Source organism: Dipodomys merriami, unplaced genomic scaffold (assembly GCF_024711535.1).
Source record: "Dipodomys merriami isolate MVZ:Mamm:240054 unplaced genomic scaffold, mDipMer1.0.p SCAF_854, whole genome shotgun sequence".
Taxonomy (NCBI): Eukaryota; Metazoa; Chordata; class Mammalia; order Rodentia; family Heteromyidae; genus Dipodomys; species Dipodomys merriami.
The window spans coordinates 244,685-388,863 of NW_027206462.1; the positions used below are offsets into that span (position 1 = coordinate 244,685).

Sequence of the window (144,179 nt, forward strand, 5' to 3'; positions counted from 1 at the left end):
CGCCCTCAAAGACCAGAGTCCAGGGAGGGGAGGAGGACAAGGCGTCGGGCCCAGACAGAACTACGGGAGGGGAGGAGGACAAGGCGTCGGGCCCAGACAGAACTACTGGTCGACCCGACCAAGCCGCCACCCCCGGCACAGACCGGGCACGGAAGAGAGAGCGGCGACTCACGGCCCCACCCCGCGCTCGCCTGCGGGCGCAAAGTCCGACAGAACAGCCGCCCCGGCGCCACAGCGACACCACGGCGACAGTCGCGCCCGGCACCCGGTAGAGGCCGGGCCTCCGCCCGGCTCGCTGCCGCCAGACCTCCTCCTTCACTCGCTCGCTCGGCTGAGAACGAGGGGACTGTCATATCAAGGCGGACGCCAGGGGGAGCACGACAACCGCCTTCCAACGACCGACTCCACCGAGCCGCCGTACCCCGGATCGGCGCGCGCCGGCCGGCTCTGAGCTCCGGAGACACAGAACACGGAAACGAATCGCCTCACTCCCCACCGCCACGCACCGAGAGGCACAACCTAGGTCAGGACCTGCAGCCGGGTCCTCTCTGCGACCTCACGAACGACACCAGAGCCACCAGAGACCTAGACCGAGATCGAGCCGCCGCCGCCGCCGCCGCCAGCGACCAAAGTGAAACCAGGAACCAGGACGGGAGTCGCCCGAACGGAGCGGCCCGAACCCGAGAACCGGGAAGTCGGGATCGGTCCCAAGCAGGAAGGGGCGGCAAAGACGGCAGGCCTGCACCACGAGAGAAAACGAACCGGCCACCCGCACGACCTCCGCCGCCCGTGGCAAGACCCCCACCCCCACCCAACATGGCCAGAAAAGGGCAAGTGAGCGCTCGTCCCACCGTCTGCCCGCCCGTCTTTTTTTTTTTTTTTTTTTTGGGGGGGGGGTGTTTGTACGTTTTGTTTTCTTTTTCCCCCAGATGGAAACCAGAAAGAAACAACAACAACAACAACAACAACAACAACAACAAAAAACTCCCAAAGATGGGTCGGCTCCAGCAAGAGACGAGCCCTCGGGAGGCACCCCGCTCACTTGTGAAAGTCCGCCGCCCGCCCGCCCCACAACACGCTCCCTCCCCCCGCCCCCACCCGCCCCCCCCTTCACAGGCAGGGAAAGGGCAGGGGGAAGGCCAGAGAGAGGTTTCTTCTAACACAGAGAGGGTAGGTACACGTCACGCACACAGGTCTGGAAACCCACGGTGACAGCGCCATGGGAAGCGTGAGTCCACTCACCCATCACTAAATGACAGGAAAGCCAAACGAGAGCCGCTGGCTGGGCAGAAAAGGCCTTTGACAAAATTCAACATTCATTCATGCTAAAAGCTCTGGAGAAAATAGGAATAGAAGGAACATTTCTAAAAACAATAAAAGCCATTTATGACAGACCAATAGCCAATATTATACTTAATGGGGAAAAGCTACAACCAATTCTCCTAAAATCAGGAACAAGGCAAGGATGCCCACTGTCTCCACTCCTCTTCAATATAGTCCTAGAACCCTTAGCCAGGGCAATAAGGCAAGAAAAAAGACATTAAAGGGATCCGCATAGGGAAAGAAAAAGTTAAACTATCCCTTTTTGCAGACGACATGATACTATACCTCCCTCCACGATCCCTAAAAGTCCATCCCGAATCTCTTAGAAATCATAACTCTCTTCGTCAAAATAGCAGGATACAAAATAAACCCACAAAAATCAGTTGCCTTCCTATACACTGATAATGTACAGGAAGAGAGGGAAATAAAGGGAGCAACCCCATTCACAATAACCTCCCGAAAAATAAAATATTTAGGAATTAACCTAACCAAAGATGTAAAAGAACTATTTAATGAGAACTATAAAAAGTTAAAGAAAGAAATTGCAGAAGACACTAGGAAATGGAAAGACCTCCCATGCTCCTGGATAGGCCGACTTAATATAGTAAAGATGGTAATACTTCCAAAACTAATATACAAATTCAACGCAATTCCTATTAAAATCCCAATGACGTACATCACTGAAATACAGAAAACAGTCCAAAAATTCATATGGAACAACAAAAGACCTAGAATAGCCAAAACAATTCTAGGGGATAAAGACAATATGGGAGGGCTATCCATGCCGAACTTCAAACTCTACTACAGAGCTATAATAACAAAGACAGCATGGTACTGGCACAAAAACAGACCCGAAGACCAATGGAACAGAATAGAAGATCCAGAAATAAATCCACAGGCCTACAGCCAGCTGATATTCGACAAAGGAGCCAAAGACATACAATGGAAGAAACACAGCCTCTTCAACCGCTGGTACTGGGAAAACTGGGCAGCCACATGCAGAAAACTAAAAGTGGACCCCAGCCTATCACCATGCACCAACATCAACTCAAAATGGATTAAAGACCTTAACATTAAACCTGAATCTCTGAAACTACTGCAGGACAGAGTAGGAGAGACACTTGAACTAATAGGCACAGGAAGGAACTTCCTGAACAGAGTCCCAGGGTCACAACAAATTGGAGAGAGACTCGACAAATGGGACTACCTTAAAATAAAAAAAACAAAAACAAAAACAAAAACAAAAAAACAGCTAGCCTTTTCTAATAGGCTCTGCCACTCTCTCTGGAGCAGGATTCGGGGCATGAGGCGATGAATCTGAACCCGACACACAGGTGTTGGAGGGTAGAGGCATCTTCACTCACATGCCTGTGGTGGAGGACCTGGACCCGAGTGTGGCGGTGCACAGTGGGTGTGGGTGTGTGTGTCTGTGACTCTGTGTGTGTGTGTCTGTGACTCTGTGTGTGTGTGTGTGTGTGTGTGTGTGTGTGTGTGTGTGTGTGTGTGCGGGGCTGGGGGGAGGGCAGGTAGGGAACCCTAGGAGGAAAGACAGGGAGAGACAGACGAGGGGCCCCGGCCCAAACAGAGTGGGGGGGTCAGAGGGGCGATCCTATCTCCCGGGGGGGGGGGGTGAAGCATGGTTAGAACCCACAGGCCCGGCGGGCGTACTTCTCTTTGGAGTTCGCACTGGGAACATATGCGGGCAGAAGCGCCCCAGCACACACATCGCATCGCAGACGGGTAGAGAGGCAGAGCCAGGGGGTCAGGCATGGTAAACACTCTATTCCGTCAACACACACACACACACACACACACACACACACACACACACACACACACACACACACACACACACACACACACACACACACACACACACACACCTTAGGGTGTGTGTACAATATCCACAAGGTAAAAGTTTATTCATCCATTCCCCAAAGAAGAAGAAGAAGATTATGTCAGTTACAGGGAAGTAGATGGATGGACTGATGGACTAGGAGCGGGGGGGGGGGGGGGCGCAGAGGGGGGGGGGGTGCCGGCGGCGGCGGAGAAGAACCTAGAACAGGTGATGCCAGGGGAAGACAGACCGGCGGAGAGACAGACAGACCGACCAACCAACGGCACCTGTTTTCTCTCCTACGTGGACGCTAGACCTAAACTATAACTGGACATGGTAAGCTACACAGCACTCCGGGCAAACAGAGTGTGTGTGTGTCCCCGTGTGTGTGACACACATACTGTCCTTTTGTCAGAAGGTGTAACTTCTCTGAGCATTTAAGATATTGCAGAGAAGACACAAGACGTAATATCTGTAAGTGGCACGACTGTGAACGTATTATAACAACCGGACGTGTGAGGACCAAAGCTGGAATTAGGAGGACAGAAATGTACCTGTCCTCACGCTTTGGGTCATGATCACAAGTACATTTGGTTTAGGATCTTTCAAAACACATCGATGTATCCTTCTGGACACGATGGTCTAGGACCACACTAGTCAATAGCCACTTCAAAGCCAGATCCGCGGTTGGATACGTCTCAATTGGCTTATATTGCAAGTGATTCTAGAGAAGACAGAGAAAAGAGAATAGAGGGGAATTTTACCTTGCTATTGGGTGTGAGGTGGGGTGGAAAAAAAAAGAATTAAGAAGGCCACAGATTGGATTCTTAGAGTGAAAAACCATGGTGAAAATGGAATCGGAAGGAAATTTACTCACCAATCATGTAATCATTGTCCTAGTTCTCCAGACAGGTTGTAATCTTCTTTTCAGTACTGGTGCTCCAGCCACTCTAGAAAGCATACATGTAAGCTTCCACTGGCGCTAGACTTTACGTACTAATTGTAGTCTTGCGCGTCTTTTCACAACCCAGCCTCTCAATGCCATAATAACAGATAACTGGGGAGCCACTTTAAAAAAAAATAGCTTCCCATGGGCTGGGAAGGCGGCTCACTGGTAGAGCTCTTGCCTTGCATACCTGAGGCCCTCGGTTGGAATCCGCAGCACCACATAAGCAAAAAGAAAAAAGCTGGGAGTGGCGCTGTGGCTCAAGTGGTACAGTGCTTGCCTTGAGTTGAAGAGCTGAGGGACAGCATCCAGGACCAGAGTTCAGGTCCCCTGACCGGACCCTCCCCGCCCACAAAAAAAAAATAGCCTCCCAGGAAACACAGGAGCCATTTAGTCAGCTTGCCCCGCCCACACCCAGAAGGGAAGATAGAGGGTGGGTGTTGCTAGTAGTGAGGCAGAGTTCCACAGGTAACTGAGGTAACTTTTGTCTTGTAAATGTAGTCATGGCAACGAGTTACAGTGTTGCTTAGGACCTTTTAGAAGAAACTGGAATTCCAAGGACTGTTATCAGGAAATCTAGGCAGGAAGCCTCTCAGAGAACTACCTTTTGCAAAGGCCAAGGCCTAAGTTAATGAGTGGGTAAGATAAGAACACTGCAAGAAAGCAATCTTACGGTACTGTTCTATACATAATATATTAATAGACTTGAAAAATACAAGAAATATCACATGGAAATGATTCATACAAAACAAAAAATTGAAATGAATTCTTTATTTCTTCTTTTCTTCCTTACCTTTTTTTTTTTTGGATGTGAGGATTGAGCTCAGTGCCTGGGTGTTGATATTTACATTTTCACTATTTTATTTTTTCCCCAAGGCAGCTACTAGTATACATTTTTGGGCAACAGCTCCACATGTGGTTTCCTGGGAAATCCTTAATCTCACAGTAGACTTAAATACTACCCTGTTAGGCCAGCTTGGAAACGACCTTTACATTTCTCTCAGCCTTCTAAGTAGCTGTGGGTTACAGAGATGCGCCAGCTGCATAAGGCTAATGGGGCTCATTTTGTACAGGGGAAATTGTCTTTGATTTGGAACTGGAAAGCTGTGCTATGTATCTATAACAACTGCAGTTTCAGGTCTGTTGAAGGTTTCCTCAGGGCTGATTAGTACTGTGTAATGCAGGACCACAAGGCGGGCAGAATCACATGAGGTGGCACTGTATGGTGCCAGTAAAATCAAGAAGCTCTCACTACCCACCAAGTGTGATGGGTATTCCTTCCTTTCCCTGCCCTCGCCCAGAACAAGAGAACGACGGTGAGCAAACTCCATCTAGTGTCCACTTTCTGAAAATACCATGGTTGTGAATTCCAGTTTCCTCTCATGAAATGAATGAATCAAGGAAGGGTGGGGGTGGGTCAGTGTAGGAATTGAGATTAAAAATAATCATTGCAGGCACCATGAGACCAAAGTTTGAATTATAAGATTCTAAGGTATTGTATGAGAAAGACAAGAGTTTTGGGTCAAGGAATTATAAATAGAAACGAAAATGCAATCTGTGACTAAACAGGAGAGAAAATGACAAAATATTGCTTTGAGTTTTGAATGTGATTGGTTAATTCTATTTTGAATGGTGAAGGCCAATACTCCATTTTAACTCCAGCTAAACTATTGTATTGTAATTTTTTTTTCTTTTTTGTCGGTCGTGGGGCTTGAACTCTGGGCCTGGGCGCTGTCCCTCAGCTCTTCAGCTCAAGGCGAGCGCTCTACCACCTGAGCTACAGCGCCACTTCCGGTTTTCTGGTGGTTTATTGCAGATAGGAGTCTCATGGTCTCTCCTGCTCAGGCTGGCTTTGAACTGCGATTCTCAGATCTCAGCCTCCTGAGTAGCTAGGATTACAGGCGTGAGCCACCAGCTCCCGGCTTGTAAATCTTTTAACTTATGATTCTGTAAAAATTACAAACAGATGCTAACCCTCACAAAGGACACATTGTTAATTCCTCCAAGGGACAATCTGTCTTTATCTCTTTCTTTACTGTGTGGCTACACCTAAGCGTTTGGGGCACTATCACAGAATGTTTTATTTATATACGACTAGTTTTCTACCAGTTTTGAGCCACAGCACCATTTATGGGTGTCTCCCGCCAATGGTGGCTTTGAATCTTGATACTCCGATGTCTCTAAGCCATCACTGTACCTAGGATTATAGGCTTAAGCCATAAGCACCCAGCTCAGAGACTAATTATGTTTACAGCAAAAATGTACATTTGGAACTGAGAAGCTACAGTATATAAATGACTGAGGTAGCAGCTCTACTACAGATTTCCTCAGGGTGAATTAGTATTATATCATGCAAGAGTGAAAACTGGCAGATATCAGTACTGTCATGCGTGCCTCAGTCAGGCAGAACACGGTGCAACCAAGGTATGGTACCAGGATAATCACTGATATGCCAGAGTCCAGCCATCACCAACGTTCTTCTCCCTCTCTAGGCAATGTTATGGTGAGCGCTCGCCACCTACTGTCCATTTTCTGCAACTACCCAGGTTAGGAATTCCAGTTGTCTGACAGGAAATAAGCCAGAGAATTCTTGTCGGTCCAAAGGTGGGGTAAAAGGCAGGGCACTGTAGGAATGCAACAGAGTTCCACAGAGGTGGAACCACAGAACTCAGTCCAAGATTTGATTTGTCTTCTGGGCTGCCTGACACTCTCCACAGATTATTCAAAGCAGTGGTATTGGTACCAAGCTAGGTAGCAGAGCCAGGAAAATAAGCAATTCCCTCTCCCAGTTAGCCAACCTCCCCTCACACTTCACAGAGAATAGGAAATGGAGGAAATAAAGGGAAAGAGGGGGCAATATGGGTTATAGATTGAGGTATGAAAAGCCACTTCATTTAGCTGATAACTGACATTTAATATGCCTAAATAATAGCAATGATCTTCACATAGTGATGACATATGATTTCAAATTAATTTATTGTCATATGATTTCGTGAAATTTTATCTCTTGAGAATACAGATGGAGAGAAAGGTAAGGGTAAGGAAAATCTCTCTAACCTTATCTCTTCTTGCATAAACATTTAACATGTTCTGGAAAGGGATTACTAGAAAATACAGTACATTTCCAACAGAGAAAGAATTACACTATAAGTTGAAGATATGCCATCGTTGAATACACAGCATTAGTAATGCATGCATGATGCCTAGGTTTGAGATAAAGACATACTAATGACATGTTAAACATACTCACAAACTGTATACACCTAATAATAGGATATCAAAATATATACAACAAATACTGCCACAAATATGGTTTGGGGATTGATGAGGAAGGAGAGAAATAAATAGAACAAATAAGGGCTGGGAGGATGGCTCAGTGGTAGAGCGCTTGCCTTGCATGCCTGAGGCCCTGGGTTCCATTCCTCAGCACCACATAAGCAAAATGAAAAAAGACGGAAGTGGCGCTGTGGCTCAAGTGGTAGAGTGCTAGCCTTGAGCTGAAGAGCTGAGGGACAGCACTTGGCCCAGAGTTCAGTCCCCACAACCAGCCTCCCCCCCCCCCCGAAAAAAAGAGAAAGTCAGCCCGCCATTACATCACACCTGATCAACAATAGTACATAAGGCTGAGTAAGGCTGACCCCAAATCCCTCTTAACTTCAAATCACATAACTTTTCTTCACTCATTGCCTTTGCAATAAAACACAGGCCAAAGGATCCATGGTAGTCCAGACTCTGTCATCAGGTCACAAGAAGACAGACAGGTAGAGAAATCCGAATCCCACCTTGCTTTTGTATCATTCCTTTTCACTGTGAAAGGGCCTTACATGCCTTCTCCTGGCTCTAGCTACAATCCTTTTCTCCCTCTCAAGGACCAACTGCAAGAGCACACTGAAAAGGCTGTGGGTCTTTCCTCAACATGACCTCCTCAACAGGACCATTAATTGACCCCTACTAAGCATGCTGTGATTTTCAAAATCAATGACTACTTAGATAAATTTAAAGTGCCAATAAGATAGTAAAGAATTTCTAAATATAGTGATACAATACTTAGTAGTTCATGACTTATGACAAAGCAAACCAAAATCTGTTTTTATTTAATTGACATGTTTGTGTTTGGCTTTGCCACTCATGCTTTAAGTTGACCTTGAAGTATGGGATGTCTACAATTATAATTGTTTTTAAGGTGGAGGTATAGCTCATCAGTAGATAATCTAAGTTTCTGTTAGCAAAATGAGTCCCTTCCCATAGCTTTAGTCCATTCCCTCCCTTCTCCATAGCTTAACATACTCCCTTCCTAAGCAACACTAGGCCCACATAGTAAAGGCAGTACATAATCAACTTCCAACCCCCTTTACCTTGGGTTGGCACTTCTCTGGGACCAATACCACCATATAAGGCAACAAGAAACCCTTAGGGTGACCTTCAGATTTGGGCAGTTGCAGGACCCTTATCTACTAGGTGGATAGGAGGCATAAATCCTAGTCTGACATGATGAAGCCCCTGGCCCACACGTGGACACCAGGGTCTCCACCTCCTAGCACCTTCTAGCACCTCCTACACCTCCTAGGTTATATAGGTCACCCCAAAAAATAACCGGTGCTTCTTCTCATTCCTCCCTTGGGAGAAGGAGTCTTGCAGGCACTCTTTCCCCACAAATAAACCTTTCTTTGTTCTCTGTACCTTGCTGTCTGCATGGTTATCTGGCAAAGTATACTTAATATTAATTTTGCCATCAGTTCCTTTCCAAACACTGGAAAACCAAAAAACCAGACATCTATTTCTATATATGTGTACATATATATGAAGGCGTGAAAAGGTCAACAAGTGTATTATCAATCGTTACTTCATTTACAAAGAAATGAAAGCACAGCACAAATACATCCACGACTCTCTCTTTTAAAACAGCTTTGATGTTCTACATAATCCATGCAGATTAATGAAAAATACATATTTTAACATGTACCCTTTCATGTTCCTGTCCACAAACGAATCTATTTGTCAGCGTAAGAATGACATGTACTATCTGACCGGGCACTAGGCAACCTAATTTTTATTTCCTATATATCCCAAACTTAAATCTACCAGGAAGTTATATTGCACCACCACCACCACCACCACAAAAGCTTAGATTTTCTCAGAAACACAGAATCACATTAAAAATTACCTTACAATTTTTCCAAACTTCAGTAGGTGGTATAAATGCTGCATGACTAACAAGCTGGCTATACATAAACTGAGGCCCCGGTGGGGCTTTTGTGTATTTCCTTCAACACTAGTTCCTGAAACCCAGGGATTCCATTCAATGGTAATGCCTGCAGGTTCTGGTCTCCATGGTGATTGGGCCCTGCATTCCCTCACATCTGGGTTTGCATTCCTGGTGAGCCAATCTGTGCGACCAAGCCACATCTACTGACCCAAGGAGAAGCCGTTTCGCTGAAAAGCCTCGGCTCACGCAGGCTGCATGAACCTGTACTGAATAAAGCCTCAAGCCATCGTGCTCTCGCTTGCACACTGGCGGCACGGGGGGCGGAGCCCGGCCTGGTGCTCGCGGGGAAGGGTGGCCTCGGGGCTCTGGCTCCGGGTAGCGGGGTCGTGAACGTGGCTGGCTCATGTCTGGGCACGGATCCTGGTCTAAACTTGTGGTAGAGAATCAGAAGCGCTGAGCAGCAGGCACAACTCTGGCCAAGGCCTTGGTGGCACCATCCCAGGAGCTGGATCCGGTGAGTCCAGCACGCCATGCCTTATGGAAACATCTGGTGGGAGGTGGCGGATCCTCCACTGCCCCGTAAGCCCCACTGCACATGCGCAGCCCTGCCTCCTTCCGCGCGCCCCCCCCCCCCCCCCCGCATTGCCGGAGGTCAGGGTCCGGAATCGGTCCCCTAGTCAGGGTTGTCAGTGGCCGGTGCAGGGTGTGGTCGATAGGACCCGCTGGGGGAGCCGCCGGGCAGAGAACTGGGTCCTTCCGGGGCTCTGTGTGGACCGGCTCCGGGGGCGTTCGTGGGTCATGGGAACCAGGGTTCGGACCGCAGCACCTAGCAGCAAAGCGGGACAGCGAACAGCATCAGGAGATGGAACGGCCCCCAAGTGTGCTGGACACCCACACATTGTCAAGCCGCCTTCGTTGAGGGAAAGGCAGGGAGAGGCAGAGCGGCTCGGGGACAATCTTTCAAGAAATACCCGACTCGGTATCTCAACCGTCATGGGAAAAGCTGCGTAGATGAAATCGGAGGCAGGGGCTGGGCCACCGCACCCGCACCGGACCGCGGTGCCCGCAGCTTCTACGTCCCTCCTGGCCACCTCCTTCCGCTGCACCCTCCTCCTCTCCTTTGCCCTTTTATTAAGGGATGATAAGGATCACTCTTAGTGGAGAAGGACTGTCCTGAGAGCAGCCCAGGTCTCCAGGGCCAGGCCATTCCACGGGCTGGAGCTGAAACTACTGCGGTGCTCAGAGCTTGGGTGCAGTGAGCGCTGCTTCCCTCCAGAGGGCGCGCTCAGCGCGTGGGTATCATGGGGCCCAGGGTGTAGTGAGCGCCGCTTCCCGCTAGAGGGTGCTCTGGGAGCGTGCACATGCTAGGTTGTTCTGTCAGACTCCCTTCTCAGATAATGATTAGGAGAGTCACAATTAGGCTTGCTTCACATAAAACCTAAAATGAAATAAGTTCCATGCATGTATTGTAATGATAGGACTTGAAAAACAATTAGTATTTACCTGTTTTCTGTATGTTAATGGCTGCTTGGATAGGTGAGGTGAACTAATGTAGGAAAAGTCAGGGTGATAGGGTTAGAATGGGGTAAAGAGAAAAATGAAAAGTAGTGAAAGTAATTTTCATGATAGCGAGTACATATGAACAGACATTCCATGCTAATAAGTAGGTGATGAATGGTTGAATTAATTCAGATCATTACTGTGACTTTAGGAATATCAAGGTATAGAGATGAATATGGTTCTGGGGGGAATAATTTTCAGCATTGTCAGAGACTAAGGCTTTGCAGGTAATGAGTATAGTTATTTTACACTACAAGAGTAATACCAAACCCACAGCAGCTTCACAGGCTATCAATGTGAGAATATTATTACGCATTGTAAAACACAGAGTAAAATGTGTGTTCAAGATTATTACAGTGAGCCAGGAACCGGTGGCTCATGCCTGTAATCCTAGCTACTCAGGAGACTGAGATCTGAGAATCGCTGTTCAAACCAGCCCTGGCAGGAAAGTCTGTGAGACTCTTGATCTCCAATAAACCACTAGAAAACCGGACGTGGTGCTGTGGCTCAAGCGGTAGAGTGCTCACCTTGAGCTGAAGAGCACAAGGACAGTGCCTAAGCACAGAGTTCAAGCCCCAGGACCAAAAAAAAAAAAGATTTCTAAAGTAGGCGATCATAAATAATGATGATATTATACTGTCAAAGCAGAGAGGAAGAATGTGAGACCGGAAACATCAGAGCTCAACATACAGAGTAGCTACCATTACAGGCATGAAACACCAATGCCCAGCTTAATAAGGAATTTATTATTATAGAAATACTTAAGTAATTGTACAAAGAACTTCAGTTCAACATATCAGTTTGTGAGTGCAATGTATCATTACATTTACTAATAGTATTTTATGAAGTTGATGTACAAAGGGTTTTAATTTCCATACTTGAGATCATGAGTACAATGCATGTGATAGATGTCACCCGTTTTATCATTCTTGTCATCCCTTCCCCAGCCCCCATCACCTCAGTTTGTCTAGTTCCATTTTCACACATTCACATTGACTATCATGGCTACATTCATCTACCCTTCCTGTCTTCACTTGTCTACCCCAGTTTCCTTGACATTATCCTTCCTGAATATACTACATTGTAGTTCATGGTTTTGTGCAGGGTCCTATTTTCCTTAGAAACAGCTATTATTCCAAGATCCATGACTTAGTGTGTGGTCAGGGTCAACATTTCACTAGTATGTTTTCCTAGGTGGTCAGCTTTCTACCCAAGATAGAAGTCCTGTGGGTTTTGTTGTTGTTTTTGTTGTTTCCCCAAATCTTTGCATTTTCTTTTTATTTATTTCTTGCTCTTTCTTTTTCCTTTTCTTTTGTCGGTCATGGAAAAACACTCTGGGCCTGGACCCTGTCCCTCAGAATTTTAGCTCAAGGTTAACGCTGTACCACTTGAACCACACTGCCATTTCCAGTTTTCTGAGTGGTTTATTGGAGACAAAAGTCTCACGGCCTTTCCTGCAGGGGCTGGCTTTGAAGCACGATCCTCAGATTGCAACATCCTGAGTTAGGATTACAGGCAGGAGCCACCTATGACCAGTGTGTGTGTGTGTGTGTGTGACCAGTGTGTGTGTGTGTGTGTGTGTGCGTGTATGTGTGTGTGTGCCCCAGTCCTGAGTATTGAATACTGACGCTTGAATTCAGGGCCTGTGTTGTCTTTGAGCTTCTTTTTTTTTATTGCACTCTGCCACTGGAGCCACACCTCCACTTCTGGATTTGTTTGGGGCACGTTTCTGGAGTATCACAGATTTCCTGCCTAGCCTGGCTTTCACCCTTAATCTTCATATTTCAGCATCTCTAACACAAAGATGAAACTTTAATAATAGCAAGCTATCATGTGACAGATGCCAATATATTAGGTTTCCTACACAGACTACTGAGTTCTCAGTATCTCTAATGTGAGTTCAGACCTCCAAAACAGCAAGCAATAAACCATCATGACTGTCTCTGGGAATATACAATTTTTAAAAATATTCAATTACCAGCTGGGTGCCAGTTACTCACATCTGTAATTATTGATACTCATGAAGCTGAGATCTGGGGATTGCAGTTTTAAGCCAACCTGGGTAGGAGTCACTTATCTACAATAAGCTAATCAGAAAAAACTGTGTAGTGGCTCCAGTGTTTCAATGTGGCTCAAGTGGTAGAGTGCTACCCTTGAGCACAAAGTGGCTCAGGGACAGTGCCTAGGCTCAGATTTCAAGACTTGGGACTGGAAAAACATTCTTACCAGAGCTCCCACAAATAACTACCTTCCTTTATGATGAAGGTTTACATTAACTATATTTATTCTCTGTACCAATAGCAAATGCCACCTTATCTTCATAAATCAAGACTTGCTTCAAAAATTCTATTTTGTAAAAATAGAAAAATGAAAAATTCATAAATCAAAAGTGGCTTACATTAAACAAACAAGTTTCTGCCGGTCGCTGGTGGCTCACGCCTGTAATCCTAGCTACTAAGGAGGCTGAGATCTGAGGATCTCGGTTCAAAGCCCGCCCGGGCAGGAGAGACCATGAGACTCCTATCTCCAATAAACCACCAGAAAACCAGAAGTGGCACTGTAGCTCAAGTGGTAGAGCGCTCGACTTGAGCTGAAGAACTGAGGGACAGCGCCCAGGCTCAGAGTTCAAGCCCCACGACCGACAAACAAACAAACAAACAAACAAGTTTCCAGAGCTCAGAATTCAGGGCTCAGCAGGAGACTTTGCTCCCACAGACCTAGGACTCACCTGACCAGTGCCTTCTCATATCCAGGAAGTCCAGAAGGATGTTGTAAATGATCATGAGGTTCATTAGGAATGTTACCAGGTAGGGAATAGTGCACTTGATTAAAGTCAGTAGAATTGGATGGGGTGATAAGCTGGGCTCAGAGCTCCTTCACTGACCTGAGAGTCACCTCGGTGTGGTGTGACTGACATAAATGGTCAAATGTAAGCTGTCTCTAGTAAATCAGAAATCTTGACAAAAAATCATTTATCAGAGGTGCAGGTAAGGGAACTACGATATTTTTCTATCAGTGCAGGACAGAAGCAATGGTGTTTTTTAAACATTTATTATTATTGTTGTTATTGTTATTGTTATCTTTAGGTAATTATACAAAGAAGTTCCCATTCTACAAGACACTATGTAAATACAAGGTGTCTGACAACATTGTCACTCATCCCTCCTAGCAATGGTGTTTTGAACAAGAAAAAATAATGAGTCAGCAGTGGAAGAATGCTTGCCTTGCAGGCATGAGGCATGAGTGGGGAGGTGCTGGTAGGAGGCAGATAGTGCTGGGCTTGGAACCAGAGTGAGGAGGGGCAGCTGCTAATCATGACAAATCTGGGAACAGCCAGCCAGCGGGGCGACCTAAGGACATTCACCTACCAGGGCCCACGAGAGGGCCACATCCAGGGCACTTGAAAGCAGGCAGGAGGGACCAGGACACTGCAGTCCTGGAGAGAGCCACTATGGACTCCCACTAGTGTGTCCTGTCCCTACAGACTGTCCAACAATGCAGTCTCACTTTATTCAGAAGGAACTGGGGAACCAGCTCAGGCCCCGATGCCCTGCCAGTCCCCACTGCCTTCTCAGGCCACCTCCCTTCTCTATCCTTTCTTCTCCCTCCCTCCTCAACCCACACCAGAATGGAAAACAGAAAACATTATTTTCAAGTCTTGTTTGTTATAAGATTCTTGAACATAAAATAAAGAACACTTGCAATAATATAAAGGGATAGCCCAATTAAAAAATGCTCAGTGCTGAACACCAGAAGTGCTGAGCTCAGAGCTGCTGATGGCTGTTGTACACCTGCCTGAACAGACTAACCAACACTCAATATTGCACAGTAAACTACAATCGTTTATGGGGATTTTCATCTCCATTGTTTCAAAGAAGTTCCTCAGCAATGTGTCATCCCACGATGGATCATGCTGTCATCTTATTTAGTGAGCATGCTGAGAGCTGGAGAATAACAGTTCAAAAGCAGCCTAGGCAGAAAAGTCTAGGAGATTCCAACTGCAAAACAACCAGCTAAAGGCCAAGCCAAAGGCATTTTTCAGGAGTTAGAATACCTCATGCTCTGCTATTGTAATTATGCAATCAAAGGTGTGCACATGTGCATCCTGCCTGGGAACACTGCAGTTTCTAGCTTCTGGGCAGCAGGACAGGGAGTTCATCTCTTCTTTACTTATTTGGTAGAATCTGGCTTTTTGTATATTTCCCTATATTCTCTATGTTTTATTTACTGATCATAGTGATGAAACTCGGGGCTGGGCACTGTCCCTGAGCAATTTGGTTCAAGGATAGTGCTCTGCCACTTGAGTCACAACATCACTTTCTGCATTTTGGTGATTAATTGGAGGTACCAGCCTCATGGACTTTCCTGGGCTGAGTTTGAACCATGGTGCTCAGATCTCAGCAGCTAGCATTACAGAACCATGGGCATAAAACTTTTGTTAGAGGTTAGTCCTTATTGTCTTAGTCAAGATTTTAGCTGAGATGGAGTCAGAGGAGAAGGAGCAAATTCATCTTGACTGTCTGCTTTCAGAAAAACAACTTATTGCATTTAATTTTTCTATAAACTCTGCTCTGTTTCTAAAGAAACTGAAAACTTTTTATTTTTTACTTAATAAGCTGTGTCCCTGAGCTCTTTTGGTTGAGGAGTAGCATTCTGCCATTGGATCCATAGCTCCACTTCTGGAGCTATTTTGGTGTTTTTTTTTTTGTCGGTCGTGGGGCTTGAACTCTGGGCCTGGGCACTGTCCCTCAGTTCTTCAGCTCAAGGCGAATGCTTACCACTTGAGCTACAGCGCCACTTCCGGTTTTCTGGTGGTTTATTGGAGATAGGAGTCTCACGGTCTCTCCTGCCTGGGCTGGCTTTGAACTGCGATCCTCAGATCTCAGCCTCCTGAGTAGCTAGGATTACAGGCGTGAGCCCACAGCGCCCGGCTTCTGGAGCTATTTTGGAAATTAAAAAATAAATTAAACTCGGTGGGGAAGGTGGCTCAGTGGTAAGTGCTTGACTTGCATGCATGAGGCCCTAGATTCGATTCCTCAGCACAAACCACATAAGCAGAAAAAGCTGAAAGTGGCACTCATTTGATATGGATGAGTTGGTGTCCCACAAAGTTTTTGCCCAGGATGGCTTCAAACCACAAATCTACTTCCTAGGTTTACAGGTGTGACCCACTATGCCATGGTTGTGGTTACTATCAATTGTCAACTAGAAAAGGCTAAGAAATGCATTAGAGGTTACTAATGCACAACTCTTGGTGCTTAATAGAGGCTATTTCATGAGAGCAATTATGTGCACTTTGCACATAATGTTAACTTGTAACACCCTGGAAAAAGCATTTGTAGACAAACATTTAAAAATACATGTAGGTGGTACCTTGTAGGACCCAGATTTAAGCAAGATGACAGGCTCCATGGAATGAAAATCGGTGTGCCTAGAAGTGGACTTTAAAAGCAGTTTCCTTTGCAATATCTTTTCTCTTCCTGCTTGATAAGCATCATGATACACTATTATAGCAGCAGAAGTGGATAAGAGCAGAGAGAACTATCTTGAAACATTTACTTCCAATCTAAAGTGGACCTTCCTCTGACATCTGATGACAGGACAATGGTAGGCTTCCACACTTCTGTGGTTACTCAGTAGGAATACACTAAAGCCATCCCTCAATCAGATCCTGTGCTTCGTAATGAAGAAACATGCGATGACCATCTTGCACTCCATTCACCATTTGAGAAAATGAAATCTGGTGCATTTACTAATAGAATGTGTAGTATAATAAAGTTTTTTAAACTGCAACAAATAAAAAATAAATTTATAAATTAAATTGAACAAAAAACACCCTAGAAAGTAGTGGTTTTGAGAAGAATTTGAGAGCTTGGCAGCAGTGGCACATGCTTGTAATCCCACCTTATCATATTACTGGGAGCTGGATCAATGCCTACCAAGGCAGAAAAGTGTTGTCCCCATCTCCAAGAAAACAAACAAACAAACAAAAAAAGAGTCCATGTGTCCTGGATGAAATCCCCAAAGGCTGCTCCTCAGAGGGTGATGTGTGATGCTGTGAGGATGAAATCTAACCTGTAGTGGAGCCCTCAGGGTATTGGTCATGTCAGGAATATGAAATGCCTGTTAAGGAGAATGCCTGAGGCTGGGAAGGTGGCTCAGTGGTACAGTGCTTGCTTTGCATGCATGAGGCCCTGGGTTTGATTTCTCAGCACTATATAAGCAGAAAAAGCCAGAAGTGAAGCTGTGGTTCAAGTGGTAGACTGCTAGCCTTGAGCTGAAGATCTGAGGACAGTGCCCAGGCCCAGAGTTCAGGCCCCACGACTGAAAAAAAAAAAAAAAGGTAAATGTCCTGTGGCCTGCAAGTAAAAATACCATAAGGTGGGAATTTTCCTTTCTGATTGAGTGGAAATCTATAATCTGTGCCATTTTCCCTCTAGTGTATATGAGTTGTTTTTCACTTCATAGTGACTCATGCCTAAGAGTTTTCCTAGAATCGCATAAGAAAATTTAGTCTTAAAATTTTGAAGACTTTTCGATTGTTTACAGCCATGGGGAATTCTGGGAAATGGATGGACAAAAACCTACAAGAGCAAAGGTGGAATCTTAGGGTTATGAAGAACTATTTGGGTTCCAGGTTAATAAAGGTGGACTTGTGATGGATATGTTGAGTATTATTAGCATGAGTGGATTAAGAAGTAGCTAGGAGATTAGGAAAGCACTCCTTGGGTTACATTGTGTTACTGCAAGGAGGATTAACAGTGTGGATAGATCTTCACTCAATGTTGATGAACATTACCATCCCATTCTGGGAGCCTGAGAGAATAAATATCCTAAAAGGAGAATGCCAGGTACATCGATATGTTCTCATTCTCATTCTCTCCTCCATCTACTTCCAAGGAATCACTCAGTATGTGAGAAGGTTTTCTTATAAAAACTTACGTGTACTGAAAAATCCTGAAATTATAGGCAAAATAAGCCTGTCCTGCTTTAATTTGTCTGTATCAGATCTTCTGTCACAACAATGGGAACTCATTAAGACACTGCCACTCTCTGCCTTTTACTGGGAACCCTTTCCCCAGGAGAAGAACCATGACCATGAAGAGACTTGCTCTGGTCAGTTGACAGTATGTCACAGAGGCTGGTAGCCACACCAATGGTTCCCATCATTTCGCCAAGCCTAAGTGGCAAGTTGTAGGTTGAAACAGCATTGATGCTCCCCATAGCCTGGACTATTCCAGCTGCATCAAGCTGTCAGTGGTACTCGGGTCAGTGCTATGAGCCTTATGGCTGACTAGATGTGTTGCTCAGTGAGGATATCTTAGAATCCCCCATCTTGCTCCCATGTCTCACTTCTGGTCCACATGCTTACTCCTTCCAGTCATTCACACTGCCTATGTGCTTGTTTGGTTGAAAGCCTTTACTATTAGTTTGGGTCCAGAACTCTGGTGTACATGACAGGTCATAGTTAAGGCAAGGGCTGTCCAACATGAATAAGTACCATGCTTGGGCCCCTTGCAGAATCTGCTTGGTTCAGACTCCACCATGCCCTATGTAGTGCCACAATGGCACTCTGAACATAGGCTCTCTGAACACACACAAGAGACAGACCATTCTTGCTGCTCTAATGCCTCCCAACCCACCCAGCATTCTTGCTGAGCTGCTCCATGGCCCCAAACCTACCAACAAAGTGCTTCTCTAGTATGATCTTGTCATAGCTGCAGGTCACACAGTGTCACCTCCAGCTATTTCTAAGTAGTTTATTGGAGATAACAGTCTCCTGGACTTTGAGCTTCTTTTAGCTATCATTCTACAATTCCCTTTTCTGATCTTATTATATCTTTCCTGAGTATCCAGTATGCTTATTATGTAATTTGCCTACACTTGAGCTGTTGTCATGACTAACAAAGCCAGGTTCACAAGTCTCCAGTGCATCAGGAATAGATTAGCTGGAAAAGCAAAGTGTTCAGAAATCCAAGGCTAGCTTGATTTCTTCATGGCATGAGAAAAGAAATAGAAATCTGCATTCCTTGAGCTCAGAGAGACTATTTTCTGTCTTTCACATAGAATTAAGTTTGTTTAGTCACTAACTTGCAATTTTTTTTTGTCTATTACCATATTTTATATTCTTGGATTTGGAAATCAGGGAGCAATCTAGCACTGAAGGCATCCCTCCAGCCCCATTGGTTAATGTTATATTTTTTTCAGATAAGAGAGGATCCCACATACTTTCCCCAAGTCCTTCCTGACACTTAGAGCTTCCCAATCCTTGTCTCTCACTGTGCCTTACATGGACTAAACAAATTTAAATAGGACAACTCTATACTTCATGAAGAATACTTACTAGAACTTAACGTTGAGACTTTTATTTTTATTTTATTTGTGAACATACTGTACAGCGGGGTTACAATTACATGGGCAGGATAATGCATACATTTCTTACCAAGCATTGCAGCCTCCTCCTTTGTTTACCCTTCACATCCCTTCTGTTAATTGAGACTTTGTTTTTGAAGCACCTTCTTAAAATTTATATTATTTCATTTTAATATATTTTTATTTTTAATTTTTCATTATACAGTTGATATATAGAGGGATTACAGTTACATAAGTTAAGCATACATTTCTTTTTGGACAATGTCATCCTTTCCCCAATCCCAATTTTCCCTTCCAATCCCCACCCGCAAGTTGAATAGTGCATCTTCAGCATAGTGTCTATTGAATACCATTGCTGCATTTGTTCACCCATTGTCTTATTTCATTCTTAAGCCAATACCAAATTCTGTCATTCCTGGCTATTAAGTGAAGGAACTGAAGTTCAAAGAAACTCAAGATCACATTGCTAAAAGAGCTAAAGTTTACAATTGAATAGATTTAGCTGTGCATGATGGTGTGACTGTTATCTCAGCTGCTAGAAGCAGAGGCAGGATATTGTCAGCACGTTGCCTGTCTAGGCTGCATAGTAACACTGTTGCAAAACATCAAAACCAAATGAAAAAAAAAAACAAGGATCTACCAATGCTAGAGATTATGTGGAGATTTACAGCATTAGTCTTTAAGGAAGGAGACTAAGGACACAGAAATGTAGTTTAACTTGGCTGGGATAATGGTATCCTGATCATGGTATCAGGCTGCTGTTCTTCTTTTTCTTCTTTGTTTTTTTGGTTGGTTGTCCTGAACTCTGGGCCTGAGCACTCTCCCTCAGCTCTTGACCAAAAGGTAAGCCCCTTACCAATTGAGCCACAGCACCACTTCCAGCTTTTTTCTGCTTATGTGGTGCTGAGGAATCGAACCCAGGGCCTCATGCATGCAAGGCAAGCACTCTACCACTGAGCCAATTTCTCAGCCCAGGCTGGTATTCTTCAGCAGATACTTTATGAGTAGGATTTCAGTGATGATGGAACTTTAGTCTATATTTCTATTGTCTATATGTGTATAGCTGGTACTTATATGTATGTATTAAACATGTGAAATATGGTTTAGGATAACTGAAGGCTGACTTTAAATTGTATATACTTTTACTTACATTGCAATAAGATGGAACACTCTATTATTCCTTGTCTAATGTTCAATTTTAATGCAAGCCAAAGCTGGTACTGTGACTTTACTTTCAACTACTTCATGGTGGAGACAAAAATAAAACAGGATTTCAGGTGTCAATAACAGCTTGACAGGTGTCAATAACGGCTTGAGTGTCTCTTAATGTGCCAATCCCTATTGAAGACAGATATTCACTTTGTAAATTCTTCAATTATTCAGCAAGAATCTAGGAAAGCACTCTAGAAGTCTAGGGAAAAAAAAGGCAGTGTGACTAAGGCCCTGCTAAAATCAGTAGCCACTCTGGAGGGACAGGAAGTGTCTTGGGAAAGTGTCTGTTATCTGTTGCACTACCTTAGACTATAGCACTGGGATGCTGTGGCACAAAAGCCATGTTCACATGAACTGTCTAATGCTGTTCAATCTTATTTTATCTGTGGCAATCCTTTTCATATGAAATTTGTTACAAAAATGGGGAGCTCTATAATTTGCAGCAAGTGTGGGGATAGAACCATGGCCTTATTTCCTGAAGTAAGTTGCTGTTGGTGGCTCTGGAGGTGCCTCTGTGATGCCAGGATGGCATGCATAGAATACAGGTGGAGCCTAGATAATTCTCAAGGGTCAGCTGCAGATGAGTTGATAGGCTTGTGAAGGAAGGAAATATTTGGAGGTGAGGTGTGATGCCGCCATGACAGCATCTCTAATTAAGTAGTTTGAAATACATTTCAAAAGAGCTCAAGGCCCTGAGTTAAAGCCCCTCAACTGAAAAAAAATCACTGATTTTTCTGGCCAAGGTGGCTTTAAACCATGATCCTCTTATCTCAAGCTCCTCATTTGCTAGGATTACAGGCATGAGACACCAGCATCGGCTTTGCCTTTCCTTTTCATATTATGCTATAAAAATTTGTATCATCATTTTATTTTTTTTTTGATTTTTTTTTTTTTTTTGGCCAGCCATGGTGCCTGAACTCTGGGCCTAGGCGCTGTCCTTCAGCTCTTCAGCTCAAGGCTAGCACTCTACCACTTGAGCCACAGCACCACTTTCAGCTTTTTCTGCTTATGTGGTGCTGAGGAATTGAACCCAGGGCCTCATGCATGCAAGGCAGGCCACCGTCCAGCCCTGTATCATCATTTTATTATTGTATCATTATTGAGCTATATTTTTAGTGCAATTGTTTGCATTTTCCTCCTCTTTAATCCTTCCACTTCTCCTTCACTTGTACTTTACTTTTACCATTCTAAGCTTGAACTCCTTACTGAAGTTTATTGCTCAAGGCTAGCAATATACCACTTGAGCCACTGCTCTGCTTTTGCCGGTTAATAGACAATAACAGTTTCACAGACTTTCCTGCCAGGGCTGGCTTTGAACAACCATCCTCAGATCTCAGCTTTCTAAGCAACTATGTTTATGGCAGCATTATTTACCATAGTCAAGATATGGAACCAACCCAGATGCTCCTCAGTAGATGAATGGATTGGAAAAATGTGCTGTGTGTGTGTGTGTGTGTGTGTGTGTGTGTGTGTGTGTGTGTGTGTGTGTGTGTGTGTGTGTGTGTGTAATGGAATTCTATGCCTCCATCAGAAAGAATGGCATCTCACCACTCATTAGGAAATGGAAAGACTTGGAAAAAAATTATATTGGTCCCATGGTTTCTGCTGTCTCTTTTGCTGCTAACACGCTGGAGTTTAGGAATTGTTTATTTCTCAGTGCTAATAAGAGAGAGGGAGCCAAGCACAGGAGGCTTATGCCTGCAATTCTAACTACTTAGGAAGCCGAGATCTGAGGATTGTGGTTCAAAGCCAGCCCAGGCAGGAAAGTCCCTAAAACTCTTTTCTTCAATTGACTAAATGAAAAGCAGAAGTGGGGTTGAGGCTTAAAGCAGCAAAGTGCTAGCCTTGAACATAAGAGCTCAGGGATGGTGTCCAGGCCCCAAGTTCATGCCCCATGAACATCCAAAATAGAGAAAAAAGAAACTGAAAGAGGAGAGAGAAGAGAGAGAGGGGGAGGGAGGGGTTGGGAGAGGGTTGGAGAGAGGAGGGAAAGGGAGGGAGGGAAGGATGGAGAGGTACTTGGTTTTCTAAGTCAGAGCACCACGTCCAGTTTTCTAGTGGTTTACTGGAGATAAGAGTCTCCTGGACTTTCCTGCCTAGGCTGGCTTTGAACCATGATCCTCAGATCTCAGCCTCCTGAGTAGCTAGGATTACAGGCATGAGCCACTGGTGCCTGGCTGCTTGTGATATATGATTTGGCCATATTGAGTCCCCAGAGTGTTCACCTTCCCCATCTTTCCCTTCGTCACCTTCATCTTCTCTGGAAGTCTTTTTACTTTCATTTCCCCTTTATTTAAAAAATGTATTTCCTTTGGATTCTAGTTGGGTAACAGGTATTTTTTTCTGCATCTCATTTATTTCTCTTACTATGAAAGTATGAAGATTTTTTAATAGCCTTTTTAGCTGTGTTCCTGTGGCTCATACTTGTAACCCTAGCTGCTCAGGAGGCTGAGGTCTGAGAATCAGTTTGAATCTATCCCCGGGCAGACAAATCCAAGAACCTAATCTCCACTTAACTAGCAACAAGATAGAGGTGAGTTGTGACTACAATGGTAGAGTGCCAGACTCAAGTTAAAGATCTAAGGGACAGTACTCAACTCTAGTACTGTAACAAACATAACGGCAAACAAATCCCTTTTTAATAAAGAGACATTCACAGTAAGCTCAAAAACAGAACATCAGAATCTGCTGTGACAATCTCCTGTGGGAAAATGTTACACAGAGAGGAAGCCCCAGATGCTGACAGATGGCCATAGCTTCTCCTCTGTACCTGCAGATCCTGAAAATCAATGTGTGATGAGCATCCCCGTGGTGGCACAGAGCGTCCCATGCTGGTGCTGAGTACACTTGCTGGTCTTGAGCAACCATCAGGGAGGTTAATGTCTGGGGTCACACTTGGGTCCCCTGTGTCTCATACAGTAGTACAAAGCTATGTCCTATCTTCTCAGACTGTCCATCTGCAGAAACAGCGTGCTCCTTGAGTTGTCTCTGGAGATGGTGAATTGACCTTTCACAGAGTCTGCATAGTTTTTGTCACTGCTATCACCACTAATGTATAAGAGCCACTCAGACCTCTTTCCTGGAGGCTGGTAGAGCCAGTTCATGTAGTAACTACTGAAGCCAAATCCAGAGGCTGCACAGGAGAGTCTCAGGGAACAATCAGGCTACACCAAGCCTCCTCCAGATCCCACCAGCTGCACTTCACACTGCACACTTGCGAACACAGAGCATCCTGGCCAGGAAATTTCACAAAGACCTACTGTCTCCTCACTCACACCCAGTCATATATTTAGTATCTCTTAGTTTTCATAAATTACCTTGTAATGCTGCCATAAGGAAAGTCCATCTTAGCACAAACCCCAGAGACATTTCTCAGATTACAGTCCTGAACACTAAATGGAGTTTTTATCAGCAGAAGGAGCTGATATATTTTTTTAATTGTAAAAATACTGTACAGAGGGGTTACAATTACATGGGCAAGATAATGAGTATATTTCTTATCAAGCATTGTAGGCTCCTCCTTTGTTTCCCCTTCCCATCCCTTCCCATCCTTCCCCTGCCCCACACCTAATCCTCCCTGCCTCCCTCCCCCACCACCAAAGTTGTAAAGTTCGTTTTCGACATAATGACTTGTACATCTCATTGTTGCAATGGGTCCACCTGTATCCCTATTTAAATGATTTGTTTTTCCCCTTCCCCTCCACAAAATATACCGACATCAAATACAGTGAAAGCAGGGGTTATACTGTGGGGGAGGGACATACATAGCAACAAAGAAATAATCTTATAAATGCGTTAGAAACAATCGCATGAAAGAAAAAAAAACATCTGAATACATATCTTAGGGTTCATTTCTGTAACATCACCTTATCTGACCTTTTCTGCTTGACTCAGACATATAATAGATATTGCAAATAAGGGAAACCATGGGACCTATGTTTCTTTGGGCCTGGCTTACTTCACTTAATATAATTTTTTCCAAGTCTTTCCATTTCCTAACAAATGGGGCAATGTCATTCTTTCTGATGGAGGCATTGAATTCCATTGTGCATATATACCACATTTTCTAGATCCATTCATCTACTGAGGGGCATCTGGGTTGGTTCCATATCTTACCTATAGTAAATAGCAATGAACATAGTTGTGCTGGTAGCTTTAGTGTGGTCTTGTTTGTAAACATTTGGGTAAATGCCCAAAAGTGGAATTGCTGGGTCATAGAGGAGCTCTATGTGGAGTCTTTTTTTTGGGGGGGGTCCAGTGGTGGGTCCTGAACTCTGGGCCTGGGCGCTGTCCCTCAGCTCTTCAGCTCAAAGCTAGCACTCTACTGCTTGAGCCACAGCACCACTTTCGGCTTTTTTCTTTTTGGTTATGTGGTTCTGAGGAATCGAACCCAGGGGCTCATGCATGCAAGGCAAGTGCTATATCACTGAGCCACCTTCCCAGCCCTATGTGGAGTCTTTTGAAGAACCTCCATACTGCTTTCCAAAGTGGTTGAACAAGTTTACACTCCCACCAACAATGCAGTAAGGTTCCCTTCTGTCTACATCCCCTCCAGCATCTGTTGTTACTAGAGTTCTTGATTTGTGCCATTCTAACTGGAGTGAGGTGGTATCTCAATGTTGTTTTGATTTGCATTTCTTTTATGGCTAGGTAGGTTGAGCATTTCTTCATGTGTCTATTGGCCATCCTTCTTTCCTCTTCAGAGAAGTTTCTCTTTAAGTCTTCAGCACACTTATTTATTGGACAGTTGTTTCATTGAAGATTTGTTGTTGGGGGATTTAATTTTTTGAGTTCGTGGTATATTTTAGCTATGAGACCCTTGTCCGTTGTATGGCTAGTGAAGATCTTCTCCCAATCTGTGGGCTTTCTATTGATCTTGCTAGCTATGTCCTTTGCCATGCAGAAACTCTGCAATTTCATGCAATCCCATTTGTCCAACCTCTCTTTGATTTGTTGTGCTTCTGGGTCTCTATTAAGAAAATTTCGGCCTGTGCAAAGGAGACCTAGGGTTTCTCCTATCCATCCTGTAATGTTTTCAGAGTGTCTGCTTTGACTCCGAGGTCTTTGATCCATTTGGAGTTGATTCTGGTGCAGGGTGATATATAAGGATCTAGCTTTAGTTTTCTACAAGTCATTAACCAATTTTGCCAGCACCATTTACTGAAGAGGCTATCTTTCTACCATTCTGTTTTTTTTAGAGGGAGCTGATATTTGCCTGTCCTTCTGCTATAGAATAAGCTCTGTACTGCAAGTCTCAGGTAGGACAGTGCTCAGAGCAGATGAGTGTGCTGAGGGAGTCAACAATAAATCAGTAAATACAGGGAATTGGAGCATTTCACTATATTTACAAGCAGTGACTTTTGGGAAGATTTAGCCCACTGTGAAAGCCTCAACAGTAGGATCAAGGGGCCTATTATCATCACAGAGAAATCTGATGTGGATTATAATTCCTACCTTAAATGCAAACATTATGTTTAGTTGTATTCCATCATTCCCACAAGTCTGGGTTGGTTCCCAAAACATGTTCATCTATGTGTCTTTCTGTTTGTGCTATCTTCATATATTTGTGTATTTTAAACCATCTTACTGAGAAATCATTGGCATATAATGATAATTATATAAATATTGAGATATGTATGTGAACACAAGTGAAATAACCATGAAAATATTCCACAACCTGTGGAATCATTGCTCCTTGAGACCCAGGTCCTCTCAGGCATTACAGATTGGATGCAGGCTGCCATAGAAGTCAATGCAAATGGATCATTCGAAAATCTGATCTCTCCTCTAGAGAAGGCTATCTTCTTGTTCTTTTGAAATGTCATCCAGCAATGATGTTTCTCTTATGGGACAATATAATGTTTCTAACTGTTGAACCTGAGTCGACTTGTGTATAGGGCTGGGAAGGTGGCTCAGTGGTAGAGCGCATTGCCTTGCATGCATGAGGCCCTGGGTTCGATTCCTCAGCACCACATAAGCAAAAAAAGAAAAAAGCCGGAAGTGGCGCTGTGGCTCAAGTGGTAGAGCGCTAGCCTTGAGCTGAAGAGCTGAGGGACAGTGCTCAGGTCCATAGTTCAGGCCCCACAACTGGACCCCCCCCCAAAAAAAAAACAAAAAAAAAAAGACTTGTGTATATCCAAGTCTGTTGGCAATCTGCCACATGAACAGTGGCTAGATCTCACAGAATTTGCTAATCACCAAAATGTTCCTTAATGCTGTTCCCCCCCACACACACACACTTTGGGTGCAAGCAACTCCACTTCCTGCTTTTCCGTGGAACATTCATCTTTCCCTGGCTGGCAGAGGAGTATGCACTCAGTAAGCATTAGTTTTACTTTTATTTTCTTAATTATTTCATAATTAATGGATTAGGTGGAGTTTATGTTTGATATCTTCCTTTAACCTACTTTTCTTGTTTTTCTTTCATTTATTCTGAACATTTCTCTTAGGTGCCTGTTCTCAGTCAATTTTTGGTTATTGATGCCTGTATGATGTAGGACAGGGGTTAGCAAACTTTCTCTGTACAAGGTTAGAGTTTGTGGGGCATTGTCGTTGTAGCTATTACTCAGCTTTGCCCTAATAACACATAGGATGTCACAGAAAGTATATGAATGGATGAACGAATGTAATTGTCTGTGTTCCAATTAAATTTATTTACAAAAACAAGGTTGGAATTGGCTTATAGTCCTATAATGTCTGTCTCTGATTTCATTTATTTCTATCTATTTATGTATGTATGTATGTATGTATGTATGTATGTATGTATGTATGTATGTATGTATGTATGTATGTATGTATTTGGTGGTCCTGGGGCTTGAACTCAGGGCCTGGGTGCTATCCCTGAGCCTCTTTGTACTCACGATTAATGTTCTCCCACTTGAGCCACAGTGCTACTTCTGGCTTTTTTGGAGAAGTTTATTGGAGCTAAGAGTCTCACAAACTTTTCTTACCAGGCTAGCTTTGAACTATGATCCTCAGATCTCAGCCTCCTGAGTAGCTAGGATTACAGACATGAGCCCTCAGCACCAGGTTAACTGTCCATGATTGTATGTTAAGTAATAAGAGCTTACAGGTTAGTTTACCATGTCACTATTTTCTTTCCCTTTGATGAGAAGGATAGGTAGATGGGTGAAGATTTGCTCTATTAGCAAATTACTAATATATCTTTTCACTATAAATGTTTACTTTTACTATGCTGATAATTTTCTCTTTTTAGGCAGGAAACAGCAAAACTTCTGGTTTACATGAAGTTTGGAAGTTAATGAATATATTCTAAACTTTCAGAGACTGACAAATTCATTTCCTTTCCTGTCATTGGATCTACTGAGTCTTGTAGGAGATTCTACAATGAGGAAAAACACATAAATTTAAAACTATATAATAATTTAAATCTTAAGTTATACCATGAGTTATTATGAACGTGTTTTGAAATGATCCAAAGGTCCTGTGACCAGAGCTTTGTCCATTGCATAGCAATGTTGTGGGACAGAATCTTTGGAGAGATGAGGCTTGTGCAGGGCATCTGTGGCTCATGCTTGTAATCCTAGCTACTCAGGAGGCTTTGATCGATAAAAGTCAGACAGGGCAGAAAAAGACATGTGACTTACCTTCAATTGACAACTGAAACAAAAGCTGGATGTGGAGTTGAAGTGGTAGTGTGCAAGGCTTGTGTGAAAAAGCTAAGAGACAGCACCTAAACTCTGAGTTCAAGGCCTAGTCGTGTGTCCCTCATTGAATTATTTTTTTTCAGCTAGGCCCCATCTCTCCAAGTTTCTAGAATCCTTGAAAATAGCACTGCCCTCTGGAGAGCAAATATTCAACACATGAGCCTGTGGAGGACATTTCTTATTCAAAACATAACGTTAGTGAACTAGGAACAATAAGAAAATAAAGTTATTTCTCTCAAAAGGAGTGAAGAGTGTATAGCTTAATGGGGATAATTAAAACACATAAGTTGCTAGTGATTTGTGCTATAGAAATTAAAAAGAAGCTGGGATCCCTTCTTTAGTGGAAGTCTTGAGGCTGTAGAGCGGGTTAGGGGTTAGGGTAGTCCATATATACAAAAAACATAGTCAAAAGGACAGCTGAGAAAGTCAATACTCAGAGGTCACAGAAATCCACAAATCTCACTTCCTTATACCAAGGATCTAAATGGTGACAGTTAAGGAGGTGGTTCTAGGATATTGAAGGTTTCAAAGTAGAACTTTGGAAACAGTTCTGTATTCATATAATAGCTGTGGAAGAGGTCCAGAAAAAAAGAATGCTTAGTTGTGTTTTGGTACAACTCATCTGTAGGGAGCTGGAGAAAAGGATGGTGGTGAGGAAAAAAGGACATCCACAGTTACCAGAGCTGTTTTGGAAGAAAAATGGATATAGGTGGAGTAAGGGATTTAAGGACAGCCCAATAACAACCTGTGAGATGTGTTGACATCACACCAGGCCCACTGCTCTCACGCCACGCCCCTCCCTCCTCAAGTGCAGAATTCCTCACAGCCCTGTTCCTTCACAGCTCCGCTCTCTCCGAGCCCTCCCTTAGTCCCGCCCATCCCATCGCCCCATCCCCTGCACACACGCCCCCATGTTCTCCGTCCCTCCCCAGCCCCACTCCTCACCTTGTGGCTCTTGCTGCCTCCTGGCTGCCCAGTGCAACCTGCATGTATTGCTCCTCACAGTGCTCACACATGCCACCCTGCCCCTTGCAAGCGCTCCCCTATCCTTGGCCCCCACGTGCTCCCACCTAGTCCTGACACTTGCCCTTGCCCTTGCCCCTGGGTGTCAGCAGTGAGGGGGGCCCTCTCCCCGTGCCCTAGTGGTGTCAGGTGAGGGTGGCTCCCACTCTTGTGCCGGTAGGTGAGTATGGTCTGCGCCCTGCTCCCCGTTTTCGGGCCTCTGTGCAGGGAGGCAAGGATGGCCCACGTCCTCTCCCCACTTTGGCCTGCTGTGCCGGCAAGTGAGGGCTGCCTGTGCCCAGCTCCAAGTCCCTGTGTCAGCAGGAAAGGTGGCCTGCGCCTCTCCCTCCCTGCTGAGGGCCACTGTGCCAGAAAGTGGGGGCAGTCTGCTCCCTGCTTCCCCTCTCCGCTCTCCGAGGCCCTGTGGTGGTAGGAGAGGGTGAGGGAGGCCTGCGAGGCCTGCAGTGCCTTATCGGACCAAGACACTATGGAGCGATAAAGCCAGCACTCCCCCACGGAGAAGGACTTGCAGGCATCTCCAACTCTCTGTGGCGCCAGGCCTCCCCGAGAACAACCTGACCTATGGGAGACTATTCCATTCAGGTTTATCCACACAAACCCTATATCACCCCTGCATCCCATTAGCAGCCTCTCTTAGGGGTTGGGCTTCTAAAGGACATGGGGAAAGGAGGCCAGGCGCTGGACAATGTGGGTAGGGGCTGCCAAGGTAGGTGGCCAGGGAGAACTTATAGAGGTTTACAAGAAGCAGGATAACTTATGGAAACTGAGGCCTTTTGTTGACAACTCTGAAATATGGCACCTAAAATCTTAGAAATGCTATCTTTGCTTCAAAGAGAGGCAACTGAATGCATTCTTTCCTGAGGGATGCATTTCTCACCCAAGAATTCACAACTACCTGACAGGATGCCCCAAAATGCAGACAGCAGGGTGTCTCCTTGTTTCAAGGATAAGGATCTGCTTTATGGCAGGATGCATTCTTTCCTGGAAACTCAGAGTATAACACCAGGTGTAGTAAAAGCAAAGACAAAGCACCCAGCTTTGCATAACTCAATGCCAAACCCCCTGCCTTTCCCCTATAAATACTCAACAGCTCAAGGACCTGTGTGTCTTTCTGGGTGTCTCCTTGTGTGTGCGTCTCTGTGCTTTGTATCCCTATGAGACCAGCAACACTTTGCTAGAGTGTGCCCCTACCCTTCTGTTTGCTCTTTTGTCTGTCTGTTTCCTTGTTGTTTACTTAACAAAGCTCTGCCAAGTTTTTTGACTTGTCCAGAAATTCTGTGATCAAAAGTCAAGAACCCTAAGTGAAGAGTTACTATATTTAAAGGGGAGCTTCACTAAACCTTACCTCTGTCTGGTGACATACACAGGAGTGAATTTCCCAGATGGCATCCTGTGCTGACAGAAAATTACAGGGGTTCAGGTGTGGACATGCATGAAAAGAAATGGAAGCAGAGTGTGCGAGAACCTGTGTAGGAGGGGAGAGAGAGAGACTGAGGAGACTCTCCCACCGATGTAAGGAAATTTGTCAGAGTTGGTGAGATGTTAATTTTGTGCCTCTGGAATGAGGGGTACCTGTGGCTAGGACTCAGTCGTCTCAGGCATACCGAATCCAATCGTTTGTAGAGACTAGAGAGTCACCTGCCTCTTGTGCTAGGACCCCTAAGTGCTTGTCCCTAGGAACTAGTGAGGAAGGGGAAGAAGTTTCGATGGTTGGGAAGGCCTAGGGATGAAGCTCATGGAAGCATGGCTTTCAAGGCCTTAAGAGGACATGTAAGGGCTATAATCTTCTGAAGAGGTTCCTAAAGATCCCCTCATGAAACTGTTTTGCTAGGATTGAGTAATTAGCAACCCAAATTATCAAATATCTGGTCATGGCCAAGAATAAGAGAAGATGCTTCTTAATGTAAACAAAAGGAAGGCCTTATATAGCATACTTTAAATTGGCATGAATTTTTTTTTTTTTCTGGCTTCGAACCATAATCTTTAGATCTCAGACTCCTGAGTAGCTGAGATTACAGGCCTGAACCACTGGAACCTGGATGTTGGCTTTTTTTTTTTTTTAATTTTTTTATTGTAAAGATACTATACAGAGGGTTACAGTTACATGAATGAGGTAATGAGTACACTTCCTCTTGAACATTGTTACCCCCTCCATTGTTTTCCCCCCACCATCCCCTCCCTCCCTCCCTTCCCCAAGGTTCTTTTTTTTTTTTTTGATTGTGATTAAGTGATTACTTAATTTCCGGAAATTCACAGTATTGTGGAATAATGATGCTCATTTAAAGTCACAAGTTCATTCTAACTTTCCTGGAGCAAATTGTCTATCACAGTCTGTAATATATAACGGTGCTCATATGTTATATACCATATATGTGATCAGCAGCATGGGGATATTTAGTAGTGGTTCAACCAGATGAGTGGGAGTTCTTTGTTTCTTAAGTCCTGTTAGTTTTGTCATATCACCTAACATTTTGGATTCATCATCCACTTATCAGGGAGACCATGTACTGTTTGTCTCTTCATTCTTGGCTTACCTCGCTCAACATGATTCCTTCTAGCTCCATCCATTTCCCTGCAAATGCCATTATTTTGTCATTTCTAATGGCTGCATAATATTCCATTGTGTATAGATACCACAATTTTTGGATCCATTCATCTGTGGTGGGGCATCTAGGTTGTTTCCATATCCTAGCTATTGCGAACAGTGCTGCAATAAACATGGAGGTGCACGTGTCCTTGTATATTGGTTCCTGTTGTTCAGGGTAGATGCCTAGAAGTGGTATGACTGGGTCGTAAGGGAGGTCAATCTTTAGCTTTCTAAGGACCCTCCAGACTGCTTTCCAAAGTGGTTGTATGAGTGTACATTCCCACCAGCAGTGTAATAGCGTTCCTCGTTCTCCACATCCCCTCCAGCATTTGTCGTTGGCTGATTTGTGGATGTGGGACATTCTGACTGGGGTAAGGTGGTATCTCAGGGTTGTCTTTATTTGCATTTCCTTCACCACCAGGGATGATGAACATTTCCTCATGTGTTTCTTTGCCATTTTTATTTCTTCATTTGAGAAGTCCCTCTTTAGTTCCCTTGCCCATTTAGTAATTGGTTTGTTAGGTTTGGGAGGGATTAATTTCTTGAGTTCCCTGTATATACAGGATGTTAACCCCTTGTCTGATATATTGCTGGTAAATATTTTTTTCCCAATTAGTTGGTTGTCTTTCTAGGTTGGTTGCGATAGCTTTATCTGTGCAGAAGCTTTTTATTTTAAGGTAGTCCCATTTGTCGAGTCTCTCTCCAATTTGTTGTGACCCTGGGACTCTGTTCAGGAAGTTCCTTCCTGTGCCTATTAGTTCAAGTGTCTCTCCTACTCTGTCCTGCAGTAGTTTCAGAGATTCAGGTTTAATGTTAAGGTCTTTAATCCATTTTGAGTTGATGTTGGTGCATGATGATAGGCAATTGGCATGAATTTTGCAGGAAGAGTGAGAGAGAAGTAAACCAAGGTAGGTGACTGAAGGAGATATTTGTTCTATCTATGATTATGGCATCTATGACTATGAAGCTAGTCCTAAAGCCATGCATGTTCATCTTCAACCCAACAGATTTTGGACTTGGAAGGCGTGTGTGTGTGTGTGTGTGTGTGTGTGTGTGTGTGTGTGTGTGTGTGTGTGTGTGTAGTTTTTTTACAAGGAAGGGAATCATAATAACCAGGCTGAGATGAGTATCTAACACAGGAGCCTGACACATTAGGTATCCCTAGAAGTGCTCATAAGGAGGGAAAGCCATGTGCAACAAAGCTATTTTCATTTCAGGATAAGCTGAGAAAAGGTAGCTCATTGTTCTGAAGGTGGCTTATAGTGGGCTTTATCTTTCTCCTCTGGGAGGCACCTGCAACAATTTCTTTATAGAGTTCTTCATCTTCCAGGGATAGGAAGGATACTGGTTTGGACAGAGCATCCCAGAGTCCTGAATCTTGACTGGCCCAAGAAGAGACCACAAGACCTAGACAGGTTGGGTTGGGGCTTGTGGCTCCATCAGAGCCCACCCCTCCCCCTTCCATGGACTGTAGAGAAAGCAGAAGACATTAGACACTGAACATGCAGGGCACTGCAACAATGCTGCCTGCACACCTGGATACAGCTGAGCCTGAAGCTGCACCTCAGCTTCTCATTCTCAGGTAGAAGTACATTACCTTTTCTTTTGCTCAGTTTTGTGTTTTCTGTCATTTACAGTTGATATTGTTCTAATCAACACAAAGTGATTACTAATTCTCTTGGTTAGGGATTCTGAGATTTTAATTTGATGACCTAAAACACACAGTGAAGAACAAGAATTACAGTTGATAGTTTGGTAGTAGCCTGGGAAACACAGGGATTCCTCTGCTGGTCCTGCAGCTTTAGGTTTGGCTCTGACAGTCATTGCAGCAGTGAATCAACATCTTACCTGGCAGTTCTGCAATTCCCAGGCCTTCCCAGCAGTGCCACCTTTTACTTTTAGGTGGTACCGTTGGTATCTAGGCTGCCCATGAAGACAAATGTGTCTGGAGGGTAGTAATGGATTGTTCTGGCAGGTGATATCCCCATAGGGTACTCTGTATTCAGGCAGGTGATGCCCCTCTAGGATGCTCTGTGTTCAGGTAGGTGATACCCCAATAGGGTACTCCTTGCCCTTGGAGGGATCCCAGAGGAAAGAATATCTGGGGTGATTTCTAAGGTGTAAAGATGAATGTGCATAGTAGCAAAATTTCATAAATTCAGCAAACACGTACCCAGTGTTAAGAAAAAGAGCCCACCTTGGTCTTCTAGGCATACCCAATGTAGAGACAAAGCCAGAGGCAGACAATCTCTGGCCCCATACTTGTCGTTCCTGAGGAGCAGAGAAGCTTCTCAGAGGAGGGACCTTTTGAATTGGGCATTTGATGTCAGAGTAGAAGCTGGTCTCATTTCCTTTTTCTCAGAAAAACTGAGGCTCAAGAGATGTAGGTGTCCAGCTTGATACACACAGCTAATTCAGGGCTGGGCTAGGAAGGGGTTGCAGAGCCTGGGAATGTGAGGAGAGATTTTTGTTTTTGGAAGAGGTCATAGCAAGGATGAAAGCAGAAGAGCTTCAATACAAGTTACTTCTACATTATTCCTCTAAATTATTAATTGCACATATGAAGCATATAGGTCTTATACACATATACACATTTCATTAGTCCTACTAAGTGATTTCATTTTGTTTTTAGTGAATACAACCCTGTGCCGAGTCTGGCCCTCCCTGGAGTCCAAACCTCCTTAGAGTCCGAGTCCAGGCCTTTTGTAGTCTGGGCCTGCTCGGAAATCTGCACCAGTTCTGGTTACAGGCATATTTCTAGCCTGGACCTCCTTTAAGTCTGCAGCACATAGTCCAAGTCAAAGTCCGTTTCTTGTGCTTACTCTGAGTCCAGGTGTCCTTTGAGTCTGAGTCCAAGACTGTTCCTAGTCTAGGCCCCTCAGACTCTGTGCCCACTCTGAGTCTATGCTGGTTCCAATTCCAGACCTGTTCCTGGGCCTCCTTGTAGTCCAGCCTATGCCCAATATCTTTTCTTTTTTTTCCTTTTTTTTTTGGGGGGGGGTCCAGTTGTGGGGCCTGAACTCTGGGCCTAGGCCCTGTCCCTCAGCTCTTCAGCTCAAGGCTAGCATTCTACTACTTGAGCACAACTTCCCACTTTTTTCTTTTTGCTTATTTGGTGCTGAGGAATTGAACCCAGGGCTTCACGCATGCAAGGCAAGCACTCTACCACTGAGCCACCTTCCCAGACAGTATGTCCACATCTTTTCTATGCCTGCTCTGAGTCTGAGCTGCTCTGAGTCCTGGCTGCTTGGAGTCCTGGTTGCTTTGAGTCTGGGTCTGCACCTGGCCTGCTTCAACTCTGGACCTGCTCAGGTCTGGGCCATGTTCATTGTCTGGGCCTGCTTCATGTTCTGGCCAATTCCTAGTCTGATTAACTCAGAATCTGCATCTATTATCAGCCTGTTCAGAGTTTTCATGTCCTTAGCAAAGCCTAGGGGTTGGGGAAATTGTATAAGACATTCATTTTCCAGTATCTAGGTTTTATTTCCATTGTACTAGGCATATGAAAGTATTTTGTCTAGAGTTAAGAACATGAAAATGATACTGTGTTCCATGGCTTCCTTCAAGCTAGGTAGGCACCTTTACACTGAGTCATGTCCCTTACCATCACTGTGTCAGGCCTGACCTGAGATCTGTCTCATTAGAAGCTGGGCGGTGGTATCAGAAGGTGAGAGCAGAAAGTGTGTTCTAGATGGCTTTTTCTTTTTGTTCTCAGCCATACTCCAGATCACTCTCAGCATAAAAGAGGCTCCAGGATGCTGAACCCTTGTTCTACAGAGACTTCCTTTCACTTCAGGTGCTGGGTGTTGAGAAAATGCAAAGGGTTCAGAAGCCTGGAATTATGAGTGTAGGATCTGGGTATAAGGCCTAATGTAGTATGGTTTGGCTGGACCTCAACAAATCTTGCTTTGGAGAAGATAGTGAGTTAGGGCATAAGGGGATCTGTGGAAAACATTTCTGCCAGGTGCTAGTGGTTCATGTCTGCTTTCCTAGCTACTCAAGAGGCGAAGCTCTGAAGATTGCAGTTTGAACCCAGTCCAGGTAGAAAAGTCCTTTTTCTTCAATAATCACCAACCATTCCCTTCCTTTTCCCCCCTTCCCCCAAAAGGGAAACAAAACCTCAAGAAAAGCACCTAGGCTGAGTTCAAGCCCCAGGACCAACACAAAAAGATTTTTGTTTTCATCATATAGGTTTGATACACATTTTATTAGGCATTCAAAATTATTTCTATTTCTTTTTGGTAAATTCCAGTGGTATTGTGTCCCATGACCTCTCATAAGCTAGGCAAGCACCTCAGCTCTTAGCCTGGCCATCAAGATTTTGATGCATGTTGTCTTCTTCTGACTGTAGGATAAAATGTGGAGAGTATGGAAGCTTGGTGTCTTTAATAGAGGTTCATGGTATATGGCCCAATGTGGGATGGTCTAGAAAGACCCCATCAGAACTTGCTCTCGCAAACTCATATCTTGCCCAGGTCACTCGCCTTTCTCCAAGTCTGCATCAAATTTTCATCTATACTTTCATGTTCATTCTGCGGCCTGGAGAAGGAGGTGAAGGTGTATGTGAGAAAGGACATCCAGTCCCTTCCTGCTCGGTGCGTTGGTGATAACCAGAACAACTTTGGTGACTCTAGGTTCCTACCCAGGCCTCTGAGTCTTCAGTGCACTTTAAGTTTGCATTTTGGTCATATTATATTCAGTAGTTGTGGGGTTGGGAGCTCAGGATATGTGTGGAAAAAAATGTTACTTAATTAATTTGTCAGTTCTGGGGCTGGAATTCAGGGCCTGGGTGCTGTCCCTGAGCTCTTCAGCTCAAGGCACATATTCTACCATCTGAGCCACAGTGCCACATCCAGTTTTCTGGTGGCTAATTGGAGATAAGTGTCACCTAGACTTTCTTTCTCAGGCTGGCTTTGAACCACAATCCTCAGATTTCAGCATCCTGAGTAGCTAGGATTATAGGCGTGAGGCAGTACCAAGTTTGGTACATGGCAGTACCAAGTTTTTTTTTAAAAATTATTATTGTTTTTGGTTTTGCCAACCCTGGGGCTTGAATTCAGGGCCTGGGCACTGTTCCTGAGCCTATTTTTGCTCAAGGCTAGCATTCTACCACTTGAGCCACATTGCAATTTCTACCTTTCTTTTGTTTGTTTTGTTTATATGGTACTGGGGAATCGAACCCAGACTTTCATGCATGCTAGGCAAGCATTCTATCACTAAACCATATTCCCAGCTGCATAGCACATTTTTATCTGTGCTTTCAGACATGTTCATCCCGTAGCCTGGAGAAGGCAATGAACACATGTGTGAGGAAGGACAACCTATGCATTCTTGCTTGGTAACTTGTACCTGTCAGAGCAACTCTGGCCACACTAGGCCCATCCCAGGCCTGTATCCTTAGCACCAAGTCTTTACTGAGCTTTCAGCTCTGTCCTGCATAGGATATGAGGACTAGGGGGTGAGGGGATGTGTGACACGTTTATATTTTCATTATTTATTACAGACATTTTATCAGGCATTCTGAGGTATTTCAATTTGCTTTGGTGAATTCCAGTGGTATTATGTTCAGGGCTCTCCACAAGTTAGGGCAGCACCTCAACATTACCACTGTAGCCACGCTTCCAGTCCTTTTGCTTCTTCCCATTTTCTTTCACATTGGTTTGGCTGTGGTCTGCTATTCTCCTTCTGTCCATAAATAGGTAAACAGGCATGCACCCCTATACTAATCCCTATTTATTTGCAGATTAAAAAACCCCAAGGATTGAAGTTATGCAGCTTGTCCAACATGACATAGCTAGGTCTCCATGCAAACATCATTTCAACTTAGGCAGTTATGTGGTCACCTTAGACCTTTCTAGTTTGAAACACGAAACACTGGAAGGTGTAGAAAGAACAGTGGCAACTCAATCCCTTCAACACTGATGAGTTTGTCTTGGAATAACTTGTATAATAGCATAAGTTTTGGGGAGAGGCAGATGGCCAGAATGCTAAAGACTCTTTAGTGTGGTAGTGGTAGTGGTAATGGTGGTAAGGGTAGTGGTGGTGTGTGTGTATTGAGAAGTAAGCTTGACCCTGCTGTATTTCAACCTCACATAGAATCAGCTCTTCCTCTGGTGTCTGGAACTGCCTTCACCCTAGTATTGCACAGAGACATTGCTGTCCAGGGGCTTGGGGTTAGGAGCCCATCTGCTGTGTTTACATTGGAACAGACCAATAAGAACATCCCTGCATTTTGTGCTAAGGACTTGGTTTCCACCAAAGGACTCTGAACACCATTTACCCTTTTCTGACCCTTTGCATCAGGGAAAACCATCTGTTTCTTTTTTTTTTTTTTTTTTTCGGTCATGGGGCTTGAACTCTGGGCCTGGGCACTGTCCCTCAGCTCTTCAGCTCAAGGCGAGCACTCTACCACTTGAGCTACAGTGCCACTTCCGGTTTTCTGGTGGTTTTTATTGGAGATAGGAGTCTCACGGTCTCTCCTGCCCTGGCTGGCTTTGAACCGAGATCCTCAGATCTCAGCATCCTGAGTAGCTAGGATTACAGGCGTGAGCCACCAGTGCCCGGCATCCATCTGTTTCTTAAAATAACTAAACAGGTTGTGATGTGGTGAACACCATAATCCTGGACCTAGGGAGTAAAGAAGATAAGGCAGGAGTTCATGGGACTGATGTGCTTTGCCTTAGGTCTTGGTGTGTCAAACACATTTGAGTCATACTCCAATCCTCCTGCCAAAACCTTCTGAGTAAAGGGATTACAGTTGTGTGTCCATCTGTTTATCTCAATGAGATCTTTTATGTTGTGGGTTTTAGAAGTAATTAGAAGGGAACCTGAAAGTTTTGCCTTGTCTGCATGTATTTTTTCTTCTTCTTTTTTTGCTGATGTGGTGCTGAGGAATCCAACCCAGGGTCTCAGGCATGCAAGGCAAGCGCTCTACCACTGAGCGACCTTCCCAGCGCACTTTCATCTCTTAAAACTTTGATTACCAATGTAATTTGGTAACATCGTGACTCTACTTGTTATTTTGGAATATACCATAAACATCCATAAATTGATAATGTTCACTAAAGGATTGGAAGTGGATAGGGATAGAGACATGTTAGATTATAGGTAGTAGATATATCTTTATTTATTGCTGCTTTGTAAAGCATTACCATATATCCACCATGACAATACCAGAGAATAATTTTCCTGCAGTATACAATTTTCCTTTACTTATTCTGCCATCCACTATCCCCTATAAATATGAATATTTTCCCTTTTTAATTATTTTCACAATTAAATTATTATAAGATGGATTTTTTTTTAAATTGCCTCATTTTGTTTGGTTTTGTGATGGTAGATATTGAGACCAGAGTATGATGTAAGTTATGCTAGTATACTATCCCCCTAATTTACCCTCATTCCATCATATTCCATCATGTAGGGATTTAGAGTTGCTGGATATTGTGTTTTGTGAAGCTTGACTGAAACTTGCAACCTTCGTGATCTCTCAGCAGATTCTGGTGGCTCTTACCTGTAATCCCAGCAACACAGGACATTGAAAACTGAAGATTCAGTTCCAATCCAGATTGGGCAAGAAACTCTGTGAGTCTCTCATCTCCAATTAATTACAATAAGCTGGAAGTGGAGTTTTGGCTTAGGTAGTAGAGCACTAGTTTTGAGCAGAAGATACTCAAGGTAACCGTGAGCACAAGCCTAAAACATTCATGTGAGTGTGTGAGCATGCACACATACACATACACACACACACACATATTCTCTCTCTCTCTCACTCTCTCTCTCTCTCTCTCTCTCTAAAGCAACATTGTATTTTACATTCACATCCAGAGATTGGACAACATCTCTGCAATTTGTGAAATTCATTTTTGTATTTCTTGAAGGAAAAGGATAGATCATGGCACACAGAAGCCAAGACTTCAGAGGCAAGTACTGTATAAACAAATAGCTTGTAAAAAAAAACTAAATAGCAGTTTTCTATCTAGCTTTACATATAACATTCCTTAAATGCTGTAGTATTCTTAAAATAATAGTTATCATAACAATAAAAACAATGCAGCACCTTTTCCTTCTCCCCTTCCCTACTTCATAAAATATTTGGCAACAGAATAAAAAAAGTCTTTTTTCTTACAAGAATGGACACCTGTAAAAATATCTATGTGTGTAATGTTTGTTTACCAATGCTTCTTTGATCTTCCCACCTCTAGGTACTTGCATATTTTGCTGATGATTGCCCTTAAGGGCAAACAGAAGATTAGGATACAGAAACAAAATAATGTCCTAAGATATAGATGTAAAAAACATGTGCAGGAAGCACATAGCAGGCTGAGAGTGCACTGAGAAGTAAAATGATTTGTGCCGAGTGATAGGAATAGTGACTAATAAGGCATGGATCTGACCTAAGAATGGCTCCTTGAAGCTGAGACCATGCCAGTACCTAGGGGATTCGACAAACAAGGTATGCTGTTTACTATGTCCATATGTGTATATTGTGATGTTGAAGTGGTGATTTCAGACTCGTTTGTTTTGGGGAAGGTCTTACGTGAGCAAGCAGCTTAGATTATTGGAACCTGAGAGGTGACCTTGCCTCCCTCACAGTGGATTAGAACATGGAACTGTGATAGCAAACTATGAAAGTTTGCTCAAGTCAGCTCATTTGGCCTGTGGCTCTGGAACAAGAAAGATGTTCTTATTCTGTGTTCAAAAGTCAGGAGACTTGGGGCTGGGAAGGTGGCTCAGTGGTAGAGTGCTTGCCTTGCATGCGTGAGGCCCTGGGTTCAATTCTTCAGCACCACATAAGCAAAAAGAAAAAAGCTGGAAGTTGTGCTGTGGCTCAAATGGTAGAGCACTAGCCTTGAGCTGAAGAGCTGAGGGACAGCGCCCAGGCCCAGAGTTCAGGCCCCATGATGCCCCCCCCCCAAAAAAAGTCAGGAGACTCTGGTCTCAGGCAAGAGTGAGTGCATCACTCAAAGCTTCAGACATTGGATCAGTGCCAAGAACCAAATCTAGTTTCTCAGGCCTTTGTCCAAGTAGAAACCAAGAGAAATACAGAGCAACTCAGGCGAGGTGTAATCATGATAGGAAACCTATTTGATCTCATCCTACTCAGACTAGAACCATCTTCTTGTGTGCTTTTAAGTGTCTATATTGAAATAATTCTTTCTACGTAGTTTTCAATCCACTCTATTACAGTTACTCAATTTGAAGTGTGCTCCCAATTCCATGTTTGAAAGATCCATTCTTTTTACCACCTTAGTGTGAAAAGGAGTCGGCTCCAACCTGGGATATACCCTGTAAATTATGGAGCTTGGAGGCAGGCCTGGAGATGCTTGTGATTAACCTAGTCCCTGCCCACCAGAAAGGAGATCTCTTCTTTATTCAAAACTTCCTATACAACCATAGGCTGTGGGAAAATGGAGCAAGTGCTGGCTGTTATGTTTAAAAAGTGAGTGCTCCTCTTTCAATCTGGGGCTTCTCAGCCAGCCCTCATGGATGAGTCTTGGGAGTACTGGCTCCAATCTGAGACTGTTTGTTTCACTGGGGTCTTCTCACAAGAACTTGGCATAAGACAAAGAAAAACACACCATGACTAATTTCTTAAGACTGGCCAGCCAGGACATTTCATTTCCCTCAGAAGCTACTGGAGCTTTAGAAATCTGTGACAAACCAGGATTACAGGCATGAGCCAGTAGCTCTCACCTAGCTGAGGCTCCAGGAAATCACATTTACCATTTGTAAATAAGTTTTCAGTAGTAATCGTGGAGGCCTGTGAAATAATGTAATCAGAGAAAGGGCTAGGGTGTCAAAGGTGGATAAATGACTTCTGAGCCAGTAGGGATGCCTTCCATTTGTAAGCCCTGAACCATTTACTTTTTATGTCTTGCTACTTGAACTCAGGGTCTAAGTACCAATATTTTGGTGCTCACAGCTAGCACTCTACCATTTGAGTCACAGGGTCATTTCTGCCTTTTAGATAAGGGTCTTCAAATTTTTCTGCCAGACTTGCTTCAAACGGTGATTCTCAGATCTCTGCATCCTGATTAGCTAAGATTGGAGGTGAACCATTGGCACATTTACTTTGAACAGACTTCTATAAGCCTCTTAGCAGAATTTTCACAGGACTGAATAGACATACTTCACTGTTGTCTCTCAGTTTCACATTCCCATCTGGGACTTAGCCAGATCCTTAGGTGTCCTGTTAGTTCTGAAAAGAGGAGCCATTAAAGTGATGTTCTCCTGTCCTCCCATAGGTACAGATCCCTCTGCCCTAACTGTAAGGAAGATGAACAAGAAGTAAGTGAACTCTGGCACAAAGAGAAGGCCTCTCCTAGCAAACTGGGTATCTTTGAGGCTTCTGATTCAAAGTACACATTTCTCCTTTGCACACTATTTATGATTTCCACCAGGGAGTTAAGGCTTGGGACTTTAGTAGTTGGCAGATGGCATAGGTGTGGGTGTGGTTGTGGTCTCTCATCAATGACAGGGAATATTGTGTGCAGAGAATCATATCCTGGGGGGAACAACCCACAGTGAGAAATTTGGAGAATTGTCTTGCAGCAGCTTCTTAGAACTGGGTTGTGAGAAGCATCCTAATCCTAGGAATCTCCTCCCACTTCCTAATAAATGCACCTCTGCATAGAGGATGGACAGCCTCTGCATGGGGTTTGTAAGAAAGGGGCTATGGGAGGCAGAGAAGGGGGAGGGCAGGTTCTCACCTTGCCACCAATCTGCTCCCAGAACCCTTTATTCCATCTTCACTTTGCGGATGGACTTTTCCACTGATGACTTCTATGAGCCCAGGAACCAAGACACCCTGAATAAACTCATATACTATGTCATATTCAACTTGCATTCTTGGACTTGCTCTTCCTCTTACACATCCTTCTTGACCAATGGAGTGACACATGATTTATCAGAGCTAGAAAAAAGAGGAGTCCTTGTATAGGTGCCAAGACTTTGTGAGTAGTGATCGAAACTAGGCCCCTAGGGATGGGCTTCTCAGGATGGTGATTGGCCAGGAGCCCTTAGTACTACCCAGCTTGACAAAATGTCCTTTTATGGATATTCTCTGCCAGGTAATGCCTGTTTCTTTTTGAAAATATTCAGGCATCGGTGCTGATTAGAAACTCCCTACCTTCTCACCACTGTTCAGTCCAAACTCAAGTTCAATAGCTTTCTTCATTAAAACCTCATGGCAGTTTAATTACACCTGAACTTATAGACTCCACTCTAAGAATCCTTTACTTATTTACATTCTCAGGTTTCGATCACCATAGAGCAGCTTTCTCTGAATTCGAAATAAAGAACCCTCAGTGGCGTCACCAATGGTGATGATGGAGATCTGGAGTCATCACTGGACTCCAGAAAGAATGTGAATGTAGAGCAGATAAGGCCATTTACAGAAAAGACCAAGCAGATTTCGAGTCCTGTGGATGTCCCACTTGTTCTGAACCCTACACATGACGCAGATGAACCTGCAGGTACTCCAGTGGAAGAAGATCCAGAATTTATTCACTTGACTTTCACAGTCTGCCTAGATCAGCTCCAGGTGAGTCAAATCAGGACATGTCTTGGCAAGAAGGATAAACCAGCACTTGTGGGGTTTGAGGAAAATTTCCCCAGTCTGTGTTCAGAAGCACCAATAAGTGATGTCTCAAAGCTTGATTCGGTTGAGGAAAGGGAGTCTGTCCTCACAGAGTATCTGCTGCAGGAAAACCAGTCTCCAATGGAGAAATTTGAATATGTCCCTCCCTCAACTCAGGAAGAGAAGCCTTTCTGTAATGAGGTGGTAGATCCCTTTGACTAGCCTGACCTAGCATTTCTGCTTATAGGCAACTTATAGGAAGATCTAGTGTTATAGGTTCCTTCTCCCCTCCCTGGGAAAATATCTATTTTACTTTTTGTCATGATTGATGTAAAATGTTTATTTTATTTACTCTTCTAACTCTATTAAAATGTCAATATTTATGTTGTACAATTCTTGAATCCTATATACTGTGGATTTTTTCTTCCTATTATCTGATGACCCAGGCACATGGGTCCTGAGTGGGTTGAAATACCTGTAGCTGTACAAGAGAATCTACTGAATATAGAGGCAACTATTAAATGCATAGGCAGTGGCAAAAGTCCAGGCCATGCCTCTAGCTCTAGGACATAGCAGACATAGCAGACCAGACATCCTAGAGAGGTGTTCCTCCTTGATCCTCAAGCTCATAATCTGTCAATTGGGACAAATTCCAGAGTAAATGTAGTGGTACATGGGACTCTCTTCCAACAGTGAATTCAAGTATCATTACACATCCATTGTGCTTCATGCAAACATCTAAGAAAATTTCACCCTAAATAACATCAAAAACCTAGTTTGGGGAGAAAATATTTAACAAGATACATAGGATCCCACAATTCAATGAAAATGAATACACATCAAGAAACCTGTGGGACACAGCAAAAGCATTCCTGAGGGGGCAAATTTATTGCCCTCAGTGTCCACATCAAGAAAATAGAGATGGACTAAGTAAATAATCCCATGTTGTAAACTACTAGAAAAACATGAAAAAAGTGGAACCTAAAGTTACTAGACGGAACCAGATTACCAAATTAAGAGCTGAAATTAATGAGCTAGAGATTAAGAAAATTATAAATAAAATTAATAAAACAAAAAGCTGTTTTTTTTAAAAAAATACATAAAATTGATGGACCTTTGGCAAGATTACTTAAGAGAGGAAACCCAAATTAACAAGATCAGGGATGCCACGGGAAAAATCACAACAAATACCCAAGACATCCAAGCAATTCTACAGAACTATATCCAGAATCCATACTCTCTAAAGAAAGAAAACCTATCAGAAATGGAAGCATTTTTAGAGAAATACAAGTTACCCAATCTGAGCAAAGAACGAATCAATTAAAAAAGCCAATATCTTACAATGAGATAAAGGAAGCAATCAGAAGTTTTCCAACAAGGAAAAGCCCAGGACAAGATGCATTCACTACGGAATTATGTAAGACTTTTAATGAGGAACTAATACCATACTCCTCAGCCTCTTCTATGAAATAGAAAAAGAGGGAGCTATCCAAAACTCATTCTACGATGCCAATATCACACTCATCCCCAACCCAAGCAAAGACCCAACAACAGCAACAACAAAAAACTACAGACCAATCTTCTTGATGAACACAGACAAAGATCATTAACAAAATTCTATCCAACAGAATCCAGAAACATATAAAAAAAACATACATCATGACCAAGTAGGCTTCATCTCAGAGATGCATGGATGGTTTAACCTACATAATTTAATAAATGTAATCCATCATATCAACAGACCCAAGGTCAAGAGCCACATGATTATCTCCATTGATGCAGAAAAAAAGCTTTTGATATGAGACAATATTCATGTTAAAAGCTCTGGGAAAAATAGGAATAGAAGGAACATTCCTTAAAACAATAAATGCCATATACGACAGACCAACAGCCAATATTATACTTAATGGGGAAAACAACCAATTCTCCTAAAATCAGGAACAAGGCAAGGATTCCCACTTTCTCCACTCTTCTTCAATATACTTCTGGAAACCTTAGCCAGAGCAATAAGGCAAGAAAAAGACATTAAAGGGATCCGCATAGGGAAGGAAGAAGTTAAATTATCTCTTTGGGCAGATGACAGGATACTATACCTCCATGATCCCAAAAACTTCACCCTCAAGCTCTTGGAACTTATAAACTAATTCAGCAAAGTAGCAGGATACAAAATCAACCCACAAAAATCAGTTGCCTTCCTGTACACAAAGGGAAATCAAGGAAACGGCCTCATTCACAATACCCCCCCCCAAATAAAATATTTAGGAATTAGCCTAACCAAAGATGCAAAAGAACTGTTTAATGAAAACTATAAAAACTTAAAGAAAGAAATTATAGAGGACACCAGAAAGTGGAAAGACCTTCCCTGTTCTTGGATAGGCAGACAATGTAGTGAAAATGCCAAAATTAATATACAAATTTAATGCAATTCCTATTAAAATCCCAATGATGTACATTGCTGAAATACAGAAAGAAAACAGTCCAAAAATTCATATGGACATCAAAAGAACTAGAATAGCCAAAATAATTCTAGGCAAAAAAGAAAACATGGGAGGGATCTCGATGCCTGACTTCAAACTCTATTATAGAGCCATAATGACAAAGACAGCATGGTACTGGCACAAAAACAGACATCTGAGGGGCTGGGAAGGTGGCTCAGTGGTAGAGCACTTGCCTTGCATGCCTGAGACCCTGAGTTCGATTCCTCAGCACCACATAAGCAAAAAGAAAAAAGCCGGAAGTGGCGCTATGGCTCAAGTGGTAGAGCACTAGCCTTGAGCTGAAGAGCTGAGGGACAGCACCCAGGCCCAGAGTTCAGGCCCCATGACCAGACCCCCCCAAAAAAGAAACAGACCCCCAAAGACCAAGGGAATAGAATAGAAGATCCAGAAATAAAACTACATGCCTATAATCAGCTGATAATTGACAAAGGAGCCAAACACATACAGTGGAAGAAGCACAGCCTCTTCAACTACTGGTGCTGGGAAAACTGGGCGGCCACATGCAGAAAACTAAAAGTGGACTCCAGCCTGTCACCATGCACTAACCACTCTTAGGCATCTATCCTGAACAACAGGAACCAGGATACAAGGACATATGCACCTACATGTTTATTGCAGCACTGTTCACAAAAATGCCAGGATATGGAAAAAACCCAGATGCTCTCACTACAGATGAATGGATCAAAAATTGTATTTATATCCAATGGAATATTATGCTGACATTAGAAAGAATAAAATAATGGCATTCACAGGGAAATGGATAGAACTAGAAGAAATCATGTTGAGTGAGGTAAGCCAAGAGGAAAGAGACAAATGGCACATGGTCTCCCTGATAAGTGGATGTTAAATCCAGAACATAAGGTGATACAACACAGTAAACAAGACTCGAGAAACAAAAGACCCCCACTCATCTAGTCCAATGATTACTAAATGACCCCATGCCGCTGACCACATATGGTATATATGTGCACATCGGAGGGAAACTAGGAGGAGGACACAGAACTAGAGGGAAACGGGAAAACATACAACAGTGGGACCCATCGGCTGCACCGGACATTGATCAAAACAAACCAAGCAACTTAAAGGCAGCGATGGGAGGGAGGAAATGAGTGGGAAAGAGAAAACAGCTGACACTATGCAATATCACTCAATATGGAAGAAATAACTGTATAGTCAAAGCCCATAGAAATCATACACTTCATGGACCATGATAGGCAATTTGTCGCATGAGTGTTAGAATGTGTTTGTGACTTTAACTAAGCATCATTATCCCAAAATACTTTGAAATTTATGAAATTATGTAATCAATCACAATAAAAAATTTGGAAAAAAGATACATAAGAAATATGAACACTGACATAAAATACATCATAAATAGGAGAAAGAAGACTTGTGTAAATGGAAAATGACTTGCCAGGTGTCATGGACCATCTCACTAATTGTAGCTTCTAAAGTGGCATATTCTAAAGATGGAGGTTCAAAGCAGCACCTGCAGACAAATCTTAAAGACCCTTATTCAATGAATCAGTAAAAGTCAGGAACTAGAGGTGTAGCTAAAGTTCTATGTACAAGCGTTGAACAAAAAATAAGCAAGAGAGCAAGGTCCTGAGTTCAAATTCCAAGGTGGCATGAAAGATAAATATATCAGAGAAACAAAATTTGGGCAATGGCAATTTTAAACTAAAGAAAAACAGGAAAAAGGAAAAGTACATGTTAATACTGTCCTTGAACAGTTTTTTCTCATGTCCATAGCTCCAATTTTGGATATTTGTTGTTGTTTTTTTGGAAATAATTTTTGGAAAGGTTTTTCTTCCTCAGGTGGGTTTTGAATTACCGTCCTCAGATCTCTTCTTTCTGTGTAGCAAAGATCACAGATGTGAGTCATCCTCCCCTACTTAACTTCCTCTTGTTTTTGCAGTATCCAATTAGTTTGTTTAGGATTTCTTATAGTCCCTTACACATTTTAGAATGAATTTTGCAATTAATTTAAACCCAGGTCACAATCTTGTAAGGGGTATTTTGAATGCAAAGGCAATTTGAAAAGTACTGCTCTTTTAGAAATATTTTATTTTTTTGGGTCCGGTTGTGGGGCCTGAACTCTGGGCCTGGGCGCTGTCCCTCAGCAATTCAGCTCAAGGCTAGCGCTCTACCACTTGAGCCATAGCGCCACTTCTGGCTTTTTTCTTTTTGCTTATGTGGTGCTGAGGAATTGAACCCAGGGCCTCAGGCATGCAATGCAAGTGCTCTACCACTGAGCCAACTTCCCAGCCCTCTTTTAGAAATATTAAGTCCTAGCTGGGCACTGGTGACTCACATTTGTTATCCTAGCTTCTAGGAGGCTGAGATCTGAGGATCACAATTCAAAGCCAGCCTGAGCAAGAAAGTCTGTGATATTCTTATTCTAATTAACCACCCCCAAAACCAGATGTGTAGCTGTTGCTTAAAGAAGTAGAGTGCTAGTCTTGAGCAAAAAAGTTCTGGGACGTTGCCCAGGCCATGACTAAAGCTCCACAACTGATAAAAAGTAAAATAAAGTACAATATTGAGTCCTTTAGTCATAGGACAGGGTTATTTTTTCCATTTCAGTGGATCTACTTGAATTTAAAGGCCTTTTTCCATTTCCAAATCACTCATCTTTTTATTGTTGATGTTCTGTGGTGGTCTTGGTGCTTGAATTCAGGATAGGAGCTATCCTTGAGCTTCATTTAGCATGAAGCTAGTACTGTACCACTTGAAATACAGGTCACTTCCAGGTTTTTTGGTGATTAATTGGATCTAGGATGTGGTGCAGGAGGAAGGGGAGTAGAAGGAATGGATTGGGGGTGTCCCTCCTTACCCTGGTGCTTTAGTCATATGAGATGGACAGTTTTCTGAAAATGGGCAGGTCTCCTGAATTGTCCAAGATGGGGGAATCTGACCTAGCATGGCTCCTGCTGTACTGCACAGGTAGCCTTGACCCAAGAGAGAATTCTGAGGGGTGGCATGAGAATCAAACATGTGAGAGAACTCAGACATGGATCAGAATAGGAAGGTGATGGGGTAGACATGAAAGGCAGCCCCATGAAAGAGGTAAAGAACAAATACCTGACTCTAGAAGGTGAAGGGGTTATTGGTGCCATCAGGAAGGTTGGGTGAGCCCAGGAGGTCATCGGCAATCAGGATGGGTGTTGGGATGATCGACGTGGGGCTATCTAGCAGCCTTGTGGTGGCAGCAGTCTCATTGGCACTGGAAAATCCAGCAAAGCTAAAGCTATGCTGGAGATAGGGAAGGTCTGCAGAAAGGTCCTGGCCAGGGCTCTGTGTTCCTTGGCTTTGTGGATGAAGTGGCAGCAGGGCACATAGAGGCAAAGGTTGGTGACATGGAAGGTACTAGATCTTGCACTTGGGATGGCAGGCTAGGCTGTGGAGCTTGTGGATGCTGTGCATGAAGTGACACTTGTCTCTATATTTATAGGTGTTTTCTTCAAATTGGAGGAACAGCTAGTTCTTATAGAGACTGGAGTTGACCTGCCTCTTTTGGTCTGCTTCTGATTGGGCAGCAGCTGCTCAGCACCTGTGAGAAAGAGCAGTCTCTGAAGCTGCTGTCCCTAGAGTACAAGACTGGGACTGGCTCACCCTTCAGGTTGCTGATGACCTAGCTCTGGTGGAACTTGGTGCTGGGCAGGGTGTTGGCCAAGTGCCTCCAAGGGAAACACCTCAGCAGCAGGAGAGACCACTGCCTTCCTGTCCAGCAAGCAGCCCCTTCTCTGGGAGCTCTGTCATTGAGCATCTTGGCAACCAAAAGCTTCTCTCAAGTTGAAAATGGTGGCAGATATGAGTGGGGTAGTCATTGTGGACACTGACAGAGGACAAAGGTGCAGATTTGGTGTCATGAAGGTCCTGATGTGGGGAAGGTGCTTACTCTGCCACTTAGGTCAGGAGTTCCACATGTCTAATCCCAGGGCCCCTCACCTTTCTCACTCTGCCCTCATAGAACTTTAAGTGGATTTTTTTGTTTTCTTTTTAGATTATAAAATGTCAGTGCATCAAATACAAGGGATTGCTGCATATTAATTGGGTTGCATGTAGTCAGGTTTTTTGTTTGTTTTTCGTAAGTCGTGGGGCTTGAACTCTGGACTTGGGCACTATCCCTGTGCTCTTCAGCTCAAGGCGAACATTCTACTGCTTGAGCCACAGCACCACTTCCGGTATTCTAGTGGTTAATTTGAGATAAGAGTCTCACTGACTTTTCTGCTGGGCTGGCTTTGAACTGTGATCCTTAGATCTCAGCCTCCTGAGTAGCTAGAATTACAGGTGTGAGCCACTAGCACCCGGCAAGTAGTCAGTTTTTCATCAGAACAAATACCTGAGAAAAGTATCTTCTGAAGTGAGATTATGTGTGTGGAAGATAGGAAGAAAAATGAGAAAAACTGGAAATGTTGGCAGAGGCTGTAATTTGGGCTTTTGGGGAACAGTGCAAGGATATTATACATTCAGTGGCACTTTGAAGCAAGGTAGTAAGACCCTCTCAAAAATATTAAATAAAAAAGGGATAGAAGCACAGTTCAAATGTTAGAGCATTGCCTAGTGTGTGTCTGGCCTGGAGTTCACTCCCTAACCCCAGAGATTTGACTTGGAAGGGGCTAATCTGAGTGTTACATGTAATCAATAGCAGGTTCTCTAGCACTGATCTTTTGATTAAATTGAATTAATGTGTGTGTGTGTGTGTGTGTGTGTGTGTGTGTGTGTGTGTGTGTGTGTGTGTGTGTGTGTGTGTGTGTAGAGAGCTGCGAGAGGCCGCACCTGGAAGATGGTGCCGGTTTCTGCCCTCCGCCTTCCCGATGGTGAGTGCTCTCGTGGTAAACAACTCCTGATATGGCTAAGGCAAAGAATCTGGCTTGCTTCCGTGCACCTGAACCTATTGGTGGTTCCCACGTGGCGTATCAGGGTTGGCTACCCAGCGGGTACTTAAGGCTGTGGGGAATTCTCCCCGGGGTTGGGATCACAAGATTAAAAAAAAAAGGTCCTGAATAAACGGCAGAGAGAAGAGTCCAGTGTCGCGTCTCCTTGCTGGTCGAGGCGGTAGCGACATGTGTGTGTGTGTGTGTGTGTGTAGGTGGTATGGTGTAAGAGATAGCAACTGAGTTTCAATCTTCTCAAGGTGAATATCTAGTTTTCCCAGCACCATTTTCAGATCCAATTTTTTCTCTGGTAAAAATGAAACAGTACTGATTCAGTTCACTCTAGAAAGATAGAAGTTAGACAGGGACACAAAAGAAATAGTTTGGTCCAGTATTCTGTTTAAATACAGGGCTCAAGCTTTTTGTTTTAGCTTTTAGTTTTGTGGCGGGCACTCTGCCACTTGAGCAACACTTTCACTCCCAGCTTTTTCCTGGTGAATTGATGAGAAGTGTCTCTTGAGTAAGTAGTATTATAGGCCTGAGCTTCTGGTACTGAGCTACAAAAGAAAACAAATTTAAATTTTCTAATAGGTTTATTTTTACAGCATAGTTATGGTATAATACAGGTATATCCATATGTCGCTACCGCCTCGACCAGCAAGGAGACTCGACACTGGACTCTTCTCTCTGCCGTTTATTCAGGACCTTTTTTTTTAATCTTGTGACCCCAACCCCGGGGAGAATTCCCCACAGCCTTAAGTACCCGCTGGGTAGCCAACCCTGATACGCCACGTGGGAACCGCCAATAGGTTCAGGTGCGCGGAAGCAAGCCAGATTCTTTGCCTTAGCCATATCAGGAGTTGTTTACCACGAGAGCACTTGCCATCGGGAAGGCGGAGGGCGGAAGCCGGCGCCATCTTCCAGGTGCGGCCTCTCGCAGCTCTCTACAGTTCCCCCTTTTTTGTTTAAAGAACACAGATGAGAACAGAGGTCTGATCCCTGTTGTGCAATGCAAGGACTGCATACAAGCCTTCTCCCAGAGGGTACCTTCTCTAGGGATGACTCAGCCTGTCCATTGATTCGTTTTTCACAAGGACGGGAAAAGGCGAATCGAACCCGTGTGCAATCAAACATGCTCTCCTCGAGGGCAAAACTCATGCCTCTCGACTGCAGTACTTTGGCTTTGCAATCTGTGTTCATTGTTTTAGGGTGGCAAGCCACGCTTAGGGGGACTGACCTGCTCCAATGACTGTAAAGGCTTGGATAATCATGGCTGCACTGCGATGCTGAGAACCTCTAATTTGGCAAATGCACCACAGACATACCAAGGAGGCTAACACCAGAAGGCCTATCAGGGCTCCCAAACCCGCCCCCTCCTTGAGATGATTCATAGCAGCGGAGATACATGAAGATAACCCCTCCGCCAATCCAGCATCCACTCAGGTCGAGTTCACCATGACGATGGCAACCGTGAGCTGTTCCATCAGGCTGTCGAACTCCCCAGTTCAATTACCTAAAAGATAACTAGACAACTGTTTAGACAAATTTGCAGCATTTTTTAAATAGGTTTTTTCCTGGGCCTGAACTCTGGGTCTGGGTGCTGTCCCTCAGCTCTTCAGCTCAAGGCCAGCACTCTACCACTTGAGTCACAGCGTCACGTCCGGCTTTTTTCATTGTGCTTATATGGTGCTGAGGAATCGAACCCAGGGCCTCAGGCATGCAAGGCAAGTGCTCTACCACTGAGCCACCTTCCCAGCCCTTCTCCTTAAGATGATTAGGTCAATAGCATTAGGAGCATCCTCAGGCACAGACACCCAACGAGGCATTCGGGTAACTAAAGCATATTTAAACTTTGAGGCATTCCAGCATTGGGTTAATGTACAAGGTAAGTTCTTCCATACTCACAATGAACAAAAATGGGGGATACACGCACAGAGGTAGGCCTGTGAGTAATAGAAGATTTAGGTTTAACACTTTGGCCGCCGCAACCCGTAGCAGTTGCCACAACACCAGTCACGGTACCAGAACCCGAAGAGGCTGTAATCAAGGAAACAGTTATGCATCATGTCGTATGGGCATCGGTCTCGGGAACACAGACAGGGTTCCCCATCTTGGTACTGGTCTTCCCAGTTGCACCATCGCAAGGATGAGCAGGAGGACCATCACCCCCCGCATCTCGTGCCTCTTCACACTGGGCTTTTCTAGTGAGGCGTTCAGGCACCCACACCGGATCTTGTTGGTCCTGAGGAAAAACACAAACAGAGCCTCGTGCCCATGTCAGTACGGGATCGGGCCCACGCCAGAGCCCTGTCAAGACATCCTTCCATTTTACCATCCCTTTTGCTGGGCCATAAGGTTCATTATGTCTATCTGCTGCGGATTGACTCTGAGCATCCAAATTTAAAAAATTAATAGTAAATAAAGCAAGAGAAAGTCTTTCCTTTGGGGTACGGCCATGGCCAATTCCCCCCTTTTGTTATTGTAGGCACTCTTTTATCTTGCGGTGAGCACGTTCCACAATGCCTTGGCCTTGGGGATTGTAAGGCAAACCATGTATAAGTTGCACCTCCATTTGATGACAAAAGGAGGCAAACTGTTGTCCTGTGTACGCAGGTCCATTGTCAGTCTTAAGTTGATAAGGTTTTCCCCAGGCTGCCCAGGCCTCCAAACAATGGGCAATAACATTGCGTGCCTTTTCTCCAGCCGAGGACGTGGCATGTATAACACCTGAACAGGTGTCCACAGACACATGTACATATTTTTGGTGTCCAAACTCAGAGATGTGAGTCACATCCATCTGCCAAACTTTTAGCGGGAGCAAACCCCGGGGATTAACCCCAACACTAGGCGGATGCTGATAAATTACACATCGAGGACAGTCTAATATCACCTGTCTCGCATCGGCTCGAGAAATTTGAAATTTTTGTTGTAGTGCTTTTGCATTAACATGAAATGTTTTATGAAAGGTTTTGGCTCTGTCTAAGGCAGAGCTAATAAATACCCATTCTTGTCTGGTCCATTGATCCACTACATCATTTCCTTTGCCCAGGGGTCCTGGCAGGCCCGTATGAGCCCGAATATGCAAGGGATAAAAGCATGATTTTCTCTGCCAAATCAACTGTTGTAATTGTTGAAACAATGGACCAACCGGACTGGAACTCTTAATAGGTCCGGCAACCTCTAAAACCTTGAGAGCATTAATAACATAAGCAGAATCAGATATTAAATTAAAAGAAAACGGGCATGCTTCAAAAACTTTTATAACAATTTTTAACTCTACCATCTGAGGAGCACCGGGCTGAAACTGGTGTTGTACCGGTCGCTGTGCCTCAACCATGTATACACCACATCCCGTTTTTGAGCCATCAGTAAATACATTAGGGGCACTTACAATAGGTTGAGAAGTCGTTACCTTAGGAAAGATAATTGGGTGTTCCTTGAAAAACCCCAAAAGGGGATGTTTTGGAAAGTGGTTGTCTATTTGTCCAGTAAAGCTACATTGTAAAATAGCCCAAACATCTATAGTAGCACACAAAGTTTGAACTTGATGGCTGGTGTAAGGAACTATAATGATAGACGGGGCAATTCCAAAATACTGTAAGCATTGTTGAATTCCAGAGAGTGCAACACCAGCCACAGCAGTAGGGTAATATTCAATAGACTTGGCTGGTGATATTTTCGGGTGAATCCAAAACAACGGGCCTTCTTGCCACAACAACCCAGTAGGTTGAGACAAGGTAGGGAGTATACACAGGGTAATACTCTTGTCTTCCTGTATTCTCTGTAAGCAGGCATTTTGTAATCTCTTCTTCTATCTTATGTAAAGTCTCTCTTGCCTCTTTGGTTAACTGTCTAGGAGAATCCAAAGCAGAGTCTCCTTGTAATATAACATAAAGGGGTCTCAACTCATAATTTGGTAGCTTTAAATAGCTTCTAACCCAATTAATATCTCCTAACAATTTTTGAAAATCATTTAAGGTTTTTAGATTATCTTTTCTCAACTCTACCTTTTGTGGAGTAACGCAATTTTTACATATTTTCGCTCCTAAGTAATCTATAACCTGGTCCTGCTGTACCTTTTCAGGAGCTATAAACAGTCCTCTGTGCTTTAGCATCTCAATCAAATCCACATACGCCTTTTCCAGCATATGTTTACTCTTTGCTGTTAGTAAAATATCATCCATATAATGAATGCATCTTAATTTGGGATATTTTTGTCTAAGAGGGGCAAGAGTTTCATCCACATAAAGTTGGCACATAGTAGGACTATTGGCCATCCCCTGAGGCAAAACTACCCACTCATATCTTTTATCTGGCTCCTCATGATTGCAGGAGGGAATAGTAAAAGCAAACCTCACACTGTCTTGATCATGCAGGGGAATGGAAAAAAAACAATCCTTTATATCAATCACAATAATGGGCCAAAAGGCCGGCAGGGAAGAAAGCAAAGGTAGGCCTCGTTGTACGGGGCCCATAATTTGCATCTGGTTATTGATGGCTCGTAAATCGTGTAACAAACGCCATTTTCCAGACTTCTTTTTAATAACAAAAATGGGTGTATTCCACGGGGATACTGATGGTTTAATGTGTCCTTGGGTTAACTGTTCCTGTACTAATGTCCTGGCGGCAGTTAATTTTTCAGAGGAAAGTGGCCACTGAGGCACCCACACCAGCTCCTCTGTTTTCCAGGATATGGGGATCCCTCCCCCAGTGGCCCCTAGGAAAAACCCAAGCCCTGCCTGTGGTTTCTCTGGTACACTTTAATAGGCTCCTTGTTCCCTCGTAGAAATTTACCTAGTCCAAAACTGGGGTGATAACCCATACGCACCATCATGTCCTGTGATGCAGGGGAATAGTCATTACTTAATTTAAATCCCATTTCTTTCATAAGGTCTCTGCCCCATAAGGAAACCGGGAGCTGTAACACATAAGGCTGTATTATACCAGAATGTCCTTCTTCATCACTCCAGTGCAGCTGTCTCGCACTCATGTCAGGGGCCTTAGCATATCCCAGACCTTGTAAGGTTTGGGAGGACGCTTGTACAGGCCATCCTGATGGCCAATCTTTTCTGGCAATAATGCTCCTGTATGCCCCAGTATCCAAAAGGCCCAAAATTTTCTTATTATCAACATTGAGTTCAAGAACTGGTCTTTGGTCCAAATCAAGAGACAGGAATGTTAAGTCTGTTCCCGTGGATCCAAAACCCCCTTTTCCTCTTAGCTTGGGCTGAGCCGCAAAATGGTCATGTAAACTGGGTAAAATCAAAAGCTGAGCAATTCTATCTCCTGGGGAGATGGCTAAAATTCCTTTAGGAGATTCAACCATAATCTTTACAATTCCAGTATAGTCTGGGTCAATCACACCAGGATGCACCTTAAGGCCCCGCAGAATTGTGGATGACCTCCCTATCAACAATCCCACCGTGCCAGGCTCAAGGGGTCCTTGGAAGTCTGTGTCAACTAACTGGACCCCCATTCGGGGAGTTAATACGAGTCTGGTGGTAGCACAGAGGTCCAGTCCTGCTGAGCCTGCAGTGGCTCTCCGTGGTCCTTGGGGTGCCGGAGGGTCGGCCACTGTTCTGGGTTCCTGTCCTGGTTCTCGACTGCCCCATATATTTGCGGGCCCTGAGGGCGGGGGCCCTGCTGCCCGTTTTTTGAATGGGCCTGCATTAAGGTTCGACCGTTGATGTCTTTCACAGATCGGCATTCAACTGCCCAGTGCTTCCCCCTTTTACATCTAGGGCACAGCCCAAGCCGCTTAGGCTGTTGTCCCTTTCCTGTTTCTATCACACTTCCTCTTTCAGGGCAATTACGCTTTATGTGTCCCATCTTGCCGCATCTAAAGCATGCACCTGAGCCTCCTCCTTTCTTCTGGGTTAATTGCACCACAGCAGCAGCTAATCCAGCATTAGTTAGTGGTCCGCCCAGCTCTCTGCATACTTTCATCCATGCTTCTAGTCCCCTATTCTTATATGGGGTTATGGCGGCTCTGCATTCCTTAGTACACTGTTCGTAAACAAGCTGTTTAATTAATGGCATGGCTGCGTCTGGGTCACCAAAAATTCTGCCAGCGGCCTCGACCATACGAGCAACAAAGTCCGAAAACGGCTCCATAGAGCCCTGCAGGATTTTGGTGAGATTGCCACTCACCTCGCCTTTATTTGGTAAGGCCTTCCATGCCTTTATGCCAATTTTATTGATTTGTTCATAAACTTGGACCGGGTAGCCTATCTGCTGATTGGCGAATCTCCCCTGTCCAAGCAGCATATCTCTGTCCCAAGCTGGGTTTCCCCCAGCCTGATTGGCCGCAGCCTCTTCACTAGCAAATTCAATCAAAAAAGCCTTCCAATCTAAATACTGACCTGGGCTCAAACAAGCTCGTGCGAGCCCACTCCAATCACCGGGTGTCATGCAGTGTCTGTTTAGGGCCTCCACCTGGGCTACAGTAAAGGAGGCCGTGATTCCGTATGTCCGCACAGACTCAGCTAAAGATTTTATCACCTTAAAATCTAAGGGTTCATGATACCGCTGTCCCTGTGGATCCTGAAATATTGGACAGGCTAGATGTAACTCGGTTCTGACCGCTTTCCACACGCCTGGGCTGAAAGAACAGCCGGGGCTGCCACTTCCAGGGTCCTCCGCATAGAGCGGAGGGGCCGAAGGTGTGGGGCGGTGCACGGAGGGCGTGCATTCGTCTTTATCTGGGTCCTCTCTCTCCTTCCCTTTCCTCCTCTTTCTTATCTTTGTTTTTTCTATTTGTTCTATGAGTGATTGTAGTTCCTCTGAGTCTGTAGACTCAGAGGTCTCTAGTTCGGCAAAATCAGGGCATGACCCCCCCCTGCTCTCCTCCTTTTCGCTGTCTGCCCTTTCTGATCTTTCTTCCTGCAGCATTTCTAAGGCGGCCTGACCATTCTCTACCGCCTCACTGCAACGCTGGTCCTCGAGACAGCCTCTTATCAGTTTCCATATTGGTCTCACTCCGCTCTTAAGCGTTCCTTGTTCAGAGGCAAAATCTAGGTCCCTCCCTAGTTTCTCCCAAGAGGCCACCGTGAGGCTTCCAGAGACAGCGAACCATGGGGCAACGGTGTCACATTCATTCAAAAATCTCTCTAAAGTACTCTTTTTTATTTTTAACTTTTTTGAGTGCAGTAGCTCATTGAGAGCCAAAAAAATTGGGTGCGAAAAAGAAGCGCCCATGTTTTAAACATTTAAAGCTGGTAAACAAACTTTTACTTTCACTTTTGGCTACTCTATTGACTAGCCCCGGGTTCTCACTCTCTCTTTATCTACCGAGAAGAGCAAAAATCCCTCCCGCTCTTGTGGCGGATTCCCCTTTTACCTGGGAACTTACTCCCCACTCTTGTGGCGGATTCCCCTTTTACCTGGGGACTTACCCCCGCTTTTGTCGCGGATTCCCCTTTTACCTGGGGACTTACCGGTGCACCACCCTGACCGCAGAGAGTTCTGAGTCCTCGTTGGGGTTATGGCTGAGTCCCCGTACGGGCCGCCACGTGTCGCTACCGCCTCGACCAGCAAGGAGACGCGACACTGGACTCTTCTCTCTGCCGTTTATTCAGGACCTTTTTTTTTAATCTTGTGACCCCAACCCCGGGGAGAATTCCCCACAGCCTTAAGTACCCGCTGGGTAGCCAACCCTGATACGCCACGTGGGAACCGCCAATAGGTTCAGGTGCGCGGAAGCAAGCCAGATTCTTTGCCTTAGCCATATCAGGAGTTGTTTACCACGAGAGCACTTGCCATCGGGAAGGCGGAGGGCGGAAGCCAGCGCCATCTTCCAGGTGCGGCCTCTCGCAGCTCTCTACATCCATATATCCCATACATATTGTGGATTGTTTTCTTTTGCTTTTGTTTTGTTCCAAGGGCTTGAACTTAGGGTCTAGGTGTTATCCCTGAGCTTTTTTGGTCAAGACTGTTGCTCTACCACACTTTGTTCCACACTTTGGATCCACACTTTGATCCACACTTTGAATCCACACTTTGTGTTCACACATGGATCAAAGAGAAGGGTTACAAAAATATTTTCTTTTCTTTCTTGCATCTTCTTGAAGGTGTTGGAGAAGAGAAGACCTTTGACAAATGGGGCTATTGGGTATTTGACTTATTGTGAGATGTCTGCTTATCAAATTAAGACATTGTTCAAAGAGCACATTTGAACCAGTCTGTGTTTACATATACAGCATCCAGAAATAATGAAAAACAAAACCAATCAAAAAAGAGAATAATCACTCATTTTCCTGAGTATGAAAACCCAGAAAAATGTTTCTATGCCCTATGAACTTTGACCCCACATGCTATAGCAGGATTATTTTGGTATAGATTTTCTGGCCCCCTTCATCACACATAGCATGAGGAGTGCAGGAGGAGCAGCTTAGCAGGAAAGCAGCTAGGCAGTGTTGAGATGCAATGCAGGCCCCTTATGGACCCTCTTGATCTAGGTTCTGAAGAGCATGCTTCAAGGTAGGAGCAGTGGGAGTCAACCCCAGAATGGTCAAGCTGAAATCCTGAAAGCCTGTGAACAGCTTTCTATGCCCTGGATTGAGTGAGTTTGCTGATTCTTACATTCATATTCTTCACCCAATAAACAAACATGGCACCTCAAAGCAGAGTCCTGGGCCTGCCCTAGTCCTTGTGAGTGAAAGGTGCTGGAAGCATAGGAAGCACAGTGATCTAGCAGGCAAATCTGGAAGCCTGAAAGGCCATGGAACGCCAGCCCTGATTACTCAGAACCAACAGATATCCCTTGCATTGGCCCTGAATTCCAGGAGACTTGGCAGTTACCTCTCAATTCTGTGACAAGTAGGCTAAAGGCAATTCTGTCTGATGAATGGTGACAAGATGCCTAGAATTACCAACTCAGGCCCTAGGAAAGGCTGGAGTTCCAACTCCAATCTCCACTAATCATAAACGAAGGCCAACCAGCTGTATCAATAAAGCCATGTGTCTCCTTGGATAGTAGTTGAAGCTGGCAACAAGTGTCTCACACCTATAATTCTAGATACTCAGAAGGCTCAGATCTAGGGTTTGCAGAAAAATCTGGGCAGAAAAGTTCTGAGACTCATATTTCCAGTTAACTAACAAAAAAATCTCAGTGAAACTTTGGCCTAAGAAGTATAGCGCCAAGTGCTATACTTGAGTGAAAAAGCTGAGTGAGAGTGTGAGACTCTGAGTTTAAATCCCAATACTGCTGTTCACACAAGGTGTGTACTTACACACACATGCACATATCTCTGTGCATCACCTCCTTCTGGGATGCAATAATAGATGCTGAGAGTTAGCTCTAGTATCAATATTAACTCATTTCCAGTTTGATGACTGTATTCTACACACAGCAGTAGTGTGAAAGCTTCTCAGAAAATGAGTCCCACCACGCTTACAGTGACTGAGGATGGGCATAGGTGCATCCCTTCTGCTAGCTTTTGAGGGACCTCACTGTGCATCTGTGGACATTGTCTGTTCAGAAAAAAATCCTCTTCCCACAGCCACCAACAGCCACCAGAATGTGGGGAGAACTGGTCTGAGTAATGATCATAGGATCTTTATTTCATCTTTGTTAGATGTTTTTGCCTCATGTGGAGTCAGGATGTATGGCAAAGATGATTTTAATAGTTTGATGCACAAAGAGATCATTGAACAATTACTGATATTTACCATGTAAGCACAGGGTACCAACAACAACAGTGATTGCATATTCTATTGATGATTCTTTGTTTTTGTTGTTGTTGTTCATGGGAATTGAACTTGAGGCCTGGGTACTATCCCTTGAGATTTTTTCACTGAAGGCTGGAGTTCAATCACTTGAGCCACATTTGGCATTTTTGTGGTTATTTGGAGATAATAGTCACTTGGAAGCCTGGAGCTGGAGGTTTACCCCTGTAACCCTAATTACTTAGAAGTCTGAGATCTGAGTGTCAAGATTCAAACCACCTGGGCCAGAAAGTCCATGAGAGTCTTACGTCAAGTTACCATCCCCCAAAAGTCAACTGGGATCATCATGTCTCAGCTTCCTGACTATCTTGGATTGCAAGTGTGAGCCATCAGCAGTTTATTTGTAACAAATAAGCAAATAATAAAATAAATAATAATTGTAAAATAAATAATAAATACTATCTCTTTAAATAATTTTAAAGAGATTTTCATTTTATTTCATGTGGACAATGCATGTTGATCAGTGTTACCCTTTCCATTATTGTCCACCCTCCTTTTGTTTGAACACAGAGTCTCTGTATATTCCATGTGATCTTCTTGTTTCAGTTTCTTGAGTGTTGAGATTATAGGCATGCACCACAATGCTTAGCTTTGTAAGTCTTATTCTCAAACCAAAGCAGAATGCCAAGCAATATTTTCCTAGTTTCTGCTGCACTACATTACAAATATGCATTAATAATGTCAGACTTTTCTTTTTTTTTTTTGGGTCCGGTCATGGGGCCTGAACTCCAGGTCTGGGCACTGTCCCTTAGCTCTTCAGCTCAAGGCTAGCGCTCTACCACTTGAGCCACAGCGCCACTTCTGGCTTTTTTCTTTTTTTGCTTATGTGGTGCTGAGGAATCGAACCCAGGGCCTCATGCATGCAAGGCAAGCACTCTACCACTGAGCCACCTTCCCAGACCAAGAATGTCAGACTTTTCACACCCTGAAAATGTGGTCCACTGACATCACACTGCATACAATATGCATGGTACATGGGGAAGTTAGCCAAGTGGTCTAGGCTCACCTGACACTGAGTCCCATGTAAACCCAGGTGTATTCTGATGCTGCTGGGTGAAATATTCAGTAGATGTCTGTTAAATCTGGTTGATCTATGCAGTTGTTCAGATCTGCGGTTTCTCTATTGAGTTTTTGCCGAGTTGATCTATCTAGTGGAGAGAGTGGTGTGTTAAAGTCCCCAACAATTAATGTCTTTGGATCTATGTGGGATTTGAGTTAAAGTAGTGTTTCTTGGATAAATTTGTGTGCTCTGTTGTTTGGCGTATGGAGATTTAGAATTGTAATATCCTCCTGAAGGAGCAATCCCTTAATTAGTATGTAGCGACCTTCTTTATCTCTTCTCACTAATTTTAATTTGAAGTCTATTTTATCTGATATTAGGATTGCAACTCCTGCCTGTTTATGGGGGCCGTTTGCTTGGTAGATTTTGTTCCAGCCTTTCACATTGAAAATGTGTTTGTTTTTAAGGGCAAGATGTGACTTCTGAAGGCAGCAGATAGAAGGATCTTGCTTTTTAATCCAACTAGACAGTCTATGTCACTTAATTGGTGAGTTAAGTCCATTAATGTTGAGAGATAGGACTGAGAGGTATTTGGGAGTTCCTGCCATTTTATCCACCTCCTTGGGGGCTGCGGCAACTAGGTTCTTCCTATGGTTCTTGAATTTTCAGTTTGGGTGAGGTTTCTTGGCCTTTATTGTGGTCTTCTATGTATAGGACATGTTTAAAAATCTTTTATAGGGCTGGTTTGGTGGAGATGTATTGTTTCAGTTTTTCTTTGCTATGGAAGGTTTTTATTTGACCTGAGGTTATGAAGGAAAGTTTAGCTAGATGCAGTATTCTTGGTTGATAGTTGTTTGTCTTTAGGGCATGGCATACATCATTCCAGGCTCTTCTTGCTTTGATTGTCTCTGCTGATAAATCTGAGGTGATTCTAATTAGTTTCCCTTTATACGTGATTGATCTTTTCTCCTTGACAGCTTTAAGGATCTTTTCCTTGGTCTGAATTGATCCTGTGCAGATTACAACATGATGGTGGGATGTCCTGTTTTGGTCTGGTCTATTTGGAGTTCTAAAAGCTTCTTGTGTCTGAATAGGCCTATCTTTTTGCATGTTTGGGAAGTTCTCTGCTAAGGTCCTATTAAACAAATTTCCTAGACCATTAACTTCTGTCTCTAGGTGCTCCTCTACAACTATTATCCTCAGATCAGGCCTTCTGATGGTGTCTTCAAAATGTTGAATAGATCTACCATATTTCTTGGATTTGTCTTGGATGGTTGAATGTTTTTTCTCTATAATATCTAGGCTGTCTTCAATAACTGGGATTCGATCTTCTGCATGGTCTAACCTACTATCAAGACTTTCTACTTTGTTTTTCATTTCTTTTCCTTCTAATTGTTTGGCTTTGTTGGGGCTTTGTTTTAGATCTTGTATGAACTTCTTTTCTTCCTTAATTTGTGCTCAGTGTTTATTCTCAAGTCACTTAGTTGGTTGGTTATGGTTTCCCTGGACTCCCATTCCTGGAAGGTGATTTCTGAGGATTGCAGTTCAAAGCCAGTCCTGGCAGGAGCATCTGTGAGACTCTTATCTCCAATTAACCACCAGAAAACCTGAAAGTTGTGCTGTGGCTCAAGTGGTAAAGTGCACACCTTGAGCTAAAGAACTCAGGGATCGTGCCCATGCCTAGAGCTCAGGGATCATGCCCAGGCCCAGAGATCAAGCCACACGACCAACAAAAAGAAAAAAGAAGGAATGGGTTAAATGTTAAATAAATCTGAACTTATTTTAGGTTCTATGAATTCAGGAAATGTTACAATAATGGAAATACATTTTATTTCATAATACCAGGATTTGAGATCAAATGGGTATTATGATTCCTGTTATAGAACAAGATAGATTCAGAGTTAAGAGTGAAAAAATCTGTAGGGTTTAGGAAAACCTGCAATTTATTTCAAGAATTACAAGTCAATTTCAGTTAGGATGACACAAAATGAGGGATTTTCATAAATTATATAATTGGGATACCATTAGGGTCAAGCTTATGGTTAGGATTACAGCCATGATTAAGGTTAGAGTAAAGGAGAAAAAAATGAGGCTCAAATTGAAGGTAAATTTTAGAATAAGCCTGGTAAGAGTTAGAATGAATGTGAACTAGAGTATTGCTATATTAGAATCTACTTACAATCAGGCTTATGGTTATTCTCAATGTTCCAGTTAAGGTTAAGTTTAGGGTTAGAAAATGACTAAGGTATTGGGAAAAAATTGTAACCTATGTTTGGAAGGCTTACTTGAATCAAGTCAAGATGAGTGAAAATTAGTTTACTTGTGTTAGTATTGACATATAATTTATATTAAGATTAGGGTCAGTATTTTGTTCTGATTATGATTAGTGTTATGAATAAGAATATTTTTAGTATGAAATTGAGTTTTCACTAAAAAGTGGAAGCAAAAAATGTGAGATTGAATAGTAACTAGAGCATTATCATTATATTTATTTCTCAGTGATCATTCTTGTAATGATCAATGAGAGTTTTCCAGCCAGGTTTCAGTTGAGAGTTAGCGTTAAGTAATGGACTAGATGATGAGTAAATCTGAAACTGTTTTAGGGTACAGGGGTTCATGAAAAGGTAAGATCAAGGGAAACTACCATATTTTTCCTGATGTGAGAATTTGAGGACACATAATGGTTCATGTTAGGGAACAATATAACTTCAGATGTAGAGTCAGGAAATTTGTGGGAATTAGGGCAAATTGAAATTCATTTCCATAGTGCAAACTGGAGCATTCACTAGAATGAATAAAAACTAGAATATTTTTTTAAACATTAGAATTGGACTATCATTAGGGTGAAAGTTAGGTTTCCGTTCTAGATGGGCTTAATGTTAGCATTAGGGAAATGGAAAATTTAGGGTCTAATTGAAAGTAAATTTTTGAAAAACAAGTCAAGTTACAATTAGGATGAATGTGAAATAGGAAACTGTTCATAATAGAACGATTAGGGTATGATTAGTGTGAGGGTTAGCCTGAATGTTCCAGTTAGGGTTCGGGTTAGAAAAATGGCAGGATATTTAAGTAAAACTAAAAACTATTTTGAGAAAGATGAGTTGAATCAAAGATAGGATAAATAAAAACTAATATATTTGTGTGGCTTTTAGAATTCAAAGGCAATTGGTTCTAGGGTTGTGGTTACTTTTCTAATTTATGAACTAATGAATTAAAGGCACAATTCTTTCATTCTTACAAACCAAGACAGTCACAATTTGGGGAACAAACTCAAATTTCTACATGAAAATGTGTCTTAAAATATTTTCAAACATAAATAATAGTGAACAAGGTGTCATTTATTAAAATTAGGTAAGTTGATGATACAGCTTTCAAAAATATACAAGCACATGGGACAGAAACTCAGACATCTTATCAGAAAAACAGATATTCTACTTGCTCTAGTTGGGAAATTGTGTGTGTGTGTGTGTGTGTGTGTGTGTGTGTGTGTGTGTGTGTGTGTGTGTGCGCGCACGTGTGTGCGCGTGTTTGTGTGTGCATGCGTGCATGTGCGAGTGTGCTTGCACCCACCACAGGTCTTAAACTCAGGCCTGGGTTCTGTCATCATCTTATTCAGTGCAAGGATGGCACTAAACCACTTAGCCACAAGTCTTCTTCTGGCTTTTTAGCAGTTAATTTGAGATACATATCACATGGATTTTCCTGTCTGGACTTAATCTTATGATCCCCAGCAATCCTTGGATTAGTGTTACTGTGGGTGTTACCACAAAGTGACAGTTCATTAATCTGGGAACAATATAGAAGTACTTGTGCAAGATACAAAGTAACCAGTTCATTAATTTGGGAGAAACACAGGATCACATTAGATTGCCTTCAAACACATTGTTTCTGATGAGTTTATCTGAACCCCAAGACATAACCAAAACATATTAGCCACAATGTATGAAGTAGCACATATTTATGGCACAGGATATGTACAATGAATTAAATCCTGAATCAAAAGTCTTTGTTGGTTTTGCTATTTAAAAACAAATCAGAAATAGATGGTCATTGAGATGAAGTCTAGACTGGAGGCCTGTAGTGAGCAGCAGAGCATCTGCATAGTGAGCACAAGGCACTGAGTCCAACCCCCAGGACCATAAAGAAGAGGTAGAAGAAAGTGAAAGTGTAGGAGAAAGAGGAAAGGAAAGGAGGAGAAAGGTGTAAGAGAGGAGGAAAGGCATAGCAGGAGGAAGAAGAGGAGGGGACAGGGAGAAAGTTGAAGGGAAAAGGGATGTAAGAGGGAAACAGGACCCTGGGGAAAAGAAGCAGGAGAGGAGACAGAAGGAGAAAGATAAATGTAATATAACAACAAGAATTGTTGGAAAAAATTTTGCATAAGTGATCTGCATGTGCATTGCAGGATTATTTTTAATCAGTGAGAAAGCTAGCACGGTGACAATATGGGTGATACCTGTTGTTCGGTCATTTTATTTTCTTTCTTCAGTGAGGAGTTCAGAAGAAATCCTGTTTGGTGTTTGACAGATATATTCAGGATTTCTTTTTCATGAATTAAACATGGGAAGGAACTATATGCAACCTCCCTTAATTAAAAAAAGAATAGAAGCTATATTTATTAGTATTACTGTGCATGAGGAAATCGTGGAGATTTTTGGTTAATTCAAAGGGCTCCATGCAAAAATATACGACAAGAGGGAATTAAAACTGTTTTTAAAGTATAATACATTATCATTGATGAGAAGTTTTAGTGGATGTTTTTCTTTTTCTTTTTCTTTTTGCCTGTTGTTCAGTGCAGCAGCAAGGCTGTACCCTGGAGCCCTTTCGAAGTCACCACATGAACCTCAATTTCTGTAGTCCCTGTGGGTGTGGGTGCCTCCTCAGGTCACCCGTTGAGAAGTGGGTTCCCCTTCCTTCTGGTGGATGTACAGTGAGGGGATGTGTGTGCATGCTCCCCAGCATTGCCAGATGAGCCCCGCCCATCCTTCCCACCTCCCTTCCCAGTCTCAGTTGCTCCATTTCACTCAGGATCTGGCAGCCATGGGGCTGGAGTTGAATCCACTGCTGCCTTCTCCTCCTCCAGCGGTGCTGGTACTGGTCTGCAGTGGTCTTAGGTGAGAGTGCCATCCCAGGGTGACTCCGTTCTGAGGTCACTGCCTGCCCTCATGGGTGTGGGGTGGGGGGACACCATGTTTGTACACTGTACAGTCCACGGGAGAAGGAAGGCTGGGCGGGCAGTCCACCCCTTTGAGGCCAGGCAGCCCAGCTGTGGTTCACCTTATCAGTCATTTATTTATTTATTTATTTATTTATTTATTTATTTATTTATTTATTTATTTATTTATTGTGAAAACACCATACAGAGGGGTTACAATTACAAGGGCAATGAGTACATTTCTTTTTTTTGGGGGGGGGGGGTCCGGTTGTGAGGCCTGAACTCTGGGCCTGGGCGCTGTCCCTCAGCACTTCAGCTCAAGGCTAGCGCTCTACCACTTGAGCCACAGTGCCACTTCCAGCTTTTTGCTTATGTGGTGCTGAGGAATCGAACCCAGGGCCTCATGCATGCAAGGCAAGCACTCTACCACTGGGCCACCTTCCCAGCCCCAATGAGTACATTTCTTATCAAGCCCTTTCCCATCCTCCTCCCCCCACCACCAAAATTGTAAAGTTCATTTTTCGACATAACGACTTGTACATCTCCTTGTTGCAATGAGTCCACCTGTATCCCTATTTAAACTATTTGTTTTTGCCCTTCCCCTCCACAAATTATACCAACAGCAAATACAGAGAGAGCAGGGGGTATTCAAATGCTTTTCTTTCACTCGATTATTTCTAACATATTTATAAGATGATTTCTTTGTTGCTTTGTATGTCCCTCCTCCACGGTATAACCCCTGCTCTCACCTCATCAGTCTTTAAGGTGGTCTGGAGACTGGAGTTGTGTGCTGACCCCTCTGCCAGAAGGCTTGTGACAGCTGCCCAGCTCAGCACCCTGGAGCCCCTTTAGCATCCCCACAGACTTCCATTTTCTGGTCCCTGTGAACTCGGGTATGGGCTCATCCCTGCATATGCCCATCAGTGCCAGAGGAGTCTGGACTTTCAATGCACCAGCTGCAGCACCAGGGGCCTGAAGTCCTTTGGCTTTGCTGTGTAGCCTCCTCTGTCCTTTTGGTCTGCATGGGCCCAGATCTGGGTGACATTCTGGGGATGCTCCGTTTGGAGGCTCACTCCCTACCCTTGTTGTGCTCCAAAGCAGGGAAATGGGTCTGGCCTTGGCAGTGTAGTCCACACAGATGGAAGGCAGGACTTGGGGTCTGCCTTGCCTTCCCTCCTGGCTTTGGCCCCTGAGGCTGGTTTGCTTGATCTGGTCACTGATGGAGCCTTGTTGGCCGCAGCCCACCACAACAAGTGCTGCACCTGCTGCAGCAGCAATGTGATGTCCTGGGCCCCCTCAGGGTCACCACAGGGACCTCTGATGGGTCTACATGCGCTGGGTGTGGGTGTCATCCCAGGACTCCCATTAGGAAGTGCCACTCCCCTTTGTGGTACTGGAAGCAAGAGGTGCCATATATAATTTCTACGTTCTAACATTTTCCTTCACTGAGATAAACAGAACTGGGAGATTTAAATAACTTTTATAAAAACCAAATATTTAACCTATATCACTTCAACCTGTTAAACTATTGTAATATTTTTTATCTAGTAGTAATTCTTTTTTTTTTTGCCGGTCATGGGGCCTGAACTCTGGGTCTGGGCGCTGTCCCTCAGCTCTTCAGCTCAAGTCTAGCGCTCTACCACTGGAGCCACAGCGCCACTTCCGGCTTTTTCTGTTTATGTGGTGCTGAGGAATCGAACCCAAGTCCTCATGCTTGCAAGGCATGCACTCTACCGCTGAACCACTTTCCCAGCCCTCTAGTAGTAATTCTTTCTGTAATTACTTATTTTACTTTTGAATGTAACTAATAAATATTTTGTGTGTGTTTTACTATTCTAGTATAACTTCGTTTGCACTACTTACATACAATTTTTTTTCAAATACTGATATTTAATCATGTGTTTTGGATAAGAGTTTTGTTGTACTTTTATTTCAGTTTGCCATTATGGCCTTATAAATACAAACAATAAAATCCATTTTTGTTAGTATCAAGTTCAATGATTTTGGACTATAGACTCAAGGATATAGCATTATATATCATACAGTAATATGTATCACTTTGTTTAAAACTGCTCCATAAAATAAGTAGTAATTCAGGTGGCAGCCACTTCATCTGGCATGCTGATCCCTCTGGTGAAGTAGGATCCTAGTGGCAGTCTGTCCAAATCGGGCCCTTGTGGGCACCTCGCCTGGGACTGTGGGAGAAGATCAGGGTACACCTCCTGTTGGGCTAGGGCAGCAACCCAGTAGCTTCTGTGTGAATGACACAGTGCCACTGACTCACATCTAGCACCTGCCTGCCCCGTGGGCCTGGGCTCTGAGGATCAGCCCCTGGGAGCACACACACACCGTGGGGCAGAGACCGCCCACCTAGGAAGGAGTGCAGACTGAATAGAAGCCACTCTGTGGGCCAGCTTGTACAGTATTTATCCTTCATGAAGCAGGGGACAATTCTGCTCCACTGTGGGGAGAAGAAAAGAAAGACAGGCCCAGGAGGGGTGATGCCAACTTTTGTATTCAGGCTGGCAAGGAAACTTTCCTCCACGCACTCTCCAGCAGGCTCAGGAAGCCCTTCCGTGCTCCTGGTCGATGGAGTAGTAGCCAGGAAACTCACGTCTGATACTCCTGGCTGCTCTTTTGGGTTTGTTTGTTAATTTATTCAGAGAGCCTCTCCCTCAGACAGCAAAGTTATATTCTGGGTTTTGTAAAACGTTCTGCATCTGAGCATTCTCAGTGTTTGGTTTTTGTGTTGTTTCTTGTAAATGGGTTGTAAAATTTGTGTTTTAGGTTTTGAGGTGCAGGAAGAGGAGCCAGAATATGAACACAGTTTCCTATAAGCCTTTCATCTAAAACTGAAAACAGATTCTCTCTAAAACTGCATTTCAGGAAATAAATTTGAGAGGGGAAAAGGCTCTTTTATCATGAGATCAAAATGTGCTATTTTTTTTAATATTATTTTATTTTATTTGAGAACATACTGTACAGAGGGGCTACAATTACATGGGCAGGATAATGCATACATTTCTTACCAAGCATTGCAGCCTCCTCCTTTGTTTACCCTTCACCTCCCTTCCCAGCCTCCCCCCTCCCCCCACCCAATTATACCCCCCTCCCCCCTCCCCACCGACTTTGTAAAGCTGAAAATGTGCTATTTTTATATGCATGTTTTATACGTTCAAAATACAATTAAGTAATTCACTATCTAGGAACAATTTTTCAGATCTAAGATATAAGTGTTGTGGGAGCTAGAGGCAGGGTTATTGTGAGCTTTATCCAAAGGGAGGGAAGGAAGTTAAAATCCATAGATGACTTTGTAGAATCAAAATGGTAACACAAAATAAGAATCACAAAAAACCCTCTGTGCTATTCGGGGTCTTTTATTCTTCCATAATAATTTTTGGATTGCTTCTTCTATTTCATTTAAGAGTGAGATTGGGATATTGATAGGTATCACATTGAATTTGGATATAGCTTTTGGCAGTATTGCCATTTTCATGATGTTAATCCTCCCAATTCATGAGCATGGGAGGTTTCCCACTTCCTTAGTTCTGCTTTCTTTTTCTTTTAAAGGTTTTTAAAGTTTCCATCACAGAGGTCCTTCACCTCTTAAGTTAACTCCTAGGTATTTTATTTTTTTGTGCGGCTATTAAAAAGGGGTTGCTTTCCTAATTTCAGCCACACTCTTATTGTTATTGGAATACAGGAAAGTCATTGGTTTCCGAGGGTTAATTTTATACTCTGCTAGTTTGCCAAAATTTCTGATCAGCTCAAGTAACTTGGGAGTGGAGTCATGGAGTTCTTTAAATACAAGATCATGTCATCTGCAAAGAGGGAGAGTTTTACTTCATCTTTCTCTATTTGGATCCCCTTTCAGTTTGCATCTTGTCTTACTGCCCCAGCTAGCATTCTAATACTAAGTTGAAGAGGAGTGGAGAGAGTAGACATTTTTAATCTCACTCCTGTATTTATAAGAAATGGCTGTAACTTTTCACCATTAAGTATAATGCTGGTTGTAGGTTTGTCAATCCTTAACAGAAAGAACAGTACTGGAACAATATCAATTCCAAATTTCAAACTCTACTAAAAAGCCATAGTAAAAGAACAGCTTGGTACTGACACAAGAATGGACCTGAGGACCAGTGGAATAAGACTGAAGACTCAGAAATGAATCCACTGACATATAGCCACTTACTCTTTCACAAGGGAGCTAAAAAAACAGAATGGAAGACAGACAGCCTTTTGAGTAAATGGTGTGGGAAAAATTGGTTAAACACCTGTAGAAAACTAAAGCTAGATTCTGTATATGTCACCCTGCATGAGAATCAACTCTGAATGGATCAAAGACCTCAAAATAAAAGAAGACACCAAGAAAACATTACATGAAGGAATAGGAATAAATCTAGGGTTTTTTTTTTTTTTTTAGCACAGACAGAAATTTTCTTAATAGAGAGCCAGAAACAAAAGAAATCAAAGGAAGTTTGGACAAATGGGATTGCATGAAACATCAGATCTTCTGCAAGGCAAAGGTCATAGCTAGCAAGATCAATAGAAAGCTCACATACTGGGAGAAGATCTTCTCGACACAAGGTCTTATATCTAAAATATACTTAGGACTCAAAAAAAAATCCCCCAACAATAAATCTTAAAACAAACAGCTGCTCAATAACTAAGTGGGCTAAAGACTTAAAGAGAGACTTCTCTGAAGAGGAAATAAAAATGGCCATTAGACACATAAAGAAATGCTCAACTTTTCTGGCCATAAAAGAAATGCAAATCAAGACAACATTGAGATTGCACCTCACTCTAGTTAGAATGGCAATAATCAAGAAATGTAATAACAACAGATGTTGGAGGGGATGTGGTTAAAAGGGAACCCTACTGCATTGTTGGTGGGATTGTAAACTTGTTTAACCACTTTGGAAAGCAGTATGGAAGTTGTTCAAAAGAATCCGTGTAGAGCTCCCCTATGATCCAGCAATCTCACTTTAGGGCATTTACCCAAATGATCACAAACAAGGTCATACCAAAGCTGCCAGCGCAACCATGTTTATTGCAGAATTAGTCACCATAGCTATGATATGGAATCAACTCTGATGCTCCTCAGTAGATGAATGGATCAAGAAAATGTGATATATGTCTATATATATGTATATAGATATAGACATACACACACAATGGAATTCTATGCCTCCATTAGAAAGAATGCCATTACCCCATTTGTTAGGAAATGGAAAGACTTGGTAAAAATTAAATTAAGTGAAGTAAGCCAGGCCCAAAGAAACATAGGTCCATGGTTTCCCTTGTTTGCAAGGACTAGTACATGTCTAGGACAAGCAGAGAAGATCAAAGGCTATGTACATATGACCATATAAAATGATGTTAAGCGAAATGTACCCCAAGTCAGAGACATAGTGGTTTTTTCTTTCTTGCTTTTGTTTTTAATATAATGTACTATGTGATTCTTTTGTAGGTACATCCCCCCCATGGTATAATCCCTGTTTTCACTGTATTTGATCAAGTGTTCTGCATTTTGTATATACATTTTTGTAATTTGGGGAGTGGAAGGGATATAGCAGAATGCTTAAATGGGGATGCAGGTTGACCTATTGTGATGATGAGATGTAGAGGACACTGTGTCAAAAATGAATTTACAGTGTCGGGCAGGGGTCAAGGAGGGGAGGTGGGGAGGGAAGGGCTAGGGGAAAAACAAAGGAGGAGGTAACAATGCTTGATAGGAAATGAACTCATTACCCTACTCATGTAACTGTAAACCCTCTGTGCAGTAATTTTACAATAAAAAATATATAAAAATCTCTGCCTGGTGTAGATTTCCAATGCTGCCCTCGGCATTGCATTTTTGCCTTTTTTGGCTGTGGTTAGGTCTGCCTGTCCAGTGGATCAGTAGTCTTCAAGGCATCTTGGTCCTGAAGTGGACTTGGATTATCCATTGGTTGTTGGAACCAGGCCAAGGACAGGACAAAACCACTTCCAGGGCCTGGCTTCTTCATTCCCCATGCAACTAGGATTGCAAGCAGTATTTCTCTGAATTTGTCCCCAGAAAAATCACTGAACCAAAAGGCAAAGTCACCAAACACCTCCCCTCCTCCCCCCATCCCTCCTTTCTCCCTCCTTGGGAAAATACAAAATAATTTTGCAGGTTTTAGAAAACACACAAATTGCCCACCACCTCCCCTGGTAAACTAGGTTTTAAGTCACTAAGTCATGTAAACAGATAATGCCCCATTCATTATTCTGGACAACATCTTCAGGTTGTTGGATGCTTTAATTTGTTGTTGTTGTTGGTGGTGGTAGGGGGGCCTGAACTCTGGGTCTGGGTGCTGATCCTGATATGTTCAGCTCAAGGCTAGTGCTCTATCACTTGAGCCATAGTGCCATTTCCACTTTTTTCTGCTTGTGTGGTGCTGAGGAATTGAACCCAGGACCTCATGCATGCAAGACAAACACTCTACCACTGAGTCTCCTTCCCAGGCCTAATGCTTTAATTCTTTAAAATTTCTTCTTGTCAGTTATGAGGTTTGAACTCAGGACCTGGGTGTCAACATATCCCTACTTTCTTCAGATCAAGGAGAGCCCTGACCGCTTGAGCCACAGTGCCACTTCCTGTTTCTAGACAAGCATCTCTCAGACTTTCCTGCCAGGGTTTGCTTTAAGCAGCGAATTTTTAAATTATATTTCTTCTACGTGTTTATTGGAACATTACAGTTTTTCTGAAATTTAAAGTTTTCTATAAACCTTTGTATTCAAGTAATCCAACAGCATTAAATATTACATTTAGAAGCTATCCTATAGCACATCAATTTTGACATTATTATGGTAAGATGAAAATCTTATTCTTTGTAGAAAAATCCCATTAAAGTCTAAATGGGAAATATGCTAATTTCAGCAATCTTGAATCTCCTTCCTCTTTTTTTTTTCTCTCCAGTATCTTTTCTTGTTTTGGAACAAGTGTCATGGACTGTCCAACAATTTAAAAGGAAGCTTAGTCCATTAATTTTATAGAAAAGGAATGCAGCCTGCCTGCATGTGAAGGCAACTTTGAGTGTAATGTTAATCTGATAATTCACATCATTGAATTTTCAAAGTTGTTTTGATAAATTTTTGTTAAACCATTCGTTAAAGAGGTTCCAAATAGCAATAATAAAAACCAATGTTTTGCTTTCTAAGATGGTTTTAAAAGCTAGTAATTCAACAAACACATTCTATCCTTCCACGATTCCATGGTGAAGAATTTCTCTTTTATAATTGCCCTTACCACTGACTCCCTCCCTTCAATCTTGCAGCTTTATTCAGTTTTATTGTTACAGCTTTCATTTTGGTACTAGCATCCGTAATCTCCTTGTAGTATTTGACAATGAGATTTCATTTGTTGTTAGAGAGCTCAATTTATATTTATTTATATTTCCAAAGGCAGCCTCTTGAGCATATCATAGAGCATAAAGTCTTGAATATCATTAACGTGATCTTATACAACTATTCCATAAATTAATATAAGTACCACATAAATGTGCATTTTCATGTAATTTTTAAAATGCAAAGTAGTTACATATATATGTCAAAAATAATTCAGACCACTAGTAGAAGAGACTAAGCTAAACCTTTTGCATCTTCATCAATATTCTTTGTAAAATTTTCTTTCACCTTAGAGCCTTCTTTTCCTAGCAAGAAGTTATAAGTGATGTCCTTGGATTTTAGTGACCTCTGAGTAACCTCTTTTCTTTCCACCACCAGTTAGTCCCTCATGTTAAATACCTGAGGAATAACTTGGCCCAATGTGCTTGCAAGAGGAGTACCCAAGTCGACTGTCTGTGCCCAATCTACCCTTTGTTTGGGAATGGGGTATCAGAGAGAGGGGTGTCAGGGATCAGGTAGCTGGAACCATGGTGTTATGAATTATGGGTAGCAGAAAAGAGTAGTAGAGACTAGGATACCAGGGAAAGGGTAACTGTGACTGTAATTGCTGAGTTGCAGTGTCAGGAAATTGGGTAGCAGCAACAGCTTTGCAGGGGTTGGGGTAGCTAATACAGGCATCCAGAACTGTTTAGCAGGGACAAGGAAGCATAGACAAAGTGAAAGAGCAAAAGTTGTGAGGGATTGTGGGGCACAATCAGGGTAAAAAGGTCATGAGTGTGCAAACTGGGTAGCCAGTACTATGGTAGAAGCAATTTTCATGGTGGACTGATGTGGTGCAGAGCTCTGGGTTTGCCTCTCCAGTTTTGGCTGTTAGATCTTTAGGGAAACTACCTCTAGCAGCTATTATCAGCTTGTTGTGTTCAGGCACGTGCCATCTATAAATGTCTACTCCAAGTAGATTGCATTCTTTGACACCAGTTATAGGATTTTTGCTCTAAGCATCCTGAGAGACCACACTCCACAATGCTGCAGAACAGGCTCCACATAGTGAGCTGCAATCACCTCATACAACTCTTACTGCTCCTCTCCAATGTCAATTATGATAGCAAGGGATCTGAGATGTGCTCAGCAGCAGTGCTCTGGGAAGCTACCAATTCTTACTCTGGCATTCTGGGAGCTCCCTAGCAATGGGAAAGAGCACTTGCTGTGGCTCTTCCAACTTCTCTCTGTGGCTCTGGACAGCCAGACTCTTGTACCTCAGGTGGGTTACTTTGATGTCCAGGTGGCCTCAAACTTGCTCTATCTTCTCTCTCTAGGTGCTCTTCAGCTTCAGCTTCAGCTGCCTCTCCTTTTCCCTCCAGGTAGCTCACTTCATCCCCACATCCTTTGAATTCTGCTTCATATCACACCAAGGCCTTCCACTTTCTCATTTACCTCTGTAGCTGTGAATCTGGCACAACAAGCTATATGTAACTTCTGTATCTGTTTATCAAGATTTGAGCTGGAATCCAAGGTGGTACTAGCTCACTGAGAACATGGGAAGCATCTTAAATACTCCCATGCCATTCACTGCTCATTGAGAAAGATGCAATTGTGTTGTGGTCAGTCTCTCCTTCTCCATTTCTGGCTCAGCAGAATAAAGTGAAGTCACAATGGAGCTACCAGACAGCTGCTATGTCAGAAAGTGACCCAACGAAAGATAATTTTGCGAGGGGATACTTATCAAATGTTGTAGGATGAATGCACATATTTATAGGACACTACTAAGGGCTTTCATCTGACTAGTTATGTTATGTCCAAAATGGCAGACCAATCTTAGGCTCTCGCCTAGATCTTCCTGTTTTGAAGGCCCTGAAGACTCCTACATACAACTCAGACTTAATGACATGGGTAAATAAAACAATAGGTGAGAGCCGGGCGCTGGAGGCTCACGCCTATAATCCTAGCTACTCAGGAGGCTGAGATCTGAGGATCGCGGTTCAAAGCCAGCCTGGGCAGGAGAGACCATGAGACTCCTATCTCCAATAAATCACCGGAAAACTGGAAGTGGCGCTGTAGCTCAAGTGGTAGAGCGCTCTCCTTGAGCTGAAGAGCTGAGGAAGAGAACCCAGGCCCAGAGTTCAAGCCCCACTACCGACAAAAAAACAAAAACAAAAACAAAAACAGTAGGTGAGTATGGATTAGTATTCTGAAGGTATGCTAAGGTGTTGTCTTGTCATGACTACCATGAAATCAATGTCCTTTCTCTGACCTTCACCATAGTTCTTTATTTGGCAAAATTGGCAAGTTTCTTAGTGTGCCACTTTCTCCTGTTAGTTCAGTGCACAGGTTAAAACTGAAGAATTATAAAAATTAGGGCTGAGTCCATTTTACAATTTGCTAATTTGCTAACTGCTGATTCTGCTTCTGTAAACTTGCTTACACTGGCACTGACCCTTCCCTTCCCAAAAATGAGTTAACAAGTTTCAGGGACCAGATGTCGGCCCCAGGACAAGGTCAGTGGTCGTAGATAAAGAACAGACAGTACGTGTTCCTCAGTTCCCATTTAGAAATTCCCCAGACAGGACCTTGAGATAACAACCACCTGGCAAGACCACAAGCTAAGCCAAATGTCAACCAATCATAGGCCTGTAACCATGTAAACCCCCCTTAAACCAACCATGGGCCAGTCATTTTACAAAGAGTGTTACAAAATTTCCCGCATGGCAAAGTGATTGTTGGCGTATATGATGACCTTTAAATGAACCAATCATGGGATGCTTTGTGTTATGCGTTAATCTTGTGGTTTTTGCCTTTAAAAAAGGGCTTGTAACCACTTCTCGGGGCTCCCTGTCTGCTCGGGACAGAGAGTCCGTTTGTGCAAACGTCAAATAAACTCCTCTTGCTTATTGCATCTCCCGGCCTGGAGTCTGAGTTTCTGGGGCGCCCTCCCTTTGACGAAAGTATCCCAGGAGTCTGGGGTCTTTCAAAAACATTAAGCATGCCAAACCATGGGTTTCCATTGTCCTAGTAGAAGTTTTGCATTCTAGGATCTTCCTTCTAGGTAAGTCTATTCTTGGGCCCTCATATGCATATGCTCACAGAAGTGAATGTCTCACAAACCATGGAACATAGTTGGCCAATGATGATTAGCTCACACAGAGACTCAAGAAGTTTGGGTCTGTAGCCTTTCTGAGAGGCCTTGGACTAGGTACTGTGGGCAACATTGACAGTAATTCCTCAGAGCAATACCACTGGCAGCAAGTGAGCCCTGACTACTACTTAGCCCTTACTAGTTCTCCCTCGGGTATGAACACATGAACAAACCCAGTTTAGCTTATTGCACAGTGTCCTCATCAATGAAATCATTTTGAGCCTAGGAGAAACTCTCCATTTGAAAAGCAGTACACATAAGAAGCAGATGATGGCCCACACTCAAATGCTTCAGGAGAACAGAGTGTAAGGGTGTCTACACAGTTGGGAAATAGGATTCTAAGGGGTGGGAAGGGATGATTTTAGATAGCAAACTTAGAAGTAATTATACAAATTCCTAACCTAACTTTCTTCTGCCCCTCAGATTCAATTCAGGAAGTGGTGGAATGTTTATAATCACAAAATGGAGTTTTTAATCCCAGGCCCAAACTTTAGGTGTTCTTGTTACGTCTTCACACCTGCCACTGATGTAAACAGTCAGAAGGGCAAAGGGGAAGGGAGCCCCTGCACAGGAATATAAATGGAGCTTACAAGCCACTGCAATCTCTGACTTTCTATGTTGAAGGTAAGATAAAAGGCAGTTTGAGTTTCTAAGAACTCAGTTTCTAGGCTACATGGCTCCTTCAGAACTTCTTTCCCTCCTCCTGTGTTTTGAGAGCAACAGTTAGTACAGTACTTCTGTCTCTTAGGGGCAATCTTTCTCTTCACACAATGCTTAAAGTAGACAATAGGTGGAAGCTGCCATTAAATAAAAAAAAGTATGAAATCAGGCTGGGAAGATGGCTCAGTGGTAGAGCGCTTGCCTTGCATGCATGAGGCCCTGGGTTCAATTACTCAGCACCACATAAGCAAAAAGAAAAAAGCCGGAAGTGGCGCTGTGGCTCAAGTGGTAGAGTACGAGCCTTGAGTTGAAGAGCTGAGGGACAGCGCCCAGGCCCAGAGTTCAGGCCCCAGGACCGGACGGCACCCCTCCCCAAAAAAGTATGAAATAGCACACAGTGAGTGCTTCCCCTGAATTCCTGGACCTAACAATCTCTCATTTCTGCAAGGCAAGCACTCTACCACTGAGCCACCTTCCCAGCCCCCAATTTCTCATTTCTGAAGAAAAAATGATTATGGGTGAGTACTAACAGCCTCCATTGCATGGTGAGCTTAGAACACTTTTCCCAAGGCAGGTTCTGTCCAGGTATTAGGATGGCTGAGATCTACTGGATCAATGAACTTACAGACAATGCAAGACAGAAAAGTCTAAGAGACTGAGTCTCAAACGAAGAAACTGGACCAAGAAGAGAAAACTTATCATTGCTGGAAATGGAGAAATTCAGAGAATGTTTCTCTGAATACAGACAGGGTAAAATTATAACAAAGTTCTAAGTTGTGGCTCATTAGTAGAAACTATCAAGTCAAACCTCATTAAAACTAAAAATAAAACTTATAAAAATAAAAAAACTATTTGGATTTCAGTACTAACATCTATTTTAAGATGTGTGTGTGTGTGTGTGTGTGTGTGTGTGTGTGTGTGTGTGTGTGTGTGTGTGTGTGTGGAGTCTGAGATTATGTATGGGACAGCATTGGTTCTTAAAAATCACAATATTGACGCTGTCCTTTAGGTTTCCAATTGAAGTCTGGTGGTGTTCTAGCTCTACCAGTTGAAACACACAATTCTCAATTTCTTCTGATTAACTGCAGACAAACATGTAATGGATATGTCAAGCTGGGTTGGTTTCAGTTGTACTCTGTCGATATTATGTTCACAATGAACTATACCTCTGTGGACAGGGACAGGAGGGAAAATCAGAGACAGAGAGCAAAGGAAGGGATGAGATTGTCAAACCAGAAATGAACTCATTACCTAATTTACAAAATTAAAAATCTTGGTTGATGATTCTCTCCTCCAGTTTTTGTAGGTGCCCTTAAGGCCCATCGATGGAGATTTTGAAGGTTAACTTATATGATAATTAATATAGAGCCAGAATCTTTTAAGAAATTTTATGAAAAGCATTTCATTCTTAGTACTGGTTTCTCTTTGAGTGGTGATTCTATATGTTGTTGGCAGAGCTAATTTTTTTCCTTCTTGTCTTTAGTACTTGTCAAGTGTTGAAATCCTTCTTAAAGCTTTGCAACAGAGGTCTGCTATATCTTGGCACCCTGCCCCTAACTAAAATGGTAATCAACGTTTGAAATTAATGTACTTGATATGAGTATTATTTATTTATTTAATTTGTTTTTGGTGGTGAACTCTGGGCCTGGTCACTGTCCTTCAGCCCTTCAGCTCAAGACTAGTGCTCTACCACTTGAGCCTCAGTACCTCTTCTAGCTTTTCTGCTTAGGTGGTGCTGCCGAATCAAACCCAGGGTCTCGTGCATTCAAGATAAGCTGTCTACCACCGATCCACCTTTTCAGCCCTTAGGAGTGGTATTTTTGTGCACGGATCTATCAAGCAAATCTATTTACCAAATGTGTTCATTTGCCACTATACATATTCAAAATTATGAATTATCTGATATTTTAATGAATAAAACTGTTATCATTGTTACCAGAAATTGTTTGTCTCCTCATGCTGTAAACATGGAGGAGGCATTTTAAACTAAAGCTACAAAATAAATTTTAAGATCTTGGTGTTAACAAATGTGTCCAGGTGTTGTTACATTAAACAGAGAATTCAAAATGGTTTTTCTTCATGAATACAGAGATCAAAGTTCTTATAATACTTTTTTCAAAATGCAAATTAAAGGGAAAATCAGTCAGGAGGTAAAATTTATATTGAATGTAAATTTTTAAAGAGGAAAAGAAGATCCTAGATGGCAGACTAAAGACAAAGCAACATCAGAGTCCTATATGCTCAATACTAAATAAGAAGTTTTAATTAAAAAATTCAGCTGGAATGTGAGCATCAGGCAAAGGCAAGCAATCAGAGCCTACCACCAACAAAGAAACACCATAATGTATATCTCAGATAAAGGAAACAAGTTCAGACCAGGGCTCAACATCCTTATCCTTGATTTCAATGATACACATACACCCCCCTACACACACACAGAAACACTCACTCACACACACACACACACACACACACACACACACACACACACACACACACACTCACACAAGAATCAGCTCAACCTACTCACATCCATTCAACATGAATCAAAGATCTTCCTGTAATATTTGAAACTTTAAAAGTTTCAAGTCTTGTAAATAATTGATAACAGATGCATAAGCAATTATTTTCTGAATAGCATCTGCTATGAAAATGAGAGTTCATGATTGTTATAACTACTTAAACATCTCTGAATCTCAAAAGAATTAAACTAGAGACAATCCGAATTTGGGGACTATATTTCTACCAGCTCTTCTGCAAAGGCTTAATAAGAAGTTATGAAATCTAAACTAAAATACCAAATCAATACAATTAATAATTGTGTAAGTGAAGTGAAAGACACTGATCAGAGACCTATGCTGTCTCCAGTTCTCAGCCAGCTGCACACTGTGGCACCTTTGATTCTGCTGGGCCTGGCCCACAGTTGTATCCCCAGAGCAGTGATCCTGCTGGGGTTGGGGCTGGGAGATTTGTGGAGAGGAGGGGTGGCCACGGGGGAGGCCAAGCTGGGATTGGGGGTGGTGGTGGTAGGGAGAGGGTGGGAGGCCCTGGCAGAGGCTGATGAAGGGAGGAAGGAGGCAGTAGCCCAGTGGCTCAGGAAGCAGCAACTGCAAAGGCAGCTGGGTTCTGGGGAGTGTCTGTGAGGTGCAGAGTTTGGCCCCTGAGGTCTGGTGGCTGGGTGAGGAGAGGAAGGAGTCTCAAATCCCACCTAAACAGACAATGAGAAATGAGACAACCAGTGGCTGAAGAATTACAAGAAGAAAGGCAGGGACTTGGGACTTGTAGGTAAACTCTGGGGGCGGGGAGGACAGCAGTGTTGGACAAGTGGTAGTCATGCCTCTCTGGAGGCTGTGGGCTTGGCCTCACTCTTGCCTTGAAGCAGGCACCATATAATTCTGCCTGGAATCTTTAATAGCAGCTTAGTTTAACCTTAAAGTCTAATTTATTTGCTTTGCTTTTTTTTTTTTTTTTGCTTAAAGTAATAGAAGAATTGGTGGGACAATCTGAAAGGATCTCTGGCTTCTTATTTTCTCATCACCCTGAGCTACAACCTCTGTGCTACCAGCTTAGATGATGGGACTTTGAAATTCTGGAAAGCAGATGCACATCATAAGGCCCCATGGCTTTGGGATTTCTCACATTCTTTTTAAAATGTAATTGTTACTAAGGTGTGTACAGTGATTTCACAATTCATGTAATGTGTACACTTGTCTTGTAGACAATGCCATCCTTTCCTGAGCTTTTTCCCAGTTTCTGGTTTTTTTTTTGTTGTTGATTGTTTTTGTTTTTGTTCCTGACCTTCAGCTTGAACTCAGGATTGGGTGTTGCCCCTGAGTTTTTTGTAATCAAGGCTACTTTACCTCTGGAGCCCCAGCTCCTTTTATGGCTTTTTGGTTGTTAATTGGAGAGAAGAGTCTCAGAGATTTTCTCACTCCATCTGGCTTTGAACTGAGATCATCAGCTTCCTGAGTAGCTAGTATTCTAGGCCTGAGTCCCCAGTGACCAGCTACTAAAGTGTTGGTTTCATGCTTCCCTGTTTGTGTTACAACTTTCCTTAACTCTTGGCACTAATACTACATATTGCTTGGCTCAAATCTGAATCGGTGGAACATGCTGTATTTTGAGGAAGGCAGGAATAGGAAACTGTAGGCCATAGGGACATATAAGCTAAACAAATCATTGGGAACATGGCATAAAGACAAATAAGTTTATTGCCAGTTGACTGTGTCATGTCTTTACTGTTAATTCTGCATGGCCTGTGGATGATGTTATACATATCCAAATGGTCATTGGCAGAAATAAGGTTTCTCATCCTGTTCTATAAACAAAACAAAAACCAACCAAAAAATACTACCTATGAGTCCAGCAATTTCCTCTAATTAGAGATCAGTATGCCCTAGTTTATGAAAAAATATCCATTATTCAAGTGCTGCTACTTTTTCTAACCACAAATATAATGAAATATGTAGTTGTCTGTAGAATTGTGTATGAACGCCATCATTTTAATTCACAAAAAATTCAGACATTTAAATGTTTATTTATCTATTTTTTGTCAGATGTGGGGCTTGAACTCAGTGCCTGGGCACTGTCTGTGAGACTCTGTGCTCAACATAGTTAGCACTCTACCAATTGAGCCACAGAGACACTTCTGACTTCTGAGTTGTTAATTGGAGGTAAGAGTCTTATGGGTTTTTTTCTTCCTGAGCTGACTTAGAACTGTGATCCTCAGATCTCAGCATCCTGAGTAGCTGGGATTACAGGAATGAGCCACTGGCACCTGGCTTCAATAGTCATTTTTAAAATGATGAACTGCTTGGTGTCTCTGGCTCACATATATAATCCTAGCTATAGTTAGGATTACAGGTATGAGAAACAAACACTAGGTGTGTGTTGTTCATGATGGTTTATATTGGCATGTTTTGATATTGTTTGTTTCTTATACTACATTGCTCTTATTTTTATTTTCACCTAGGTGGGGGTGATAGGTACTAGCCAGTGTTGAACCTTCTTTGGTTGAGATGGAGCCATGTGGAAGTTCTTGCCTATGGCATGAAATTGAAATCCTCCAGCTCTCAGCTCCCAATGAACCTGGGATGATAGATGTATTCCATCACGCAGAGCCAGTGGTTGGGGAGCATTGCAGAAAAAACTACACTGGTCTTGAACTGATGTCCCAAATAGCTAGCTTTACAGGCATATGCCTTCAAAACCTTGTTGTATTCAATTTCACTTTGAAGTAGTGTTTGTACATACTTAGAGAGTACAATGATAACACACTACATGTTTAATATATAGAAGTCAATACAATTAGCAGGTTAATCTCCTAAAACATTGAAGCTAATGTATTTTGGTAACCTCCTGACTGTGCTAGTTATTTTAGAATATACCATAAACATGAATACATTGATAATGTGTACTAGAAGATTGAAAGTTTATAGAGATTGAGACAAGTTAGACTATGTGTAGTAAATATATATTTATCCATTGCTGCTCTGAAGTACATTATCATATATTCACTGTGACAATACCATCATATATTCACCATGACAATAATTTTCTTGCAGTGTAGAATTTTCCATTACATAATCTGCCATCTTTTATCTTTTTTACATTCTCCTTATAAGTATGGATGCTTTCTTGTTTCTTATAATGTTTTGAAATTATTTTAAGATGGAATTAAAATTCGTTGAGTCTACTGTAATTATCTCATTTTGTTTGGTTTTGTGATGCTAAACATTAAGACCAAGGGTGCCTGAAAGTGATGCCAGCAGACTATATCACTAAATTTTATTCTAATTACCTCTTATTATTGTATTTTGATATAGGGTTTTATTGTTGCTGTTTAATAATATAGAGTGTGGTGAAGGTGGACTGAAACTTGCAACCCCACTGCCTCCAATAACAATGCTTTCTTACTAGGATCTGGAAGCAAATAATTATCACTCTAGCTAACAGGAGGTTGAGACCTGAGATTTACTTCAGACAGCCTGAACAGGGAATTTTATGAGTCTCTCCTCTCCAGTTCAGTACAGAAAACTTGCAGTGAAACTGTAGCACAATTGGTAGGGCACTACACGCAAGGGAAAAACACTCGGGATTGTCATATAGCCCCTGAGAACAAGCCCTAAAACACACATATGCACAGACACACATTTACCCACATACACACACACTCTCACACACATGTACACAAACAAAATTGCAGGCAATGTTGTACCTTAAATTCTTATCCAGGGGTTGGACAACAGTCCACTTATTTGTGAAGGTTTTCCTTGATTATTTTGAAGGAGGAGGATAGTTCATGGGACACAGATGACAAGACTTTAGTGAGGAAAACTTTATAAATGACTAGCTTATAAAAAGAACAGGAGCACAGCTTTTATCTTTAAATAGTACATTCCTTCAACTATAGTATTTTTAAATAATAATCATTGAATTATGAGAAGACAATGCAGCACCTCTTCCCTTCTCCCCTTCCCCTCTGTCATAAAATATGACAAAATTATCAAAGATAGTCTTATCTTACAAGAATGAACACTTGTAAAAATGTCTGACTATATGTGTAATGTTTGTTTTTCAATACTTGTTTGATTTTCCCACCTCTAAGTACTTGCCTTTTTTCCAGATGACAGCACACAGGGGCATCAAGAGCAAACAGATTAGGAAACAAAAACCTTACAATGTCCTAGGAAGTAGATGTCAAAAATAGATGCAAGAAGCACATGGCAGGCTGAGAGGGCATGAGACCCAAAATGATTTGTGCATTATGAGAGAAATAGTGACAAATAAGGCTTGGATCTGACCTAGGAAGGGCTCCTTGAGGCTGAGACCATGCCTGTATCTAGGTTTAGCTGAGGATGTTGGGAATTGACAATGTCCACATGTGGATATAGTGATGTGAGAGGGGAGATTTCAGTCTCCAGTTTGTCTTTGGGATGGTCTTATGTGACCAAACAGCTTAGATCATTGAGCTCTGAGAAATGACACTACCTACCTCACAATGGAATAGAATATAGAACTATGAGAGCCAAGCAACTGTAACTGACATTCAGCTCGAGCCAGCTCACTTGGCCTGTGGTGCAGGAACAAGAAAAATGTTCTTGTGTTGTTTTCAAAGTTCAAGAGACTCAGCTCTCAGGCATGAGAGATATGAGTGTCTCACTCAATGCTGCAGACTTTGGATCAGTGCCAAATCACGAATCCAATGTCTCAGGCCTTTTTTATAAGAAGAAACCAAGGGAATCATAAGGCAACTCAGGCAAGTATAACTATGACAGGAAACCTATCTAATCTCATCCAGCCCACATTAGAAACTTCTTCTTGTGTGCTTTTATATGTGTATACTGAGAAAATATTTACTGTGTACTTTTCAATCCACTCTATTACAATTACTCAATTTGAAGGGTACTCCCACTTTCACGTTTCAAAGATCCATTCTTTTTACCACCTCAGTGTGACAATGAATCAGCCCAAACCCTGAATGTGCCTTATAACATATGGATCCTGGACTCAGGCTTGCTGGAAATGCTGGTAATGGACCTGGTCCCTGACTACCAGAAAGGTGATCCCTTCTATGTTGGAAACTTCCTCTACCACTATAGAGAGTGGGGGACAATGGAGCAGTTGCTGGATATTCTGTTTAAAAAGTGAATGTTCCTAAGCCAGGTGCCAGTGGATCATGCCTGTAATCCTAGCTACTCAGGAGGCTGAGATCTGAGGATCATAGTTCAAAGCCAGCCTTGACAGGAAAGTCCATGAGACTCTTATGTCCAATAAACCACTAGAAAACCGGAAGTGGTGCTGTGGCTAAAGTGGGTGAGTGATAGCCTTTAACTGAAGAGCTAAAGGATATCACCCAAGCCCAGAGTTCAAGCCCCACAACCAACAAAAAAAAGTGAGTGTTCCTCTTTCAAACTCAGGGTTGATGAGACCCCCTGGCAGAGTATTGGTATACTTGGCACCTTTCTGAGACTGTTTCACTGGAGTCTGATCAAGGAGCTTGGCTTGAGACAAAGAAGTACACTCTCTGGCTAATTCCTTAGGACTGGGTTGCCAGAGCATTTCATTTGCCTCAGAAGCTAGTGTAGCCTTAGCAATTTGCTTGCTGAGAGACCAGCATTAAAGGAATGAGCCCGTGGCATCCAACATCCACCCTCACCTAGAAAATCACTATCTTGGAGGCCTTTGAAGGAATATAGACAGAAGAAAGGATGCAACTTAAACTTGAATTGGGGGCTTGAGTGCTGTCCCATTTGTAACACTCTACCATTTGAGCCCCAGGTCCAGTTCTGGCCTTTGGCTGGTTAATTGAAGATTAGTGTCTTTGGAATTTTACAAACTAGACTGCGTTCAAACTGTGATTAGTAGAATTAGAGGCATGAGTCATTGTGCATTTATTTGGACAGATGCATATAAGCATCCTCACAGAATTTGCATGAAATTGTGTAAACATATCTCCACTTTTTGTCTGTCATGTTGACATTACCATGTGGGTCTTAGCCAGTCCCATGTGTGTCCTGTTAGTTCAGAAAAGGAGAAGCATAGAGTTATCTTCCTTCTCTCCTTCCATTGGTACAGATCCTACTACCATAACTGGAAGATGAACAAGAGAAGAAGTAAGTGGATGTTGGCACAAAAAGAAGTTCTGTCCTTGAAAACTGGGTATCTTTGAGGTTTCTGAATCAAAGCCAACTTTCTTCTTTGCACACAAGTTGTGATTTTCACCAGGGGGTTGAGTCTTGGCACTTCAGTGCATAGCAGATTACACAGTTGTGGATGTGGTTGTGGTTTGGGACTCTCATGGAAGACAGGGAGGGCTGTGTATAGCAAGTCAGATTCAGTGGGGAAACAACTTTCTCTTCCTATCACAGGGAGAATTTTAGAGGATTATATTTAAGAAATTTCTAGAAGTGATATTTTGAGGACCATCCTGCTTGCAGAAGTCTCTTCCCACTTCCCAACCTGCAAGTCCTGCAGAAAGAAGCTCTAGTACAAGGCTCAGGATGAGGAGGGTGGAATTTCATTTTCCTTGTCACCAAACTGCCCACAGCATCGTTTATTCCATCCTCCTTATGTGGATGGACTTCTACCCTGATGATTTCTATGAACCCAAGAACCATTGCACCCTAAAAGAACTTACACAGTATGTCAAGCTCAACATGCCCTCTTCAGACCTGCTCTTCCACTTACATATTCTTCTGGACCAGCTGGAGGAACACATGACCCATGAGACCAAGAAAAAGAGGAAGAAGTCCTTGTTTCAATGCCTCAGAGCTTGTGAGTAGGAATGGAACCTGGGTCTCTAGAGATGGGCCTGATTGGCCAACAGCCCTTAGTACTCTCCAGCTTGGCAAAATGTCCTTTTATGGATATTCTTTGCCGGTAATATGTTCTCTTTTTGAAAGAACTTGGAAGTATACATTCAGAAATACCCTACTTTCCCATCAGTGTTCAGTCCAAACTCAAGTTCTACAGCTTCCCCCATTAGATCCTCATGGAAGTTTAGTCACAACTTAACTTCTAGAGTCTACTCTAAGAATCTTGTACCTATTTCCATTCTCAGGTTTGCATCAACGTAGAGCAGCTCCTGCAGAACTACAGATAAATAACCTTCAGTGATGTAGTCTATGGGGACTGATGGAGATCAGAAGCCATCACTAATCTCCAGAAAGCATGTGAACATAGAGTTTTTTTTTTAATTTGTAGAAAGGCCCAAGCAGGTTTTGAGTCCTATGGACATCCCACATGTGATGCAGGTGTACCTGCACATACCACCAAGGAAGAAGACGATCCAGAATGTCTTCCATTGATGTTCACAATCCAGCTAGATCAGCTCCAAACCAGTCAAAAAGAACACTTCTTGGTGTGCAGGGTAAATGTGTGCTAATGGAAAATGACCACAGTCTATGTTCAGTGAAACCAATAAGTGAGGTCCAAAATCTAGATTCAGTTGAGGAAAAGGAATCTTTCCTCAAAGAATACCCAGACCAATCTGTCCTCCTGCAGGGGATCCAATTTCCAATTGAGAAATTAGAATCTGTCCCTCTCTGGACTCAGGAAGAAAATCCTGTCTTTAATGAGGAAGTAGATCCCTTTGAGGACTCCGAGGCAGAATTTCTGCTGAAGGCAACTTAGAGGCCAATCTAGATTTAGAGATTCCTTTCCCCCTTCCTGGGAAAATCTTTATTTTTCTTTTTGTCCTGATTGTTGTAAAAGGTTCATTCTATTTATTTTTCTAACTTTATTAAAATGTCAATGTTTTTGATATATTCTAAAATTCATGAATCCTAAATATGTTTCTTTTTAAACCTACAATCTGAAACATCGTGCATACATGTTCTGGGGGGGGGGAACAGAGAGTGACAGGGGGCTGTACAAGACAGCCTACTGCATATAATGGGAACTGTTAAATGTACAGGGAGTGGCAAGGAAGCAGGTCATGACTGCATGGGGTGATAAGGTGGCTACAAAAGGTCTAGGACATAGCAGATCAGATGTCCTAAAAATCTATTCTGTCAATTGTGACAAATGCCACAATACTTAAAGTGGTATGTGGGATGCTCTTCCAACAGTGAGTTCAAATCTGTATACATCTTCATTGTGCTTTGGGTAAATATGGAAGAAAAATTTGACTCCAGTAATATAAAATATTTGACAAATGAAAATATTTGACAAAATATATAGAAAATATGTATACTGGAAAGTAAAAGCCATCATCAATAGAAGAAAGAAAGTTTACATAGATGAAAAAACACAAAATCAGGAAGAAAAGAAACCACAATTAAATTAGTTATATGTTAATATGTGTTATATTCTTTATGTTATATATAGTATATTATATAATATATAAGATTGAATATGATTTTTCAAACTACAAAGGCATTTAAATTTTTAGTCTAGTATTTTTTTCACAAAACATTAATGTAAAATATTATTGGGGATAGTAGGGATATAATTTGATTATAATTATATGAATATATATTTGTGCATTTCTAGATATAACACTGATTAAAAATAGATGAATAATTATATACATATATTTGTATATATCTGTCTAGGAAGTGAATATAATGAAACTGACTACAGTATGTATATAAAAGCAGCTATGAGTTGAGGCCATGAGACTCAATCCTGTAATCCCAATGATATGGGAAGCTGAGTTCTGAGTTTTAATCTCTCTTACCCCCTTGGCCTTAGATTTTCTGAGGAGGCCTGGGCCTTTCAGTGTAACAAGGAGACACATATGCAGTGGGATCACACTCCCTGACCCCAGAGGAAAGTCAGTAGAAATCAGGACAAGCCTCTTATGTTATGACAGTCTATTCAGTTCCTGTACCAAGATGGCCATCTGTAGAACATAAGATGGAAAGTTGGCATTCCCTCCAAAAGGGTCTAAAAAGAGCCTTCTGAACTATAGTATCTGACAATACTGAATTAAACCTTATTTCCCTTACCAAGCTGCAAACACATAGAAATATAGCAAGGGCTCAAGAGAGATGGGCAAAGATTTACAAATACATAAATTTATATACTCTGTTTTAGTAATTCAATGAAAATCATCAAAGGCATGTCTTTAATTTTTCTTTTTTCTTTTTAAAAGGAAATGGAAACATACTCTGAGTGTATCAGGAACTGGGTGACAGTTTGGTTGCTGAATTGTTGAATGCACTCCTGAGCAAAGGAGACACATATATTGGGGAAATTGTGTGGGGTTGGGTGTCCTCACGCAACTTTACAAAACAATAGCCATAACTTCTATGATGTCACAGTCACCTTTGCCATAGCAGCAAATAAGTGTCAAACACTGATTTTTCCCTGAAGTAGACTCAACACCACCAAATGGCACAAAGAATAAGAGGGAATGATTACTAGCCACCAGACTTCAGCTTGAGAAGCTGTCCTGACCAGAAGCTAGGATAAATTGAGCTGGAGAAGGCTAATCTCCATGTAAGGCTCCTGAGCACTAAGGACTAGGCACTATTACAGGTATTGGAGAAAAAGAAGTGAATGTGGCTCTCTCCTCACCAATTTCATGCTGAAAAGAAAACCAGAAATCATAATGATACTTTCTGTAAATCAGAGACATGAAATTGGTGGTTTTGTGGCAACAACTTCACATTGGGGAATGGGGAGAGACATCCCTAAAGAGGAGATAGTTGATATGAGAGCCATCATCCAGGCAATTATCTAGGAGCAGGTTTTCTTTCTTTATTTCTTTTTTTGGGTCCGGTCGTGGGGCCTGAACTCTGGGCCTGGGTGCTGTCCCTCAGCTCTTCAGCTCAAGGCTCTACCACTTGAGCCACAGCGCCACTTCCAGCTTTTTTCTTTTTGCTCATGTGGTGCTGAGGAATTGAACCCAGGGCCTCATGCATGCAAGGCAAGTGCTCTACCACTGAGCCACCTTCCCAGCCCTAGGAACAGGTTTTCCAGGCAGTAAGAACAGTAAGTACATCCCCCATTGATGGGAATGGACCTGACTTGCTTCAGAAAAGGAAAACAGCACTGACATGCTTGCTTGTGAAATAAGAATGGAAGGGTACAATGAAGAAAAGAGAAATCAGAAATGAAGATAGAAATAAATTAGATATTTATTGGATGCTGCAGGTTACAAGAAGAAAAGTTATGATTTTAGTTTAAATCTGATGTGACCCACTTGAACCAAAGTAGTCAAACATATGGGTCTCTGGTGTCTCATAACTGGAATCCTAGTTACTCAGGAGGCTGATATCTGAGATTCAGGTTTGAAGCAAGCCCAAAGGAAATTTGGTAAGACTGATCTCCAATTAAACACCAAAAATATGGACATGAAGCTGTGATTCAGCTGGTAGAGCACTAGCCTTGAGGAAAAAACTAAGGGACAGCACTCAGGCCCCAGGTCCAAATCCAAGGACTTCGCAAAACAAAGAAGCCAACAAATAAATTTTGGTGCTGTCATTCATCATTTAGCATTCTAGTTCAATATATTTGGTATTAGCCTTGGAATTATATCCTTAGCAAATGCTCTCCCGGATATTTTGCTTCATTACCAGTTTTCAAAGTCCTGGCATCACCACTGTCTCCTCCCAGTTAACATAGCAGTGTACCACTAGAAATTTGAAGATTTATTTTATTAATCACAAGAATTCTTATCATCTATCCACATACATGAAATGAATAGTAGCCACATTCCACTACTCTGAATATTTTTAATCCCCCTTTGAGTTAATTACCATTAAGGCTTAAAAACTCTAGAGTGGTTATCAAATTAATTCAACAGTCATCATTCTTCCACCCAATCTTGTAACATAAGTTTATAAAACTAGAGAGTATATGAAAGTGTACACATGATACCTTCTAACTATAATACTCTCAAGAAGTAGGGTTTTACAGAAACATCCTGATTGCATTGCCAAAGCAAAGGATAAGAGATTTAATTAAGCTACCTAACATCTCAGAAGGAAAATGCTATTGGCTTTAGAACAAATTCATTAGCCTGGAACTGAGGAAATTAGTTTCAGAAATGCCAGAGGCAAAGGGTATTATTCAAATCACCTTATCATGAGGCACAAGCAGCCTGTCTAGATCAAACTTCAAGGAAAAAAAGGGATGAATGAAAAGCAATTAATGCTTCTATAACAAGCCAGTTGGTGGTGGTTCATGCTTTTTATCCTAGATACTTAGAAATCTAAAATGAAAGGATCTCAATTCAAAGAATGGCCAGGAAGAAAACCTTCCTCTCTGCAACCAGCAGACAGGAAGCATCAGCTCTGGGCCTGAAGCCCAGCAGGATGGCTTCTGCCCACAGACATCCAGACACACAAGACCACCCGCATCTAAAATATTATCAAATACATTCAAATAGTATCTTCTGTTTGGGAGATAACATTTAAAAGATGCATCAAAAACATTTCACTGAGTTCCAGTTAAAAAAGGAAGAGTGAAAGTGGAAATATGTACTCACTCACTGAAAGCTAAGTCACTGACTAGAATGATGTTAATAGGGCTAGAGGCCTATTTGGTAACTTATTCATTCAACCATCTTTCCTCACAACTTGTCAGTCAGCCTGAATAGTGAGATTTTTGGTTTTTTGTTTTTATTTTTTGTGCACATATTGTACAGAGGGGTTACAATTACATGGGCAAGATAATGAGTACATTTCTTATCAAGCATTGCAGCCTCCTCCTTTGTTTACCCTTCATATCACTTCCCAGTCTCCCCTTGCTCCCCCAATCCCCCCCCCCCGCACCAAAGTTGTAAAGTTCGTTTTTGACATGACAACTTGTACTTCTCATTGTAGCAACAGGTCCACCTGTATTCTTTTTTTTTTTTTTGTCGGTCGTGGGGCTTGAACTCTGGGCCTGGGCGCTGTCCCTCAGCTCTTCAGCTCAAGGAGAGCACTCTACCACTTGAGCTACAGCGCCACTTCTGGTTTTCTGGTGGTTTATTGGAGATAGGAGTCTCACTGTCTCTCCTGCCCGGGCTGGCTTTGAACCGCGATCCTCAGATCTCAGCCTCCTGAGTAGCTAGGATTACAGGCGTGAGCCACCAGCGCCCGGCTCCACCTGTATGCTTAAACGACTTGTTTTTCCCCATCTCCTCTACAAATTATACCGACATCAAATATAGTGAAAGCAGGGGTTAAACTGAGATTTTTGAATGAAATGTGTGTGAGCATGTAGCTTGTGAAAGTAGTAATGAAAAGCTAGGCACTGGAAGCTCAGGCCTGTAAAACTAGCTACTCAGAACGCTGAGATATGAGGAACTCAGTTCAAAGACAACTGAGCAAAAAAGACTCTTACCTCCTGTAAGATTAAATTAAAAGAAAGCTGAGCTGTGCTTCAACTGGTAGAGTGCTAGCATCACATACAAAAGCTAAGGGACAGTATTTAGGTCCTGAATTCACGCCCCATACTCAAAGCTCTCATACACAAAATAAGCATGTCAACACCACAGTATATGCATATGTTAGCAAGAGATGTAGATGAATGGGACAATGACATCATTTACCTCACCTTTAGTCTCAAGCATTCTGTGTAGCATAGCTCAGTGTGTGAAAATCCCTAGTGTGTGAAAAGTCCTGTATATGCCTTTATCTGATTGGGAGAAGGGAAGGGAAATAACAAAATGCTGAAAGAAGTACAAAAGGTGACCCATTGCAACAATGATACTCACAGTACACTATGGCAGAAATTAACTTTACAATGTAAGGGGGGGAGTGGAGGGAAGGGACAGAGGGTGAAAAACACTGGAGTAGGTACCAATGTTCAATGAGAAGTGTTACTTAATCATGTAAATGTAACCCCTCTGTACAGCATCTTTATAATAAAATTGATTTTTAGAAATATAAAAATTAAAAAAGGTTTTTTCATAAAAATCTCAAGCTGATACTAACAGAACTTCTGAGTTCATGTCAAAGTGTTTTTTTAGGACTTTCAAGAAGCTAGTACTAAGAACATATAACCACAATTAAGTGATAATGAGAAAAGTAGTGTTTTTTATTGTATTATATGAATAAAGAAAAATTTCTTTTCATTTCTGTTTACGTGGAATTCATGTTTGTGATCTGCATTGTTCCCAAGTCAGACTAATCTCTTGTCCTTAGCTTTCTTTGGTATGTATAGCCTGGACATGTAGTCTGAGGTAGAAGAATTATTCTTTGTTCAACTTGAAGGTCTAGCATAAAAGCCTTCCTCCCTGGGCAGAAGGAGGAGGAGGAGAAGGAGGAAGTTAATAAAACCAAACCAGTGAGAGAGAAAAATTGAGAGAGCAAGGGAAGGAGTGACATTTCAAAAAAGAAATGTATCCTGACCTGACTTATATGACTGTAACCTCTGTGTAACTCACCTTGATAATAATAATACAAAAGAAAAAACAGAAATATAGTGCTGGAGGCATAACCCAAATGGAAGATCAGACTAATATGTATGTGATACCAAGTTCAAACCCCATCATCAATTTCCCCTTCAAAAAATGGCTTTTCTCATCACTTGTGCTTTCCCTAGCTTATGAAAGGGGGTGCAAACAGTTAAAGAGAGAGAAAGGTAATCTTTCAGGAACAGAACTGTACTTGCAATGAGCAGTACTTGCTAGAACACATGTTGACTAGAACACATGAAGACTCTATGTTTTCTGAAATAAACAGACCTAGTTGGGCTTGAATACAGGCTCCACTGTATACTAGCTGGGGACTCAAAATTAACTAAACTCTCTGGATCTCAAATTCTTCACAGGTAAAGTGAGCATAACAATACTTATATCACGGGATTATGAGATCTGGATGTCATCAAACATGGAGCGGGTTTTATTTTAGGTGTGTGTTCAACACTCAAACACTGCTGGAAGGAGTATAAACTGGCATGATGTTTACTATATTACTTAACAGTAATACAACAACTAGTACAGACTCACTCCTGTAATCTTACTTACAAAAGGTTCTAAGCCTGGACAGGAAACTGGAGCAGACTCATCTCCAATGAGCTCTAAAAAAGCTTGAGGTGGAGTTTGGTTCAAGTGGTAGAGTGCTAGACTTAGCATAAACCTCAGGAACAGTGCCCAGACCCTTAGTTCAAGCCCTAGGATCAACACAAGCACACACACACACACACACACACACACACACACACACACACACACACACACACACACACACACACACTAAATTTTGTATGTTCCTATCATCCCACTTAATAATACTTTCCCTCTTCCAAGTTCACCAGTTGTTGTTTTTTTTTGTTTTAAAAGGGACTTGCTGTGTAGCTCAGGCTGCTCTTAAACTTACAATCCTCCTGGGTGCTGGGATTACAGGCATGCCTACCATAATTGGCTTCACTCAGTAACTTTATTTATTACATTTTCTGCAAGAAATCCATTCATACTTAAGATATATGGCTTAAAGCTGTTCACAGTAATATTCTACTGGACAAAATGTAAACAATATAGCTGGACATGGTACTATGCAACCACATGGTAATGCCAGCCAATACTCAGGAGAATAAGGAATTGAGGAAAGCTTGGTCTACACTGCAGAACCTGGTCTCCAAGTGAAAGAAATTCTAAAAATATTAATCTACTATGAAGCACACTATGTTAAATTTATGTAATGGAACAAATAGATCATTGTTAATGGAAATAAAATCTTGGCAGAAATTATAAATACATACATATGTATATATATTTAAATTTGGAGAAATAAAATTTCAAGTGGTATTATCTGCATCTTTCAGTCTACTTGTCACCTACCTATTTACCAACACATTGATTTCTGTTAGTCTTCACAAAACACTGTTCTCTCACATTAGTACAAAAAATTGCAAAACAAAAAGTACAAAAAATACATTATCATAAATACAAATGTAGTTCAATCCCTACTATAAGAATTTGGAGAAAACTTGCATTCAGTTAATGGCATTGAATATTGTTCAAGAAGGGGAGTCTAGGAGAATGTTGACTCTGTGTGTGTGTGTGTGTGTGTGTGTGTGTGTGTGTGTGTGTGTGTGTGTGTGTGTGTGTGTTCCATGAGTAAATAATGGAGTTAGAAGTCGACCTATTATTCTTGCTTAGTCTTTTTGCTCAAAGCTGACACTACCACTTGAGCCACATCTCCACTTCTCGATTTTGGTTTCTTAATTGGAGAAATATCTCAGATTTTTCTGCATGGGATGATTTAAACCTGAATCCTCACTTTTTGACCTCTAAAGTAGCTAGGTTTTTAAAACATGAGCCACTGGTGGATAGCAACTACATTAACATTTTTGCATGTTTGATGAACTTTAAAGTAAAACATATATGTTACTTTTGAGAATGGCAGGAAAGAGTAATAAATGTCTAACAGAATTTAAAACATACAAAGCTGAGAATGGCAACTAGCTGAGAATAGGATGGAATAAATCAAAATTTCCTATAACAGTTTTCAGTCTGTGCACAGAAATGATTGCATTGTTGGAGGCCAAGGCCATCAGATAGCTGAGCTCCAGCTGGCTGCTATGCTCATGAGGCCAGCTAGTGCTATTCACAAGAATGTGATGTTGTTGGATGGCAAGGATCAGCTTCAAGTTCGGAACCTGGAATGTTTCTATTAATCTAGAAGGGGAAATATACCAGGACCCAATGACTGGGTATGTGGTTAGTGGTAGAATGCTGGCCTAGCATGCATGATACACTTGATTTGATTCCTCAGTATGATGTAAGCAGAAAAACTGGAAGTGGTGCTGTGGCTCAATTGGTAGTGTGCTAGCCTAGAGCAAGAGAAGCTTAGGGAGAGTGCCCAGGCCCTGATTTCAAGCCCCCAGTGCTGGCAAAATTAAAAACAAAAACAAAAACAAAAACAAACCAACCAAGCACAAAATGCTGTTTGTTGAAATAAATATGTTGAAGAATTCTTTATGTTCACTAGAAAATTGTGCTGTTGGGCATTCATAATGAACTTTGTTATGAAAAATTAAAGTAAATTAATGAAATATTATCTGGCATTGGACAGGGCATAGTGAGATCTAAAAATGATTGCTGCCTATGGTTACTTGACATAACAACATTAGAGATACACTTGCCAGATTGTGATTTTTTTTCAGTATACAATTGTGGGATTTTTTTCTTTTTCAAAATAACTTTACTGCCGGGTGCCAGTGGCTCACACCTGTAATCCTAGCTACTAAGGAGGCTGAGAATTGAGGTTCTCTGTTCAAAGCCAGTCCAGGCAGGAAAGTCTGTGAGACCCTTATCTCCAACTAAAGGTTCAGAAAATGTGAAGTGGCACTGTTGCTCAAGTAGTAGAGTGCTAGCCTTGAGCTGCAGAGCTGAGGGACAATGCCCAGACCCAGAGTTCAAGCCCTACAGCCATCAAAAAATAATAATAGTAATAATATTAATTTTATTGTTACTATTAAGGTTTTATATATAAAGGCTACCATTTCATATGTTTGTTTCTTTGATAAAAGAAACACATATCCATCTTCATTGCCAACAGTTGCTATATATTTATTCAAATACACACATACACACATACAAACACGTGTAGTATAAAGACCCAGGCAGTCTGCAAGGAAATATTTTAATAGGAATTCCATAAAATATTGTCTGCTGAGATCTGACTTGAATTTATAGTAATATCTAGCTGCTTCCACCCCTGGACAAGTCATCATCATTGGTGAAGATGTTGCCATTTGAATTTAGAATGCCCCAGAAAGACCTGTGTTAAAGAAAAATGATTTACCATTTCCTGAGAATACCTGAATATTTCCTCTGGAGATTAAGTTCTTCAGAGTGAAACCCATGAGAACATAGACTCTCATCTTCTTTCTTCTTTTATCTTTAATCATTCTAAGTCAAAAACTTTTCTCTTTGACATACTCTCCACTTTCACATTGTCTTGTCACAGGCCACCAAAGCAATAAAACCAACTGAACATACCCTGAAACCTTCGAACTTGTAAATCTGAGTAAGCTGCTTAATAAATGGACAATATCATTATTATGGTAGGTTATTAAGCTAACACAGAAGTCTAGTCTTTCTAACAATGTAGAATATATTAAAATGTGCTTCATTATAAAATATCTAACTCCATATTGTATTTTGTGTTTTTGTTTCTGTTAGTCCTAGGGCTTAAACTCAGGACCTGGATGGTGCTTTTGTGTTCTAGGCCAGAGCTTGACATACAATCTGAACTGAACTCCATTTCCCCTGGTGGTTAATTGGAGATGAGAATCTAATGAAGTTTCCTACTTAGGCTGGCTTTGAACAGTGATCTTCGGATCTCAATCTCTTAACTAGCTAAGATTACATCCTTGAACTACCAGTGCCTAACCATGTTGCATATTTTGTGTAATTCCAATTTCCAGCATTGTGTAGATGCTCTTACTACAATATATTAAAAAAAAGTAACCCTGTTTCCATTGTATTTGATGATGGTATAATTTGTGTGTGTGTGTGGGGAAGGGAACAAACAAATTGTTTAAATAGGGATACAGATGGACCTATTGCAACAGTGAGATGTACAAGACGTTATGTAGAAAAACGAACTTTACAACTTTGGCACAGGAGTGGGGAGCGGGGTAGGGGAGATAGGTAGGGATGGTAAGGGGAAACAAAGGAGGAGGCAACAATGCTTGATAAGAAATATACTCATTACCTTGCCCATGTAATTTTAACCCCTCTTTATTGTATTTTCACAGTAAAAAAAACCCTTAAAACATAATATGGATATTTGTAAAGTTTATAATAAAGAATGTTCAGCCTTTACAAAATGTATGCAAAATCTATGCTAAACTATTGATATTTACTGTACCTTTCCTGCAATCAGTTTGATATAGTTTAATATTTGTCATGCCAAGTTTTTCTATATTCTACTGGAGATTTACTTTTTCATGTATGTATATATATTTATATGTACATGTATCTACCTATCTATCTATCTATCTATCTATCTATCTATCTATCTATCTATCTATCTATCTATCTATCTATCTATCTATCTATCTATCTATCTATCTATATCTATCTATTTATCTATATCTATCTATCTATCTATCTATCTATCTATCTATCTATCTATCTATCTATCTATCTATCTATCTGTCTGTCTATCTATCTACATATCTATCTATCTATATCTATATATTCTGTATTCTCTCTCTATATATATATATATTCCAATGTGGATAAATATACTTGAAACTTTGCTTTGTTATTCTGTTCAGAAGCTGAAACTGGTCAGCTCATTCTGTGACAATATCTGTGCTCATTCTCATCATTCCTTTATTTACCACACAATCTGCCTTCTAAAACCAGCTTCATTTCCTAGGTAAGGTTACCAATCAGTCCAACCAATATACACCCAGAGGCTTTTAATAAAGCAAGCTTTAAGGAAGGAAGATAACATGAAGTGACAACTACAGAATTTCTACAGAGACCTGACATCGTTCACATTTCTGCCTTCCTTCTCTTCTCATACTTCAGAAAGCATTGACTAACCCTGTAAATATACTGCATTTATAACTTAAGGATCAGTGTTTTTTTTTCCAACCTGAAACCTTCTTTTCCATGATTTTTAACATAAACTTTTAGGACTTTTTTTGATTCTGATAGGATTCCATTGAAAACGAAGCCAAGTATATCAAGAAAGCCAATGTTTTCAACTCAGAGTACTAAACAAAAGAGGGAGAAAATGAAGGTTAGCTATATATGTTAAGCACAAATATAGGCAATATCAAGATATTTTGAAATTGTATATTTTTACTGGATAAAGTGGCTCAAACCTGTAATATTATCTGCCTGGAAAACATAGATTAGAGAATTCCAGTTCCAGGCAAGCACAGACAAAAAAAGTTTCAGAAACTCTAACCATTTGCTGGGTGCAATGTGTTTTGCTTGTTCAAGCACGCCCAGGCATGGTGATAGTACCTGAAAATAAGCAATCAAATTACATTCTGCAGTTATGGCAGTAGTAGAGATGCTGTTTCACAAGTATAGAGTTTTGGGTTCAATCTTCCAGCACTGCTAGGCATTTAAGTGTGTGACAGGGCAAGAATTTGGCATGTCTAAGGTCAAGATTTCACACACTTTTTACAAGCTCTAATAAAACCTTTACCTCTTTTGGTATTTTTTAAAAAATATGCCATAACTTCCATGCCCAAACCAAATAATTTCCTATCAGAGCTTTTCTCCTATCCGTTAACTAATATGTTATGTGTTGGATACTGTCCCAATGAAATCACACTAAAGATAAAAAATCCATTTCCTTAGAAAGTGACTGCATTTGGAAACAGAATCTCAAAGGTAGCATTTAAGTTGAAGTCTCCTCCAAGAAAAGCAGAAGGCCTTGAATATTCCAAGGAAAGAGGACTCTGAAGAAGCCAACTCTGATCTTGGAGTTTTAGTTCCACCAACTCAGAGGCAATGTATTTACAGTGTTAATGCTACCCAATCTGTGGTAGTGTGTTATTACAATTAATAACAAATGTGGAATCTATAAGACATGAAAAGTCATTGACTCTTGGGGTCCATGACTCATCTCTACAATGCTAGTGATTAAGAAGGATGAGACATGGGGGATAATGCTTTTCAGGCTAGTAGGAAAATTCATGAATACTATCTCCAATTAACGATAAAAATTTCTGGGCTGGAGACATGGTTCAAATGGTAGACTGATTATTGTTAACAAACAGAGAATATGAGGTATGTTCAAGCCCAAATTGGGAGAAAGAAAAAGTCCTTAGAATACTATGAGAAACAGAGCTATGAATAGGAAAGCAGAAACAAAAGAAATAAACATTGATACAGACAGACCTTCCCAATGTCAAATATGGCACAAACTCTAATATTTAGGGTTTTCCTTCCTATACAGTAGAAATAAATGGTAGTTTGATTTGACAAAACTAAAGTGTAAAACTGTATGCAATAAACAATCACATTACTTTTATGTTTCCATAATTTAAATTTCCTACAAATTTATAGAATAGTGTAGCTTTGGAAAATCAATAAATGTTGCATTTTCATATAGGATTACATATCCTTTCAAGTGTTGTCTAAAACTGATCTACACTGAAATAATTGCCATTGTACCTTTCTCAAGATTCCAAATGTTTATATTTTCTACTGACCTTCCACAAAAATCATACCCCAAACATAACTTTTTAGTTTGTTCATGCAATCATAGAAACATAAACATATGGCCCAAAATGTTAATTACCTTTATCTGCTGTCAGTAATGTAGTATAACTAATACAATTAAGTATATACCTTGAGAGAAATAAGATTCATCCTTCTAAATACAGATTTGCAGGCATACACGTGCGCACGTGCACACACACACACACGTGCGCACACACACACACACACACACACACACACACACACACACACACATATTTACCATTCTGACTCAGGTTAGGTTCCTGACATTGAGTATCAGACAATGATCTAATAATCAAACTTTCCTGCCCAGATATAAAATACATTCATAATTCCACACATACAAAAATACCAGATCATTCAAAATAATGAGAATATTTAAAAGAACCATCCAGCTCCTGAGCCATTTACTCCCTGATTTCATTCATTCATGATGATTCATTTTTCATATAATAATTAAAAATCTTTCTGAGTCTCTGATTAGCAGACAAAAATATGCTATCATATAATAGAAAATGTAGGTAAAATTACTTGTCCCTAGGTAATCTTTAATATATCTTATCAAAGACTTCTGTTTCCTTCTTGCAGAGTCTGTTTCCGGCATTTTGCCATCATGTCTAATATTAAATTACAAAGGACATGCCATATTCCTTAATTCATTTTTCCTAAAGGTTACGCTATGGAGTTGAATCTGATTTGTTTGCGTATTCTAAATTAAATATTCTCAACAACTTGAATTATTGTTGGTGTTACTCCTAAGCCATTTGAAACATCAAAAAGAACTGGAAATTCACTTGGCAATGATTTGTGACTGGCAGTAATGGTTGTGGGGGGATGAAAGACTTGAATTATCTAGAGTGCCTTAAAAATGGTACTGTTCTTTAAAGGGATGATCGTTTAGTAAGCTTTTAAAGTGTGGTTTTCTTATTTCATCTAACAAGATAAAAGTATGCTTTTCATCACATTCTTGCCTGCAAAGCAGAAGAATTATTTCCTTTGTACAGTTTATGCCCAGCTGCTACTGTAGTGAAACCCACAAACAACTGCACAGCTGTGTTAGCTGCTCTAGATTTTGAAAATTTCTTCCAGTAGTCCTTGTAATTTGAGCCCAAATTTATGTGATAGCACATAATCCACAATTACAAAGCACCACAGTATACAAAGACCACGTGCAAAATGAGGTTCAATTTTTTTCTTTGTTGTTTCCTTTTTGTCTTATTGTCTTTTAAGGAGCTAGGGGCTGTTTATTTCTCATTATTGTTGATGTGACCTAAATAAATTTACCACATTATTCAAATAAAATAAATAGATATAAAAAGACATATTTAGTCACAAAATAAAGCTCAACATTTGAGTGACTTTTTTTATTCTAGTCCTGTTCTCAGTTATCTTCAAATAACGTTGAGATGAGTCAAGCATATGTGTAAATCGACATATATCAAGCACACAGAACTCTGGAATCTTTGCGCTTTGATTTCTATATCAACTTCACCTAGAAAAGAAAATTATCACTTGCTTCATGTCTTAAGTAATCTACTTAAAACAAGTTTTATTAGTCTTTTTCTCTTAAAATAAAATTTTTTTGCCAGTCCTGGGTTTCTAAAATTATTTATTATTTATTTTTTAATTGTGAAAATACCGTACAGAGGGGTTACAATTACATGGATAAGGTAATGAGTACATTTCTTATCAAGCATTTTTGCCTTCTCCTTTATTTCCCCTTCCCATCCTTTTCCATCTCCCCATTGGTATAAGTTCTGGAGGGGAAGGGAAAAAAAACACATTGTTTTAATAGCATATAGGTGGACCCATTGCAACAATGAGATGTACAAGATGTTATGTCCAAAAACCAACTTTACAAGTTTTATTACTTTTATCAATAGATCTCATAATCTATGGAATTGAGGCATTGCATAAGTATTTGATTTCTTATATCCACTGAATTAATATTGCATTTATTTTCCTTTTTGGCCCATGAAATAATGACATTCATGAGAATAAAACATCACTGTTTTTCATTTTGGTTGCCAAAATGGAACTGTTAGACATTTTGAAATTTTAACTTTAAATCTGAACATTCAAATTTCATTATTACTTCAACTTCACGACAACTTTAATGTTAAAACAAAAAGAATTATTAAATAGAAAGCAACATTGTAAGTTATCACACCTTAATTCCTGAATTGATTTTATGATAAAAACAATTATATTTATATAACATGATATATGTACTCAAAGTATGAGATATGGAAACAAAAGACTCCTTTTTTGTTTTTGTGTTTGTTGTTCGTTATAGCATGTGATGATTCTGTCTTCTTTACCATATGCATGGTATATTCATTGTACGTCTTCAGGAAGGTGGGAGGTGGGCACAGAGCTTTAGGGAAAAGGGTGAAAATTGCAGTAGTGGAGTTCATTGAACATTGATGATTTAACACATGGATGGGGACAGGAGGGAGGGATGAGGAACAAGTGAGGGAACTGAAGATATTCTATAAAAGGAAATGTACTCATTACATGACTTATGTAATTGTAATCCCTCTATAAATCACCTTAATAATAACAACAGAGAAAAATTTTAAAACTCAAACAGAATGTTGTTTCTTAGAATTCTAGATATTTTTTTGTTCACTGGTTTGGGCTGCTTGAGTCTATTTCTAAAAATATCTACATTGATATTCATTGAGTGAATTTGTGAGCTACTAGTATATAAAAGTCAATTATGATTTCTTGTATGTTTTTTTTGAGACTCTAATTTATTTACTTCTTTAATCGAATTTGTATTATTTCTGTCTACTGGGTTTTGGTTAGGCCTGCTCCTGTTTTTCAAGGACCTAGTGTTGCAACATTAGTACTGATTCAAGATTGTTCTAATTTGTTTTCTTTGTGTGTGTGTGTGTTTGAAAATACTGTACAGAGGGGTTACAATTACCTAGGCAAGATAATGAGTACATTCCTTATCAAGCATTGTAGCTTCTTCCTTTGTTTCCCCTTCCCATCACTTCCCATTCTCCCGCCGGCCCTCCCCCCAATCCTCCTCTGCCCCCACCAAACTTGTAAAGTTCGTTTTCGACATAACGACTTGTATATCTCATTGCTGCAATGCGTCCACCTGATTCCCTGGTTAAACAATTTGTTTTTTCCCTTCCCCTTCACAAATTATGACAACATCAAATACAGTGAAGGCAGGGGTTATACCGTGGGGGAGGAACGTACAAGGCAACATAGAAATCATCTTATAAATGTGTTAGAAACAATCATATGAAAAAAAATTTAAATACATATCTTAGGCTTCATTTCCTTAACACCAACTAATCTGATCTTTTCTGCTTGACTCAGACATATACTAGCTATTGCAAATAAGGGAAACCATGGGACCTATGTTTCTTTGGGGCTGGCTTATTTCACTTAATATAATTTTTTTCCCCAAGTCTTTCCATTTCCTAACAAATGGGGCAATCTCATTCTTTCTGATGGAGGAACAGAATTCCATTGTGTATATATACCACATTTTCTTGATCCATTCATCTACTGAGGGGCATCTGGGTTGGTTCCATATCTTAGCTATGGTAAATAAGGCTTCAATAAACATAGTCGTGCTGGTAGCTTTAGTGTGGTCTTGTTTGTGAACATTTGGGTAAATGTCAAAAAGTGGGATTGCTGGATCATAGGGGAGCTCTATGTGGAGTCTTTTGAGGAACCTCCATACTACTTTCCAAAGTGGTTGAACAACTTTGCACGACCACCAACAATGCAGTAGAGTTCCCTTCTGTCCCCATCTCCTCCAGCAACTGTTGTTATTAGAGTTCTTGATTATAGCCATTCTAACTGGGATGAGGTGGTATTTCAATGTTGTTTTGATTTGCATTTCTTTTATAGCTAGGGAGATTGAGCATTTCTTCATGTGTCTATTGGCCATCCTTCTTTCCTCTTCAGAGAAGTTTCTCTTTAAGTCTTTAGACCACTTATTTACTGGGCAGTTGTTTCTTTGAAGATTTGTTGTTGTTGGATTTACTTTTGAGAGTTCCAGGTATATTTTAGATATGAAACCCTTGTTTGTTGTATGGTTAGTGAAGATCTCCCAATCTGTGGGCTTTCTATTGATCTTGCTAGCTATGTCCTTTGCCATGCAGAAGCTCTGCAGTGTCATGCAATCCCATTTCTCCAACCTTTCTTTGATTTGTTGTGTTTCTGGGTCTCTATTCAGAAAAATTTTGGCCTGTGCCAAGGAGACCTAGGGTTTCTCCTATTCCATCCTGTAATGTTTTCAGAGTGTCTGCTTTGACTCCGAGGTCTTTGATCCATTTGGAGTTGATTCTGGTGCAGGGTGATATATAAGGATCTTGCTTTAGTTTTCTACAAGTAGGTAACCAATTTTGCCAGCACCATTTACTGAAGAGGCTGTCTTTCTTCCATTCTATTTTTTTTTTTGCTCCCTTATCGAAGATTAGATGGCTATAGGTCTGTAGGTTCATTTCGGGGTTTTCAATTCTATTCCATTGGTCATGAGGTCTGTTCTTGTGCTAGTACCAAGCTGTTTTGATTACTATGGCTTTATAGTAGAGTTTGAAATTTGGTATTGATATTCCTTCAGCACTGTTCTTTCTGTTGAGGATTGTTTTTGCTATTCGGGGTCTTTTATTGTTCCATATGAATTTTTGGATTGCTTCTTCTATTTCCTTGAAGAATGAGGTTGGAATATTGATAGGTATAGCCTTGAATTTGTAGATAGCCTTGGGAAGTATTGCCATTTTCACGATGTTGATCTTTCCAATCCAGGAGCATGGGAGGTTTTTTTTTTTTTTTTTTTTTTTTTTTTTTTTTTTTTTTTTTTTTGCCACCTCCTAAGTTCTGTTTTGATTTCCTTTTTCAAGTTTTTAAAGTTTCCATCATAGAGGTCCTTCACTTCTTTGGTTAAGTTAATTTCTAGGTATTTTATTTTATGTGGGAATATTACGAATAGAGTTGCTTTCCTAATTTCAGCCACACTTTTCTCATTGTTGAAATACAGAAAAGCCATTGATTTTTTGAGGGTTAAATTTATACCCTGCTGCTTTACCAAAATTTTGAATCAGCTCGAGTAATTTTGGAGTGGATTCTGTGGGATTCTTTAAATACAAGATTATGTCATCTTCAAAGAGGGAGAGTTTTACTTCTTCTTTCCCTATTTGGATCCATTTTATGTTTGCATCTTGTCTTATTGCTGTAACTAGGCATTCTAATACTAGATTGAAGAGAAGTGGAGAGAGTGGATATCCTTGTCTCATTCCTGAGTTAAGAGGAAATGGTTCTAGTTTTTCACCATTAAGTATAATGCTGGCTGTAGGTTTGTCATATACAGCCTTTATTGTATTGAGGAATGTTCCATGGATTCCTAATTTTTCCAGAACCTTCATCATAAGGGAGTGTTGGATCTTGTCAAATGCTTTTTCTGCATTTATTGAGATAACCATGTGGTTCTTATCCTTGCTCCTGTTAATATGATGAATTTATTTATTGATTTGTGTATATTGACCCAGCTTTGCATCCCTGAAATGAATCCTGTTTGATTGTGGTGTATGATTTTTTGGATGAATTATTGAAGTCGATTGGCCAGAATTTTGTTGAGAAGTTTTGCATCAATGTTCATCAAAGAAATGAGTCTATAGGTCTCTTTCTTTGATGAGTCCCTGCCTGGTTTTAGGATGAGGGTTATGATGTCTTCATAGAATGAGTACGGTAGTGAACTTTCTCTTTCAGTTTCATTGATGAGTTGGAGGAGTATTGGTGTGAGCTCTTCTTTGAAGGCTTTGTAGAATTCCATTGTAAAGCCATCTGGTCCTGGGATTTTCTTAGATGCGAGGTCTCTTATTGCTGTTTCTATTTCAATGCTTGATATGGGCCTGTTAAGATGGTTTAACTCATCTTGGTTTAGTTTTGACATGTCAATATTTGCTAGGAAAAAGTCTATTTCTGCCAAGTTCTCAAACTTATTAGCATAAAGTTTTGAGAAGTATTCCAGTATAATGTTCTGAATCTTGGTTGTTTCTGTGGTGATGTTTTTATTCTCATCTCTGAGTTTATTTATTTGGGTATGTTCTCTTCTTTTTCTGAGAAGATTTGCCAAGGGTCTGTCAATTTTGTTAATTCTTTCAAAGAACCAACTCTTCGTTTTGTTGATTCTTTGTATGATTTTTTGTGTTCTAATTCATTTAATTTTGATTTAGTTTTAATTATTTCTTTCCATCTACTGGATTGGGTCTTTTCTTGCTTCTCTTTTTAAGGAGGCTCAGATGTCTCATTAAATTGTTGGTTTCAGATCTCTCCAATTTGTTGATGTAGGAACTCAGAGCTATAAACTTGCCTCTAAGTTCTGCCTTTGCTGTGTCCCAGAGGAGCTGGTAATTTTTGTGTTCATTTTTCTTGAATATCATGAACATTTGAATCTCCTTTCTAATCTCTTCCATGACCCACTCATGATTCAGCAGTGTGTTTTTAAGCCTCCATGTGTTACAGGATTTTCTTTGGTGGCTTTTGGTGCTGAGTTCTAATTTTGTTCCCTTTTGGTCTGAGAGAATTCAAGGTATAACTTCAATGTTTCTGAATTTGGACAAGTTTGCTTTGTGGCCTAAAATGTTGTCTATTTTGGAAAATGTTCCATGTGCTTCTGAGAAAAACGTGCATTCTGATGCTGCTGAGTGAAATATTCAGTAGATGTCTGTTAAGTCTAATTGATCTATGCAGTTGTTTAGGTCTGTGATTTCTCTGTTGAGTTTTTGCAGAGTTGATCTATCTAGTGGGGAAAGTGGTGTGTTAAAATCCCCAACAATTAATGTCATTGGATCTATGTGGGATTTGAGTTATAGTAGTGTTTCTTGGTTAAATTTGGGTGCTCTGTTTTTTTGGCGAATAGATATTTAGGATTGTAATATGCTCCTGAAGGAGAGATCCCTTAATTAGTATGTAGCGACCTTCTTTATCTCTTCTCACTAATTTTAATTTGAAGTCTATGTTATCTGATATTAGGATTGCAACTCCCACCTGTTTATGGGGGCCATTTGCTTGGTAGATTTTGTTCCAGCCTTTCATATTGAAAATGTGTTTGTTTTTATGGGCAAGTTGTGACTCCTGAAGGCAGCAGATAGAAGGATCTTGCTTTTTAATCCAACTAGACAGTCTATGTCGCTTAATTGGAGACTTAAGTCCGTTAATGTTGAGAGATAGGACTGAGAGGTATTTGGGAGTTCCTGCCATTTTATCCACCTTCTTGGGGGTTGCGGCAACTGGGTTATTCCTATGGTTCTTGGATTCTCAGTTTGGGTGAGGTTTCTTGGCCTTTATTGTGGTCTTATTGGTTTTCTATGTGCAGGCCATCTTTAAGAATCTTTTGTAGGGCTGGTTTGGTGGAGATATATTGTTTCAGTTTTTCTTTGCTATGGAAGGTTTTTATTTGACCTGAGGCTATGAAGGAAAGTTTAGCTGGATACAGAATTCTTGGTTGATAGTTGTTTGTCTTTAGGGCATGGCATACATCATTCCAGGCTCTTCTTGCTTTGATTGTCTCTGCTGATAAATCTGAAGTGATTCTAATTGGTTTCCCTTTATAGGTGATTGATACTTTGTTCTTGACAGTTTTAAGGATCCTTTCTTTGGTCTGAATTGATCCTGTGTGGATTATAATGGGGCAGTGGTATGTCCTATTCTGGTCTGGTCTATTTGGAGTTCTAAAAGCTTCTTGTATCTGAATAGGCCTTTCTTTTTGCATGTTTGGGAAGTTCTCTGCTAGGATCCTGTTAAACAAATTTCCTAGAACATTAACTTCTGTCTCTATGTGCTCCTCTACAACCATTATCCTCAGATTAAGTCTTCTGATTGTGTCTTCCAAGTGTTGAATAGATCTATCATATTTCTTGGATTTGTCTTGGATGGTTGTATGTTCTTTCTCTATAATAGCTAGGCTGTCTTCAATCCCTGAAATTCGATCTTCTGCATGGTCTAACCTATTATCAAGGCTTTCTACTTTGTTTCTTATTTCTTTTCCTTCTACTTGGTCGGCTTTCATGGCTTCAAATTCTTTGTTGGAGCTTTGTTTTAGATCTTGTATGAACTTCTTTTCTTCCTTAATTTGGTGCTCAGTGTTTATTCTCAAATCACTTAGTTGATTGGTTATGGTTTCCTTGGACTCCCATTCCTTCTGTTGTGTTCCATTCAGCATTCCCTTTGTGGTCTCCCTGACTTCCTTCAGCTCTGTGTTTATGTATTCCATGAATCCCTTTAGTGATCTTTCTGTATTCTCATCCTGCTCTCTCAATTCCTGTATTACTCTCTGATTAGCTTCCTCACATTCACGCACTTCCTGTAGTTCTCTTTGAGTGTTCTCAACCTGCTCATGCCATTCCTGACTTTCTTTTTGAGTGTTCTCAAGTTGCTCACACAATTCCTGTATCAATCTCTGAGTAGCTTCCTCATGCTTCTGATATTCCTGCATTTAAAGTTTGTTTTTCCTCCTCTCTCTCCCTATCATGCTCATACAGAGTCCTTTGCAGGTTTTCAATCTTTTCATTTACCGTGTTTACCAGTAGTGTTTGTAGAGCTTTTTGGGAACTCTCCTCTGGATTATTCATTATCTGTTCTGTCCCCTGATTATGAGTGGGAGTTGAGATACACAGACTTGCCATTTTTCTTGTGTTTTTCCGGATTGCTCTGCCCATTTGGGATGAAAGTAACACCAGTTTTGTGTTAGCACACTATTTTAAGGCAAGCATCAACCAAAGTCTGTAGTTGCACAGTCAAAAGTCTGCAGATACAATCTAGTTCAATAGATATATCTTTTCAACATCAAACAACTATGTATTAATGGGGAGGAGGGGTGGCCTTCCCTCCTCTGCTCCCTGAGAAGGAGTGAGGATGTCAGGCTTCTACTCACACCAGAGTCTTAGTTCCTGGATCATCTCTGGTCTGCGAAGTGCAGGATGAAGATGTCTACTCCTTGCTGGTTCTTGCTGGTGTTGAGTAGAATCCGCTCACCTGCCGCATCTGACACCTTTGTCCTGGACTCTCTGTGTTGCAAGTATGGCGGCTATGGCCACTGCTACCACAGCTGTCTCCTTGCCTGGATTTTCCCTCTCTGGCCTAACTCTCTGCACTGTGATGGCACACTTGGTGTGATTCTCTCGTTTTAGGACTGTTCACTGGAACACTAAAACTGCTTTCTATGCAAGAGCTTGTTTAGCCTCCAGCTTCTCCTCTGCCATCCTCCTGGAACTCCATCAAAATAGTCATTTTTGAAAATCACAAAATGACATCTCTTGAAGCTTCTTTATCTATTAAATAAAATGTATTTGCATTCTAAATATGTCATTCATCTCTCCAACAATTGTATAACCAAACCAACTCCATGGCAAATAGATCCTCTGATTAATTCAAGTAAATATTTAGGAACAGAAGTTATCACAATTGTATAGAAATATTTACCCACCACTCTAGAAATTAAATCTGAAATCATAAAGTATTGGGATTAATAATTAGCTTTCACTATGTTGCCATAAAGAGGTAGTGAATCTTTTCAAGTGGGCACAGAGATTTGGTCACTGAGAAATTGTGATCAAAGAGGACATTAAGATCAAAGTCCTTTCCTCCTCTTCCTTCTTTTTCTTCTCTGTCTCCGTCTATTTTTTCTTCTCCCTCTCACTCTTCCTCTCCCTCTCCCCCTCCTCCTCTTTCTTCCTCCCCCACTCCTATTCCTCCTCTTCTTTACTTGCTGGCTTCTATGAACACATGCTCCATCTAATGTTCCTGACATGGGGTACAATGCCACCACCAATCCAAAGCAATGAGGATAAGAAACATAAACTGAAATGTATAAAATCAGAAGCCAAGATTAATATTTTCTTCTTTTAAGTTGATTTTATAAAGTACTTTGTCATATTAATAGGAGGCTGACACAGGAGGCTGTCATTTATTATAAGGGATAAGATTTGCTGGAAAAAATGTGACCTGAATTTCTCCAATGATATCCACTAGACTGACTGCTCAGACTGTTTATGTACTAGATTCAAAGATGTTCTAACATTTGACACAGGATATGAACATTTTCAGATGCACCTGCAGGGTCTCTGATTCATTCTTCATTGGATCTGATCCCTTTAATAGTGATTACATGAAAGAACAATATAGAAGGAGAGACATATATCATACAGAGATTAAGAATTAGCCTAAGAGATTTAGAATGTTAAAGGCAATGAGGAATAAGCCTAGTTGATAATTAGTTCTTCAATAACCAAAAATAGTTCCTTAGAACAGTTTCTGGTATACCTTAATTACTATCATTTATTCCTTCCATCTGGAGTCATTCGTTCTCTTCTGTCACAACTGCTAATTAGCCTTTGCCTTTTTGGTGCCATGACTGACCAAAAAGATTTCCAAATCTCACTTAGACTACCCTTTTGATTGTGATTAGCAGTGATCACTCAAAGCCTGGAATCTTTGAATTTCCAGAATTAATCTTCACCTGATATCGAACCACATTCCTGGCATTAATTGCTGTGACCTAATGAAAAAATCTTTTTTTTTTTTAACACAGTATCCTAATATAGGTAAAGTACATGAATTAGAGACTATTGTCAGGTATCAGTATGAAAGGAGCAATTATATATTCCCAGTATGGGTTATTTATTTTGCATTTACTAACTAAATGTTGTCTTTGTTTTATTTATCTATTTATTTATTTATCTATTTATTTATTTATCTATTTATTTATTTATTTATTTATTTATTTATTTTTGCCAGTCCTGGGGCTTAAACTAGTCCCTGGGGCTAGGGAATTATCCTGACATTTTTTTTTTTTGCTCAAGGCTAGCACTCTACTACTTGAGGCACAGCAGCACTTCCAGTGTTTCTTTTTCTGTTTATGTGGTATTGAAGAATTTAACCTAGAGTTTCATGCATGCTAGGCAATCACTGTACCATGAAGTCACATTCCCAGAGCCCTAAATGACTTTCTTAAGATGGCATTACATTTTATTTTATTTTATTTATTTATTTTTTTAATATTATGTAAGTTCTTTTTTTTTGTATTTTTTTTATTGTAAAGATACTATACAGAGGGTTACAGTTACATGAGTGAGGTAATGAGTACACTTCCACTTCCTCTTGAACATTGTTACCCCCTCCATTGTTTTCCCCCTACCATCCCCTCCCTCCCTCCCTTCCCCAAGGTTCTTTTTTTTTTTTTGATTGTGATTAAGTGATTACTTAATTTCCAGAAATTCACAGTATTGTGGAATAATGATGCTCATTTAAAGTCACAAGTTCATTCTAACTTTCCTGGAGCAAATTGTCTATCACAGTCTGTAATATATAACGGTGCTCATATGTTATATACCATATATGTGATCAGCAGCATGGGGATATTTAGTAGTGGTTCAACCAGATGAGTGGGAGTTCTTTGTTTCTTAAGTCCTGTTAGTTTTGTCATATCACCTAACATTTTGGATTCATCATCCACTTATCAGGGAGACCATGTACTGTTTGTCTCTTCGTTCTTGGCTTACCTCGCTCAACATGATTCCTTCTAGCTCCATCCATTTCCCTGCAAATGCCATTATTTTGTCATTTCTAATGGCTGCATAATATTCCATTGTGTATAGATACCACAATTTTTGGATCCATTCATCTGTGGTGGGGCATCTAGGTTGTTTCCATATCCTAGCTATTGCGAACAGTGCTGCAATAAACATGGAGGTGCACGTGTCCTTGTATATTGGTTCCTGTTGTTCAGGGTAGATGCCTAGAAGTGGTATGACTGGGTCGTAAGGGAGGTCAATCTTTAGCTTTCTAAGGACCCTCCAGACTGCTTTCCAAAGTGGTTGTATGAGTGTACATTCCCACCAGCAGTGTAATAGCGTTCCTCGTTCTCCACATCCCCTCCAGCATTTGTCGTTGGCTGATTTGTGGATGTGGGACATTCTGACTGGGGTAAGGTGGTATCTCAGGGTTGTCTTTATTTGCATTTCCTTCACCACCAGGGATGATGAACATTTCCTCATGTGTTTCTTTGCCATTTTTATTTCTTCATTTGAGAAGTCCCTCTTTAGTTCCCTTGCCCATTTAGTAATTGGTTTGTTAGGTTTGGGAGGGATTAGTTTCTTGAGTTCCCTGTATATACAGGATGTTAACCCCTTGTCTGATATATTGCTGGTAAATATTTTTTTCCCAATTAGTTGGTTGTCTTTCTAGCTTGGTTGCGATAGCTTTATCTGTGCAGAAGCTTTTTATTTTAAGGTAGTCCCATTTGTCGAGTCTCTCTCCAATTTGTTGTGACCCTGGGACTCTGTTCAGGAAGTTCCTTCCTGTGCCTATTAGTTCAAGTGTCTCTCCTACTCTGTCCTGCAGTAGTTTCAGAGATTCAGGTTTAATGTTAAGGTCTTTAATCCATTTTGAGTTAATGTTGGTGCATGGTGATAGGTTGGGGTCCACTTTTAGTTTTCTGCATGTGGCTGCCCAGTTTTCCCAGCACCAGCGGTTGAAGAGGCTGTGTTTCTTCCATTGTATGTCTTTGGCTCCTTTGTCGAATATCAGCTGGCTGTAGGCCTGTGGGTTTATTTCTGGATCTTCTATTCTGTTCCATTGGTCTTCGGGTCTGTTTTAGTGCCAGTACCATGCTGTCTTTGTTATTATAGCTCTGTAGTAGAGTTTGAAGTTCGGCATGGATAGCCCTCCCATATTGTCTTTATCCCCTAGAATTGTTTTGGCTATTCTAGGTCTTTTGTTGTTCCATATGAATTTTTGGACTGTTTTCTGTATTTCAGTGATGTACGTCATTGGGATTTTAATAGGAATTGCGTTGAATTTGTATATTAGTTTTGGAAGTATTACCATCTTTACTATATTAAGTCGGCCTATCCAGGAGCATGGGAGGTCTTTCCATTTCCTAGTGTCTTCTGCAATTTCTTTCTTTAACTTTTTATAGTTCTCATTAAATAGTTCTTTTACATCTTTGGTTAGGTTAATTCCTAAATATTTTATTTTTCGGGAGGTTATTGTGAATGGGGTTGCTCCCTTTATTTCCCTCTCTTCCTGTACATTATCAGTGTATAGGAAGGCAACTGATTTTTGTGGGTTTATTTTGTATCCTGCTATTTTGCTGAAGTGATTTATGATTTCTAAGAGTTTGGGGATGGAGTTTTTGGGATCGTGGAGGTATAGTATCATGTCGTCTGCAAAAAGGGATAGTTTAACTTCTTCTTTCCCTATGCAGATCCCTTTAATGTCTTTTTCTTGCCTTATTGCCCTGGCTAAGGGTTCTAGGACTATATTGAAGAGGAGTGGAGACAGTGGGCATCCTTGCCTTGTTCCTGATTTTAGGAGAATTGGTTGCAGCTTTTCCCCATTAAGTATAATATTGGCTATTGGTCTGTCATAAATGGCTTTTATTGTTTTTAGAAATGTTCCTTCTATTCCTATTTTCTCCAGAGCTTTTAGCATGAATGAATGTTGAATTTTGTCAAAGGCCTTTTCTGCATCTGTAGCGATAATCATGTGATTCTTGACCTTGGCTCTGTTGATATGTTGGATTACATTTATTGACTTACGTATGTTAAACCATCCCTGTGTCTCTGGGATGAAGCCTACCTGGTCATAATGAATTATTTTTTTTATGTGTTTCTGGATTCTGTTAGCTAGAATCTTGTTAAGGATCTTTGCATCTGTGTTCATCAAGGAGATTGGCCTGTAATTCTCCTTTTTGGTTGGGTCTTTGCCTGGTTTGGGGATGAGTGTGATATTGGCTTCGTAGAATGAGTTTGGGATAGCTCCTTCCTTCTCTGTTTCTCTGAAGAGCTTGAGGAGTATGGGTATTAGTTCTTGTTTAAAGGTCTTATAGAATTCTGCTGTGAATCCATCGGGTCCTGGGCTTTTTTTTGTTGGAAGACTTTTGATAGCTTCCTGTATCTCATTATAGGATATTGGCTTATTTAATTGGTTAACTTCTTCTTTGCTTAGTTTGGGCAACTTGTATTTCTCTAAAAATGCATCCATTTCTGCCCGATTTTCTTCCTTTAGAGAGTATAGCTTTTGAAAGTAGTCTGTTAGAATTGTTTGGATATCTTGGGTACGTGTGGTGATGTTTCCCGTGGCATCCCTAATCCTATTAATATGGGTTTCCTCTCTTCTTTTTTTAATTAATCTAGCCAATGGGCCATCAATTTAGTTTATTTTCTCAAAGAACCAGCTTTTTGTTTGGTTTATTTTGGTTATGGTTTTCTGATTTTCTAATTGGTTAATCTCTGCTTTTAATTTGGTTATCTGGCTTCTTCTAGTAGCTTTAGGTCCCATTTTTTCCTGTTTTTCTAGCTGTTTTAATTGCAACATGAGATTATTTACTTGGTCTGTCTCCATTCTCTTGATGTGGGCACTGAGGGCAATAAATTTGCCCCTCAGGACTGCTTTTGCTGTGTCCCACAAGTTTCTTTGTGAGGTGTTTTCATTTTCATTGAATTGTAGGAAATGCTTTATTTCTTCTCTGATCTCTTCTGTTATCCAGGCATTGTTAAGGAGTGTGCTGTTCAATTTCCATGTATTGGAGAAATTTCTGCGGTATGCTTTGTTATTGAGAGCTAGCTTGATTCCACTGTGGTCAGATAGGATACAGGGGATTATGTCGATCCCTTTGTATTTGCTTAAGTTCCTTGCATGAACTATGATATGGTCTATTTTGGAGAAAGTTCCGTGAGCTGCTGAGAAGAATGTGTACTGTGTTGTTTTAGGGTGAAATACTCGGTAGATGTCAGTTAATTCCGCTTGAAGTATGGCCTCTCTTAATTCGGTAGCTTCTTTGCCAATCCTCTGGTTGGTAGACCTGTCCTTTGGTGAGAGTGGTGTGTTAAAGTCTCCTAGTATTATCGTATTGGGATCTATTTTATTCTGTAAGTTTGAGAGCATTTGTTTGACATATCTGGGTGCACCAATATTTGGGGCATATAAGTTGATGATGGTTATATCCTCCTCTTGGATTGTTCCCTTTATTAATATGTAGTGTCCATCCTTGTCTTTCTGTACTGATTTTAATGAAAAGTTTATTTTGTCAGATATCAGGATAGCTACACCTGCTTTCTTACTGGGGGCGTTTGATTGGTAGATCCTTTTCCACCCCTTCACTCTGAGTTTGTTTGTATGTTTGGCTGAGAGGTGGGTCTCCTGAAGGCAACAGATGGATGGGTCTTGTTTTCTTATCCAGTCCTCAGTTCGTTTTCTTTTAATTGGTGAATTCAGCCCATTTATATTAAGAGAAAGTATAGAGAGATGCATTGTTGTCCCTGCCATTCTGTTTTCCTAAGTTTTTCTTTTTTCCTTTCCTCCTGTGCTTGCTCAGTTAGACTTTGAGTAACGCCTGTTTGGGGCAGGCCCCAGTTCCTGGCTGCTTTCTTCAGGTTGTGTCCCCCCTCTTAGAATTCTTTGTAATGCTGGCTTAATGTTTATGTATTCATTTAGTTTTTCTTTGCTATTAAAAGTTTTCAGTTCTCCATCAAATGTGAATGCTAGCTTTGCCGGGTAGATCAGTCTGGGTTGGCAGTTATTGGCTCTCAGGGCTCGTATGGTGCTTTCCCAGGCTTTTCTTGCATTCATTGTTTGTGTGGAGAGATCTGCAGTAATTCTTATTTTTTTCCCATTGTAGTATAGCTCCTTCTTCATTTTTGCTGCATGCAGGATTGTTTCCTTATTATTCAGATCTATCATTTTTACTATAATGTGTCTAGAAGTGTTTCTCCTGGGGCCTTGCTTGTTGGGTGTTCGATAAGCTTTTGTGATGTAGTTAAAATGGTCGTTTTTGAGGTGGGGAAAATTTTCATTGATTATATTGTTAAATAGGTGTTGCATTCCCTTGCTCTGGAATTCCTCACCTTCGTCCACTCCAATTATGTGAAGGTTAAATTTTTTAGCATTATCTGCTTGCTCTTGAATATCCCTTTGGTTTAATTTGAGTGATTTTTCCATATCTGTCACTTTTTGGTCCAGTTGGTGTATTCTGTCTTCTGTATCTGACACCCTACCTTCCATTTCATTCACTCTGTTGACAGTGGCTTCTATTGTGGTTTGCATGGAGGAAATGGATCCCTTTATGGATTCAATGTTGGTTCTCAGAGTACTGATCTCACCTCTCAATGAGGTATGCATTACCTCTAATTTGGCGTTTATCTCACTTCTTACTGAGGTTTGTGCAGCTTCTATTTTTGCATGCATCTCTTGTTTGATACCCTGTATCTCTTTGGATAGTTCATCCTTGTGCTCTTTCAATTTCTGATAAATTTCTCGCTTTATTTCTTGAGTCATTGCCTCCAGCAACCCTTGGAAGTAGCCTTTGTCTTCCATTCCTGCTTTGCTCCCACTGGGGCTCTCCCCTGTGTGGCTGCTGGCTTTTGAGGTGGGCTTGCTGTCCTGGGTGGTAGTAAACCTTGTGATTTTTCTCTGTGATTTTCGCATGGAGGTTCAGGAGACTGCTCTTCAATTTTGTTTTGGTGTGTCTGTCTTTGCTTGGTTGCTGATTCTGTATTGGTAGAGAGAGTCTGTGCCTGATCTGGGTTCTGTTGGGAGCCTATTTCCAGCTGCTATTCTGACTTAGGATTCTCAGCTCTCTGCTGTAGATTGCTGGCAGTTCCCGCCTTTGGAAGGGTTGAGCAGCCTAGACTGCTTGTGTTTGCTCCTACGGGTGCTCTTGTGAAGAACAGATGCTCTGGATGCACTCTCCCAAATGCTGGAGTCTGCTATGGGCTCCTGATGTGTTTTTGTTTATTTGTTTTGGGCTGGTTGTGGGCTTGAACTCTAGGTTTGGGTGCTGTCCCTCAGCTTTTCAGCTCAAGGCTGGCACCCTACCGTTTGAGCCACAGCACCACTTCTGACCCTTTTTGCTTTTGTGATGCTGAGGAATCAGATCCAGGGCCTCATACATCCAAGACTATCACTCTATTGCTGAACCGCCTTAACAGTCTGAGCTCCTGCTTACTATCAGGTGCTGGCAGCCTGTGTTGCCCAATTCCCAGTCTAGGGTATATGGGTGGAGTTTTGGTGGGGTTTGGGCTTCTCTTGTCCTGGGCCTCCAGGTCTTTTGTTGTCACAGGCGTGCTTCCTGGGGGAGTGTTGTTTCCTGGTTTTCTCCCCTCTGTTGAGGCGTATGCTCAGCTTTTTACTTCAATTGGGAGGAGTTGGTTGTGTTGTTCAGGCGCCGGATCCCCGGGCCTGGTTCCGGCCCCAGCCTGGAGCGCGCTTGTTAGGCCTGTGCTGATGTGTATACCCCCTAGGTTATACAGCCTGGGGGACACAGTTCAAATTTCTTCTACTGTTGGTAGTCTTGACCCAGGGGCGCTGTTCCTGGCTTGGGCATTTAAGCTCCCTTCCAGGGGTGCTCTTGCTCTAGCCTGGCCAGCTGAGTGTGCTCCACGGGCTGGTGGAGCTCTCAAACAGTTCCCAGTTTTAGTGGGTCCTGTGGTCCGGGTGCTGGGGTAGGGAGTCTAGGTCAGGGTCTGGGGATTCCCTCCAGCTCTGGTCTCCCTTGAGGGATACACTTCCCCTGTGGGGTACTCACCCTGGAGCTGGTTGTTTCTGTGTGGTGTAGGTCGTCAGTTGTTGTTGCAATCCGGGCTGGGTTGGGCGGTGGTGGCTCTGTGTGATTCTTTTCTGTCTCTGCCTCTGTCGAAGCTGTCAGGTCAAGAGTGTCCACGCTCAGGCAGCTTCTTCTCGGTACCTCTGGGGCCCGAGTGACCCCGCCGGGTCGTTGCGATCGTGATCGGGCGGGCGGGTGGTTTGCAGACAGGACCCTTTGTCGCACTGCTGGCACCGAGCGGCTTTGGCAGGATGGAACCTCTCTGCTTGGGTGGAGAGTGCTGGATCTTTGCGATCGCGATCAGGCGGGCCGGGTGGTCTGCCGACAGGTCCTTTTGTCACTCTGCTGATGCCGAGCGGCTTTGGCGGGATGGAGCCTCTCTGCTCGGGTGGAGAGTGAGTGGTGGGGGTGGGATCCTCGTGGAGACTCCCGGCTGGTAGGTTTCTCTGTTCCTGGCGATCTGCTGTTCTGCAAACCAGTACCTGATGTTCTGAAAGCGGCCCCCTGTGTCTCTGATGTGTCTCTGGGGCCCCCCAGCCCCTGCCGGGGCCGGCTGGCCGGCGGCTTGGCGCACTGCCGCGCGGCCAGTAAAGGTTGGGGGAGGGGTCTTCGCTTTTCTCTGTTTTGAAATTCTTCTTTTTCTCTCTTTCTTTTTTTGTTATTCTCCGCCTCTGGTTTTTCTCTGAGTGTTCGTCTTTTTGTTGTTGTAGGTCTCTTGGGGAGATTAAGCGTTGGAACTCGAACTCTCTTTTTGGTTGGAGAGAGCTGTGGCGTTTCCCTACTGCCCCGTCGCCATCTTGGTCCCCCCTCCGGCATTACATTTTAATTCCGTAACTATGTATCATAATTTTGGCCAGGTTCTAGGAAAAGACATAGAAATCAATGCTAAGTCCAGTAAGGCTGAAATTCCTATCCCATCACTAAGGAAGTACAGTGTTAAGACTTGCAGGCTATTAGGACTCAGGGCTCCCAGAGTGTTAGCCTTGAGCTGAATAGCTGAGGGACCTTGACAGGCCCAGAATTCAGGCCCCACAACTGACCCAAAAAATCGCCATATTATCATACCATTCCATGGATAAATGTCTAATAGCAGATAGTTTTAGAACCTATCCCTCTGATTTGAATATTGCTTTTGCTTCTGCCTACAGTTAAATAATAGATTATTTTTCTGCTCTATCTTCCTTATGGACTTTCTTACATATCTGAAAACAAAATAAATCATTCTGCCTACTAATAAGCTACATGTATCTACTTATATAGGTTGTTCTATATATGATTCTATTACTAAGCATGTGACTTTAGCTCTCAAGTTTATTCAGCTTTAACATGAAAGGACAGAGTCTGTGACATGTCAAGAACTCTAGTAGTTATTATTAAAGGGATAACTAAAGCTAGAATGTGCAGCTGCAAGCACAAACCATCTATAATTGCGGTAGTAACACCTAGAACTAAGTGCATAGAGGTTCTCAGAAAATTTTTCCAGCAAGCAAAGATGTCATCTTTTCAATTTCCAGCTAGAAAATGCCAATGCTTGTGTGCTCTGTTACTAGTTCTCTCCTATGTCAGATTGGGCAGATTGGTCTTTAATGGCACATAGTTAAGAGTTTCTGGTGATAAATAATAAAACAAGCTAACAGATCATGCCTACAGACAATTATCCTGGGACCATGACTCTTTATCTTCCATGGGGTCCTCGAAAGGGACTGTGTAGCTATAGACATGAGAACAAAATGAAGAACTTAAAAAAATTCCATCTGTCAAGCTGATGAAGGATGCTGTCCAAACCTGTGGAAAAAAACATGAAGTGCTAATTCTATGCACTGCTGATACCTTTAATTATGCAAGTTTGCCAGTTGGAAAGATCATTATTCTGTTTTTAAGAAGATCATGCCACTGTACAGTTTGTGCCAAGGGTAATCAGTCACAGAAAAGAATCTACCACATGTATAGCTCTACCTTACTTATAGCTTACTAGATCCTAATTATGTTTCATAAATGGACAGTCAAACAAGGAAAATAGAAAATATGCATGACTGTAAATTAGAATGTAGAAATTACATGTCAAAACAGGGAACCTTTTTCTGTGCCTGTTCTAGGGCTTGAACTCAGGGCCTGGAGTCTGCCCCTGAATTTTTTTACTCAAGTTTAGCATTTTAAAACTTGAGTCACAGCTCCAGTTCTAGGGTTTTTGGTGGTTAATTGGAGATAAGAATCTCACAGAGTTTGCTTCTTCATGATGGTTACGATCAGCCTCCTGAGTAGCTAGGAATAGAACTCTGAGCCACCAAAACCTGCTTAGGCAGCCATTTTGAAATTACACAGTAATGTTCCAGCAGGCAACTCACAGCAAGAGCACACTGAAAATAATTCCATTGTTACAGGATTGCTGATCCTTGATGCCCCAAGGAGGATGTCTCCAACAGGGAGTCATCTGCCTGGCCCTTGCATACTGAGTTCCTGATTTGTCTCAGAAAAGAATTTGAGGATACAAATTAAAGGCCAAGAAAGTTTATTAGTAAAGCAGAGTTAATGAAACAAAGAAAGATAGTGCACAACCCAGCCATGGGTATGGGCATATCTGACCATAAATTCTTCATGATCTTAAAACTATCTGCATATCTGTGCTCAAATGGAGGTTGAGGGTTTGACTCATATTTATTAAGAGTGATTAAATGTACCAAGTGTGTGAACAAAGATAAATACATAAGGTACACTTTCATCAATTAGGCTCAGAGACTTCTAGACTGACCTATTTGTTAAATTTTGGTCATTGATGTCTGGTAAGCCCTTAAAAGGATGAATTTTGCCACATGCTCCAAGACAGGTGTCCATTCATGAGATAAATAAAACTTTAATCACATTTTATCAAGAAAAGTTATTTTTCCCAAATGTCTGTTTTTTCCAGGATGAGTCTCTTTAAGATATCGTAGTTCAGTTTCCAGATCACACTTTATATATATTTTTTATTGTAAGAATACCGTACATAGGAGTTACAATTACATGGGCAAGATAACGGGTACATTTCTTATCAAGCATTGTTTCCTCCTCTTTGTTTCCCCTTCCCATCTCTTCCCATACTCTCCCCACCTTCCCCCACCCGATCTTCCCCTCCCCCAAAGTTGTAAAGTTCGTTTTTTTGACATAACGACTTGTACATCTCATTGTTGCAATGGGTCCACCTGTATCCCTGGTTAAACAATTTGTTTTTGCCCTTCCCCTCCACAAATTATACGAACATCAAATACAGTGAAGGCAGGGGTTATACTGTGGGGGAGGGACGTATAAGGCAACATAGAACTCATCTTATAAATGTGTTAGAAACAATTGCATGAAAGAAAAAAAATTGAATACTTATCTTGGGGTTCATTCCCCTAACATCAACTTATCTGACCTTTACTGCTTGGCTCAGACACATACTAGTTATTACAAATAAGGGAAACCATGGGACCTCTGTTTCTTTGGGCCTGGCTTACTTCACTTAATATAATTTTTTCCAAGTCTTTCCATTTCCTAACAAATAGGGCAATGTCATTCTTTCTGATGGAGGCATAGAATTCCATTGAGATCACACTTTATTTTGGACAAGCAGGCTAAGTCAGAGGAAGAGATCTACTCTTTTTCTTTATTCTTTTTCTTTTAACTAATACTGAAGCTTTTGATGGAATGTCAGTCTTAAAGATAATGCTTTTTTGCTTTTAATAGAATTATTAATACAGTGTCTCTGAATTCTGTGCTGCTGTTTCCTATGCCTCACTTTCCTTGTCTAATCCATCTCACCTTAAGAGGTAGTATTTCAAAGGTGTGAAATATTTTTTCTATAGCCTTAGTTTCATCAAGATCTTCAGAAAAACAGAATAATCCCTGTTTTCCTGAAGTTTGCCTATATTGGCTCATAGGGGCTTATCTGATTCTGATGGTTTGCTCCTGTGCCTCCTAGTAGTTCCTTGAGGTACTGCTATTGGGATCTCACTTGCCTTGATACAATTAGATTATTTCCTTTGGTGTTCATACATTGGGGCATGTCTTCTGCTCATCTCCTCAAATTTCTATTGTTGTCTTTTTTTTCTAGAGGGGAGACCAGTGCCTGGAAGCTCTGCAGATATATAATCTCAGGACAGTTAGTGAGTAGTTGGAAGTATCCTTTCTTTTTGGCTCCATGACTGCCACTCAGTCCATGCCTTCACCACTATGAAGTTATTTACATGTCCTCAGACATAGTTTCCATACTCTTCTATTCCTGTATCTCTTGATTCAACCTGTACATTCTTGTCAGGTGGATCTTAAAACACAGTTCTTCATATAGTCTTCCTATTTAAGATCTTTTGTGAGTCAACTTTATTTAAAAGTCTAGTCAACCTTTCTTTTCTTCTCCCTCTGCTAGCATTATATACCTTCCTCTAATCATCAAAAGTCTATCATTTCCTAGTTTTTCTTTTCTCATCTTTTTGTTGTTCATCTCCATTTACCTGCCTTGAGAACCTTCCAAACCATCTAAACGTCTTTAAAACCAACTTCTTTTGCAATTGATAAAATCTAGGATGCAAAGAAGTGTGACTACTCCAAACTATTTACCTTCCATTCAGTTTTGAAACATGGCCATGTGTAATGTTATAAAAAATAGCAACTTAGAATACTGCAAATACTAAGTGAATATATTTGCTGAAGTTTAACGGTTTAGATTTTGAGATTCTGAGAGTTAAATAAGGTATCATGAAGAACACAAGGATAAGTCTTGGGCATATTTCAGCTAGCCTGACTGTTTTATGCCATGGGATATATTACCTAACTCTCAAAAACTTACTTCAGGTATAAATTTTAGATGAATATTGTAAAACTAGTATCGTAAATTAAAAGTTTACAGAAATTAAATCTATTAACATATTTTATTTACCTTCCTGTTTTAGTGTTAAACATAGTGACTGGTAAATAATAGGCATTTAATAAACCTTAATTCAATCAACTGACTATATACTCATTTACTGTAGCCAGATATTTTTATCTAATATCTACATATATTATATAATAAATCATCTGAATTTAACTAGGTTAAAATTAAGACAGGATTGCAGAACTTACTACAAAATCATTTAAACTTATGTTTTTCTTTAATAAAGTTGTCTCAGTTATGAACATGTATATTTCAGTTGAGTTTACTTTTACCCATGTTGGATGGTTGAAATGCCTTTTGACAACCCAATGAAGACATTTGCAGAAATGGTGGCCTGAATACAATAAAAACAGGTGTCACCTGAATTTCAGCAGAACAGCTTATTGAAATTTTTAGAGATAAAACAATAAGGAGAGAAGGAGCCTTTGATTTTAGGGAGGTTTGTAGAGGAGACAGCATGACTAGGTCTTTACTTTGAACACTTATTTGTAATTCAGGGGATTGGAATAAGTTACAATTTTATATACAAAACAGAGCATCTTAAAAAAAATAAAACTAGCTAGATGAGGTTTCCCAGTAAAAATTCAAACCTGATTCTTCCCTTCCTTTAATAAAGGATAGGTTATCATTTTTATGATAAAGTAGTCTAAAACTACAATTCCCTCCCTCATGTTGTATGATGTACCCAAAGAAATTTATGGGGAAATGATTCCTTCACTGGTTAGCTGTGATGCTTGCTCCTTCATTGCCAGATTCCTTTGGCCTCTTAAGAAGTGTGCTGACCCTTCTAGGTACTGTCCATCAAGTTCTTTGTATCCAAAGGTGCTTAACGAGATCAACAAAGCACAAGTATCATATTCGAACAGTTGTTGGTAAGAAGAAATTTCTATGAACTTGGAACAGATCTGAGTCACTTTAGAAATAAGGGAGATTTAGTCATTTCCTCAGGATCACAATCCTAGAGAGTGATGACATTTGATCTATTTTATTAAATGAAAACATACAAGCTAACAGGATTTCTGTAAAAAAAAAAATAGGACCCATTGTGTGCAAAGTAATTAATACCTAATGGAATTTCAGAATTGGTAGGTTCTCTACTCCTCTGCATAAAGTTTCACCAAGTCCTCAAGACATAACAGTGAAAGGCAAAGCAAATGTATTTGGCTATTATTGGGTACCTGGTAAACAGAGATGCCTTAACTCTGACAAAGTGCATATCATAGTCGTTAATGTGACCTTTCTGAACAACTATATAGTCTATATGTTCCAGTGTGAGCCCATGGGCGGTACAATCATATCTGAGACTGAGAAACTTGTCATCAATGTAAAACACCTCCTCATCTTCCACCAACATCAAAGGTATGAGTATGGAACTATTTGTGGAGTTCTCTGATGTCTTCAATAGGAGGATTCTGGGCTTAAAGAGGGAAGCATAAAAGATAATCATTTGTGTCCCTTTTCTCATATTTCAATGTTTCTGATGAATGTGAATCCTGAGAAATGTAACTTCACCAATGTCATCAGAAAATGCCTCTAGCTCCAACAAATACTTACACTTCTTGTTTATAGCTCATCCATGATAATTTTGACATCATAGAGTGACTCATCATCATAATCCATTACACCCAGACCATAAATGCCCTTTCAGAAATTGTCACTTGTAACCTGTGGAGTTGCAACATATCCAATGCTATTATCTGTAAATCTGACCTGTCATCACATTTGGTAGCTTCTTTCAGATGTCATCAAGAAGAATGGTGAATCAAACATCCAGAGCTCCCCTAAAGGCTGTACTGAGAATCAGGTTGTCTATTTCTTTAACAATGATATCCACTCTCCAACCTGGATCTGAGAACCAATATCACCCTTAATAATCAACCATTTGTCAAGCTCATTTCTTGCTGCAAAAATTAATTTAACTGAAAAACCAGGATGGTATATTTTGATTGACATGGCCTCAAAGGAATAACCTTGTGACCCTACCCCCACTCAAATAACAGTGTTCAGATTTGGGGAATTTTACTTGGAAGGTGAACCCTTAAGTTGGCTCTTCTTCAGATGGTCTCTTCTTCTTGACAGTTTCCAGTCAGGTCCTTGAAGAAGAGGAGGAACTTGGGGAACTTTACCTTATATAAGGTTAACAAACTTCACTCTATACAGAAACTGCTACTAAAACTTAGAAAAAAGCCTACTAAGAAGAAAGAAAATTGGGCTAGGAATCAACACTAAAGTTCAGGTTGGAGTTAACTATTTACTGGTTATTGCACTTCACATTTGTACCTCCTCTTAGATTCTTAAATACTGTTCCCCATTACATTTTGGACATTTGTGGGAATTTTTCTCAAAAATAGGCAATTCAGTTCTCTGGTACACATTAGTGAATTATCAGATTCATCCACTTAAGGGCTGAACCTTACAAGATTGTCCCCCCATCTTCATATGTCAATCATCATCCCTTCTTTGTTAGATCATTTGCTAGAATGGTTCACAGTCCTCAGAAATAGTTTACTCCTACATTAAGGATTATAAAAGGACATCACTCAGGAATTAGAATATTCCATGTTCTCTCCAGATGTGCCACTTTTTAGCCAACCAAGTGTTTACAACTTAGAAACTCACTGAACTTTGTGATTTTATTTTAATTTTTATTTTAATCTTTTAGTTGTACAAAGGAGTTGCCCTTTCAACAATGCAGTTTGTGAATATAATGCAAAGTCCAGAAGGCAAATTCCAGAATAAAAAAATAAACTGAATTTAAGAGTGCTAAAATGAAATAGCCAGTATACTCAGTTACTGGGGAACTTGGAAAACTACAGAATAGTAAAAAAATGGACACAGGAAATTAACCATACTTAGGTAAGCTGTAGAGTAGGAAACTGACAATACTCAAAGTCTAAGTAAAATAGACTGTGGGCTGGTCTTGCGTTTGATCTCATGCTCTGGGCATTGTCCCAGAGCATTTTTTCTCAAGGCTACCACTTTAGCCACAACTCTGGTAGTGTCTTTTTGCAGGTTAATTGGAAATAAAAGTCTCGTCTTTCCTGCCTGTGTTGGCTTCAAACATAGATCCTCAGAACTGAGCCAACTGAGCATCTAGGATAACATTCAGCTTCATCTCAGTTTTTAGGTAATTTGTTTGCCAGTATTCAATCCTTGTAAGTCTTTCTATAGCATTGGCCTCCGATCACCACACAGATTCCCTTTCAAGTATATTTATTCTTTGTTTTAATACGTTTATTGTAAAAATACTGTTCAGAGGGGTTAGTTACACGAGCAAGGTAAAGAGCGTACATTTCCTATCAAGCATTGTTACCTCCTCCTTTGATTTTCCTATACCATCCCTAACCTCCCAGCTCCACAACTACACTATACACTCCTGCTACCCCGGCATAAATTGTAAAGTTTATTTTTCAACAGAGTCTTGTGCATCTCATTGTTACAATGGGTCAACCTGTATCCTTATTTAAGCATTTTGGTTTTTTTTCCTCTTTCCCTCCCCAAATTAGAGAAGTGTATATACAAGATGCAGGGCACCAACATCAAACACAGTGGAAATGGGTTATACCATGTGGGGGGATGGGAATACAAAGAAGCAAAAATCACATGGAATATTATAAATATTTTAGAAACAATAGCAAGAAAGAAAAAACCACTTGCGTCCCTATCTTGGGGTTCATTTCGTTTATCATCATCTTATCTGGTCAAGTATTATATTTATACGTAATTTTTCCCATTCAGTCCTACCAGTGGCTCCTAGTTACTTTTCCATGGTGACATTTCCAATTAACAAACCCTGCTGATAAATGAAAACACATATTGTGATCAACAGAATAAAACTAATTTGAGCTGCTGTTTCTCATTTCTAGCTTTAAGCTCTTTGGGAAATTTTCAAGGGCCCTACATAGCATAGTTGTAAACATGAAGTTGAATGACCCACTAACTATGAAGTCTCTCCTTACTTAATTTAAGGTGTTTGAGAAGGGTAAGGTGTGGGTTGGCCAATTGAACCAAAGCACAGATTCCACTCCAGTTTGGCCAGTAACATCTCCAATATTGGTCTTCTGCAATACTACCAGACATTTCCCCTGGCTATGATTAGTACTTATTGCTCATCTCAAAGGGTTGGCCTTCACTACATACAGCTAAGTTTCTCAGAAATTTCAAATTTTCCCCAAGTATAGTTGACTTGGAAAGAATGGAACCAGTCAGTTTCAGGGTTTTTTGAGAGTCTTGCTTTTTAGAAGCAAGTTGTCTCGGATCACATTTTGCTGACCTATCATGAATTTCATGCCCATGGGGTCTGAGCTCCATGACAGCACAAATAGGACCTCTTGTGTGGCCTCCCTGCCACACAGTCATAGTAGTACTCAGTATGTGGACGGAATCACCACAGTATTTACCTTGCTTATCCAGTCTCAATTTCAATCTGGGTAGATTCAAAATTGAAAGTCATACACAGAGTGTCTGCTCCAAGACTGAAGTTGCTAGCATATTGTAGGATTAACTAGACGGTCCATTGAGACCATGGAACTAAGCATGGTCACATTAAGGGCATTAAGACTGTTTGGAGTTCCCCAAGCAGGATGTTTTCACAGGTCAATATCTGACAAACATTAGACACTTATCTGGGCATTATAAAACTGAATCATGTTTTTGACCAATTTGATCATTAACACCCTCCTTACTAGAAGGAAATCCCCTCCCCCACTAGAAGGGAAACTTGCATTCCTGCTATTTAGAAACCCTCAAAACTCCCTCCCTCTTGGCAGAAAACCCTCCCTCCTTCTTGGTAGAAAACCCGTTAGGTGTAGCTTGCCTTTTTTTTTTCTTTTTTGGTCGGTGTTGGGACTGAACTCTGGGCCTGGGTGCTGTCTCTCAGCTCTTCAGCCCAAAGCTAATGCTCTAGCAATTGAGTCACAGCACTACTTCCAGTTTTCTGGCTTTCTGAGTGGTTTATTGGTGATAAGAGTCTCACAGACTTTACCTGCCAGGCCTAGCTTTGAACCACCATCCTCAGATCTTAGCCTCCAGAATAGCTAGGATTACAGGCGTGAGCCCCCGGTGCCTGCTTTTTTCTTTACTTTTCTTTTCTATCTTTTTTCTTTGTTTTGTTTGTTGTGAGGCCTGAAATATGGGCCTGTACACTGTCCCTCAGCTCTTCAGCTCAAGGATATTCTCTACCACTTGAGCCACAGCACCATTTCTGGCTTTTTCTGCTTATGTGGTGCTGAGGAATTGAACCCATAGCTCATGCATTCAAGGCAAGCACTCTACCACTGAGCCACCTTCTCAGCCCTTCATCTGAGTTTTTAGTTAGCTCACTGACAATGTTCAATCCTTCTAAGGCCTTTATGCAGCTTTGGCCTCCAGTCACCACACAAACTCTTCCCTTTTCAGATAGTTTCTAGAACTAATTTGCCCATGCCATCCTACTAGAGCATTTCATTTATGGGTTTAAAAAAATCTTTTAGTATAATTAACAAACCTCTGTTCATCTTACTCTATTCTACATTTTATTTTTGCCAGTCCTGGGGCTCCCTGAGCTTCTTTTGCTCAAGACTAGCACTCTGCCAGTTGAGCCACAGAGCCACTTCCAGCCTTTTCTATTTATGTTGTGCTGAGGAATAAAACCTAGGGCTTCATGCATGCTAGGCAAACCATTGACCACTAACCCATATTGTCAGCCCCCGAAATTTATTTTATTTATACTAATGATCAGAATAAAACTGGTTCATAAGCTGCTATCTAGTTTCTGGCTTTGAACCTTTTGGAAATTTTTGGGGGGATCCTGAAAAGCACCTATGTTAATAGGAAATACAAATGACCCTCTAGGGAAGGGGTCTCTTCTAACTAGTATAAAATGTTTGAAAATGGACAGGTGGATGAAATGCTAGCATGAAAGGGATGTCCAATTGAACCAAAGCACAGGTTCTACTCTAGTTGGCCAGGAAGGTCTCCAACACTGGTCCTCCAAAATACCATTAGACATTCCCCCTTGCTATGTTTAATGCTTACTGCTCATCTCTTCACAGGTTCGGTCTTCCCTGCATCTTGATAAGTGTCCCAGAAATGCCAATTGTTCCCCCCTACCTCAGGAAGATAGGTTTTTTTTCTTAGATCCTTATTCTTGGGAACAGCAACAGCAGGGTCTTACAAGTTTCCCCAGGCTGTGTTTGGCATTCCATGCCTTGGGGGTCTGAGGTTCATCACAGTGGGAAGTGGACCACTTGTTTTTCTGGTCTCTGTGTCATACAAGCTTAACAGTAATGGCAGACAGAATATTTAATCCATTTCACCCAAGCATTAATTTTTGTTGGTCATAGGACTTGAACTCTGGGCCTGGGTGCTGTCCCTAAGCTCTTCAGCTCAAGGTGAAAGTCCTACTACCTGAGCCACAGTGCCACTTTCAGTTTACTGGTGGTTAATTGGAGATAAGAGTCTCAAGGACTTTTCTCCCTGGGCTGGCTTTGAACCCCAATCCTCAGATCCTGAGTAGCTAGGATTGCAGGTGCAAGCCACGGGCACCCAGCTTTGGACTTAAATTTTAAGTTTATCCAGAGAGTCTGCTTCTGAAACTGAGGTTCCAAAGCCATACATCCTTGGATCAGCTAGGAGATAAATCCAGGCTTCAGGGTCAAAGTGGGCAGCTGAAGGAGTTTAGTGAATAGGACTTTTTTGAGTTCCCCTGGCAACATATAAGATTTAAAACACACACATGCAAGCACATATGCATAGCAAGTTTTTGTTTGGACTAGTGCACATTATGGAGCTCCATAATGAAAATTATCCATTATTTATGAGTGTTCTCAGACCTTTGTCAATATTCTCCCAGTGGATTATCAGAAGCAGGTCCTTGGATCATTTTTCTTGGGTTCCTTAGGCCTAGAATTCTTATTCCCCCTTTTAGCAGGCCTCTTGTGATTTGTTTTTGGTGCACTCAATCCTCCCTATTGTAAGTTTCTTGTGCACCTCTCTCATTTTCAACTCTCCCCTTACTGGAGATTTCTCGAATATGGCTTCCTCCAGCTCCCACATTTTTTTTTGAGAAGTCAACAATACATTTTATTCCAAAGGGAGAAAAGTGGTGACTGATTTGAGAAGCAGGTTTACAGAGTCGGAACACACTGGTGATCATCATAGTGTTATAGAGTGAAGAACTAGGTAGTTTATTTTCAGTTCATCAAGCAGCGACTATGGATTTTTGAGGCACAGATAGATGACATTTGAAAACAAGGTGGCCCAGGATCCAGCTCCCACATTTTTATCCTTGGGCCAGAGAATGAAAATGCACCTCAAGACTCAAGTTCTCTTTGTGCCTAAGACACATTCAGCCCATGATAATCCCCAACCAACAAGGTAATATGCTCTAGTTCAATTTTTCCTCTCACGGCCAATTCATGAGGTTATTTTTTATTGGGGTGCTTCCTTGGGCCCTTTCCTGACATTGCTGATACACTTTCCATCATTAACCACAACGGATGGTGTTTAACCCAACCTTGAGCTACCTCAACAAGGCAGGATGTGTCTTCTCTGAGGGTCTCCCCACATTCCCCTTGTGTAACAAGGATCCTGGACTAGTCCCCAAATTGTTGGGAATACTCCCCTGTGTAACCCAATATCCCAAGAAAGACCACCAAGTTGAAAAGTACTTAGCATGACAAAGTTTAGTTTTGTTAAAGGGCTTGTTACTGACAGGAAGCCAATTAAACAACTACTCTGAGTAGGAAGATTGCCCAGGTTTTACCCATAATGAGTTACTACTTCTGGTATTGATCAGAAGTCGTGTTAACAATCTTACACAATTGGCTCTTTTGAAGCTCAGCTGGCTTCAAAAAGGGGGTTTAAGAGTTTCAGAGCAATCCACTAAACCAGGCCAGAAATTGTTAGAAAATTCTTACTCAGCTGGTACTCTATGAATTAAACTATGACTCAAGTCCCTAGAACGATTTTAGTAACAGGATATACTTTAGTTAAAATAGTTTTTTGTAAGATGATGCTATGCTTAGTCAGTGCTTTCCCTCAAGCAATCACTTTCAGCGAAAAAGATTCTAATTCCTACTCAGTCCATTCCCAGACAGAATTTACTATCAGCAGCTCCCTCTTTGGAATGGAGGCTTATGAGCTTCCAGGTGAAAATACCTTATTCACATATTGTCTTGGCTCCCTTAGGCAAACACTTCAGGAAGTGGTTATGAAACCAACAGCTGTGTGTGGCTGATCCTTTATAAAAAACAAACAAACAAACCTGTCTTGTACTTCTGCTCCTAGCACAAATAGAAAGAAGAAAGCCTCTCTGAGCACAGAGCACAATTGGGCTGCAGCATATTCAGCACCATAGATGAATCAGTCAGATCCCAGCTGCTTGGCTGACCACAGGGCACACTTCTGATGCCACATTTCTGAGGCAAAGCAGTTCTAAGCTGCCAAGACACTATGGTAGGAAGAGGCCTGATGGAGAATTCTTGGTGGGAAGGAGAAGGTGAAACTTTGGATTTAGGTTTTAGAAAATGCAAGCCATTTTCTGAATTGCTTGAGGCAGCGAGCAGAACATGTTGTCTAGCCCTCTAGATGCAGAGTATGAGAACACTTCCCACATCTTACACTCAATCGCTCCTGCCGGACAGTCTTCAATTCCCTCTTACAGGAGTTAAGCAGTTTTTTTTGTTTTGTTTTGTTTTGTTTTGTTTTTGTCGGTTGTGGGTCTTGAACTCTGGGCCTGGGCGCTGTCCCTCAGCTCTTCAGCTCAAGGCGAGCGCTCTACCACTTGAGCTACAGTGCCACTTCCGGTTTTCTGGTGATTTATTGGAGATAGGAGTCTCACGGTCTTTCTTGCCCGGGCTGGCTTTGAACTGTGATCCTCAGATCTCAGCCTCCTGAGTAGCTAGGATTACAGGCGTGAGCCACCAGCGCCCGGCTGAGTTAAGCAGTTTTTAAGAAAGCAAAAGTTAGCGAACCTGATCTAGCTGGTGAAGAAATCATATCCTTTGGCTTTAGAATAGATCAGTTTCTATCTCAGAACAAGAGGAAGGAAAGAAACCACATTCTACAGAATTTAACACCTTAAAGATGCTAGTTTGCTGCATTAAATTTTCATTGTTAGAGTCTTACAAGAAAAAAAAAGACAAGCTGAGAATTTCTTGAGCCTTTGCTAGCCTAGTACTGGGTTCTTGTTGTGGTTGTTGTTTTTTTCCTAATACTTTAGGAAGAACTGAGAAAATGCAGACATTAGCCTGAAACCTAATTAATCTGAAACCACAGCACCTAAGTTACCGAATTCTAAATTTAGTCTCAAAGCTGAAGGCCAAGGCTTCCCTGCCCCCAGCATCTTCAGAATAGCAGTATTGTCTCTGTCTCAAGTTTGTTTTCTTTAAAGAATTCGAGAGCAGAAAAGTTTTTAAAGCAGTTTTTCTTCAAAGCGAAAACAGAGCAGTGAAACAGATTCCTCAGCGAAAAGAGGAACCAAGAGCTGGTCAGAAGGGGCCCACATCCCTCAGGTATATGTAGAGCCCTTTGTCTCTGCCCCTTAGGGCATGTTCCTAGATTGATTGGTCAGTGGGTGGGCTTGTGCTACATGGCGTCTCGTAATTGGTTTCCCAATCTCAGAGTTTGATTATGGAATTTTCCTTACTGGATACTCCATCTCAGAGCACAAGCACGGAAAACACTTTTGCTTGGATGGAGGGTAGAGGGACACTTTCCAGACAATAGTCAGAAAAAGCACATGTGTTAGCACCTAAAGCTTGATGGGAACAAGGTGTGTATTTTTTTCTGCATCATTCATCCCCACCATGTTGGAACCAGTTCCAACCATCACCTTTTATCCACAACTACCCAGCTGAAGTGGTTTAACTCCCTCTGCATGGCACATCTCCACTTGTTACTCACAGGACACTGTACATTGTGGTGTCCCATGAAACACTGTTGACAGAGAGATTGGATATCTAAATTGCTGTTTTGAAGCAGCAAAGCCCTCTGACTTAAACTTGCACACTTACCTTGAATGCAAATTGATTTCTACTTACAGAGGCAAATTCAGTTCTGCTTTGAGCCAACAGTTCTGCTTTGAGCCAAGATACCTTTAGCAAATCTAGGGCAGAGAAATAACTGGACTGTATTTCTAAAGTCAGTTGAAGTAGGAGCCACCATTTCCTGGGTGCTTGTATTATCTTCATAGTCCTGTATTTTGTTGTGGGAAGTAATTTCTCCTGAACGTACATTCTGAGCTGCATTTAGCCTGAAGATCATATTTGTGCATCTGAAAGCATACTTAGGAATCTAACTGCAGATGAAGCAAGTTCTTAGTAGCAGAACAATATGTTCAATATATAACTGGTAATGACGTTTTGATGAACAAATGAAAGAAAACTGATAGAAGCAGTGATATTGATCAAGCTGCATTGTATTTATTAACTGACTTGTTGAATGATGGCCCTTTGTAAAACTACTTAAAGGACAATATATATATATATATATAAATAAAAAGCAATACTATGTATTTTCTGTGAGTGCATATCAATCCACAGTGTAAGTATCTTAAGGACAGGAGAACTCAATGATCATAACAATATAACTAGTAATGGTTTAGTCTCTTATCTGTTGAAAGCCCAGAGGAAGACAGTACAGGCATGAGGATTCCAAGAAGATGGAGGCATACCCCAGCATTAGGATTTAGCCCTCACTATCTTGGCCCAAGGTGACTCCTAAAATGTCAGTAATCACTTCCAAGATCCAGGAAGTGAGGTGAAAGAACAAAAAGAAGGAAATAAAGAAATACAGAACATGTGTGTACTGTCCTTTAAGACAATATCCTAGATGCTATCAGGTAACATTTTTATCTGTATTATTGAGAAATGTTATCATTATTTTACTTAACTTGGACTTCAGTTAAATCGAAAGGTGTCTCTATTGATTCAGAAAGGAAGGGTGGACATTATGGTAGGCACTTGAGATATTTTGCTATGTATATCATATACCTCATGTATAATGTTTTACTATTTTTTATGGGGAACAGATGATACATTTTATGTTCAACTAGAAACTACTTTGAAGCATAAGAAAAAGAGGAAACATATCTCATATGCTACATATGCTATTATGTGTATGATAACATCCAAATTACAGCAAACTGACAATGTATTTTGTACAAAAGGGATGATTTCCCTGAGCGTACTATCATTACATTAAAAACAGTCTCAGTGCACTCAACGGAGGGAAGCCAGAAGGAGGAACATAATGAGTGGGAAATGGAACAACATACAAAAAAGGGGCCCATCAGCTGCACTGGTCGGAAAAGGAAAAGAATTAAGCAACACAAAGACAGTGATGGGAAAGGAGGAATAAGAGGGAATAGCAAAAGGCAAGAAATGTAAACATCACCTGATATGGAAGAAATAATTTGTATTGTCAAAGCTCACAGAATTCACAAACGTTATACACCATGATAATGATAATTTTTCTTGGGAAGGTTCAAATGTGTTTCTGACTTTAAGTATCAGGATTCCACAATACTGTGAAATATGTGAAAATTATGTAATCACATCTCTCAATTTTTATTTATTTATTTTTTGGTCTGGTAGTGGGGCCTGAACTCTGGGCCTGGGCGCTATCCCTCAGCTCTTCAGCTCAAGGCTAGCGCTCTACCACTTGAGCCACAGCGCCACTTCCAGTATTTTTCTTTTTGCTTATGTGGTGCTGAGGAATCGAACCCAGGGCCTCAGGCATACAAGGCAAGCACTCTACCACTGAGCCACCTTCCCAGCCCTCTCAATTTTTTTAAAAAAGTGAGAGAAGGGTTGGGTTAGGAGGGATGGGTGATAATGTTGTCAGACACCTCGTATTCATATATTGTTTTGTAGAATGGGAACTTGTTTGTACAACTACTTAAAGATAATAATATAAAAGCATGTTTAAAAAGCAGCCTCACACACTTAAGTGAGATATAGTTTTGAACCCAGGTTTATTGCACACTGGCAATTTAAGTTGTTTTCCCAGCCTGTGGTGGTTGTTTTCTTCTTTTTTTCAATAATTGCGGTCAAATGAATGTAACTTAAAATTTGTTATCTTTTTAAAACTCTGTATTAGCATTACCTAGTTAAATAAATGGATTTTATTTTGATATATCCACATAGGCATACAATGTATCTTGATTATACTTACCCCTTCATCATTCTCCTTTTCCTCTCCCAGGTTTTATTATCTTAATCATTTTAAGAATAGAGCATAGTAGTAGTATGTACATTTACAATATTCTACAAGCTCAATGTCCACACTCGTTTCATCTTCCAAGATTCAAATTCTATATTCATTAAAACAATTTTCCACTCTCCTCTGCTTCAAGATATGCATCAAGTACAATTTTGCTTCCTATCTCTATCAATTTGACTGTTCTATGTAACTGACATAAGTAGAATCATGTAATATTTGATCTTTTGTGACTGGATTATTTCACTTAGCAAATTGTCCCAAAGATTCATCCATAATATAGCATCTGTCACAACATAATTCTTTTTAAAGTTGAAATAATATACAACTGTATGTAAAAACCACATTTGCTTTAGCTTATTCATTTGTTGATGGCCACTTGGATTGCCTCCATGTTTTGAGTATTGTACAAAATGAATATGAATGTACAAAGATCCCTTCCAGACCTTGCTTTTAGATCTTTAGAGTATATGCCCAGAAATGTAGTCATTGGATCATATGATAATTTTCTTTTCCTTCTTTATTTTTTGTCATGGGGCTTGAACTCAGGGACAGGTTACAGTCCCTGAACTTTTCCTCAAGGCTAGTGTTCTATCACTTTAAGCCACAGGTCAACTTGCAGTTTTCTGCCCGGGCTGGCTTTGAACCTCAACCCTTGCATTTCAGCCTCCTGTCCTGAGTGGTTAGCATTACAAGTATGAATATTCCTGTTTTTAATTGTTTGAAAAGATGCCATACTGTTTCCCATAGAAAGGTTCCAATTTCACCACACTTTTGTCAATATTGTTACTTTATTTTTAGTAGTTATCCCACCTAATTCATATGAAGTGGTAATTTCCTTCATTATTTTGACTTACACTTTCTGGGGATTAGTGATATTAAACACCTTTTTTGTGGGCTTGTTAACACTTTGTCTTCTCTGGAGAAACATCTCAGTTCTTTGCACATTGTAAAATTGGTTTATGTATTGTTGTTGGGATGATGTTCTGTATATATTCTTGAAGTGAACCACTTATCAAATATATGCTTGCAATGACTTTATCCCATTCTGTGCTGCTTTTTTGGACACTGTTGATTGCATCCTTTGGTGCATCCTGATTTGTGTTTTTCCACAATGAATGACCATTCTCTGATGTCAGTTTCCAGTATGTCTACTGGTCCTGTAACTATGAACCATCATATTGATTTGCACTCCTGTTATGGTAACAGTGAACTAAAGCTACATAATTATGCTCTGGTAGCCTATCTACTTCCACTTTTGGATCTCTCTCCCTCAACTTTTAGTAAAGGTCTTTTGGTCATATTCACAACTTCTTAGGTCCTTAAAAACCTATAGAAAGTTACAACCCTTAAATTTAGTTAGTTCTAATGGAAGTACATGATTTTCAATTTCTTTTTTCCCCTTTTTGTACGTTTTTGATTGTAAGAATACTTTACAGAAGGCTTACAGTTACATGAGCAAGGAAATGAGTACATTTGGTATCGAGCATTGTTGCCTCCTCCGGGTAAATAAGATGAAAATTAAGAGCTTTGTAATATAGAAGCACACTAAAACTCTAGGAATACATTTTTCTTCATATGAGTATTTAGAAATGTGTGAAGTTTGAGATTTAACCTACTTGCAAGTTAATAATGAATTTGTCACATTTTCATGGATGCTAGGCAATTTATAATGCTCTTCGGTCAGAGACAAAAAGGACTTAATTTTTATAGCAATAGTGAAAGCCAGTGAGATATGTGTGTGTGTATGTGTGTGTGTATTTGTATATTTGAAGTGAATCTCTCAGCCCTCAGTGCCACTGAGTGAAGTAGTGATAGACATGTGAAACCTATACAAACAATGGGTTCTGACTTTGAGCAACTGCCATCTATATAATGAGAAATAGGCATGCTTGAACTTTACTCTGGAGGATGACAATAGCTTAGAAATAGCTTGCAAAAATATTCTTGCAAATATATTATAGAATATAGAGCAGCTAATGTTCACTTGAAGATAGGCAAATACTTGAGACTGCCGAAGAATTGTTCTTTTTCTTTTGTTTCTTGAAGGGTCCTAGCTACCAAGACCAATACATATTTCTCCTAATAAATACATAGATCTCCTTAAAAGTGAGGCATGACAATTTGTTGAGAATACTTATTCTTTTTCCAGCCCTAAGCCTTAAGATGAAGTAGAGACTTCAATCCTATCTAGAGTACAATTCAACAAATGACATAGATGGAGTTCATATTTTACACATTTAGAAGCTTTTCTCTTAGAGCCATTTCTTAATGCAGGTGTGGAAGAAATTAAGGAAAAAATAGGTCCACAAATATTTTTATGAAGATAGCCTATGTATTTTTAACAGTAATAAAGGATTATATTTCTGTTTTTTAGTGTGTGAATATTTACAGAGTATGGTACAAAGAACCAAAGTTTATTCCAGGGCCTATCATGGAATAGAATGTAGCAAATTTTCTATATATTGTTTGTATATTTAAAGAATTCACCTATCTGAATTCTCCCCCGTTTTGATAAACAGAGCACCTGTTTGACATATGGAAATACAAACATTATTTTTCTACCTACAGGATTCTACACACTTTGCTGTCTACTAAACACAGAAAAGATTCATGCACAACCCTCATCTTCAAGGAGCAATTCTCAGTATCCCAAGTAGCTTGTGTTTATCTCCCACTCCTTTCCTCCAAGCTGTCAATCTAGGTGAGTGATGACTGAATTCTATAAGACAGAAAAGCTCAGATAATTCACAGGCATGCAGGCATGGAACCTTCTTCATTTGGATTATATTTTATCACGTTGTTGTGAGAACTTCAGCTTCCTTATTTGGTAACTGAGCTGTCCAGTTAACAGTGAATAGATGCATCTCATTATTTAAAATTTCATTTAACTGAAATTGGAAGAATTAATTCACATTTGAGGTTCAGTACCCACATCTAGCCAGTGGCTAGTCTATTAGACAATGCATATATGGAATATATCCATTATCACAGATGTTTCTGTTAGAACTGTTTTAGAGTGTGTTTCTGCTTAAGGGATGGTCCATGTTCATAAACATAGTTGGTACTCAGACTGAAGATCAGACCAGAAAGGCTAGACACCCATGAAGTTATAGACATAAATTGCTCTACATAGGCACATTTATTTGTGAGGAAGAAAAGGATCAAACAGTCAACGTCAGCAGAACCAACCCTCTCAACTCTAGGAATGAATATGTGAAAATTTTAGCAATTCTTTGCAGCTTTGCTTCTGTGATTGAAATTGGCTGTGCTGTTCTCAATGGTGATTTTGTTGGAAAATATAAATGTGTAATTATCACATTAGCTCACAGAAGAATTAGGGTTTGTGCTTTGTAAATGTCATTTGGTATTTACATGTGACATTTCAAATTCTCCTGGTATCAATACACCACAAATATCTTTCTGAGTTGTTTCTTTTGTTAATTTTGATTGTTCTTACAGCAGGCATTTAAAAAATTAGTGGAAAACTTAGGACTTTCTTGTGTTTTACAATCCCATTAGTACTCAGTAAGCTTAATAAAGAATGAGAATCCAAGAACTCTGTGAAGAAATTGTATCTCCAATCACCTGTTCCCTTTCATTAATTACTGGAGCAAAGAAAACTGGCTCCTCAGAATCTCACCTTCAGAATTCAAGAATGAGGTGGGAAGAAAACAAGGAAAGAGACATAGTAATTTGCACTGAAGTTGCTGTGCTGTCACAATGAACACCTGTTCTCATGCAATCCTTTTGAATCCTACAGTTAGCTTTTTTGTGGTTTTTATTAGTATGACAAAGATGACTAACTTTCCCAGATTTAGAGTTGGAAATGTGTGGGACACATTCCTTTATCTATGGAATCTTCCTTAAAATTGCATCACATTTACTTTGGCTTTCGGTGCCTTTTCCATCCTTGTCGCAAGTATGTATTCCTACAAATGGAGATGTTGGTTCATCATTTGCCTTTAAATGATTAAATTATGTGGATTTGGGAGATTGTGTGATTTGCTGTAGAAGCAAGGTACTATGGGTAGGACCCTTTGGTCCATGTTGACATTCCTTTGTGGAATTCTTATTGGGGTCCTTACTCATGGACTCATGTACTTCTCTCCAAATTCCAGTACACTCCAGTAGAGTGTGGCCATGCATTAGAAATTTAAATAATGCCTATAATTCTTTTTAAAATATACTTTTAAATATAACATAAATAAATGCTTTTGTTTTGTTTTTTATTTTTTTAATATTATTGTCAAGGTGATGTACAGAGGGGTTACAGTTACATAAGTAAGGTTGTGATAACATTTCCTAACTTGTTTCCCCTCCCTCATTTTTCTTCCTCTTTCCCTCGCTCTCTCAATCACCCCCCCCCAAGTGTACAGATCATTTCCAATATATTGTCACTTTTGATTTCCTTTAAGTAAATGTTTGTGCTGTCCCCATTCTGGAGCTCCACAAGGTGAACACTGGAACACCACAGTTAGACCCTTCTGCCACGCATATATGCATATACATATTTTCCTTCACTTTGGGGTCATATGTTTGTTTAATTATTCATTTGTTTATTGCCAAAACTGGAGCTTGAATTCGGGGCCTACACATTGTTCTCTGCTTTTCTTTTTCCTCAACACTAGCCACATCTCCATTTCTGGCATTTTGGTGGTTAAATAGATTTTCCTCCAGGGGCTGACTTTGAACCATGATCTTCAAATCTCACCCTTGTGAGTAGGTAGGATTACAGGTGTGAGCCTACTTTATAATTTGACTTTTCATCTCATTATATCATGTATATATTTTCTATCCAATAACATCCTTAGAAATTGCATACTGTTCTAAGAACATCACTTATAATGATTACATGGGAGTCCAGTGCTTATATATTCCATAATTAATTGAACTGTCTCAATCACTGAAACTCTTTGTTGTCTCCATAATATTAAATGCATCATCAAATCATCCATCTTAATTTGGCTCATCTAAAATAGTAAGTTATTCCTCCCTGTGAAGTTAATCTTTTTCCCAGCATGAAGTTCCAGTTTTGTAACTTTTACACGCCTTACCCACTATAATGCCTTTGTCCAAAATCCCTCTTGCTATCATCATTTTTGTAAAACCCTTTTCCATGGCATTCCATTAATAGGAAGGCATATTTAACTAATACCAACTTAATGTCTTCATTTTCATGAGTATTGCATTTTAGCCTGGATCAGAATTTGATTCTACCAAGATTTTATTTTAATGGAAGAATCAGAACGCCAATTGGAAGGGTGAGAGTACCCTTATGAACAATTTTTATCATTCATTGCTTGCTTTTGTTTTGGAATTTGAAGGCTAAAGATTGCCAGCTCATATATCCTCTGTTGTCACTGTATTTCATTCCGGTTCCCTGCATCTTCTTTATACGTTTTTTTTTTTCTAATTTGGGGAGGGGAAGGGAAATAACAAAATTCTGAAGCAAGGATACAGGTTGACCAATTGTAACAATGAGATGTACAATACACTATGTTGAAAATGAACTTCACAATTTCATGATAGGGGGAAGGAGGAGTTGGGGAATAAGGAGGGAAGGGAATGTAGGGGGAAAACAAAGAGTGGGGTAACAATGCTTAAGAGGAAATGTACTCATTACCTTACTCATGTAACTGTAACCCCTCTATACAGTATCTTTACAATAAATTTTTTTTTAAAAAAAGATTACCAGCTCATACTCCCATGGTTAAATTGCTGTACACCTTAAATGATTTATATGGCTCAAAATGGGAAACCAAAAAGAAAGCAACTTTCAATATAGATTGTCTATTGTTGTAACACTGAGATGCCAAATGCAGTGCCAAGTGCACAGGAATCCAGAGTATAGTCATTAACCTCTAGAATTCTGAGTTGTTTTCTTTGGCTGGAAATCTCTTAATTGTAGTATACACAATATGCAGAAATGTCCTGAAAAAAATATTCTTGGAAAAAAACAGTTCTATACAATCAGAAAAATTTGTACCAAGTCAAAAAAAGGAAAATAAGACAAGAAAAATTCTATTCCTGTTTATATAAAAGCTACAATAGAACATGGGTCTACCAATAGTCTGAAGAAGAGAAACAATTATTTAAGTGCGTTGTTATTCTAAATGTAATAATATAATGATATGCATTTAAATCGAACCTGATGATGAGCCATGAACTCTGCCTGGAGAGTTCAACAAAATCCTTCTTGCACAGTGTCTTGATACATAGGAAGGAGAAAATAAATATTCTGTAAAATGATGAAAAGCTTATGAAGTGCAATAATCTCCAAATATTATGCTCCGGAAATGTAAAGTATCAGGAACAATGTAGCAGTGAATTGGAGAGTGAAATTGGAGCAATTGAAATGGTCATATAGCTTGGAGTTAAGGCACTTTCTTAATATGCACAGGGTCCTGGGTTCAATCCCCACCACTAAAAAGGAAGGAAGGAGAGAGACCAAGAAAGATTTGCGAGGTGGGCCTAACACCATCATAGAAAATTTATTCTCTAACCCAGGATTTCATACTGTTAATTACACATTTTTACTGCATGGGAGATTATAAAAGTACAGTTGCCCAAGTCTCAGCCATTTTTATTTGAGTGGGTACAGATGTATCAACTTCAGCTGATATGACTTGGGGGCACCAGTAAAGCACCCAGGATAGAGATATCATGGTAGAACATATGTCTAGAACTTGAAAAAAGTTCTGTGAGACTTTTATTTCTGTAGAAAAATAAATGCCCATAGTATGTTAGCCTGAGTATGGATATAGAGTAGTCTGAGTTTAAATGTACCAATATACCAGTTTTTGCAACCTGGGGTAAATTACCTACCTCTCTTTAAGCCTCTGTTTCTTATTTTGGATATGGGAGCCAATGAGACTACAGTGCGAGTGTTCATAAAGTGTTTTCAGGCTATGCATTTTTAAAATTTGTTATAACTACTGTTAGTTGACTTGTTTATATAGTGTAAATTTGCACCAGGTGCTGATGAGCAAAGCAGAAGATAATGAAGTGTCCTGTATTCAGTCTCTTAGGTACTTGATGTCATTCTTTACACTCCAAAATTTGTGAAGTCAGAGTTGGACAACAGGGCAGTTTGAAAATTTTTCTGTATGGAGTCTTAGCATTTTTCAATATCAGAGGGCCTCTGGAAAGATGGAAAAAGAAAATAGAGAAACCAGGGCTGGGAAGGTGGCTCAGTGGTAGAGTGCTTGCCTTGCATGCATGAGGCCCTTAGTTTGATTCCTCAGCACCACAAAGCAGAAAAAGCCAGATGTAGAGCTGAGGCTCAATTGGAAGAGCTCTAGCCTTGAGCTGAAGAGCTGAGGGACAGCTCCCAGGCCCAGAGTTTAGGCCCCATGACCGACAAAAAAAAAAAAAAGAAGAAAGAAACCACAACTCTTCTTTTCAGCTGGCTTAATGTTAGTCCTCTTGACCTATGACGACAAATTACCAGACACTGAATTGGTTATAAACAACAGATTTATTTCTACATTCTGGAGCCTGGAGGCCCAAGATTGCAATGCCAGCATAGTCAGGATTTTTGTTTTTCAGATTGATGCACTGTATTAAAGATCAGGATTGAAATCTATTCGGTTTTGTTTATTTAAATACCATTAATGAAGGCTTGCCTCCACAACTTAATTACCATCCACATGTCCGCATACACACACAAAGGACAACTTCTGTAACATTATATTTGAGATAGAATTTCAATATGTGAAGTTGGATGAAGATTGTAAATAAATGTATTTTAATTATACATTCTTTTTCTTTTCCCATAAGATTGTGGATCTAAGAACAGTAAGATCCAGACACTGAATTGATCTCAGAGCTGACCTCTGAGCCATTCTATGATTCTGGAGTATTATATTTATCTGGCTTAATCAATTCTCTGTGTTCACTACAAGATTATTTGGAGAATATATAAGATAATTACACTGAGAAGTTATTTAGAGAATTAATTCATATTGTTTACTTTTAATTTTTTGAGGTAAGTACGTGGATTCAAATTCAGAGCCTTGCATTTGCCAGGCAGGCACCTGACCACTTGAATCATGCCACATCCAGCAATTTTTGCTTTGATTGTTTGTTTGTTTGTTTGTTTTTTGGGTCCAGTTGTGGGGCCTGATCTCTGGGCCTGGGCGCTGTTCCTCAGCTCTTCAGCTCAAGGCTAGTGCTCTACCACTTGAGCCACAGTGCCACTTCTGGCTTTTTTCTTTTTTCTTATGTAGTGCTGAGGAATCGAACCCAGTGCCTCAGGCATGCAAGGCAAGCGCTCTACCACTGAGCCACCTTCCTAGCCCCTGCTTTGATTGTTTTTGAGATAGAATCTTGTATTTGTTTATTCCTAGGATACCTGGATAGTGAACTTCCTAGTTTTATGTTCAACATAGGTAGGATGACAGCCATACATTGGCACACCCAGCTTTTATTGATTGAGATGGAGGTCTCTTGTATGTTTTCCAGCTTGAACTTGAACTGCAACTATCGACATTTCCATTTTCAGAGTAGCTATGATTATAGGTATAAACCACCCCATTTGACTTCTATTATATATGTTTATGAAAATTCTGAAAGTATGAGAAAATCCTCTAGAGTTACTAACCATACCCAGATTCTAGGTGATACACTAATGTTTATTCTGTCAAAAAATGTGTTTTGTGACAATTTTTTAAATTTTTTTATTGGCAAAATACCATACAGAGGGGTTATAATTACATGGGCAAGGTAATGAGTACATTTCTTATCAAGCATTGTTGCCTCCTCCATTGTTTCCCCTTTCCATCCCTTCCCATCTCCTCTCCTACCCCCCCAACTCCCCATCCCCAGTGAAAGTTGTAAAGTTCGTTATTCGACATAATGACTTGTATGGCTCATCGTTGCAAAGGGTCCAATGTATCCCTATTTAAAGTTTGTTTTTGCCCTTTCCCTCCACAAATTATACCAACATCAAATATATGAAAGCAGGGGTTATACCGTGGGGGAGGGACATACAAAGCAACAAAGAAATCATCTTATAAATATGTTAGAAACAATTTCAAGAAAAAAAAAACATTTGAATACTTATCTTGTGGTTCATTTCACCTAACATGAACTTATCTTACCTTTTCTGCTTGTCTCAGAAATATACTAGTTATTGCAAATAAGGGAAACCATGGGACTTATGTTTCTTTGGGC

General features: G+C 41.0%; 3 long non-coding RNA genes across 4 annotated transcripts in view; 2 read left to right on the plus strand and 1 right to left on the minus strand.

Moving 5' to 3' along the window:
• The window catches only part of LOC138820282 (uncharacterized), a 20,854-nt gene extending 16,417 nt beyond the window's left edge, over positions 1-4,437 (minus strand). The window contains exons 1-2 of the long non-coding RNA XR_011369810.1: positions 4,297-4,437; positions 4,038-4,110 (exon numbers count right to left, since the gene is read on the minus strand). This is a non-coding gene — a long non-coding RNA (uncharacterized lncRNA). The remainder of the gene's footprint in view (positions 1-4,037; positions 4,111-4,296) is intronic.
• A 5,192-nt stretch (positions 4,438-9,629) lies between these two features.
• LOC138820283 (uncharacterized) lies at positions 9,630-75,827 on the plus strand. 2 transcript variants are annotated; one of them, XR_011369812.1, is made up of 4 exons: positions 9,630-9,826; positions 39,228-39,318; positions 42,992-43,279; positions 75,259-75,827. It is a non-coding gene; the product is annotated as an uncharacterized lncRNA (long non-coding RNA). The 2 variants fall into 2 exon arrangements; XR_011369811.1 differs by lacking the exon at positions 75,259-75,827 and having other exon boundaries at positions 42,992-43,605.
• Positions 75,828-81,319: 5,492 nt separating this feature from the next.
• On the plus strand, positions 81,320-82,914 carry LOC138820284 (uncharacterized). The gene is made up of 3 exons (XR_011369813.1): positions 81,320-81,403; positions 82,292-82,408; positions 82,708-82,914. It is a non-coding gene; the product is annotated as an uncharacterized lncRNA (long non-coding RNA).
• The last annotated feature ends 61,265 nt before the right edge of the window (positions 82,915-144,179 follow it).